Source organism: Rhea pennata, chromosome 15, assembly GCF_028389875.1.
Source record: "Rhea pennata isolate bPtePen1 chromosome 15, bPtePen1.pri, whole genome shotgun sequence".
Taxonomy (NCBI): domain Eukaryota; kingdom Metazoa; phylum Chordata; class Aves; order Rheiformes; family Rheidae; genus Rhea; species Rhea pennata.
In genome coordinates, this window is record NC_084677.1 from 1674020 (window position 1) to 1794068 (window position 120049).

At 43.1% G+C, this 120049-nt stretch overlaps 3 protein-coding genes across 25 annotated transcripts; 2 read left to right on the top strand and 1 right to left on the bottom strand.

The window, feature by feature from the left end:
* The first annotated feature begins 531 nt into the window (after positions 1-531).
* MAPK8IP3 (mitogen-activated protein kinase 8 interacting protein 3) lies at positions 532-86857 on the top strand. Of its 20 annotated transcripts, none has more exons than XM_062588005.1 (32): positions 532-891; positions 24472-24592; positions 25384-25454; positions 25867-25958; positions 36661-36684; positions 41088-41139; positions 46012-46258; positions 48227-48329; positions 50985-51103; positions 57443-57454; positions 61276-61333; positions 62376-62528; positions 64126-64207; positions 66631-66782; positions 67374-67430; positions 67829-67999; positions 69680-69806; positions 70695-70790; positions 72244-72405; positions 73330-73495; positions 73947-74132; positions 74762-74948; positions 75755-75877; positions 76153-76233; positions 76790-76857; positions 78404-78552; positions 79431-79602; positions 79736-79849; positions 81270-81308; positions 83202-83381; positions 83649-83792; positions 84248-86857. In XM_062588005.1, exons 1-32 carry the CDS (start codon positions 574-576, stop codon positions 84367-84369), a joined length of 3948 nt encoding a protein of 1315 aa, XP_062443989.1. In that variant the 5' UTR covers positions 532-573; the 3' UTR covers positions 84370-86857. The 20 variants fall into 20 exon arrangements, 19 of the variants coding, with proteins under 19 accessions (XP_062443989.1, XP_062443991.1, XP_062443993.1 ...); XM_062588007.1 differs by having other exon boundaries at positions 66634-66782; XM_062588009.1 differs by having other exon boundaries at positions 66652-66782.
* Positions 86858-88000: 1143 nt separating this feature from the next.
* On the bottom strand, positions 88001-90110 carry MRPS34 (mitochondrial ribosomal protein S34). Its single transcript, XM_062588026.1, has 3 exons — positions 89742-90110; positions 89616-89658; positions 88001-88662 (listed from the first exon to the last, which is right to left on the bottom strand). The coding sequence occupies exons 1-3, from the start codon at positions 90057-90059 to the stop codon at positions 88391-88393; spliced, it is 633 nt and encodes a 210-aa protein (XP_062444010.1). The 5' UTR covers positions 90060-90110; the 3' UTR covers positions 88001-88390.
* Positions 90111-91581: 1471 nt separating this feature from the next.
* GLYR1 (glyoxylate reductase 1 homolog) lies at positions 91582-117849 on the top strand. 4 transcript variants are annotated; one of them, XM_062587936.1, is made up of 17 exons: positions 91625-91671; positions 92548-92640; positions 93800-93836; positions 94994-95073; positions 102958-103096; positions 103707-103949; positions 107041-107127; positions 108131-108187; positions 109315-109365; positions 109452-109525; positions 111275-111374; positions 112336-112446; positions 112756-112857; positions 113991-114153; positions 114604-114783; positions 115287-115411; positions 115749-117849. In XM_062587936.1, the coding sequence occupies exons 5-17, from the start codon at positions 103010-103012 to the stop codon at positions 115821-115823; spliced, it is 1455 nt and encodes a 484-aa protein (XP_062443920.1). In that variant the 5' UTR covers positions 91625-91671; positions 92548-92640; positions 93800-93836; positions 94994-95073; positions 102958-103009; the 3' UTR covers positions 115824-117849. The 4 variants fall into 4 exon arrangements, with proteins under 4 accessions (XP_062443918.1, XP_062443919.1, XP_062443921.1 ...); XM_062587934.1 differs by lacking the exon at positions 92548-92640 and having other exon boundaries at positions 91582-91671; XM_062587935.1 differs by lacking the exon at positions 92548-92640 and having other exon boundaries at positions 91582-91671; positions 112759-112857.
* Positions 117850-120049: the final 2200 nt, after the last annotated feature.

Sequence of the window (120049 nt, forward strand, 5' to 3'; positions counted from 1 at the left end):
AGAGGAGTGCCTGGATTTTTGTGGATACTAAGGAGAAACTTGGAGGTTTGACGTTAGTAACCGAATGGCAAAATCTAACACTTCCGGCTGGAAGTTGATCCCCCCCCTCGGCCAAAAAAAGATTCTTTCAAGCTCAGTGCCTCGAGCTGAACAACGTCTAGTTTAGATAACGCTGCTTAAAAAACTGAAGTAGATGAGAACTGAGCAGCTGCGGCCGCGCCACTCTGGGAGAGCTGCCCTGGCCCAGCCCGCTCTTCCGCCCGCGCCGCGCGGACGCGGATTCACGTTCCTGTCAGGCGGCGCGGCGCGCGCCGGCGGGCGGGCGGGCGGGGCGGGGCGCGCGGCGCGGCGGGGCGGGGCGGGGCCCGGCGCGCGGCGGCCCTGCAGCACGCAGTATGACTGTGCAGCTCGCCGCGTGACGCGCGGGCGGGGCCTCGGCGCTCATTGGCGCGCTGGGCGGCGGCGGGGCGGGGCGCGGCGGCGGCTCGGCGGCAGCGGGAGGTCGGTGGCGGCGGCAGCGCGGTTGGGTCGGGTCCGGTGCGGTCCGGTCCGGTCCCCTCGCAGGCCGGCAGGATGCTGGAGATCCAGCTGGACGATGGCGGCGTGGGGGGGTACCCGGGCGACGACTACTGCTCGGGCTCCGTCATGTCGGAGCGGGTGTCGGGCCTGGCCAACAGCATCTACCGCGAGTTCGAGCGGCTCATCCACTGCTACGACGAGGAGGTGGTGAAGGAGCTGATGCCGCTGGTGGTGACGGTGCTGGAGAACCTGGACTCGGTGCTCACCGACAACCAGGAGCACGAAGTGGAGCTGGAGCTGCTGCGGGAGGACAACGAGCAGCTCCTCACGCAGTACGAGCGGGAGAAGGCGCTGCGCAAGCAGGCCGAGGAGGTGAGCCGCCGCCGGCGGGCTGCTCCGCGCTGCCGCCGCCCGCCCGCCCGCGCCGCGCCCCCAGGCCTCCCAGCGACCATCTTGTGCGGCCGCCGGCGGGCCCGGCTTTCCTCGCTGCCGCCCGCCCGCCCGGTGAGCGCGGCGGCGGCGGGGCGAAGCGGCCCTGGGGAAGAGCCGCTGCCCGCTCGGCGGCGCCAGGCCGCAGCGCAGGCCTCGCCGCGCCTCGCGTGTCCTCCGCGCAGCGCCGTTAGCGCGCCCCCTCCAAGCGCATCCTGCCGAGATAAACACACATACATATATATAGTGTGTATTTTCCTTTTTTTTTTTTTTTCTTCTTCTCCCTGTGAGGGCAGATCGGTGAGAAAATGGCTCTCTCGCCTGCTCCGCAGACTTGTACTTTATCGCACAGCATCTGCCTCTGGCGCATCGCCGGCCGCCTCAAGCCGGGAGGCAGATGCTGCTGCGACAGGGTCCCCCCCTCGTTGAAAAAGGTGGAAAAGGGGGAAAAATGAAACAAAATCCTTAGCTGTGATTTCAGGCTAATTCTACAGTTTCAGAGTACCAGCCAGAAACGCAGATGACTTGCAATTTGTCCTAATCTGTGGTCAAAAAAATGCCTGCTTCAGAAATCTTGTTTACTTTCTGCTCTGTGCTTGTCCTGCCTCAGTAATGGTGATGGTTTCACTGTAGTGGTCCAGCGCAGCAAGAGAGCTTGATAAATCTCAAGACTAAGTGGTTCATTTAGAGCAAAAAAACACGATTTTTTTTTAGAGATACAGAATTTGATACCTGATTTTTTTTTGAGTCTTATTTTTACTAAGCCTGTAAATCAAGCCTTAATAATATAATATCTCAAGTTAGAGCCTGCAGTCTCTGGGTGCACGGACCTGCTTTTGCCTAAGCCATGCCAGAGAGCACTGCTGCTCAGCCAAAGGGGGGAATTTGAAAGTGGATCGTAAGACAATTCCCTCTGATGGAAGAAAAGCAAAATCCTTGGGTTGCCAAGACATGGCAATGGCCAAAAGAGAGAAGGGAGGTAACATCTTTTCTGTCTGCTTGCTGCAGTTGCCTCTGTCCCTGCTGAAATCAAGAGCATTTCTTTCAGCTGTAAATGAGGTCTGTGAACCACAAGGTTTACTCTCTTGCCTCCTTAAGTAACAGTCTGTGAACTGGGATTAAGGACTGATAGTGGAAAGAGTTCATCACCTGCCACATCATCCTCATTTCTTTACATGGTTACTTAAAAATTATTCTTTAACTTAAAGTCATCATATTTCTTTTGGCCATTTTTTGGATGAGGAAAGAGTAGAAGACTTAGAAGACTACTTTTAGGCTTAATTAGTCTTTCTAAGAGATGGATTCTGATTTGATAAACAGTAATTAATGAAATAGCTTTTGAATTCAAGAATGTAAAGTACCAAAAAATATTTTACCAGTGTTCTTGTTCCTTGTTAAGCAAGGAAGTTCCTTGTATATGATTAAAGACGAGGAGGATACTCATGGTCTATTACTGAGAGCTAGAGCCAGTCATTAAAAATTTAATCCTAATTTTAGTTATTTATTAGTAGACTAATAAGTAGTTTAAAAAAATCTTATGCATATAGGGATTTAAAAATGATTCTGAGTACATAAGACCTACTAAACCTTGCATAGAGCCAATGTTTTGCAGTTTCTGAGAAACAAAATTTTCAAAAGTGCAGTATTTTCTACAAGCAGACAACATACTTCTATGAGAGTGAATAAATCCCTATTGGAAGGTCATATAGGGAATATATGGCTGTTACTTTCTTTGCATATAACAAAAAACACATAATTTCTCTGCACCTGTTTCCCATGTGCTACTTATTGTGTTGTAAATTACATGAGTTACAGAGGTGGAAATCTGTATGCATTACAGAGAATTCTGCTTCTCATGAATTATTTGCAAATCAACCAAAAATAATAATAATCCCCCTCCCCAGTTTTCACACTAGTCTGTATATTGCTGTTATGTGGCAGTGCCCATAGTAACCAGGGAAAGTCCATTCCACTTCCTCATGCAGGGTTCAGCTTTGTGTGCTGTGCTGTAGCTGGAGTCTCTGCTTTACCACTTTAAATGGGAGGATCCTCCTCTGGGAACTGGATTTAATCCCAGTAGTGATTTCTCTCTGTATATTACTCATAAGAATCAGAGTGACATGGAGATGTTGGGCGCTGAAGATGAAAAATGGATCTTTTCTTTATAATATCATCAAAAGGCCCCAAGTTCTCATTACTTTATATTAGTTTATTAATTTAAATTTAACAAAAACCACAAGTGGATATTGTTCTGTGGCATTAGAAAGCACATTGTCTTTTCTTGTTAATCACCACAGCAGAAACAATAAATCTTGCCGTTAGATATTTATGAAGAAGTTGTGCCCAAACAAGACTCTCCAGGTATGTTTTGTTAACTTAGGGCTACTGTTAACACTTCTCATTTAGCTTTCACTAAATACTCTGTAGGGAAGTTTTCCTTCTCAGTATGTTTCTGGCTCTTTCTTTAAGAGGAATGTATAAGTTTTAAAGCAATGTTTGCCAGAAGCTAAATAGCAATTTATTTTCTGAATGCTTTGGCTGCAGAGTGACTCAATATTTTCCACTTGTCCTGAAATAAGACAGAAGAACCACCTAGTCAAATAGATTGAAGATACAAGTTAATTGAAATAAGGCTGGGCTGTCAGTCCCTGTGATTTTGGGGCTTAGGACACAATTTTTTGGTTTTCCTTGACCTTCAAGCTACTGGGGATAGGGCACTACACCAATTTTCTTGGTATTTTCTTCCATTTGTTTCATATTATGTGTGAATGTATGGTAACTGTTTCATGTATGACATGTATTTATGCTACTGTATAGTAATGCATGGTATTTATTTGTTGGTTTTTAACTTTATCCCTTGAGGAAATGAAGCTTGTGTGATTGCTCTGTCAGGTCATTCTCCCGACTACTTAGAAGGAGCATGGCAGGGGCTAGGGTTCTTGTCATTGGACAAGAGAAGAACTAGAGAACACCCATCAAAAATCCCTACGGAAAGAAAAACGAGCTTTGGTCCACTGTTACTGTTAACCACTTACTTTATATAAGCTGCTTTTCTGATCTTCTGCGTTCTTTTTCTTCTCTTGAAGAAAATCACCACTACTAAATTTGGACACGTGTGCATTAACTACTCATTTCTGAGAATGCCAGTCATGTTTAGGCCGTAATAAGATCAGTGTGCAAGTATAAATGTGTTTAGAAGCTTTTGCAGATTATGAAAGCAGAAGCACAGGATCAATAGGTGTGCATTAGAATCACTCCTTGGGAGTCAGAAGAGCAATGCAGATGTCCAGGTGTGGAGTTGGCCCTCTGGCCTCTTGTAACATGACTACCACTTACAGTGAAATGTAATTATCACGAGGAAAAGGCAGTGAATGTCCAGAGAAGCAAAAGTGCATTAATATCAAGGTAAAATCTACAACTGATCGATGACTTGCAACAGCAATTAATGCTCATTAGAAATTTTAAACTGAATGTTCATTTAACTTAATTTTATGCCATATACGTATATGTAAGTTCTTTATACTGATTAGTACATCCGGCTTCCTAATGAAAGATTCCTGTGCTTAGCATTCTGCACTGAGGCAACCTCCATTGGAAAATGGCGTAAGAAAAACCACTGTCTCAGTAAATGTGACTGTTACTTCTAAATAACAGCTGTTCTGTCTGTGGCAGTGAATCTGTTTCCAGGCCTGAGGAGTAGAAAGGTTTTGTTTACACTACCTGTATCAGAGTTGCTTTGGACTTCCCTATTCAGCTGTAGAGACAAGCTTTAAAACCCCGCGGAGAGTTGAGGCACTGGTGTTGCCCTGTAACGGAGCCTTCTAAGCTGTGAGTATCCGTGTGTCTCCAAAGTCCATCAGAACCGACTTGAGAGACGGGGCAGTGCGGCTCCAGGTTCCCCATGATGTGACACGTGCTTCTCTGGTGGCACAGCAGTGTGGTTGCTGCTGCAGTATGGTGAAGTTCCCAGTAGACTGTTGTTGAGTGTTTGCCTTCTAGGTTTCTCTGTGTACATACTTGTGCTCTGGGTATTTTCCTGAAAAGGATGCGCCTTTGCTAGCATTGCAGCTGCAGCACTCTTTTTCTCTAGGTACATCGGTGCCGTCCTTCCCCTGTTCCACAAAACAGCAATATCTGTCTTCTGAAAGCACTTTGCTGTGGCCGTTGCATACCCTTTATGAGTTGCTGTCCCCATTGCTGTCTCGCAGTTAAGACAATTTGCCTCCAGGGTTTTGTTGGAAGATCTGTGGGCTACGCTTTGGGGAGAAATGATCCTTCTGTGAGACAGCAGGATTGTAGCTGTTAAAAATTTCCATGTGGCTTAAGGTACCTGAAGAAAACTTAGGCAGGTTTGGCAATACTGCAAGTTTGCTATCTACTATCTGCATCTTAAACATAAAGACCTTTAAATATCCATCCTCCCCAGTACGTTAAGGGATACTTTAGATAGTGTTTCTCCCTCTTGCACTAATACGGTTTAATGAGATGGTGAAGGAAGGTTATAGGAGTGATGCTTTGTTCTCAGATATCTGCTCTTCTCCACTGTGAACACTTTTTTTTTTCTCCCCCTCCTTTCTGCTTTGTCTTTTCTAGTTCTGTGAAATGAACCTCACAGTCTGGGAAGGCGCTTGCTCTTTCCCCACCCTGAAATCTGACCTCACAAATAGCTGATTGATGGGAATTTCTGCAGCTGGATGGTGATCTCATACCATCAGAGGAGAAAAACATGCGGGAATAGCAGATAGCAGATAAAGAAAGGCTTTGCCTTTCAGGTGGATCCTTTCTACTGTCTTTATTTAAGAGTGACTGGCAATCATGGAAATGTAGACTTAGTTAACCACTGTCTCTGTATATTCTTCAGACCCCTATTTTCCTGTTCCTGATGTCCATAGGCAGGATTAGATTTCACTAACAGAAGGAGCAGTGCAATCAGTGTAGTTATTAAAGGGTTCTTCCAACTTACTTTCAGTCTTCTTTTTTTGTTATAATCTTGATTTACAAGAGCTGTTGATCCCCCTCCCAAAAGAGTGTTTTTTTGTTTTTTTTGGTTTTTTTGGGAAAACACTATGATATTTCTTACGATTATCATTTTTTTTTAACTGAAGGTGCAACTGTTAGATTTTTTTATTTATGACACTTTCCTCCTTACATGTTTTAAGGTTCCGAAATACATCCCTTCAATTGTTCCAAAGTTTAAAAAGCAACATTAAAAAAAAAGTGTCTATAAATTGATCATGTCTTCTGGACATGATCACAGGATTTTAAATCACTGGAGTATTAATTGTCTTCTCCCCATTTTTCTGCTATTTTTTTTCCAGGGATATCACTTGAATATGGTTCAGAATTGATAACAATACTGCAAATTATAATTAAAACACAACACTGAAGAAAAAAATAACTTGATCTATTTTTAAAAGTAAAAAATAACAAGAAGTGTTTCTGGAGAAACCCATATTTTGGATTTATACCTAAGTAGGCAAGCACTGATTGTTACAATTCTCATTTTCTTCTTTCTTTCTTAGATAGTAAAATAAACATAGTAGCCATCCTGACTAACAGTGACAAACTAAGTCACTCCTTTGGCTCAGTCACTCCTTTGGCTGTGTTAAAGATGGTAATATTTTGACTATGAATAGGACTTTCTATATGGAAAATTACACCAATAAAAGTAATTAAGACTGTAAAGTAACTTTTCATTGTGTGTCTCCTGGTCCAGGACCAGGCACAATGTTAATACAAATAATAATGGTAAAAATAATTAATTATTTTTTCCCCTAAGATGAATTAAGATCATTCACTGGGATCTAAGTAAATGATGTTTTTTCTCTATTCAAGTTTAATAACTTCTTGCTGTAGTTTTGAATTGCTTTCTTTTCTGTCCATGTGGCATGAGGGAAAAGACTATCTGCAAAGGTGCAAGAGCAGAAGCCACTTCTTCTCCCATACTTTTTAGTATTAAGAAAAGCAGTCTGACCTTCTGTGTTTACATCCTTGTTTGTGCACCACATCATCAGAAATTATAAAATGAGTAGGCACTTGATAGGGTGTATACTTGAAACAACAGAGCAATTAAAAGTGGCTTGACAGCAGTGCAGCAGCCTGGAAAATAGAGACTGTGCTGGTCTATTCCTGGGGCCTTGTCTGCCACTGAATCTTTCTCAGGGACGTACTAGTGAGCTCTGGTTTTGTGATGCAGGGAGATGTAGAAGAGATGTGTCCTTCAGCTAGTGAGAAGCAAAGCTGGTCTGGCCTAGGAGTACCAAAGGGCTTAAGAATAACAGTTTGCCCACAGAGACATATGAAGGGAAGAAAAAAAAAACTCACTATGAATCAAATTATTTATTCTACAACCTGAGGAGAGAAAAGTCAAAAAATCTATTCTTAAATTTGTGGGTGATTGTGAATATTATGTTGGTGTTGGATGAACTGTATAAATATGAAGCAAACTCAATTCAGACTAAAAGATAGAATGCTTTGGAGTTAGGCAGAACTGAAAATGTTCTCATAGATGTAGAAGGGTGTCCTTCCTTCTACTGTCTTGGTCATCTCTCCATAAAAAGCTTGGGTGCGGAAATTTAGTCTATACAAAAATTGTATAGGCTTCTCTTTTAGCATGTTAGAGATGCTAGTATTTGACAAACAGTTGTGGGAATGGCACGTGGTACAAACACGTAAGTAAGTATTCTGAACTTTTTTCGAATTCTAATAAATTGTAGGAAATCTACATTTATTCAGCAAAACAACTTAGACTCTCAAGTTTACCAGCTTCATTAACTTAAAGCTAACCAAATAGGTTTGTGACAAGCCTTAGAAACTAGTTATATGATGTGTATTCCTGAATTGCTTCCTTACGAACAGCGAAGCTTTCAAATTATAATGCCCATCAGTCCAAGGACGTTACCCTCTGGTAAGCTTATGTGATTCTTGCTAATCTTGGAGGAAAAATCTATATCCGAACATAGGTCCTTCTTGCAAATCCTCTTTATGTCGCTCATGCTTATGGCAGTTACTAATATTCATAAATAATGTGTTATTTAAAAATTACCTTGAAAGTAAAAGTAATCTGAGCAAACAATACAATCTATTAATTTATTTAAAGAGCAATTCAAAATAATTTTCCAGATGTTAGTTACCTGAGGCAATGGTCAGGTTTCCCCACAGCAGGCTTATCTACATAAGCCAAACTATAATTCTGTTCCTGTTCCATTTCTCCTTTACCCTTTGCTGTTAACTCCTGCCCAGTCCCAGAGTTCGGTGGGGCAGTACTGTTCAGATGGTGCCTCCTCGAGATTAGAGTGAAATCTGAGCAGCCAGCTGGATCCTCTCCTGACTACCACGGTGGGAACCTGCTTGGCGTTTCCAAGTGACTGCACCGTGTGTACCAAAATAACTGTTTTTTTCTCGTAGTGCATCTGTGAGCCTTGTAGGCTAGATTTCAACTCGTGCTGTCCTTTGCAGTTCTTCTTTGCTGCTGTGTGAGAGTGAACGAATGCGTGCATTTGTCATTTCAACTGTCTGCTGCCTGCTTGGCAGTGATTTCAGTTCTAGGCTAGGGAGGCCAAACTTTCAATTAGATATATCTAATTAGTCAGTTTGAGATTGCGCATTGATGATGGGAAAATTGATGATTAGTCAGCTATTTTTCTGCATGTCCAGCAAAGCTATGCATAGGTCCTGGCAAGTACCACCGTCACTTCATATCATGTGAACAAACGTGGTGATATGAAATCCCTTTTGCTCTGTCAGGAGGTGGTCAGCTTCCAGAATCAGTGCATTAATGTTTGTTTCCAGTTACTTTTTAGGCTTTTGGACTACAAGTACGAGGTCCAGAATGATGTCCTGAGAGCTATTTTCCACTTGTTAAGGTAGACTCCTTTACTTCAGATGTCAACAGAAGTGTTAAGGCCTTCTGTTCCTGAGGTGGCTGAAGAGAGTCTGTCTCCACCAGTCATGGAAAGTTGCTGCTCTCTGCTTCTCTCTCCTGCTCCAGGCAGGATGTGATGCTCGTCAAGATCTGGGGAGGACAGTTTTAGACTTTATTTTTCTTTCCCTTTCTACCTAGGGCTTGGCCATCTCAGCCTCGACACATCCCATCTTGTGGCATGAATGCTAGTGGCCTCTCAGTGCTAGAACAAGCCTGTGGGAGTTACCAGTATGAGAAGAGGCTTGGCAAAATGAACTTTTTTTTTTTTTTTTTTAACCATGTTTTTCTCCCCTGTTCAGATGTCAGTCATCCTGAATTATTTACTGGATCTGAGGGTGTCCAGTCTTTTCCTTATCTTTCTAACTTCATTCCTCTCTCACTGGTGCAAGATTCCCCAGTGTTCACAGAGCAATTGTCCTCAGATTCCCAGAAGACCTGGCTGAGGCGAGGGACCCTGCTCCTTGGAGGAGCTGTTGTGGAGCCCACCACTGAACTGCTGATGGACTGCAGTTCCTCTAGCTGTCTGTAAGGCAGAATTTTCTGGTTGTTTCAATAATACTCATTTGGAAGATGAGTGAGATCCAGATCCATATGGCTCTTCTTCCCCATGTGGTGTTTTTTGTGGAAGGAGTTTCCTGTCTGACATGTTCCAGGTTTCTCCCAAAAGATAATTCTAAAACCAAAATTAGAAAATTAACTAATGTGTTTTCTCCCTTCCGCTTCAACATACTGAACTGAAGCATCTTTGCACGCTGCATATTAAGAGGGGTTTGTTCATCTCTTTAATCTTCAAGGTCTGTTAGGTGTCCCCAATGGGGGCAACCATGAGGAATACGAAGGAGTCAGACACGCAAAGACAGTCAAGTTGGAAAACTGATGGTGGAAAACCCTGTTATGAGACTGCCAGGGGAAAATGGGGCTTCTGGAGGTGGCTGATTCCACCAGAGTTAAAGTTACCTTGCTGAGTGTCGTCCCTGCCTAGGACAAGTGAGCATCTAGAGCTCTAGCTGTGCTTTTATCAGTTGTGGTGCCTTCGTGGAGGCAGAGGTGGGTGGTTCCAGCTGACCTTTATGGTACAGGACATCCTAGGATCTTGTTCAGTGGCAATCTACGTATGGACAAATTGGAAAAAAAAAAAGAAAAAGTGCCCCTCAATGATCACGTTTTTTTTTTTTTTTTTTCCCCAAGATGTGTTGTCAGATGCACACTAGCTTTTTGTTTTCTATCAGAATCCTTCTGAAACTTTTAGTTCTGGGATTATGCCGTAATAAAAATGGACTGACAGGGCACTAGTTTATGTACAACATATAGAAGAACTCAGTTATGGATAAATATCTTACCTTTCCCACTACAGAGGCACGTGTCATTTCAGGATATTCTAGAGTTCCTTTCCAACAATCAATCATAGCTCTGGGGGAAAAAAAAAACAAATATGTATTTTGGTTGACCAAAACCCTCTATATTTTATTACTCATTTATTAATCATTATAAAATACATTGTGTCCTACAGAAAATAGGACACTAGAACACACGTTTAAAGAATATGCTATCTAAATTCAATATGTCTCAGCCAAAACTAAAAAAAGGGTGTCGTGTGCTGACATGCATGTCTGTGCGCCCAGTTGCAGAGCGGAGAACCAGAAGACAGTGAAAATGGCTGGTTACTTACTTGGCACATCTCATATAGCAGGTTCTGGATCTTCTTTTGCTTTTGAGATGAAGTTAAGATGAAGGGTGTCTGTTTTCAGTAGAAGCCTCAATAAAATAAGGAGTGGATTTGAAGAGTTTGTCATGTTCATTGTAGAACTGCCTGTGGTGGTAAAATAAAGAAGAATCTGGTGCTCTCAGCATTTAATTTGTTTCGCTCACGGCACACATTCTCCTGCAGCGTTACTTGGGAAACGGTGCAGACTGTATCTCAGAGCTAAAATCGCACACAGAGAGAAGTTTCAGAGCTAAGATATGTTTTGAAGGAACTGATAAATTAAGTAGGATTTTTCTTAGCTAATATTGAGGAGTTTTATATTTCATCGTGGATTGACTGCCACTGTCTGGATCTGCCTTCCCATTTTGCTGTGTTGATCATTGCTAAGCTTTAATAGTCTTCCTAGGATCCTGTGCGATGGATTTTTTTTGTGGGGGGGGTTATGAAATATCCTCTCATTTATATTAGAGGTATTGGAGAATTTCTCTTGTCCTTCTCTAAATGATCTAGATTTGAGCTTTTGTAGCCTAGTTCTAACACTCATCTGACGTTCCACTAACAAATAACGTAGTCCTATCTCTAATCACATTCTGATCTTACACCCCTGCTGTGGAAGCTGAACTGTTATATTATGTCAAGATATAGCAGAAGTGGATTGGTGTATCTGCTGAGTATTTCAGGAGAGAAGTACAACTAGGTTGGTCAAAGTGCCATGCAGCTCTGAGACACCTCAGGATTATTTCTTACAAAGATCTGAGAGGTTACACATATGAGATTTTTTTCCTTTTAGACTTTAAAATGTGAGGGTGCAGTACAATACAATACAACACATACATAGTTCTTCAGCTAGAAACATCCTTTCATTTAGGTTGAATGAGAGGTTCATGGAATAGGGATGAAAAAAGTATTAAGAGAAATAGATAATGAAGGATGGCTGTGGCAGCTTCTTCATATTCCTGTAATGCTTAACAGGCTCTTCTTGCACAAGTCAATTTTCTTCTCCAGCATTACAGCCACATAAAGTAGCTCAGTAGCTTTTCACCATAGAGAGCTTCATTTTTAAGTTCTGTTGGGTATATTAGTTCGAGCTTGGAATCAGTTTGATCCTGAGTACAACAGGATGATTCAAAATAAGTACCGGTAGCTGATTTTAATTATTTAAATAGAGGTCTACCACTCTAAATAATCTGTTTTATTCTAGTTATCACTTTGTGGTTTTCTGTAGCCTCCTAGTGAAATGTTGCTTCATGCTGGTTCTATGCAGTTTAGCCCTGTGTATTGCAGTGTAAGGGAACAGAATATTTATGCATATGCTCTTAAAGAATTATGTTAGACATACTGTATGTCTTTTATTGGAAGATGGTAAATGACTTTGTTAGAGAAATAATGTTTTCTTTTTTTAAATTGTGATTTGAACATAGTAATACTTAAGCTTTAATAGATGTTGTTCTGTTTTCACATTCAATGAATGTGAAAACACTCTGAGCATTTTATTTTTAAAAGCGTGCTCAATTTAAGCTAAAATGCTGTGATTTTTATCCACTGGTTTGCATATAGCCTATAGTAGGTGCCTTCTGCCTCCAGAAAACTCTTCTGCTCGTTAGCCTAATTAAAAACCTTTGATCTGGAAGAGCTTTGGAATGAGGTGCAGTCGCAAAATGCAGCAGCGCATTCAAGCACAGGACAGATTAACGAGCGGTGGTTATTCTGCATGGGGGAGTGTGCCACGCACCTACTCAGGCTGTGCCGGCTCTTCTGTTATCCTCTCTCTGTAGGTCTCGATGCAGCGAAACATGTAGCAGATTTTTAACTTCAAGCGTGTTACAGATTCCATTGACCTCCTCGATGGTCTTTGCCAGGGTGTCAGGTTGTTCCTCTAGTGATAGCTGTCAGCTTCTTTCCTTCCTCAGTGGTAGCAGCTTCAGCAGATGCTGTAGTCGCTGTGCAGGGTGCTATCGTGGGCTGGTAGGCAGCACGACCAGGCCTGTTCCGCTGTTCTCACCAGTCTGCTGCCCGCTCTGCAGGACTCTTGATATCTGCTCTGCTACTAACTTCCAGTATGATCTTTGGAAGATGTAACAAAGTGAGGAGCCCAACTTTTTAATCTGTAAAACAATGATTTCAGCACCTCTTAGTATAGTATGTGGTTTAATTCAATTTTACATCCTAACCACCCTTTTTAGCAGCATTAGATGCAATTTTAGCATCTTTGTAATTATGGTTATTTGGGGTGGACACTGCATATATTTTGCCAGGCCTGACTTAATCCCATCTCCAGAGTTTACTTCCTTTCTGTTCCTTCAGCTAGATGACTTTCGTAGTGTAGCAGTTTCCCCTTAACTCAGACTGTACATCATTTGCACTGTAATTGTGGATACAAAAATACGTGTAGGTACATGTTTACAGAGCTGACTTTTAATCCTCACAATTGAAGAAAAGTTTACATTAGCCGTACATAATTATTAATTATTTCTTTTTTTAAAGACATTTGTTCCATGAGTATTAGTTCCATTATTCATTGTAATTGATGTTCTCTTTCTGTATTTTATCTGTTCAAACACACACACACGCGATATTGTAAATATTAAATATACATCTGTATACATTATGATACTGTTTTACAGCATCAGGGACTGTCTTGATTTAACTTGATTTCCTTTAGGTTTGATCTCTGCTGACTTCTTAGTGCATAGGATCTCATGTGGTCATCTTGCACTACCCCTGTAACTGTTTTGCCTCCAGCATTCTTAGAAAGACACCCACTCTTAATTAAAAACCTAGGAACATAATACCAAAAGGGACTTTCTGAGTCAGTATGTCCAATTCTTTTGAATTGCAGGCAACTGCATTGTATAATCTATCAAGCTTTGTAGTAAAAAGAGTTAAATATCTTGCTGCTTGCTCTTCTGAAAGTAACCTTCTTCTAAATTCCAATTTCTTTTTATTCGTGGCCTGTTTTTACTGGTATATTCTTGTGCCAGCATTGCCCTGAACTCAGCAAATCTCCCTTTATCAAGTATGTGTGTCTTCGGTGTATTAATAGAAAGCAGTGGTGTCCTTTCTGAGTCTTTGCTTGCTAAGTGATGCAAACCAAGCTCTATGGTTCGTCGCCTAAGAAAGGAGGGCGAGTTGGCCCGTGCTGAGCTCTCTGCTGCCGCAGCTCCCCGGTGACCTGACTTCTGGGCCCGCAGGTATTTGTGTCTCAACGCAGCTGGTGACATGCTGCTAGCCTTGCCTCATATTACAGGTTCTCCCATACCCATAGCGTTTGAGTAACCCTTTGCCACAGCTGGTGTTCGGATTGATCGTTCCTGCGTGTGTGGCCGGAATAATACTCTGTTTTGCAGATGCATTTTACCAGCGCTTTGTATAGTGGCATGAATGCTTGTCTTGCACTGGGATTCTCTGGGAGACAAGCTGCCTTTTTCAAAGTCATTGCGATAAGATTTATCTTACTGCCCTTTCTTAGCACTGCAGTCCTGTGCAGTGTGTAGCCTGTATGGTGTGTTAGCTGGCAGGAGAGTGGCTGCTCGTCCAGCTCCTCCCTACCTTCCCCACGCTGCAGTTGCATGTGGCCCTGAGCACATCATCTTGAGGCTGATGAAGTATCCGCCTCTTCCTCTCGGGCCTTCTCACTGCAGCAGATTTTTTTTACCCCTACGTGCATGACCTTGCATTCGTATGTGGTTCAGTTCTTCTCTCACTTGGTCTCCAACATCCTCTGCATCTTCCTGTGTGGTATTTAAATTCTCTGTAGTACTGACAGCAACTCCCAGTTGTGAGTGATCTGCAAGACTTCACAGCCACAGGTCCCCCCCCCCCCTTTTTTTAAGCCATATTTACCAATGGAAATATGAGATTGCTCACAAGACCCAAGAGTCATCATCCTTCTTTATGTACCGTCCCCCTTTGCTCCACACAATGTCTCTTGTTCCAAATTGTTATTAATAAAATTAATACAGTCGTCATTATTGACACTGGATTGGCTAGAGGTACGTGAAGTGCAACCTTGCTGTCTCATACAAAGCTGGAACAGGGTCAAGGACGTGGAAGAGTCCCTCTGCCTCTTGTGGCTCTGGATAACAGCAAGTATAGGACCAGACCTACTATAAGGAAGCATCATAATTAAAAAGTTGCCTGCCTTTTGAAAAAAGGCTCAGATCCCTTGGAACAAGAATGTAAAAGTTATAATCTTTGCATGTATTGACAGAAAGGAATTTATTTCACAGAAGGCATTCAAACACTAACCTGTATCTATAGAGTATCTAAGTGAGGTAGTGGTTGCCTTAATACATTCTTGAAGTTACAAACAGGAGCAAACATCTGATCTCGAGTCTCTGCGGTGTAAAGGAGATTTTACTTTTACTAGAGTTGTACGCTTCTATGTAGATGGCCATGGTCCTTCAGGAGTACGTTTGTCTTCGACAAGGGTAGCAAAGATTCGCGCACTGGGCTTGGCTCAGAGCATCTTTCCATCATGTGACTTTATGTGCTGTGTGCCCTTTGTGGGCAAGTCCTAAAGGCTTGTTTAAAAATATAATTAAAATGTCTTTATAGTGTGTCAGAAAAAATGGGAAGGAAGGAAGAGTTTTTTTCTCAGTTCTCATATGATATGTTGACCATTCTACTAATAAATGGCTTTGTTCAATGTCAGCTTTATTGGAGGTCAGAGACTGACATTAGCAGATCCCCATCCTGCTTTTGAATTGACTGAAGTGGAAATTAATTATAGCTAATTAAAAGTATGTACTATTAATAAAGTTAATAACAATTGTTTTTTAATTAAAATTATTTTGCAACTGCAAGGAAGGAAGTACATTTGAATGAAATACATTTGTTTTTCCATATTAAATACGTACCCATGTGTAAGCACTCTCATGTGAATCAGTTATGTATCTTAAATATTTAGTAGAGAATATTCAAATATACTTTCGTAAGTGAAAAAGACTTCCTCGGCTGACATGTACCATAAATTGTATTCTGAAAATGGTTTGAGCTTAGACAAAGCTCTGCTATGAAAATGCCTGAGATTTCTCACATCGCAACTATCATTGCCTAGTTGCAGAATACATGAAAAACACAGAACGTATTATTATTTTTTTTTTCTTTGAAGCTCACAGTGAGAATGCTATGGAATGTTGTGGTTTTTGGCTGAGTTTTGGGATAAGACTTCACACAAGCATGAAGTTTGACATAGTTAACGTGTCTGAGTTGGAGAAAGTGGGATGTGGTAAGGGGTTTAAAATTGTTAATTCACCTTCATGTCAAAGTTGTAACTGAACTTTTCAGCCAATTATTTATGACCGAGTGTTGCTAACTGTGTACTGTTTCAGTCAGTAAACTCAGTGTTTTAGTTTATTTTTTTTGAACTGTATCTTATAAAATGAATGCTTATTCAAGATAGCATCTTATCTGCAGCAACCAAGATTCCTCTGAGATGGAGATGGCCTGGACTATTATCAGCGTTTATACTTACTCATTGCATACTATCTTCTGGCATATTTTCGGTTTGGAGTCTCTTTATATGGATTAAAAATATATCTGAGTTTCACAAAGAGGATCCAACATTGATACTTCTAGGGGAGAATGCATGTTATGCAGGTATCCTGGATTCAGCCCCTGTGGTGCCGTGGCTATGGTTTACTGGGGTGCTCTTAAGCTAAGGCCCTTCTGTGGAGAAAGTCTCTGCAGTTTGGAGAGAGGTTTTGCCGCATGCATTTTATGGCTTATGATCACCTATTTTATGCCGGAGTGCAAAGAGAATAGTTGCTGTTGGAGAAATTGCATCTCAGTTTCTGTATATTTTTTATTAATAGCAGCTGGAATAGAAGTTATTTCTTGAGTAAGCCTTTTGCTGATGACCACCATAAATGTGAAAAGTGGCTTAATTTAAGTGTCCTCTTCCTGATTGTTAAAGAGGAAAGATGAACATTCCTTTCCTGAAGCTCTGGCATTGCTGATATCTGGCTGTTACAATTGCCTGTACAGGAATTACTGCCAGAAATGTGACTTGCTGGTTTGAATGTCAAATATGATGCAGTAGGAATCTACTTGGTGAGAAAGTAATCCCTTGTTTTGAAGTTAGTGTTGAGTGAAGTGGCAGAGCCTCTTGTTAAGATAGCAGTACAAGGTCCTCACCTTGAATAACATATGAATCTAACCAGTGGGCCTGACTGTGGGACTTGATATTTAGTTTTGAACAGGTCAGAGTTGGCCTTCTCAGATGAAATACTGCTGATACCACTTTCTGCGTTACCAGCCTAATTGGATACTGCCAGAAATTGTGAGATGTGCTATACAACCAGCATTTCAGCAAAATACTACATCTTCAAAGCATCCAGAATCAGTAGGCTTGCTGTTGAAATGACCTCCCTTGAAAAGTTGCGTTGAACATGAGTTCTACTCCAGTTTATAAACAGAACGTTTTAGGGTTGTGATCAGTGGTACATGTCTAGTTGGAGGCCTGTAGGTAGCAGTGTACTCCAGGGGTCAATACGGAATCCAGTCCTGTTCAACTTGTTCGTCAGTGACCTAGATCATGGGTCAGAGTGTGCCCTCAGCAAGTTTACTGATGATACAAAACTAGTGATACGCGAGAAGACTCTGCTGCCATCCAGAGAGGCCTTGGCAGGCTGGAGAGATGAGCAGAGGGGAACTTTATGAAGTTCAGTAAAGGCAAGTGCAGGGATCTGCACCTAAGGGAGGAATAACCCCGGGCACCAGGACAGGCTGGGGGCTGAGCTGCTGAAAGCAGCTCTGCAGAGAAGGACCTAGGGGTCCTGCTGGACAGCAGACTGTGAACCAGCAGTGTACCCGTACGGCCATCCTAGGCTGCATTAGGCAGAGTGTTGTCAGCAGGTTGAGGGAAGTGATCCTCCCGCTTTACTCAACCCTGGTGAGGCCACACCTGGAGTACAGTGTTCAGGTCTGGGCTCCCCGGCGTAAGGGAGACATGGAGCTACAGAAGCAAGTCCAGTGAAGGGCTACTGAAACGATTACAGGACTGGAGTGTCCCTCATATGAGGATAGGTGGAGAGAGTTGGAACTGCTCAGCTGGGAGAAAGAAGGCTGAGACAGGATCTTACCAATGCAGGTAGAAGGTGTAAAGAAGAGGAGCGCAGACTCTCCTCAGTGGTGCCCGGTGACAGAACAAGATGCAACAGGCAAAAACACTGGAAGTTTTACCAGAATATAAAACTTCTTGTTTGTGAGGGTGACTGAACACCAGAGCAGGTTGCCCAGAGAGGTTATGGAGCCTCCTTCCTTGGAGCTATTCACAAACCTTCTGGACAGGCTCCTGGGCAATGTGCTGTAGGTGACTCCGCTTGAGGAAAGCGGTTAGACTAGATAGTCTCCAAAAGTCCCTTCCAACCTCAGCTGTCCTGTGATTCCATGGTAGTGTCTCCCTTGATCTACACATAACTGTGGCTCTCTTCCCTTTATGTCCATTCTGTAAAAAGGCTCTGGTAGCCGTACAAATGAGAATATAAAAAAATCGTATGAACTGATTCAGAATAAAGGCAGGAACTTTCTTGGAGATACCAGCACGTTGCAACAGCAAGCTATTCTTGCAGTCAGAGCTACAAAAGTATCTAATTATTACAAGGTGGTGATGAAATAGCCTAGCAGAAGTCACTGGTAGGTGTTTATTCTTCACTTTTTCATGAGGTGCTGCTTTTGTACCCACAACACTGCCATCTTCTCCTAGCAAAGGAACAAAGTGACAGGATTTGAGGCTGAGCCTTTAATACTCCCTTTGGTGAATAATGCTATTACCCACACTGCCAGCCGGTCAGATTAAGGCCGTGTAATAAGTTTGCTGCATATCCAGCTCTCTGCTTGATTTATCATTGATGTGATATGATGATACCTGATTATATGTTACCATATTTAGTCATTTTCTTTGCAGTAAAGCAGGACGGTAAGCGGTCTACATTGTACCACTGCTTTTCAGAGGAAAAGTCATTATTTTACTTTAAGATGATTTTATGCCAGATATTTTCCTTTTAAAGACTACAGTGTGAGTCATTGTTGGTTGTCATAATCTAATCCTGGAGTATTATAGACTAGTTATCCTGATTTTAATCTGGGGATAGAGTTTAGTAGAAAGAAATCCATGTGATTAATTTTTATATATAGCAATCTCTTACTCAAATGTTCTTAGCTCACTGAAGTGATTAAGAGTATTAAAAAAAAATGTGGTTCCTGTAACTGCTCGTATCTGTGTAAAGTGAGGAAACACGGTAGTCTGGGCTTTGAATATGACCTTCTGTACTCCAATATCAGGTGACCTCTTTAAGGTCTGCTGCAGAAATTTAACAAGACTCAAGAGTTCATGAGCACAGCTGAACGAGTCATGATGCTTCATGAGTATTATTTGGCACTTTTAGATAAATTGCACTCTTTCATGTGCTATTTTGTGCGGGGATCTGTTTTGAAACAATAAATCTAGCAACATTATGTTCTCTGTTCTTTTTGCTGACTTCAGGGATGCTGGTGTTCGGAAGAGGAAGTAAGCAGGCTGTGTTAGTTTCAGAGTCATTAAAATACCAGATTTTAGAATTAAGTGTTTTTTATAAGGAGTGCAGAAGTAGGAGGGACAGTTTACTCAAGTTGCAAAGAGGACATGAAGTAATTGCCAAGCATTGTTTGATGTTTTCCTTGCTGTATGACTTTTATTTGCAGTAAGATTTGCAGGATGAATAAAACAAACTTAGGAATCTCTTTTGAGTCAACAGCATCAGTCCACAAAATATTCTTTGAAAACAAGTGTAAGTGTTTTGGGAGAAAATACAGAACTATGGAAAGTCTTGCTATCTAGAACTACAGGGAGTGGTTTGTTTCTCTGGGTGCATCCATCTACCTCATCACAATGGAATCAAATAAAAAAATGAGTACTTTCTTAACCATCAGTGGAATTATCTGGTGCTTTTTGTTTCCATTCTCTTCACTCTACCTTTGCAGAAATGCAGCTGGGAATTGTAAACTTGCTGAAGTGCGTGTCCGAACTGAGCTCCTTGTGGTGGAACAGTGGGGAAAAATCAATCACAGCACCTGACTCTGCAAATGAGAAGCCCCTTCAAAATTAAGGGCAGCTCATGGCAGCCGGTCATGCCCGTGTTGCCTAGCCAGAGCCCCCCTTCCCCCCTCCTTTTTTTTTCCTTCTTTTCTTAGCAGCACTAAAATGAGGGAGTGCACTTGGCAAATATGCTTTTCAGTTTTTAAACTTAATACATTGGGCATTTAAATTCTAGACAGATCAGTACAAACTTGATTCATACGACTAGTTTCTTTTCACTTATGAAGCCCCATGCTAATTTTAGTTAGCTCCCCCAGAGATGTGGAGCTCTTCATCTTTTTTTGCATCTGACTGTAGCATCTAGGTAGGGGATTGGCTGTGCACAAACTTTGATGGAAAACACTAATGAAGAAACAGAGTGAAACAGATTCGTTTCTGTGATAACTGCTTTTGGTGCTCTTTGTAAATATTACAGATGGAAAATATTGAAGTCAGTGTCTCCCCCAAGCTGCATTTAACTCCATAATATGTGCTCGGTTTTTAAAATATAACTGATTCTGTGTCTGGTTAATTGAAAAAAAGTGTTAATTTGTGTTTTCTGTTTTTCTGCTCTGATATGGAAGTTTCCAACAACATACGAAAGCAGGAGTTGGTGCACAGACCCCCATGCAGTAGTGCTCTGCAGCTTCCTACATGCTGGGGGATGCATCTGGCAAGTTGAGCCGTGGCAGGAGAGACATCACGAGCAGCGGAGATGGTGCTGCTTAGCTGGATGATCTGCAGTTGTTTACAGGGGTCCATGAACTGCGTTTGTGTGCATTAGATGAAATGTTACTTTTACTGAGGCCACTTCTAGAGGCTGCTTTTCATGAGATAGTAATACAAATCTGCCTGGAGTGCTTGTTCTTCCCAAACACCTGCTGCTGCTTAGTTGTACTTGTGGATTTGCATCAGCAAGCTGTGTCAGAACCAGCCAGAAGAAAGAGCCTTTGAGTCCCTGTGCTCAGATGCTGTTCAGTCTTGTCAGTGAGACCGAGAACAGGATACACTGCACTACATTTACCTGAAATGCTTTTCTTCCCCGAGAATACTCAGGATAATGTGAATTTTCAATACTGTTGTGTCTGTTCTTTCTCGTTCACGTGTAGCGTGTAACTGTGTATGTTAAGAAAACCTGCATGGATTAACTGATTTCCAGTTTCCTGTTTCTTTGATTACTTTGAGATTGCAAAGTAGACTGGACTGACTAAGAAGTTATAAAAGACTTGATCTTTCATTCTGTTTCTCCAAATTAAACTGAAACAACAGTAGCAAATGCAGGAATCCTATTAAAGATGACCCACACAGGGGAAATAAAATTGGGCTTATATACTCCCTTTTGCTTCCTAATTTACTGCCCAGAAATCCGTGAAATATTTTTAATGCCCATTTTTTATTGTCACTTGAAAATGTAATTCCTACCTGCCTTGGGTGTGATGCTTGTGGATGGGGGGACTAGCAAACTCAGGGTGTTTCGAAAGCCAAGAGAGTGAAAGCTGAGCAAGGGAGATGGGCCAGGGATTTCGGCCATATAGGGCTATAGTTAAAGGGGATTTGTCAACACAGCTGTAGCACAGAGTGCTTCTGGCAGACTCCTGAGGAGAGATGGAGATTATACCAGGAAAATAGCTTTTCTGTTGGTGAAGCTTCAGACAGTCTTCCAAACAGAGCAAGTTAAACTGCTGCTGCTTCTCTAGGGCTGTTGCTCAATGCAGTTGTTCTTTTCTCTTTACTCATTCTGCAATGACATTCTGCAGGATGTTTCAAGAGTAAGCTTTGCCCTCTTAAAAGCCGTAAAGAAGATTGTTGGACATTTATTAGTGACCATTTAAATGTTTTATTGACGCTTCAGAGACTAAAATGCTTAATTAAAAATATAAAACCTTGTACACGCTTAGAATTTAATGAAAAAAAAATTGTAGCCTCTGAGGTATCTAGCAAGTCCTTTTAAGAACGTCAGGGAAGAAGAGTATTGGCATTCCTGATAACTCTAGAAAACGTTGCCAGAAAAACGACTGCAGGGGAGCTCTTGTTGCGATAAATCTGGACAGCAGAAAAAACAAAGTTAAAAGCCCAGTTAAAGACACTGCAGAACACTGAGCACAGCAAATCAGGCACAGCTAAAGCACGTTTATATCTTTAAATAAATACGGATATGTAGGAATAAAAACTGACTCACTGTTAAGCGGAACTTACTGAGCAGTATCGAAAGGAGGCAGGAATTATAAATGATGTAGCCCGTCAGCTCTTTACGGGGAGAAGACGAAGCAAGCGCACAGAACGGTGGGTCTCGCGTTATTGTTAAATTACCTAAAGAACCCCAAGTTTTACGACTAGGCCGAGAAGAAGCCGAGGTACGGCTGGGAGTAAAAGCGCGCTGCTGAGCTGCCAGCTGCTCTTCGTAGTCTGACTTACCTCCCGAGACCTCCTCTTGTTCCATGGAACATCCCAAGGGAAGGTTAAAGCCGGCTTCGCTTTATTCCCCCCTCTCTTTCTTGCTTTGCGGCTCTGAATCTGGGCCTAAAACTCCCTAATGAAGTTTGGCAGACCGTTAGTGCATAACTAACTCATTCTGCAAAGCAGGCGAAAGGCTCTTGGGAGGTTGGGAAGTTATTGCGATGGGCTCTGCGGTTGGCCTGACGGCGAGTGACCTTTCTGTTGTAGGACTTGCACGGTTGCTCGAGCACGGGGTCTTTTCCTCGCCGCTCAGCGGGGCAGATTTATGCTTTAATTACTGGACTAGTTAGTGCAGGCGACTCGGAGCCTCTTGTTTTATAACTGACTTGGGTTGGAAAGAGTGTTAGGCTGAGCCACAAAAATCCTTTTTTTTAAAGGGAATACATAAAATGAGCAAAAAGAGCATATGGTGTGATTATATGCGTGTTTAATCTCTAGGAGGGGAACTATTGCAGTGGTTTTATCTTCCCTAGATTTAGCTCTTTAGGAAGAAGGTAACAAGGCTCAGTGCAAGGATTTTCTGTTTTTTCAGGTCAGGATGGATTTGTTGTAAAACTAACTAGAGATTTTTAGTGTTTTGCTTTGTAAGCATGATTATACTGGATTTTAGACTTGGTTTACTTGTAGGGAGGATGTTTGTGATTACTGAAACAAATCCCATGTAGTGGTTCTTTTGATCCATATGGATTTTCTTCCTGAATTTGTCTTCAGGAGTGCTGCTAGAACGAATTCATTTTCTGAGTCCATGTGTGGCTTGGATTGTGTGTCGTTACTGCAGGTGGATACTCTTCTGCACAGAAAAAATCCTGTGTCCATATATAGCACAAGAACTAGGTTTGCTTAAATATACTCGGAGATTTGAAGGTGGTATTTGCTTTCCAGGGATCCCGTTTGGTTTAAATGTTTCATGAAAGTAACTGCAACTACAGTTTATCAACAGTCATGTAGAATATCAACTTGGATCCACTGCAGCGGAGCTAAATTGTGTGCTTCGTGTGTTTTGCTCTTCCATCTGTTTCTCTTTATCCCGTGTGACAGTAACCAAGGTACAGAATTACTAAAACTCCTAAGCCCAACGTGGCATTTTACAGGAACCATAACTTGAAATGAAGTATTTTTCTGCTGTGTTTTCATCATCCCCCTATGTTTTCAGAAATGATTACGCGATGTAAAAATCTTTCACGCAGCCCTGCATCCTGTGCAGGGATATCGAGGTTACTGTGTGACACTTGCCCCTTGGTTGTTACTAATGATGAGGGGTAGCAGCAGAATGATCCCTTCTTACATTTTTTTTTCTTTTTCCTAAAAGTAGCCAACTTGGCTCCTATTTTACAGAGTCTTTCTCAAGTCTGTGGCCGGGGCAGCTCACCATCTCCAGGAGCTGAGGTGACGCTGGGCTCCCTGACTGCTCCTGGTTCCCGAACCAGGAGGGAAGAGGAGAAACCAGGAGAAAAGACTTGAGAAAAGTTGGCTGCCATAAATGGCTTCTGGCCAAGGGGAGGCTCACTGGGATTCTCTTCCTGCAATTTTTCATTAGATGGGGAAGTTTTACTTCCCCACAGCTGCAGAGCCAGCCCATCTTTTCTTCCCTTTCCTTCGGCCTTTCCAAGCTGACTCAGGCTCCAACTCAATTTATGAAGCTGAATAAATAAGACTTTTTCAGGGTTTCCTGGTGATTTAACACTTAGTTATGTACAATCGTTATAGTCTCTCTTAATTAAAAATTAGTAGATAGAAACTGTAATTTCTATCATTTTAACTTTATTAGTTGTCTAGCCCTTATTTGCATTTTTTCCTAACTTTCTAACGTCTGGTCCAAGCTCTGGGAAGTGGATTGTGCAGATAACCACAAATTTGGACAGTTGCAGGCAAGTTTTCCACAAAGCTTACCCACAGCATGGATTATGCCTACGATTACAAAAACTAAACTGTAGCTGAAGCTTTCTAAAACTGCTCTAATAGAAGAATCAATCTGAAGGAGATTTCTGACATGCGTAGTTAAAAATATATGACTGTGAAATAGAATTTATCTTCTATGACGTTAAATTAACAGGAATCAAAAATCATCCTGGCATGAGAAAGAACAACATTACTGAAGATGACAGAATTGCACTGGCGCATGTAACTTGCGTTTGACCATAGTTTATATATAGTTATACACTAAATACAGTTAATATTTTCTCTCAGAAAACATTCTGTTCAACCTGATTAAATGCTATTGTGCTGCTTCTGGTCTTTAAAGAAAATTGTATTTCCTGTTTTGTAATTTGTTCTCTCAATTTTTTGTTTTTGTGAGGGAGGAGGAGAAAAGTCTTACAAGGAAACCATGTTTTACATTTATTCCTTACCTGTGACTTTCTCTGTTTCTTCCCTATTCAGAAGTTTATAGAGTTTGAAGATGCTTTGGAGCAGGAGAAGAAAGAACTACAAATCCAAGTGGAACACCTTGAATTTCAGACTCGACAGCTGGAGCTGAAGACCAAAAACTATGCAGATCAGAGTAAGCCAAGTTGTGCACCAGATATGAATCTGTAGTTGGCTTTCCATGAGTGTATATTGCTGCTCTGAAATATTTTTTATTTATTTGTTTGTATTTTAAAGTAACATATGCAAAGCCTGTAATCTCTAACTATCCTACTTTAGTAGGAACTTCTGAGACATCTAAAGGATGGGATGTATCTAACATTGATTTGGTTCATTGGGTCCCCTGTGTGGAACATGCTCAGTCTCTCCAGCTGCAATATTTGGGCCACTGGTGAAGCTTCAGAACCTGGTTTCCAGTTTCTTTGTCTCTGAACATAACTACCTTCCCCCCTTTTTTTTGGATATAAAACTATCATGTTTAATTTTTTAAAGCTACCTCCCTCACATATGTGGTTGTGTTTTGTTGACTGAGGTTCCCATCAGAAGTAATTGATGTTTTATCTAGTATTCCTGCTCCTCAAATAGCCAGAGGAGCCCACCAAAAACATAATTTGAATTGTCATCAAACCAGCACATTTGTAGGACACCAGTCTACTGCTGAAGAACTCTGCTTCTAAACTGTTGTTGCACTGCCTGATCTGCTCATCTTGGGAACAGATTGGTAACCGTGAAATGAGTTTGCAATGAAAATCAGATTCCATAACTCACATTATTCTGTTTTTTTTTTTTGTTTTGTTTTGCTTAGTAGGTATGAATTCATATCTAACAATAAGTGTCTGTTTTGTAGTCTAAGCTTTGAGACCCCTCTAGTTTCTTTGGAGACCCTAATGTGTATGTGAGCTGACAGCTGGAATCTTTTATTGGTAGTTTCACGACTGGAGGAACGTGAATCAGAAATGAAGAAAGAATATAATGCTCTACATCAGCGTCACACAGAGGTAGGCTGTCATCTCATTTTTTTCTAAAAACAAACAAAAAAACCCCCACAAAACTCATAGCCCATATGTCAAATCATGTCAAAGAATTAAGCTTTACAATACTAGTGATGACTGTAGCTTCTGAACTTTTGGAAAAGTGCCCCGCTACCCCATCTCCCCCTGCCAACTCTCTCTAGGAGACATTTTTCATTATTTTTGGATACACAATTTTGTGAACCTTCTGTTACTATATTAAGCATATGTCATTTTTTGACCCTGTTTTCTGTCAGATTAGTCCATTCACTTATATCGTCATAGCAAAGACAAGGATACATGTGAAAAGGAAAGGGAATTAAAAATGGATGCTGGAGAAGATGAAGCAAAAGCTTTTTCTGCTCTTCTGTTTGGCTCATGGGTTTTTTGCTCTTCATAGATGATCCAGACCTATGTGGAACACATTGAGCGATCCAAGATGCAGCAAGTTGGTGGAAATAATCAAACTGAGGGAAGTGTACCTGGGAGAAGGTAGGGCCATAACCTCTCTGTGTAATGTATGCCATCCAGGAACATATAAGTTAAGTGCACGTATTGGAGAACAAAAGAAACCAGAACAGGGATCTTTCCCTGTGGGCATGAACTAGAGTTGAAAGCTTATTTGTAATGGGTTGTGCATAAGTTGTAGGTAAGTTTTCTAAGGCTTGGTGGAGAGGAGCTTTGTTACATGTTCTGTTACAAAGCTTAGGTTTTGCCATGCTACTATTGTTACAGGCCTCTGGAAAAATAAGTTTTTATTTTCAGGTGACATGAAAAAAGTTCATAAAATGATTGGGGAATGGCAAAGAGTATACAACTCTGTGTGTGTCTTTGTGTGTCTTTGTGTGTTTGTGTGATAGACTGCAACAAAATATAGCAATTAAATGCATTAGCTCACACTTGATTTCTCCTATTTCTTCAAGGGAAAATTTCCATAGAGTCCATCATTTGATAGATCTCCTTACGCCCAAGAAGGTGATTTTCCCCTCATTTTCGTAGCACCAATCCAGTAAGAGTCAGCCTTTGTTTAAAGAATGACAGTGGTAGGAAAGAACTTCAGTGTGTAAAATCATCAGTCCTTAGAGTCTTCGATCAAATTTAGAGCAGAAAAGCTGCAGTTGCATTGATTTTAAAACAGATACTTATGATTTTAACTGGTGTGTGAAGAAACCAGATGCTTTCTTCATGATAAGTTTATATACCGATAAAAATACCCACAGGATGAGAAATAACAAAGAAGTTCCAGAAATATTGATTAGAGAAGTAATAAATCACATAATACATAATATTAATCTACTTGGATCGAGTGCAGTCTATTAAGTGACTTGGCAATAAAAAAGATGTTCTCTGTGAGAATTCTTATGCATGTCAAATTATTATTTGTATTAATCATTACATACTAATGATATGATTAATACTATGACACTCTTTAACCCAGAAAGTTTTAAACTAAAACAGTAGTAGAGGAACAATATTGACCAAGTAATATGCTGAAGGAAATTCAATCTGTTTGTTCTCCTTGCTTGTTCTTTTTAATGTCTCCTGGCCTTGAGCAATATCTAAAGGTTTTACACACATATTGACCACAAGGCATGGGAGCTGTTCGTCTAAAAATAGACAGAGACAGTACCAGCAGCACAGAAATGCTCAGAAGAGGTGGCCGGCTAACTGTGTTCTCTCTGGCCTCTAATAAAATGTCTGACTGATCTTGGGTAACGTCTCTGTACTTCACTTGCTGAATATCCGTGGACTTCATTCAAAAATAAATCTTCAAAGAGCATTAGCCTAAGAAAAGGAGACATGTCAGAGTATAAACTAGGCGGCAGCATGGGAGAAGACATGGAGTTGAAAATAATGGGGAAAATAAGTAAGCAGAAAGCCATGGAGGTTTTTGAAGCGGAAGCAGTGTGATCTGATAGAAATGGTAAAATACAAAAGAGCATTGAGCAAAGTTTAGAGATGAAGGAGAATAAAATTACTTGAAATTAAGAATAAAAGAGGATAGTAAGAATGAATGACAAATAAGCAAGGTCTTATGGTGCCTTGTATTTAGGTCTGTGACTTTTACGCTAGTTGTTGGTTGTGTTTGAGGTAATGTAATTGAAAGGAATTTTCAGGTCCTGACGTTAAAAAAAAAAAAACAAAAACAAAAAAAAAACCCCCCACTGCTCACAGAACTAAAGCTCTCTGTCTGCTGTAGCTTCCTTTTACTGGATTAGACTACTCTGAAACAAGCTGAACTCAGATTGCCAAAGTTTTGACTGTGTATTATAAACGAGAAAGGGAAGAAAAAGCAACCCCCTTGTGAAAGAGACTTGGGGAGGGGGTGAGGAAGGGAGCAGCACAAGGCACATGTCTTCCAAAACTTTAGTAAATAGCCTGGGACTCCTGCCAGATCCCCTGCAGCCTTGGTATTCTCTGACTAGCACATTGTTTTCTGCCAGAGTGTCATGATTTGAATGGAAGGCAAGAGACCCTACTAGATTAAGAAAGAGTCAGTCTCTGGTTCGATACTGATGATATACTTTTGCTCAGTAACTACAGGAAAAATCCACATTTGAAGCTACTTTGGTGCTATATGGCTCTGCTGACATGCCTGTGCAAGAGATCTTAGATACTCCATGGTAGGGAGTGAACAGGATAGACTAGATCATTTCAGGTGGGTGGGAAATGCCAGTTAGGCTGAAAAAATTTAGTTATTTTACAGGAAGAAGAATAGCCATGCTGATATCTGCATTTATATCCTTCTGCTATTTCTATCTCTCAGTTAGGGACTAGGAGAGCTGTGAGCTTCAGAGCAGACATGACATGTCATGGCTTGAAGTAAAATGCCAGTTCATTTTCCCATTTCTTTAATTCTATAGAGAGCACCACAGCCCCACTGACATTCAATAGGCAGAAAAGTTTTAGCAACATCACAAGGGCAGAAAGATCACAGATTTAAACAGTTTTCCCCTCAACTCGGGGACAGACTGACTACTCTTTTTTTTTTTTTTTTTTTTTTTTTTTTTTTTTTTTTCCCACATGTTCTCTCTGTTTTACAATGCAGTGCTGAATCAGACCTATAAGGAATTGGGTCAGGAGGCTTCTGAATAGGTCTGGATGAGCTCCTTTTGTAGCCACTTGTCCAAGGATTTTAAAGCTTTAGAATTGATCACCTGCACATGCCTCCTCTGCAAAACTGTTTCTCAAAAATGAACAGTTTTACCTAAAATTGAAACAACTGATGCATAGTCCATGCTACCTCTCTTCCAGATCTGCCAGGAAAAAATACAGGTTTTGTAAAGCTCCTTTTGTAGCTTTGACTGCAAGAATAGCTTGCTGCTGCAACGTGCTGGTATCTAAGAAAGATCCTGCCTTTATTCTGAATCAGTTCATACGATTTTTTTATATTCTCATTTGTAAGGCTACCAGAGCCTTTTTACAGAATGGACATAAAGGGAAGGGAGCCACAGTTATGTGTAGATCAAGGGAGACACTACCATGGAATCACAGGACAGCTGAGGTTGGAAGGGGGCTTTTGGAGACTATCTAGTCTAACCGCTTTCCTCAAGTGGGGTCACCTACAGCACATTGCTCGGGAGCCTGTCCAGAAGGTTTGTGAATAGCTCCGAGGAAGGAGGCTCCATAACCTCTCTGGGCAACCTGTTCTGGTGCTCAATCACCTTCACAAACAAAAAGCTTTATATTCTGGCAGGATGTGCCCGTTGCATCTTGTTCCATCACTGGGCATCTGTGAGAAGAGTCTGGACCCATCCTCTTTAAATCCTCCCTTCAGATATTTATACACATTGATAAGACCTCCCTGAGCCTTTTATTCTCCAAGCTGAACGGTCCCAGCTCTCTCAGCCCTTCCTCATGTGAGGGATGCTCTAGTCCCTTCACTATCTCAGTACCCCTTCCCTGGTCTTGCTTCGGTAGCTTCATGTAGGAGTCCAGACCTGAACACAACAGTCCAGGTGTGGCCACACTGGAGCTGAGTAGAGGGAAAGGATCACTTGCCTATGAGGATGTTACGGGAGACAGTTTTGCACTGTATTACTCAAGTCAAGCCTTGCCGAAGTCAAGATAGACAATATCCACTGCTCTCATTATCTACCCAGCCAGTCATTCCATCCGTTATCATAGAATCAGTAAGGTTGGAAGGGACCTCTGAAGATAATCTAGTCCAACCTCCCTGCTCAGCAGGCTCACCTAGAGCATGTCAGACAGGGTTGCATCCAGGCGGGCCTTGAATATCTCCAGAGAAAGAGACTCCACAACCTCTCTGGGCAACCTGTTCCCGTGGCCTGTCACTCTCACAGTGAAGAAATTCCCCCTCACGGTCAGGTGGAACTTCCTGTGCTTCAGTTTCTGCCCATTGCCTCTTGTCCTGTCACACGGGACAACTGAGAAGAGTTTGTCCCCATCCCCTTGACACCCTCCCTTCAGGTACTTACCCACACTGATAAGATCCCCCCTCGGACTTCTCTTCCGCAGGCTGAAGAGGCCCAGCTCTCGCAGCCGTTCCTCAGAGGGCAGATGCTCCAGCCTTCTGATCATCTTCGTGGCCCTACGCTGGACTCTCTCCAGTAGCTCCATGTCTCTCTTGTCCCGGGGAGCCCAGACACAGTCCTGGAGATGAGGCGTCAGCAGGGCTGAGTAGAGGGGCAGGATCACCTCCCTCAACCTGCTGGCAACACTCTTCCTAATGCAGCCCAGGATATCATTGGCCTTCTTGGCCATGAGGGCACATTGGTGGCTCATAGTCAACTTGTCATCCACCAGCAGTCCCAGGTCCTTCTCTGCAGAGCTGCTCTCCAGCAGGTCAGCCTCCAGCTTGTACTGGTGCCTAGGGTTATTTCTCCCGAGGTGCAGGACTCTGCACTTGCCCTTGTTGAACCTCATGAGGTTCCTCTCTGCCCAGCTCTCCAGCATGTCCAGGTCTCTCTGAATGGCAGCACAGCCCTCTGGTGTGTCAGGCACTCCTCCCAGCTTGGTATCATCAGCAAACTTGCGGAGGAAGCACTCCATCCCCTCATCCAGGTCACTGATGAAAAAGTTGAACAGGACAGGACCCAGTACTGAGCCCTGGGGGATGCCACTAGCCACAGGCCTCCAACTAGACTCCATGCTACTGATGATGACCCTCTGAGTTCTGCCTTTCAGCCAGTTCTCAATCCCCCTCACTGTCCACTCGTCTAACCCACACTTCCTGAGCTTATCTAGGTGGATGTTATGGGAGACAGTGTCAAAAGCCTTGCTGAAGTCAAGGTACACACCGTCCACTGCTCTGCCCTCATCTACGCAGCCAGTCATTCCATCCTAGAAGGCTCTCAGATTGGTTAAGCAGGATTTCCCCTTGGTGAATCCATGCTGGCTACTCCTGATCACCTTCTTTTCCTCCATATGTCTGGAGATGACATCCAGAATGAGCTGTTCCCACACCTTTCCAGGGATGGAGGTGAGGCTGAGCAGGCTATAGTTGCCTGGGTCCTCCTCCTTACCCTTTTTGAAGACTGGAGTGATACTGGCTTTCTTCCAGTCCTCAGGCACCTCTCCAGTTCTCCATGACTTTTCAAAAATGATGGAGAGCAGCCTGGCAACAACATCCGCCAGCTCCCTCAGTACGCTTCGTGCATCCCATCTGGGCCCATGGATTTGTGGATGTCAGGCTTGACCAGAACATCTCTAATCCTATCCTCCTCCACCAAAGGAAAGTCTTCCCTTCTCTGGACTTTCTCCCTTGCCTCCAGGCTCTGGGGTTCTTGAGGGCTGCCCTTATCAGTGAAGACTGAAGCAAAGAAGGCGTTCAGTAACTCTGCCTTCTCTGTATCCATTGTCACCAGGGACCCCGCGCCATTCAGTAGTGGGCCCACATTTTCCCTAGTTCTTCTCTTGCTGCTGATGTATTTGAAGAAGTCCTTCCTGTTGTCCTTCACATCCCTTGCCAGACTCAATTCCAACTGAGTCTTAGCCTTCCTTGCCGCATCTCTACATACTCTGACTGCATTCCTATAATTCTCCCAAGTAGCCTGTCCCCTCTTCCACATTCTATGTACTTTCTTCTGTCTGAATTTGGCCAGGAGCTTCTTGCTCACCCATGCAGGTCTCCTGCCCCCTTTGCTGGACTTCTTACTCATTGGGATGCACTGCTCTTGAGCTTGGAGGACGTGATGTTTGAATACTAGCCAGCTCTCCTGGACCACCCTTCCTTCTACTGCCTTAACCCACGAGATTCCTCCAAGTAGGTCTCTGAAGAGCCCAAAGTCCGCTCTCCTGAAGTCCAGGGTTGCAATCCTGGTTGTTGCCTTGCTTCTTTCCTGCAGGATCCTGAACTCTACCATCTCATGGTCACTGCAGCCAGGGCTGCCCCCAACCTTCACATCTCTAACTAGTCCCTCTCTGTTGGTAAGGACAAGATCTAGCAGTACACCCTTCCTCGTAGGCTCCTGCACCATTTGTGACAACAAGTTATCATCGATGCATTGCAGGAGCCTCCTGGACTGTTTGTGCCTTGCTGTGTAGTCCCTCCAGCAGATGTCAGGGTGGTTGAAGTCTCCCATGAGACTCCCATTAGGTTAGTTGAGCATGATTTCTGCTTTGCGAATCCATGCAGACTACTCCCAACCACCTTGTCCTTTGTGTGCCTGGAAATGAATCCAGAATTGTCCTCCATGTGCCTGGAAATTAATCTGGGAAATGTATCCAGGATTAGTTGTTCTATCACCTTGCTAGGGATTGAGGTGAAGCTCACTAGTATTAGTTTCCTGGTCCTCCTTCTTGCCTTTTTTGAAGACTGGAGTGATGTGTGCTTTCTTCCAGTCCTCAGCTGGACTCCTCAGCTCATCTCTTGATCACCATGACCTCTTAAAGATGACTGAGAATGATCTTGCAATGATATCAGCCGGCTCTTTTATCACTCATGACTGCATCTCATTAGGAATCATGGGCTTCTTTGTTTCCAGTTTGCTTAAGTGATCCCTAACCTGATCCTCCTCTACCAAGGGAAAGTCTTCCTTTCTCCAGACTTTGCACTCTGGTCCCTTCGGCCTCAGATTCTGAAGGGCAGTAGTGAAGACTGAGGCAAAGGGAGCATTCGGTATCTCAGGTTTTTCTGTGTCCTTTGTCACCAAGGCGCTTGCCCCATTCAGTAGTGGGCCCCCATTTTCCCCTAGTTTTCCTTTTGTTAGAGGAGTAGTTACAGAAGCCCTTCTTGTCCTTGACATTCCTCACCAGATTAAACTCCAAATGGGCCTTAGTCTTCCTAGACCCATCCTTGCATACTCAGACAGTGTCCTTCTGTTCTTCCAAGGTTATCTGTTCCTGCTTCCACCCATGGTGTACTTTCTTGTCATCTTGAGTTTTTCCAGGAGCTCCTTGTCCATCAGTGCAGGTCTCCTGTCCTCTTTGCTCAGCTTCTTGCTCACTTAGATGCACAATTCTTGAGCTTGGAGGAGGTGATCCTTGAATATCGACCAGCTTTCTTGGAAAGCCTTTTCCTTTAGAACCTTATCCCAATGAATTCTTCCAAGAGCATCCTGAAGAGGCCACAGTCTGCTCTCCTGAAGTTCAGGGTCATGATACTGCTCTCTGTCCATCTCCCTCAGGATCCTGAGCTCCACCATCTCATGATCACTGCAGCCAAGGTTACCCCTCAACCTTTCCATCCCTAACCAGCCCTACTTGCTTGCAAGTGTGAGGTCCAGCAGAACACCTCTCCTTGTTCACTTTTCTTGCACCTCTATCAGGAAGTTGTCACTAATGCTCTCTGTGAGCCTCTTGGATTGCTTGTGCCCTGTTGTGTTGTCCTTCCAGCAGGTATTGAGGTGGTTAAAGTGCCCCGTGAGGACCAGGGCCTGCAAATGTGGAGCTACTTCTAGCTGTCTGTAAAAGGCCTCATCTACTCCTTGATGTGGTGGTGGTCTAGAGCAGATACCCACAACAGTGTCACCCATGTTAGTCTGCCCCTTAATGCTTACCAGAAGCTCTCAGTCAGCCCATCGTCCACCCCATGGCAGAGCTCCATACATTCCAGCTGCCCTCATGCAAAGGATAGTTCCCCCTCTTCACCTTCTTGTCCTGTCTGTCCATCCATTGCAGCATTTCAGTTGTCTGAGCTACCCTACCATGTCTCTGTAATCCCAACAAGACATAGCCCTGCAAATGCACACAGACTTCTAATTCCTCCTGCTTATTTCCTGTGTGGCATGCATTAGGGCACAGGCACTTCAGAGACACACCCAAGTGTGCTGATTTGCCAGAGTCAGAGAGGCTTTTCCATACTAATGTCTTGTAGGTACTTCATTCTCTACATACAGATGCAGCAGATACCCCCACTTAAGTCCTATTTTGTTGACTGTTGAGAGTTCCCTGTAACTCTCTCCACCATCATTCCTAATTTAAAGTCCTCTTTACCAGGTCAGGCAGCCTGTTGGTAAAGATGGTTTTTGCCCCACCTGGTGAAGTGGTTCCTGTCTCTCCCAAGTAGCCTGGGATATTCTAACAGGGTCCAGAGGTGATAAAAAAACAGAACCTTGTTGCCAGCACCAGCTGCACAACCTATTGTTGACTCGTAGTATCCATCCATCCATTCCTCCTCACATTTTTCACTCTTCTTTGTAAGATTGCAGAGAAAGGCACCTGGGTCCCTATACCTTTGACTGCTGCACCCAGAGCTCCCAAGTCACATTTGATACTTCATGTTGTCCTTGGTAGTATCATTGGTGCCCAGATGGAAGAGCAGCAGGGGGTAATAGTCAAAGGGATGGGCAAACCTCAGCAGACTCTCCACCTATCTCAGATTCAAGCCACTAGCAAGCAGCAAACCACTTGATGAAAGGTCAGGTTGGCAGATGGGTGCCTCTGTCCCCCACAGCAGGGAGTCATCCACTACTATCACCTGCTGCTTCCTCCAACATGGCTGCTCTTGCATGGCTCAGGGTCCATCAGCCCATATGCTTTGCTTGAAAGTATGTCCTCTCCTTCTCAGCTTTGAGGGCAGTGAGCCTATTCTATAACTGCAAGCCTTCAGTAGGAACAGGAGCCTTTCTCCTGGTACAAAGAGTCACCAGCTTCCAGCGTTCACCTTCTTTGGAGTTTCCACTTACCATGCTGCTAGGCATGGACTCTGCCTGTGTCTCCACTCCAGCTGGGGTTCTTGAAGCTGTAGGGTCTCCAAGAAGATATTGTCCATCTCTCTCTCCTCTCATCTCTCTGATATGCAGGCTGATATGGAGCCTGCTGTCCTCCTCCTGTAATTCCTTCAGTTGGTGACACAGCTCTTCTACAGCAGCACACCTCCGACAGGAAGGAGGACCCGCTGCCCCAGCCTCCCTGCAGCCTGAGACTTGCAGAGCTGCATCCTCCATTAGAAGCTCAGTCTGGGTCAAAGCCTCTGACATGGCAAGTGGAGCTACTCCCACAGCCGCTGAGGAACAGGCACTGTGATGCATCAGAACCACATCTGAGGATGTGTATGCAAGTCTGAACTGAGCTGAGGACTCCTTCTTTACAAACTGCTGCATCTGTTGGCTGTGTTCTGGGCCTTATGCCCTTGAACAAAGGGTGCTTGATCCTCCCTAATCAAGTATTTACCGTTCCCCTTCTGACAATCAGATGTTCCAGAAACTATACAGAATATTTTATAGTATTTCTTCTAGAGAGGAGTTACTGAAGGCTGTGATGGATATTAATGGGCTGTAGTGAGTTATCTTGGTGTTATGTTTTCTGCAAAACTGTGAATTAATCTCACAACAGGCAATGATTTAGAATAATAAAAATAATTACAGAGTTTGGTATCTGCCGATTGCTCTGGCCATTTCTTGATTGAAGTTTATGGTGAACACAGTACCCAAATGGATTGTCTAAAATACAAAAATCTATTTTCAAAATGATAGCAATAGATGCAATAGTCTTTCTAGGCAAATGGGACAAGCCTGATGGGTGCAGAATGCAAAATAAGATGTGACGTAAAAAGAACTGGTAGTTTGTAGATGTTCTGAATACAAGAGCAGGTGTCATTCATGAAACCTCCTTTGTGTCTGACTATTCTTCTTCTTTCTCCTCTCCCCATGGTGGTCTGGGAATTTAGCATGTTCCCAGAACCCAGGCTGATCCTTGTGTCACAACATTAATGGGATAAGGATGTTAGGCTTGTTTCTTTTCCCACATATGCATCTGCAAATAGGAATATATCTGTGGAAGTTCTTCCACTGTAAAATATAAAAACAATATAGGTGAAAGCATGCTCAGAGCCTCCCTGTTTTAAATAGCGGCTCTTATGTGTGTCTGCCGGCTTTGGACTGCATGGTAGAAGTTGATGAAGTTTTAATGAGATTTCCCTTCCTTAAGTTTCTAATAAGCTCAAATTAATGGTGGCTTCATGCTATGATTGGGTGAAAGAGAAGCGCAGTAAAAAACATTACTGGTCATATCTGCAAGACCACCATTCTCCTGGGGTGAAGGGCAAAATTTTCATCAGGAGTTGCCTCTCTGTGCTAGAGAAATGGCAGTTTTTCAGGGATTTAAGTGTGGCGTATTGCTAGTCTCCTGGGAGAGGGGAAAAAAGAAATGCTATACATTGTATGTCTGTCAAAGCCCCTGACAGGACTTTGACCTGAATTTGTATGAACAACCAGTGGGAAACAGGGCTTTTTCCTTCATTTCAAGCTTTGCACTGTTCCTGTGTGTGTGTGTGTATGGCTCCGTATTTGTATTAGCACAAACATTTCTGCTGGATGTGTGTTTCCATGTCAGTACACAGCTGGGTACGGATGAGCACCAGCATCTGGGCATTGTGGTGCACTGATGTGCATTGAGGGGAGATACGGGCATACATTTCTCACAGCCTTTCTAGGTGTCTACGTGAATGTTTGTTCCTTTTCATCTGTGGATGTGCTTGGGTGTGTTTTGTGTGGTTATGCTACATAGGTGCATATTTGCATAAGCCCACGAGAGCTCTAAGTAAACTTGCCTATAAATCTGAGAAACGTTTCTGCAAGAAGCGTCGGGGTACACGGGTGTTTCTCGCCATCAGAGAGGGGAGAGGAGTGGGGTTTGCATTTCTGCACTGTGTGAGTATGGGGGCATGGATGCAACATGTCTGTTGGAGGGCTGCACATTTGCATGATCTTTTGCTCTCTAATGGTTGTTTTTTTGTCTTGCTTCTTGTGCAATTGCGGCTCTGTTTTGGCTGTTATGTTTGTCACTGCAGTCATCGCCAGTCATGGAGGAAAAGGTAAATCCTATTGCTGCATCTTAACTTTGTTAATCTTCGTTTTGGAGGTTGTGGTTGAGTGCCAACAGTGTGATGCTGGGAACGTACTGTACCGGCCTGTTTGCCATCTCTGCCTACTAATATCCGTGTTAGAATTGCTCATACAGGTGACAGTTTGTCAGGCTGATGCAAGGGAAGCCAGCAAGCTGCTGCATTAGTATGTCAGGAAGAATCTTGTGCACTCAAAATCAGAAGATGCTGAATTTCAATCCCAAATCGGTCCCGTGCGATCAGATGTTTTACATTTTCCATCCCTGAATGTTTAAAGGTCTTTTCTCCTTTAAGTTACCATACAATACAAAGCATCTGTGTTTTTCTGAGCAGGACAGAGATGGATGCTGTTGTTGGTGACTCTCAGAAGACACTTCTGACTTCAGCCTAGGCAATAGGTCCTCTGCCCTGAGCCTACAAAGAGAACAATTATCATCTTCGAGTGCTGGCAAACAAACAGTTCTGTTATGTTTTATAAGCTTCAGGATGTTGCTGAAAAAGCATCCTGATCCCATGTTTTGTCTACTGTAAACCTTTTTTTTTGAGGAGTTTGACATTTACTATATAAATATAAAGCAGACCTAATACATTTTTAAAAGTCTCTCTATATGGGGAAGAATTTGGTTTATGAAGGCGCTCCAAAGGGCTGTAGTGAGCACTCAAAATTTAGACCAGCCTTGAGGATACTCTAAACTACTTTAAAACCAGATTGGTAAAGTCATCCCCAGGACCGGAAAGCTACAGTTATCTCTTCTCCAGATTGTGTCCTTCCCCCTTCTCCATAAGGTGGAGAAGGGACAGGAAAGTATTAACAAAGCATCTTGGCAAGGAAATTCTGAAAGCAGTTTTCCTAACAATCTGCATTACAGTGCCTCCCTGAAGATCCTACGGATTCTGATGCTACCGAGACTGTGCACCTCTGTGCTTTGTTCAGGCAGAGTTCATGCATTCACTGCACACTGAGTACTGCATCCTCTTCCATCTTAACTGTGTATGTTTGCATAGGAATGTAAAATTAAAGGGGAAGTATAGTTTAATGTTTCTGTCAGCATGTGTAGGTGATGGCTAAATTTTTAAGAAATGGCAATGCAGCCAGTGAGTTTTGTTAAGCCATCCCAGTGTAGCATCAAAAAGTATTTGTAGCATACTGTTAGGTATTCTCTGTGCACCATTTATTTTGTAGAAAATATACTCCTTTTAGAAATGTTTTAGAGAATTACAGGAGCTTTTTTCCACTTACTTTTTTCTCCACCTGTGAAGCATGACTCCCTTAGGACCATCATCCTAACTTGAAAAGGGGGAAATGTATGGAACTAACATTTAAAACAGCTCCAAAAATGGCTTAAAAATATTTGGTTTTCTTCCTGAGCAGAGTGATTCTGTAAAAACAGGATCATTGGGACTTTTGGGACATTATATCACTAATCATAAAACAAGGAATCTTCCCTCTTCGTGGCATAAAGCTCCAATTTCTACTTTTGAATCTTTTCATGGTCTCTTGCACCTACTTGACTAGAGCTTATTGTGGGCTTTAGATCAGTATGGTGACAAGGGTGAAGATTTAATATCAGGGGAAGAAAGTTTCACTAGTGAGTTATTTACAAAGTAAAACACATTTGCAACTCCTTAAGGTCTTGGAATGATAGCAGTAGGATCAGAAGAGGTAGCAAGAAAGTCAGAATAAATACAGTTTGTTACAAATCTGTCATCCTGACATATTTGGAGCTGGTATAAATGGCAGGATAGAGATAATTAATCAGTATTTAAGCAAACGACAGTGGAGTATTTTAATACAATCATGGAATCAGTAAGGTTGGAAGATCTCTGGAGATCATCTAGTCCAACTTCCCTGCTCAGCAGGGTCACCTAGAGCACGTCAGACAGGGTTGCATCCAGGCGGGCCTTGAATATCTCCAGAGAAAGAGACTCCACAGCCTCTCTGGGCAACCTGTTCCCGTGGCCTGTCACTCTCACAGTGAAGAAATTCCCCCTCATGGTCAGGTGGAACTTCCTGTGCTTCAGTTTCTGCCCATTGCCTCTTGTCCTGTCACAAGGTACAACTGAAAAGAGTTTGTCCCCATCCCCTTGACACCCTCCCTTCAGGTTCTTATCCACACTGATAAGATCCCCCCTCGGACTTCTCTTCCGCAGGCTGAAGAGGCCCAGCTCTCACAGCCGTTCCTCAGAGGGCAGATGCTCCAGCCTTCTGATCATCTTTGTAGTCCTACACTGGACTCTCTCCAGTAGCTCCATGTCTCTCTTGTACTATTTGCTATAACTCTGCAGTGACTTTTGATTTCAAAAAGTAGCAAGCACCGTATAGGCATTCCTTCTGAGTGGAAAGGCTGAAAGGAAACTGATAATCCCAATTACACATGTATCTGTTGACAGATGATTGTATCTACTCTGTAAACCAAACTAAGCTTATTCAGGTTGTGTCTGTGATTAGTGATCCTTTAAAGTCTACATTTATGTGCTGCCTTTGTAAGAGAATTTGTCCATTTTCTCTGAAACTGCCATGTATGAATCTTTAGGATCTTCAGGAGAAGATTTAAATGCAGATTCTTAGGAAAAGTGCATCCAAAATTTCCTTGCTGAGCTTCGTGGGAAACACTTTTCTACCCTTTCTGCCTGTCACAGATGGGCCATAGCAAGCAATTATTCCTCACCATGAGCTACACGGGCATGTCAGCACAGTGCCTTAGGTCAATGAGAAAATGAGGAGGGAACGGCTGGGCATTTTGATTTTTCTGCACAAACATTGTTTCTTCTGTTCACACTCTGCCCTTTTCTCTGTAAATGAGCTGGCCCTTGCATCAGCCTCTGTGTTAGTGCATTTGCACTGGTCCCAGGGGGTTTTCGGTTTTGTTGCAGTCATTTTCATGCAAGGTCACAAGAGGAGCAGTTGTAACGGTTGCTTAGCCAGGTCTCAGGAGAAAAAATCTCTGTGTCTAGGAGCAGCGTCCCACAGCATCAACATGGAGCCCTACGGGAAAGGGAAATGTATCTGCGTTTGAGAGGGGACTCTTTACTACTGCCCTGTTCCTGGTGTAGTAACTCAAACAAGCCCATCTGCTTAGTTTGCTTTTGAAGTCTCAATATTGATTTGTTAGGCAAATCTGTTCACCTTTCACACAGCCAAACATTTGTTTGCATAGCAATTAGACCAGTGCTGATGATCATTAAAGAAAAGACACATTACGGTCTAGTGTTACTAATCCTGGTGTACAGATGGGAAGATTTTACCTCTTCCTATACCAGTAAGTGGGAAATAGAGCAAAGGGGGAATAGAGCCATAAAGGAATTGGTAGAGTATCATTACTGAACTCCTTTGTGGGTACATGTCACACAGAGGATCAGCTTTGTTTGTCGCTACAGTACCCCTGGAACCCAGCTCGTGGAGACTGCTGAGGAGATTTGCTGAGCGAATGTCTGCTCCAGTCCCTGCAGGCCTGCTTCCCTTGTTACAAAAAGCAGTGCTGGTTTTGGCTTGCTGCTGCAGCTTTTTCCACTTCCGCTGCTTGCTCTAGATTTTCTTCCATTGGAACTTAGTCTTAAAATCTGTGCCAGCTGATATATTCACAGTCAAACCCAAAGCTAGCTAGTCACCTACAATTGCCAGAGAAAATGAGAGGTGAAGGAAACATCATTGCAGACATCTTACCATATGACTGATATGTTCGTTTATGTATTCATTTGCGTCCTGAATTTTGGATGGATTGTAACATGAATACAGAGAGGTGATCGGAGAATGCAATTGTTACTTTCCTTCCTTAAGTAATTTGATTAGTGACTTTCTATCTGAAGTAGTCCAAAAGTCTGATTTCTGCTGTTGGAGCAAACCAGATTTGGGATATACAGAAGTGCCATGTAGGTGACACTCAATTAAGCCTCCTTCGTGACTCAGTGATGAGATCTCTAGGATCTATGGGAGCTCTGAGGTGTCAGCTGCATGGTATTCACAAAGAGAGTTGTTTGCTTTGGCTTATTTTCCTACAATGCCTTCTATTTCTTAGAGCATACGTTAACTTAAATTGACTCACAGTCCCTTGCACTTTTTCATTCCCCTGGAATCTTTCATACTGACCATGAAGTCAGTTGTGCCTGTTGTGGTCTCCTGGCCCCTTTCCCCTTCTATAGGGTCTCCCCAGGAAGATGTACAGCTCTAGCACTAGCCACCATGGGACTGAGTAGACAACACCATGGAAGTGTGGGTGTTTGGAGTCCACACAGCTGTTGAGTGAGGGGCAGGAGTGCAATTTGATTTCTGGTGACTAATATTTCACATGAGCTAGTGTGTGGTTTCTTTCCTGTAAGAACCTTGTGAGTGGCTAACTGGTTACTTTCCCCCACCCCTCTGTTTCTCTTTTTAGCAGGAAGGAACGTCCTAACTCTCTGAACGTCTTCCCCCTCGCGGATGGAATGGTACGTGGGCAGATAGGGGCCAAGATCGTCCCAACACTGGACCACTGGCACCTGAGTGACCTCGGCCAGCTGCAGTCCAACTCCAGCTACAAGGTTTTATAGACCATCACGGAGCAAGGGTTTCCCGCTCTCCAACTGTCGATAGCATCCCATGTTCTCATTAAGACAGAGACCAGTCTGTGTCCATAACCCTTTGCAGCCTCTCCCTCCTGGGCATCTACTCTTTCTAGTAGTGTGCTGTAGGTGGGAGGCCAGCGTTTTGCAGATCTGACGAATGGGGGGGGGGGAATTTGACAGCTCCTCATGCTTCTTGTCATCTTCTCATCTCAGTGTTAATCTCTCTTACTTGCCTGGACCCAAGTGGAAAAGAGTGTGCGGGGAGGCAGTTAGGCATTTAGAGAAGATAAGTCCATTGCTTTTTATAGCGTATTTGGGAGAGGAAACGGTGGAACCTGTCCACCTCCTCTGTTTATAAGAGCAATGCTTCTGCACCTCAGCTGGGACCAGGCATTGGGTTGCATTTGCTCTCCAGTGTTTGTCCTTTCTGACTGATAACAGTTATGGACTTACGATCTTCAGTAAAAAGGGGTCCTAATCCTATCTGGATACCTAAGTCTTACACTACACTTCAGGTATTTCATTTCCTTACATACTTAGTTTGTTGCTCTAAACTTGCATTGTGTCACCTTCAATACGCTGCCTTCTGCACTGTGGCTTGCCAGAAACCTCACAGCATTGCACCTGTGCTGGAGCAGCTGCATTGTCCCACCTGTTGCTTGTGATGCTCTGTTCTACCTTTCAGAGACTGTATTGAGCCCCAGGATCCAGAAGTTGTACTCTTAGTTGACAGCTCTGTGCATTGAACATGAAGCAGCAGCTTCTATTTTTAACTCTGCTTTTGGAAAGCAGCAAGGCCCAGCATAGTGCAGACCTTAACACTGCATCAACCCTCTGGCTGTTGCAAAAGTTGAAAATCTAAAGGCATGATATGGGCATAAGCAAGATCCTTGGGTAGGATGGAGACTGTTCTCGGACCCAAAGATTAGTGTTAGAAGTGCACAGATTTGTGAGATGCTACGTTTCCCAAAATGTCTATCAGGTCCTACAATAATTTCTGGCGTGTGGTTCCTGAAATTAGGGAGTAGCAATACCACAGTGCAATGATACAATCAAGGAGTGGGAAATGAAAATACAGTATGAACATTTTTCTTCAAGCAGGGCAGTGCTCTGCCAACGCTGCACTGCTACAAGGACATGTGCAGCAACCAAAAGTTACAGAGACTGTTCTGCTTCCAGTTCTGGAGTTAGTTTATTCCTTGGGATCTCCAGACAGTGCTGTACTGAATGGTGTAAACACACCCCAGAGCTCTCTATTGATTAGGCGTGTGCAGTACAGGTTAGCTTTTGGAAGAGAGCTAGGAGAAAGCTGGAGTTAGATCCATCTTCCATAGACTTGCTAAGGCTTAATTCAGCTGCATCATTGCGGAGCCTCTAAAAGCTTTTTAGTAAGTGTTGAGTAGTACTCAACAGTCATTCAGTGTCAACATTGCAGGAGAATATGACAGGAATTCAGATAAATTAAACGTTTTGATTTCTATATTCAGATAATGGGTTCCTGACTCTTTGTAATCTGTTGTCAGGCCAAAAATCCATTTCTAGTTACAGGAGAACATTGTGTGGAGGTACTAGTGTGCTGCTCTGGGTCTACCTAACAGGTAGTGCAGGGCTTGCTGTTGGTGCTTGTTAGGGAAATTTGGATCTAGACACTGGGTTTTAGGAGACTAACTAATAGGTGCAGTTGGAGTGCTTGGGCTATGGAAAACTCGGATGGATAGTTTATTACGGTGGCTTTCCTAAGAGTTTGGAGCAAGCATATGAATAATTAAAGGGAATGATTGATGGACTTACTAGATTTGCAATTTGGAATGGAGATTTTCTTCCTGCAAACTTCTTATGCACTCTCTGACTGAAATGCTGTTTCTTAAATATTTTGCATGGCTGAAATCTCAGCTTTACTGCTGATGTGCTCCTCTTCTCTTCCTCAGCAGCTCTGATACTTCGCTGTCAACTAAATACACGTAACTCACCTTCCCAAAGTGTGTATCCTGAATCTTCTGACTAGTTTTCCTTCTCCAGGGGTGATACTGTAGTTATTACCTTAAGTGTCCTTACATACCTATTATTACTATATTTTGTTTTGATTTCTGTCATTATATTATTTTATTTTTACATTCAGTTGTACCTTTATTTTATGTAATGTTTTGGAGATGAAAGTCTTTAACGTTTTTGTTTTTATGTACTATGCTTTCAGTGTTGTAACCATACAGTTGTGGCTACTCATGGTGACATATGACTGCTATGAATGTTGGGCCTTTGCAATGCATTTTGGAGGTCACTACTACACATTTGATGTTTAGGAGGTTGACAGGTATGGCTGTAGGTAAGTGGTGGTTATGGAGAGTATTCTTTGGGTGAGCTATGGGTTATGGAGAATGCCTCCTCAGCTGTAGAGAAGAGCTGTGGACTTAGCGGAATATGTAGTATTAATATAGCACTCAGGAAAATAGAAAGACGATTCAGCGAAGTCTAGTAGAGCTTCTGGATTGTTAAGAGGAGTGCTTTGGTAGTATTTACAGTCTGAGAGTGGATTTCTCCAAAGCAGGCTATTAAGTATATGAAGGACATTTTGTAGGTAAATGTAAAATTCAGATATATAACCGAAGGGTAAGCGTAAGATCAGAGTGACTGTCACTGGTGAGTTCTGGTTGAGGAGAAGAGTAAGTAAAGAAATTACCGAGTATGTTTCTGATACAAATATAACCCTATAGGCACTGATGATACAGCATTTCTGAATGACATCTAGTTCCTAAGAATAAGGAATGACACTGGACCCAGCTGAGTGTCTGTTTTACAGTGTGAAGATCCTCACAGGCTGTGGTTATCCTGTAGACATAGAGGAGGTACGGGACCATCTCAGTTCCATACAGGAGAAGTTTTGTTTGTGGGAAAGAGGTTTTACAATTGTACTTTACACTCGGTGCTCTTTGTCCCTTTGTAAATTAGACAGCACAGCAGGCAGATTGCAGCTGAAGTAGCACAAGGCTCACTGGGTCATATTTATTCTGGTTTGATTTTTTTTTCTTTACACATTAGAAAAATAGCTCCTGGAACAGGAATATGAAGTAGAGGTGGGAAGTGTGTTTTTCCACATGTAGCAGCCTAAGTAGAATGTCCCCATCTCAGTTTTGTTGCTAAAAAACAGCAAAAGTGCTGGGAGATGATTTGAAAGTCCGTGCAGGAATATGATGTTGTTTGGATTGACAATCCAAGAACAATATACAAAAAATAGGGATCATATTTAATGGTAATGTAGTTTTAAAATATATCATTCCTGGTATAAAGGCACAGATGCAGTGTAAAACCTCTGACTTCCCTAGTGCAATATACAGCAGGATATTTTAAGATCAAACACACAGAGGACAGTCTAAAGGAATATGTTAATAAGACTCCATTTTTTTAAGAAAAAGAAAAAAGATGGCTGCAAAGGGTTAAGTCACCATTTTTTAGTCTTCTCTCTCATTCCATTTTGAATTTTTTTGTCATGTTATGAAGTTGTTATTAGAACAACGGAATGAAACTTCCAAATTAGTGAAGTGAAACAGCATCACAGCTCCAAGGCTAGGAGGCATGAAGCAGCTTCTGAGCAGAATCAGAAGCTTTCTATCAATTGCACAGGAGAAGAGAGGCAAGTAGTAAAGATTGTAGCTGGGTCTGCATGTGCAGCTACTGAACATCACCGCACCCTATTGCAACTCATTATCATGTATAACTCTGAAAATTTATTTTGTCGTCTCCCTGCGGGGAGTAATTAGAGTGGGTTGCCGTGAAGAACAGGAAGCTCTCATTTGGGTCTGGGAGTGATTACTTCATTGGTTAGGAAGTTCATTGCCGGGTTGTGAAGCAGTCCCGCTTTAATTGACAAACAAGGGTCACAGTGTAAAATGCTGGCAGAGTCCAGAAAGCCTCGCCTGTTTTTCGGGAGGTGGTATTGCGAGAAATGGGGCTGTCATGTCTGCAAATCTGAGACCCATTTGTGCACATTTCCCACTGGAAATCCATCTCATGTGTTAATTTGTAAACTTCTGATTTTTGAATTCTTGGGTCTTCTGTCATTTTAAAGTGGGGAGATCATAGCTGGTTCTGCTCTGTTGTCAAGCTGGATCCATGCCTGGCTGGCTTCTGGGTAAAGTGACAGGTGGACATAGGTCTCCCTGCTAACAAACTCAGACCATCGCAGCTTGGTATCCACTTTGCTTCTGCAGTTTAGTGTCAAAAATACTTCTCTGTTCTGTCAAAGTGCTAGCACCGCAGTTGTTGTAATGGCTTAGAGTAATGACAGCATCCTCTGAAAGGCCAATTCAGATCTTTACCAAGCAGTATCTGTGTTGCCTTTCGCTCTTGGAAAACGTTGGTCTGGCTTACCATAAGTGCTAAAACGCTTCAGCTTCCAATGTAGTCAGTGGAAGTTGCAGGTGCTTTTCACCTTTGATAAGGCCATCTTCCTTGAGATGCATGATGAGGAGATCACATGCTGTGACCTCTGAAGACCAATACTAAGCAGTGAAGGAAGAAGGATATCAATCCCTAAATAGGTAGGATTTGCTTGCTGAGTTCAGCACAAGAACTCACTGCTTCCTTGTGGTTGCACTGCCAAGTGTGACTGGTGAGCTCTGGACATTAGTTGGTGTGATGAATGAGACTCATTTTTCCATAATGCTTTAAGGCAGCCGTAACCAACACATGGGAGATTGATTGAAATGTATAGCTGTGCTTTTCGCTTTCTGTTCTTCTCCTGCTCTGGAATTGTCATAGTGCCCCCAAGATGAAATGTCCGAATCCGGACAGTCCTCAGCAGCTGCCACACCGAGCACCACTGGAACCAAGTCCAACACTCCCACGTCATCTGTGCCCTCTGCTGCAGTCACCCCCCTGAATGAGAGCATCCAGTCCGTCAGTGAATACAATGGCACAGCCAAGAGCAATAAGAGGGCACGAGAAAAGCGGAACAGCCGGAACATGGAAGTCCAGGTCACCCAGGAGATGAGGAATGTCAGCATAGGTATGGAAACTTAGAAATTAGTCTATTTCTAATATAAGAAACCCATCAAATTGTTGGAAGTTACAGTTGTTTTTTCTCCACTTGGCTGGAGTCCTCTGTGCATTTGAATTCATGACATCTAGTGAAGAAAGCTGTCACCTAAGCTTCTAGCACCAGGCTATTTAAATAAACAAAATGGTGGAATGACATGATGAAAGAGGGTTTCCGTGGTGTTTAATATAGCTCTGCCAATGTAGTATCTAAGCAGCCCCCTGCCTATATTGTATTTAGATTTGCAGCAGAAATGAGAAATGATCTGTTTCACAGGTTGTGAACTTGCATGCAAAAGGACTGTAAAACTAGTGGAAGATCATAAAGAAAGTCTGTGCAGGAATACCTGAACGAGCCTGGGTCTCCAAGGTTAGCAGCTGAACCTGAGGATCATCCTTTTAATCCTTGTAATGCAGAGGAGGTTCCTCTACTAACATTTACAACTGGGCTTCTAGCAAATTGAAACCATAAAACAACATACAACATCTTTTGTTGTAGCTTTTGTTTGAGAACTTTTATGATTTGAGTCCCATTCTTTATTTATATTAGCAGCTGAGGGGCTCCCAGGTTACAGAGGTCAGTCTGCCAGACACCGGTGTAGTGCTTTATAAAAACATATAGCTTCTGCATAGCCAACTGTTAAATTGCTGCCTGTTTTGTGATCTTGGCTAAGACAGGTCAGTATATGCATTAGTACTGGATAATGCTTAAAACAGATAGTTGTATCTTTTCTAAGCATTCTGCATATTCAACCTTTCTCACGTGTAATGTAGGATCACATCTCTATGCTGTAGAGAAACTCAGATACTTGAATTTTAATTATGTATTGTATGCATAAATAATTCTCTGCCAGAGATGCAAATGCCCTAGAGCAGAACCTGCAGAAAAGGTACTCAAAGTGTTTTCAAGCTGAGAAGCTTTTCTGCAAACATAAAGAGAGGGAGTGCTCGGTTACCATGAGACTGCAAAGCACTGGTGTATAGATCTCTAGTTTGGCAATAGATACACATCAAGCTTTGTCTTCAGACATGGCGTTTGTTGCCAACTGGTGCACAGTGCCAGCCTAAAACAATAAAATCAACACTTAAATTGTCAGGGGCTTTCTTTATATACTTGGTTGCTAAGGCTGTTTGGAAAGGTCAAAAATTTCACATCTGACACAGTTAAGGGACTAATAGAGTTTATAAATGAGTCTCTAATTCTTCAAGAATTTCATGTTTGAATAAACCCTGTGTTCATACTGCTTTGGGGAGATAGGTGTAAATCTGAGTCTTTGAACACTTTGATTTGTAATACATAAAGCTTGACAACAGTGGAAAACATCTTATTTTCTTTGAATATTGGCTTCAGGCGATACAAAAACAGACTAGATTTAATAGATAGCATTATGCAGCTTCTAAGTGAAATTTCACTGTAATGGCCATCTAAAACAGTTATAAGTTCGAGAATTTGTATTGACAAATTATTCTTCTAAAATGAGTCAGTAGCAATTCATAACCTCAGTAATCTCTGTGAAGAGAGAAGATTACTGTGGGCTCTTAGATCTTGGCCAAAGCTGCATTGTAAGCGAACGGTTTTTGCTGAGAGACAGAAAGTTTATTCTGAAGTTTTTAAATAGGTCGAGTATTTCTGATTATCACATTGTACTGGGGATCCATCCCAGTGATCTTGGTGGCACCCAGGTATGGTGAGGGGTTCACTTACAGTTACGTGTCTTCCTGGAATGAATCCTCTGGAATTGTGAAGGCCGCCTTCCCGGAACTGGTGGTGCCTTTGTGACTCCAGGTAATCATCCCCTTTCTATTCCTATTTCAATACTTTGCACGTGACACCATGAAGTTTTGAAGGCTTGATGTTCAGAGCCCCCGAATATTCCTGATATTAGAACCATCTTTTGGTAGTCCTGATCCTCTAGATCGTATGTGTTGTCTTATCTAGGGATGGGAAGCAGTGATGAGTGGTCTGATGTTCAGGACATCATAGACTCTACACCAGAGCTGGATATGTGTCAAGATCCCCGCCTGGAACGCACTGGTAACAGGTACTGGTTGTGATATTCCGTTGTTTAGTCTGACTTTGTGAGGAATGAAGAATAGATACTGTGGCTCACACTGAGTTCAGGATGCAGCTGTTTGCTTAAGCCTGTATGTTCTCCTTAGTGGAAATATGAGGGATTCTGAAGCTTCTCAAGTTCTCGAAGGAAAGTGTCAGCTGGTTATCTGGTAGGAATCTGTCCAGTTGACCCAGAACTGGGTTTGTTTGAGACAGGGTAGTTTGCCTTGCTGGATCAGGGACGACAAGGAAACATAACATCGGAAGTTTTAACACAGGAAAAGGGGACAGAGGCTTAAGACTTCAAGGAGAGGGAAAAGATATCATTTGTCTAATAGGAGATCAGTTCTGAATTTAGTTTTAAAACTCAAGTTTTTTTCAGTTTTACTTACCATAAGCATCAGAGAGCAAGCAGTAAGAGCAGGGCTGTTCCCCAAAGGAGCATGTTCCAGGAGCTGGGGGTTCCCTCACTGACCCTAGTGCAGTCCTGCAGGATCTGAGCAAGGTGCCAATAACAGGCTCCATCAACAACCCCAAGCAAGGTGAGGGGACGAGTTAGGGCCAGGGACTATTCAGGAGCAGCAGGAGACAGGGCTGAAGACATACCTACAGTATAACTCAGTTAAGAATTAAAAGCCCAGGTATGAGCTTTCTATGGAACCCTTGGACCAATGGACAGAAGGTCTGTGGGTGGTGGTCCCACATGAGGCTGCTCAGGGCAATAAAGGCCATTAGTGCACTCAGGACCCTGACAGAGTCCAAGTTGGTGGAGTTGCACTGGAGTCCTGTGTTGCTGTGGTTCTAAAGGAGATTAATTTTGACACCCTGTTTCTGAGGCAGCTGTTATTCCAGAATTTGTAGTCTGGGTTCGTTGATTCATTTTTATCAAGGTCTGGTGGGTAATTTTACAAGGGTCTGTTAAAACCAACCCCCAAACTCTTACAGGAATGTGTGAAATTACCCTAATAAAGTCAAGGCAAGATTTTCTTACAGTCCAAATCTGGACTAGTTCCCCTTGTTGAGCATCCTCATCTAGAAGCGTATGTGAGCAGCGATAAAAGATGCATTTCTCTGTTGTGAATCAGTATATTGTAGTCATAATTTTGACTAGACTGTATTTGCAATTAAGCTCCCCTCAGTATATATAGGATATATGGGCAATTTTTAGAGTCAGCAGCAGGAGGAATACAGGTAGCTGAGCCAGCTCTACGCAAGGAAGATGAAAGTGCCTGATGAGATAAGCCTGATGATCAGTCTGAACCTGAGGAGAAAGGAATGGAGAACGTTGCTACACCAGGAGCTGTTTGGGCAGAGTAGTCTGTGAGGTAAAGCCACAGGAAAGAGATAGGAGCTAACTCTGGAGCTGCTGAACATTGTGCTTGTTGCTTTTTAAAACCAGAATGCTTTCAAGAAACATACAGCTGCTAAAAGCTGATTGCTAAAGAGGGTCAAGCTGGATTGTCTTCAAGTCAGAACTTGAATGCTAGTTGCTTCTTGTCACTTGTGACTGTCCATTAGGTACTGTGTGAACTGATCAATTCTGATACAGTCACAACACCCATCTGTGGTTCCTCAGTGCTCCCACGCTGCTCTTACATGCCTGCGTAGCTCTATAGTTAAAAAAAACCCTACTTTTCCTCCTTTTTCTGTAGCTTTTTGTACTCCTGAAATACCGGAGACAGCTAACATAACACATTTGTGACTTCCAGGCTTGATCACTTGAGACGTGATTTGTACAAGAAAGTCACACAACTTGAGCTAGCCCCCAGGGGTACTTACGCTTCTATTAGACTGCTGGACATGTTGCTGGGTGTCTCTTCCTGCTGGCTGATTCCCTCAAGCAACACGGGGCATTTAAAAGTCTTTATATCTGCGTTAGTGCCCATTCTTGGAATATGCACTGACAGTCCCAGAAGTGGCTTCCTCCTTTGTTATTGTGACCTCCCAGAACAGCTCTTTTCTCTTTGAGCCATGAGACTGTCAAGCAATACAAGATTTTTGATGGTAGAAAAGAGACTAAGATGTGGGAATGTGCTCGCCTGTGATATGATTAGATAACATTCAGTCTGCAAATTCCAAAGTTCTTCTCTTTGATTTACCTTTACTGAAATACATTTAACTGACATGTGAATAAGGATTCCTGCGTGTGAACTCACCCAAAGAAGAAACCAGCCATTTGGGCTAATTTCACTTACTAGTTGGGAAAGAAAAAAGAAGGCCATCGTGGTTTGCAAGATTTGAATCCATATCTGATCCTAGTGCTATAAAGGGTTCTGTCTAGGTTGATAGGTGTGTGGGAATCATTGCACAGTTTAAAAGTCAGACTTGAGAGCTTCTGCGAGTTGAAAGTTTTCCGTCACATGCTAAATAGTCATAAATTACTGTGATTTGGAAAGGAATCAGCAAGGCCAGCTTTATTGAGGTTGTGTATGATAAGTACTGTCAAGTACCTTGATAAGAGGAATAAAATGTAGTTTTTTCTTACTTAATACATTCACTGAATCAGTCCATGGTGCACAAGTATAAACTTGCTCCCAGTGTTTTAATTACAGTGGTCTGCGATGCTCAGCATTTCAGAGAGGAATGTTCTAGCTTAAATGTTGCCAAGTAACAAGAGTCCTTGCTTTTTTTCTTCCAACAACAGCCCGACACAGGGGATTGTGAACAAAGCATTCGGCATCAACACAGACTCTCTGTATCATGAACTTTCCACAGCAGGGTCCGAGGTTATTGGGGATGTTGATGAAGGAGCAGATCTGCTAGGTAAAAACCTATTAGAACCCTTCTGTTCTCTCTGGTATAGTGAAAACTGTGTGAAGGTTTTAGAAGTATTTCAATTCTCTTTTTTTTCCAGAATTTTGGAAGTATGTCCTTTAAAAATGGCATGAAATTTGGGGCATACTGTGACTGAAATATGTACCAGCAGTACAGTAATATGTACTTAGAAATTCATTTAAATGGTTGGGTAGCTTTATTTTGGATTGTCTTTATGTGTGTAAGTTATTTTTGTATGGGATTCTCCTGCACAAATGCTTTGAAGACAAAGCTTGCTCCTTCCCCTTCTCCCAAATTTTCTCCCCAGTAATTCTGCACAGTAGCACCTTCACTTAGAACAAAGTTTTTTGTTTGAAGTCTGCAATAAAGTAACTCTTTGTGTTAACTTTTTGAAGTTTTAGCAGACAATATTTCTTTGTTTTCATGTGGCAATATTATGATCTGTTCCGTGACTTTTACCTTGTTATAGTCAGTCTGGGAATGTAATCGCTTTCTAGGCTGATCTTGAAAGGAGCTTGTCATATCGAAAGTCTGGTTATATTCTACGTTCCTGACCAGGACTTTGAAGCAGTCAGAGAAGCAATTTTGTTTTTGGTTGCAGTCTGAGCCCTTGCCATATCTTTTGGTATTGGTCTCTGACTGTGTAGACTGTAATTCATGGCAGAATTTAAGCATGTTTTTTGTCCTGTTGAATGTTGTCCTTAATCAGGATAATGTGAGTGAGGTTTGAATACTCAGACAATGCAGGCAACTGATAAAGTTCAAACTGTGTTGCTCACTTTCAGTTTTGCTGCTCGATTTAAAGAGCCTTAGGAGACATGAGGACAAAGTGCCTTTCATGCATTGAGTAGCAAGAAGTCTGATTTGAAAGCATACCTTTCCTTTCTGGTGATTGCTGGCATAAGAGCTGCTTCTGGATTATCTCATAATTGGTTCTGGAAAGACAGTTTTTACTGAAGCGCTTTTGGATATAAATCCAGAACAGGATCAGCTGAATCATGACACAGAATTGCAGCAACTCATCTTTGCAAGACTGAAAATTATGAAGATACTTGTCACCTTTTTGAGTATGATCCTTGCATCAAGACTCTCCGAAAGAGTATGTTGGAGCAGGGAAGATAGTTTTTAATCTATTTGCTGATGACTTAACTGTGAAGGAGAGGACTGAAGACTGAAAAGTAGGCTAGCCCAGTACTTTGTGCTTTATCTAGTACAAAATCTCTGAAATTGGTATTTTTATAGGCAATTGTGCAACTTCAGGATATAGGAACAAGATACAGACTACCACCAGGACTCTTGCAATAGCTATTTGATATAGATGATTTCTATTTTTCGAAGCACGGTGTTAGCTCTGCAAGACAGCTGTTGTGTGTGGCACAAATCGAAGGAATGATGACCATTGCGTATAGTCTTCAGACATTTATTATTTGTTCCAAACTCAAGATCGGTGGAGGAAAGGAATCAGTAGAAGACCCCAGGTGAAAGCAAATGCTTTCTCTGCCAATAACTGAAGCCAACGTGTGCAGATACTCTCAAAATCTGAGTTTAGAAGTTCTTATGGAAAAACTGAAGTTCCATTCTCGGGAATAACTTGGGTGTTAGCAGTCATTGAAAAGTGGCTGGGAGTACTGCTCAGAGTGAAGATGAGAGTAAGAACTACGTGTGCACATTAAAGCTTCATCTGCCTTCTGTGGCATGAGTTTTGGTTAACCAGCCTCCACACATCTTTGGCAGCTCTCTTCATAGCAGAATCAAAGCATTACAACATTGAGAATCTGGTCCAACTACTTGTTCTTGGTTTTCAGGTGCTCTCTTATTTAGAAGAGTGTATGGTCTGTTATATGGCAACCTGCCGCTGATCACATACCTCCTTGTGCCAGCTGCTGCTTTCCTGCTCTCCCCAAAATGGCTGAGACATCAGGGAATGTTGGCTTCTGAAGGCTGTTGTCCAGGAAAATGACTTGCTCAGTATCTGAACTGCTTGGAACAATTTATTTCCCCCTTCCCGGAAGCTTGCCGTCCTAGAATCCACTTGCCGGTTGGATTACATCATGAATCCTGGCGTCTGACACAGTGACTGAATGAGAAATGGGAGCTGTTATTTTCAAAGGGCCAAAGGTTTTAGTTGGCCAGCTGGAGACCTTGAAAAATTGAGCATCACAATTCCAGTTAGTCAAAGGTGCTTCATCTCTTAAGTAAGCCTGCCTGAAGATCAATGATGTATCTTGGGTCTTGAGACATCTGTTGTTTGGAAGCTGCCACTTCTAATGAAAATATGTAGTGACTTTGTTCTACAGTGCCCCTGTAAGATTAACTTACCATAGAATCATAGAATCATAGAATCAGTAAGGTTGGAAGGGACCTCTGGAGATCATCTAGTCCAACCTCCCTGCTCAAGCAGGGTCACCTAGAGCATTTCAGACAGGGTTGCATCCAGGTGGGCCTTGAATATCTCCAGAGAAGGAGACTCCACAACTTCTCTGGGCAACCTGTGCCAGTGCTCCATCACTCTCATAGTGAAGAAATTCCCCCTCACGGTCAGGCGGAACTTCCTGTGCTTCAGTTTCTGCCCATTGCCTCTTGTCCTGTCACAAGGTACAACTGAGAAGAGTTTGTCCCCATCCCCTTGACACCCTCCCTTCAGGTACTTATCCACATTGATGAGGTTCCCCCTCGGACTTCTCTTCCGCAGGCTGAAGAGGCCCAGCTCTCGCAGCCGTTCCTCAGAGGGCAGATGCTCCAGCCCTCTGATCATCTTTGTAGCCTTACACTGGACTCTCTCCAGTAGCTCCATGTCTCTCTTGTCCCGGGGAGCCCAGAACTGGACACAGTCCTGGAGATGAGGCGTCAGCAGGGCTGAGTAGAGGGGCAGGATCACCTCCCTCAACCTGCTGGCAACACTCTTCCTAATGCAGCCCAGGATACCATTGGCCTTCCTGACCCCAAGGGCACATTGGTGGCTCATGGTCAACTTGTCATCCACCAGCAGTCCCAGGTCCTTCTCTGCAGAGCTGCTCTCCAGCAGGTCAGCCCCCAGCTTGTACTGGTGCCTAGGGTTATTTCTCCCGAGGTGCAGGACTCTGCACTTGCCCTTGTTGAACCTCATGAGGTTCCTCTCTGCCCAGCTCTCCAGCATGTCCAGGTCTCTCTGAATGGCAGCTCAGCCCTCTGGTGTGTCAGCCACTCCTCCCAGCTTGGTATCATCAGCAAACTTGCGGAGGAGGCACTCCATCCCCTCATCCAGGTCATTGATGAATAAGTTGAACAGGATGGGACCCAGTACTGAGCCCTGGGGGATGCCACTAACCACAGGCCTCCAACTAGACTCCACGCCACTGATGATGACCCTCTGAGCTCTGCCTTTCAGCCGGTGCTCAATCCACCTCACTGTCCACTCGTCTAACCCACACTTCCTGAGCTTATCTAGGTGGATGTTATGGGAGACAGTGTCAAAAGCCTTGCTGAAGTCAAGGTACACACCGTCCACTGCTCTGCCCTCATCTACGCAGCCAGTCATTCCATCCTAGAAGGCTCTCAGATTGGTTAAGCAGGATTTCCCCTTGGTGAATCCATGCTGGCTACTCCTGATCACCTTCTTTTCCTCCATATGTCTGGAGATGACATCCAGAATGAGCTGTTCCCACACCTTTCCAGGGATGGAGGTGAGGCTGACTGGCCTATAGTTTTAACCACTACCTTAATATCCACAGCTTTTAATTTTTAAATTAAGTGTAAAATTACTTCCCTATGGAGAGATAGTTTGTCCTTTTTTGCTTTGCAAATACATGGAAAGGAGGGACACTGTTTAATCTTTACCTTTCGTTTAGAAAGGAAATACAATGATCCCTCTTCATAAAGCATAAAAAACAATCTTTTTCTCCTGGCTAGGATTGCTGTTATTAGGGATAGTGTGTCTAGTGTTAAGTTTCTGTTAGTCTTTCTCTAAGCGAATCTCACATTTTCAACCTTACTGAGATACAGGGGTTGTTTTCTCTATTCTTCTTATGAAACATACTGTGAAAAATACAAGGGAGAATGAAACATATATAGTCTATTTTAGTAAAAGCATTTGAGAGCTCATTCTGAAGAGCAAGAGCTTAATTATACCTGCATAAATAAAATGCTTTGTAGAGAGATCTGCACCCATACTCCCTGTCTAACGCTAGAAAGTGTTAGCCGCTACTTTATCAGACACCAGTGTTGCAGTCTATGTTTCTGGGCCCGAAACATTCTGTTTTCTGTGCTTTTATCCTTTTCTTTATGGATAAAAGATGATTGATCTGCTAATGATGATGAATTTAAAATCTCTGTGAAAGTTCTTGTGTTCTTTGTGTGTTTCAAGTGCAGCACAGAGCTGCTGAAAAATACATTGACGTGAACCCTTTGCCAGCTTCTCAAAACACGTGATATGTCGTTGTGCCGCTCCCTGGGACAATTTTCTGGTTTTGAGCAGAGCAGCAGAACTCGTGCAGACTATTGCGTGCTGGGCCAGTAGAAGAGGAGGGCTTCTCCCGAGGCCTTTGCAGGTCTGCAAGATGAGATGGCGTGAAATCAATTAGTTCTCTGAGTTTCCTGATGTAAATGTTAATCTAACTAATATTTTTGGTGATTTCTGGCCGCCTGTACAATCCTCAGACATTTTAAGTATTCCTTAAAATTACACACGTGTTGCCAGGGTTGTATAAAGGGAGGAAGGCAGACAGAGATCTTAGATGTCTAGTATTCTCTGACAAAGAAACTAAATCTGTACATTTTTCGGCTATGCAGAATGAAAGGCGCTAAGAATCTCTGCTAAAGCTGGAGGCTAGATCTCAGTACGGACAGATCTGTCAACATTATTCACAATTTTGCCTTTCTTGTTAGATAAATTGTTCTCTCTTCCTTCTGTATCTTTGAGTCTGAAGAGTTGCAGCTCTATGGATGTGATGTAAGCAATGAGACACACAGGCTGAAAGAGTTTTCTCTCTCTGGGTCTTATTTGGAGCTCACTGTGCTCTAAAAATAAAAAGGAATTGGTGTAAATGAAATATGTGCAGTGTAAATGAAATCCAACTACTTCCTCTAGGGTCACTCAAAACTTGGAAATCAGTGTTAGAAGAATATTACTTCCTTTTGGACTCAGTTTCTTAAAGAAAGAGAAGTATCATTAAAAAGGACTTCAAAATGAAAGGAGCTCACAGAAATGACCCTTGAGCAGTACCAGGAAGACTCATCTCTTTCTTGACTGGAAAATCTCACTCTTGCCTTGTGGATATCTGCAAAGCTACCAACATCTCTTGGAACAAAATCGACACTCTCTATTGCAGTTATGGATCATGAAATTACAAATAATGTCTATTTTTCTCACTCATTTTGCTTTACAAGCATTAGTTCATGTAGGATGTAGTTTGGAGAAAAATGTGGAATAAGAAAATTATTTACCCAGAGTAATTGTTAACTGAATTCCCTTCTTTCTCACTACAGCCTTATGAACGGTGCTGCTATCTATTTGGCCTGTTTTCCTGCTTACGAATGCATCAATTTTAGGTTTTGCGGGATTGATCCTGAGCACGTTCCCCCTTTTATCATCTCCCCTCTTCCTGTCCATCACTGTCCAGTGGGAATCGGGACGTGAAGGCTGACTGGCCATTTGGTTGTAGGCCATGGGCAGGTGCCTCCTTTCAGTTTTAGGACACCTGCCTCCGTTTGCTTTGGAGTCTAAAACCACCCCTTCAAATAACAGGGGTTTTGTGGTGAAGACAGAAATTCAGGTATATTTGCGGTAAGTTTATATATAGTGTTTTTATACAGAAGTTGAAATGAGATTGCCACACCTAATCCCAGCACTACATCGTCAAAACCTCAACTGGTGGTCTTCTGCGGACTGAAGTATCTTTGAAGTACACGTTTATTCTGAGAAAATCTGGTCGCTAAAAAAGGGGTTTATCTTTTGCCTGAGGGGAGGGGGGGTGAGAAGGTAGTGGAAAGTAGCCATCGCCCTGCATTTAACGACACACGATTGAGAAAATAAAGGTTGATCCAGTCCAGGAAGACGTGGTGTCTGAAAAACGGGGGGCAGCTAAGGCATGTGGTTCTGGTCGTACCACGGGTTACCTTTCCTTGACTTTTTTTACGTCCTGTATGTAGAATCATGCCATCTGCAGCCACGGCAGGTCCTGTCCTTACTATTTCATGCCTTTTGACATTGAAATGGCTGAATCATTGTTAATTTATTTTTTTATTTTTAAACAAAATTTTTATTTTGTTGGTTTTGATCACTGATTGATCCTTTTTTTCACTTCCTTTTCTTCCCTTGTCTCTCTGTGCTTCGCTGGACATGGCCCGTAGGGGAGTTCTCAGGTGTGTATCTCTCCTCCGTTCAGTTTCCTTCGTTGTTTCCTTTTTCCTTGTCGAGATTGAATGACATGGTATACACGTGTGATACTCCCCTGCTCTTGTCCACTCACGGTTGGCTTTGCGGACTTTATCCCGCCTTTACCTTGCTTGGTTGCCTTGCTCTGGTGGGTCCCCAGGCAGTAGGACATTGCTGCTTTGTACTCTCACGCTGCTACGTTTTAGTAAGCTTTTTTTTTTTTTTTTTTTCCGGCTTTCTGCCGGTTTGCTCCACTGGGTCTGCCTCTCACTCAGGGTCTTGGGAAAGCCCTGCTGTGCCTCTCTCTTTCTATGGAGTGGGAAGTATTTTGGGTAGAAGTCAGGTGGGCACAGAAATCAAAGTTAGGTTTTCCATTTTCCTCCAAGTGAAGAAAGCTTTTAGGAATCCCTCAGCTTGCATGATGCCCATTATAGGTCAGTTAATGAGTACTGGCCCTCTTCTGGAATAGCTGTAGTAAAATTAAAGACAGTTAACTACTTTCTTCATGGATTATAAAATAGCAGAGCCTCTGCCTTTTGCTGAAGCTTTATCTTCCGGGCAGAAGTTTGAAGCAATATCTCTGTCGTCTTTCATTTTTATGGAAGAGGCTCATGGCGTTAGGACCAGGCTCTGCCACCAAGACCCTACGCTTGCAGAATTTTCACGTTTCCATAAAACGCCTTTGGGCCCTGATTTCAGATGAAGTCAAGGGGGAATCTCTCTTGATTTCAGTGCAAGTTGGATTAAGTCTTCTCTGTAATAAAGGCAGGTGACTTGCCCAGATGCACATGATACTGTGCAGCGATGAACTCCCTGGTGTGCCTCTGCCTGCAGGCTAGGGTGGGCTCACTGCCTTTGGGTGCTCGGTCTGCAAGGTTAAAAAAGAAAGGGATGACGTTATCCTTTCAAAAGCTCAAACTATTTTTACTCTTACTGTAAACCACCATTTCATGGTCCTCTCTCAGAAAACCTTCTCCTGGAGTGTAGTTGAAATTTGTCTGAGTAAGCAAATGGATTTGGGCCTGTGCAAAAAAAGTCAAATATGAGCTTTTGGATATTTTTGCCCTCACTCTGTTATTTGTCTCTCCCCTCATGTCTTTCCTGTACCCTATTTATAATGTCTGTTCAGTTACCTTTGTCAGGGGATGGTGAGCCCAAAGATGGTTAGACCAGGGAAAATGAAGCTGGAAGAAAAAAGTGGGCTCAAGTTGAGCTTGTTCTGAAATCTCAGGTGTAAATCCCTGCTAGGCTGGGCTCAAGCAGAACAGGGGGTAGATGAGGTCCTACTGAGCACCACGGCATTTGCTGGCACCACACACCCATGTACTTACACATGCTGACAAGCTGCACTGTTTGCTATTTACAGACCGGTACTTAATGGCTGCTTTTTTTCTCTTCCTTTCTCCCCCTTTGTCCCCATCTCTTTCTGTTCTCTTTCTCGTATGGGATGGCTCTCATAGTACGGGATGATTTCTTTGGTAAGGCGAAGGCCTTTTTTCTTTTTTTTTTTTTTAACATCCATTTGTTTTTTTTCCTCAGTTTCTTCTGTTCACCCACCATCTCTCCATATGTTGCATTACTTTTTATTTTATTTATTTATTTATTTTGTGATGATGGTGTCACCTCTCAAAGAAGCAGGAGGCAGCTGATCCTTGCCACTGGTTTGGGGATTTTCTTAACGTTTCTTGATGTAGTAGTTATCCACTTTGATGCTTCAAACCATCTGCCTTGATGTGGGAGGTGCAGAGTATAGGACAGCTCTGTAAGACGTGGCTCTAGCAAGCACCTCTCTTCCCTTTGCTCCCAAGCACAGAGAGGTGAAGAGTTCTTCTAGTCACTCCACAGTGTTTCCTTCCACAGGTAGAGCTTTCCCATTACAGCCTACATGAGGTTATCTCATAGTATTTGCTATGTTGCTCTGCATTGGCTCAATCCATTTCTTTATTGCAAGATTAACCCTTCATACTGCTCAGTAATTTAAGCAGCTGGCCATGACTGTGTTACACACAAGTAAGAGGGAAGTTGTTGTGAATTTACTGAGGGATTTGGAACTGGCTTTTAAGCCTGGGCTGATAGCTCACCCACCTCACCAGCTCACCTTGCTCTCCCAGAGGTAAACCCAGAAAGTGGTAGCTAGCTTGAGAATGAGAATGGAAAAAGAATTGGTCAAAAAAAAAAACAGAGAAGATCACCCCCTCCTTTATGTCCCTCAGCACCTGGGACTGACTTGTGCTATTTTAGTGTTTCATTGGATAAATATTTATTTAATGATTTGTAGAAGCAGTAAAAAGGAATATTGTTTAATGAACAGATGTCTCCTATGACCTCTTGGTTCAAACAACATACTCTATGCCACAACCTATAAAACAAAAGAAAGGGATGTAGCTCATTCACCTTCCCGCACCACAAATACGTTTTTAGTTTACACAGCTGTTGTTGTCTCCCACTTTTTTTGCTATTTGTATTCTCTGACACAGCATCAAAGAACACATTTCCTGAAACATCAAAGTGATTAATTATCTCTATTAATTTTTAAAATGTTATGTGAAAATGCTGCTTCTTATTCATCCTTGCTGGGAATTCGCTTTTGCCATCATAAATTCATCCCATCTAACTGTGGAAGAGGATCTGTATGTTGGAGTGTTGTGATGTGTTCTCACTTCTTGTATACTATCATGTTTCTCTAACTTCCATTTACTTCAAGTTTATGTTTTTATTTTACTGTAAAAATTAATCATATTTGATGGTGAAAAATATTGATGTCTTTGCTGTAAAGGAAGAGGTAGTTCAGGAGGGTAGGACAAGAAGAACTTCAGCACAGACTGTGATGGTTGTGAGACTTCTTTGTGCTCTGGGACCTGCGGTGAGGAATGAGCTGCAACTCTCAGCACTGTCCCCTGAAAGGGAGAGGGCTCTTTGCCTTTAGTTCTCAGGTGGCCTCTGTTCCTGTTGTAAAACAGAGGCTGGTTCTGGGATTCAGCAGGTCCATGCAAGCAGCAAACAGTCCAGGTGTGCTCTTGGTCCTCAAATTTCTTTCAGTTTAAAGAAATACAGCTTTCACAGCCAGATTTTTCAAAGCGCTTGCAACCCTGGCGTCCATATTGCAGTTGTCATACGTTCGTGCACAAGGGGAATTGCAGTGCGTCTGATGTAGACGTTCTTCTGAGTTTGGGCTGAGGCTTCAGATTCATTTGTTGAATATAAATAGTAGAAATGCACAATCTGAAGTCCTGGTGAAATTGCAGTGATGAAAGGCTGATAGTGGTTAGCCTTTTATGTATACAAAACTGGCTACAATGACCATGATCACAAACCTGTTCTGAGAAACAGGAAATTTGGCTTATACTAAGAAAGAAAGCAAAACACAGATGTGCAAGTATGGCCAGCAATTTGGACAGTGTTCTGCTGTGCTCTGTGAAGAACTCATGGACTCCTGGCTTCTTCCTGTATGAGTAATGATAGAGAATGGTTGTAATAGCTTGTGGCTGAACTGGGAGATACTGATTTAACTTCCCCTCACCAGCATTAGTGAAGTTCTCTCTCTATCCCTCTGAAGGGGATCTGTGAAAGTTTGGGGAAGCAGCTAGATCTGCATTTGTGCTCTTTACAGAAAGAACACGTGAGCGGCTTTGCTTGTGCTGCATGGTCTTCCGGCAGCAGGCACGCCGCTCTCCGCAGCAGAACGCAGAAGTGTAGGGAAACCTGACAAAAAAATGCTTTCTCTTCCTCAAGCATGAGTCAATCAATGCCATGTGAGCTCCTGTATTTCTAGGAGAGCAGATGAAAACTGCCTGGCCTTTCTTTTCAGGAATGGGCAAAGAAGTGGGGAATCTACTGTTGGAGAACTCACAGCTACTGGAGACCAAGTAAGGAATTGCTGCATGCTCTCAGTTGCCTGTCTAGTTATAAAGGAGCTGTTGTCTTGAAGTTGGTCTTGGCCAAAACTCTTGCCTCACTGGGGCTTGCTTGTTTAGCTAATAATTTCTCTTGAATAGTGCTTGTTCCTTGAAGAAGAGGAATTCCTCTTCTGAGTGACTTTCCTGTTTCTTTTCTGCAGGCACTTGGGTGAAGTCTCCACACATGTGCTGATAGGGTCTGATCCCACCTGAAGTCAATGGCAAGCTTTTCATTAACTTCAGTGGGAGTCCAGATGTGAGCCTAAGTAACCGTGAGGATACTGCAGTTTAGAAGTTTTATCTGCCGAATTTGTTATTTGGAAAGAAAATTATCTTACAATTGACAAAGTCAAAGACTTTTTCAAAGATTTGATAGTTGATAAAGAAAAGCCTGACAATGTAATTGGCATCTTCTTTGAGGAAGGCTGGTGAGCCAGACAGTAAAAAAGCTAAATAGCCATGGAGAGGGAAGCAAAGTACTTTCAGGGGTCAGAGTTGAAGAACTTACTATTATAGGAAGCTGCTGATTTGTTAAAGATTTTTAAGATATTCCAGAACTGATTGGAAATGCATATGTATATGTACGTATGCATGTATATTGCCATCATCCACAACTAGCAGTAAGTACACGTAACCAGAAGTTTGAAATTGTCTCAGATCTTAATTCAATCTCTATTAAAAATAGGAACAAACCTCAGGCAGGTGATATGTTTACCCATACTTGGTTTTTGCAGTATCTTGCTATCTTGTTTTGGAGTATCTGATGTTGGTCTGTCAGTCAGGATACAGGACTGGACAAACCTCATCCTTACCCTTTATAGTGATTTCTAACTTGTTCTGCAGCTCCTTCTTGTCAAAATCAACTCTTCAATGAGTTCTAGCTAGACTGAATTATTTTAATAAACTCATTTCAAATCTCCTTGTGGGGCTTGTGACTTTAGTTTCAGGTCTCTGTTATGGACAGCTGCTGGTTATTGGCATTTTTGCTTATTGTTCCTTTTACACCTTTAAGAAATGCTTTGAACGTTGTGAAGAATGATTTGATTGCCAAGGTGGACCAGCTGTCGGGAGAGCAAGAAGTGCTGAAGGGAGAGCTGGAGGCAACAAAACAGGCCAAAGCCAAAATGGAAACCAGAGTCAAGGAGCTGGAGGAAGAGCTGAAAAGGTGAGTGATTCCTGCTGCTCTAGGGAGTTGGGAGAACCAAGTGGTAAATGTGACTCCTCTGTTAGTTTAATTCCTTTTCCCTCAGCGTTTAGTGCTGGAATTCAGAGCATCCCACAAAGAGTTTCAAAGGCAGATGGGAAGGCGGCTGAGATGTTTTTTAAAGGTTATCTTTATTTGTTTGAAATGGGTTGTTGAACCTTAAAAATCTGCAGAACTTCTTCCCCTGTATATAAGCATTCCTTAGCAGTAATTGCAAATCCAGGCTCCCTGGAGTGAACCTTTCAGAAAATCAAATTGTAATTAAAAAAAAAAAAAGGGAGGAGGGATTTCTAAAAGAATTAAGTTTGAAGGATATTATCAAGAGCTTAATCCTGGCAGCAGCCAACATAGTTTTGAAAGGGATGAATGCCCATTGATTTAATGAAAGAGCTAATACAGATTCCCACAAACAATATTTAAATGTCAGTACTGTTAATTATTCCATTGTTCGTGGTAAGAGTGAGAAGGAGAGGCAGAAGAGATTTTAGAGTCCTATGTGGGTAGTATTTGAAGGGATCCCACTTCTTATTTTCTGCTCAAACTAGAGAAATTGAAGCTTCAATGCCTGGCAAAGCCTGTGATCATATCGCATACATAAAGCTAAAATTGCCCAGTAAGGCTCAGAGCTACATAATTACATTTTGACTGGCTGTATGTTCCACTGTGAAATCTCAATTCAGGGAGCAGTGCTTATTTTGCAGCTGGAGTCTGGCTGGATATCTCTGTTATTTTCTAATTTGAACACAGCATCACTAAGAATGTCACAGACTGGCCTCTCTTCATTGTTCAAAATACCCGAAATTAAAAATAGTCTTGCAGGCAGTGGAAAATAGATCTGATTTCTTGAAATGTCTTTTTGAGTGTCTCATCATGTAATAATGCAGTAGGGACACGGGCTTTTAACTGGCTGGTGTACCTTTTTAAGAGACGAGCAGCAATTTTTTTCCACAGTGTCTTTGCTGTCAATAAGAATGCTTGTAATTCAAATGGGAATGAAGCTTAGTATGGGTTTAAAAAAAATTAAAGGCACTCAGAAAAATACTGTAAATATTTTATTAACATGTATTTGGTGTTCTCTTCCTCACCGTTATAGCAAATTGTCCTTCATGTTTGAGGATTTTTCACTGCATTCAGAACAGAAGCAGTCCAGAAGAAATTAAGCCAGTGCTTTGGCTACCGAGCATGATTCAGTGGGTTTTTTTGTTTGGTTGTTTTTAATTAAGACCTATCTGAACATAGATGATGGCTCTGAAATAGAAATAGGCTGATCCATTCCAGTGACCAGTATTTTGGGGCCTGGTTCCTACGTCAGATCTTTTGAAGAAACGAGTTGATGTCAGTGAAGCTGTTCATAAAGTAACATGCTACTAGTGCAAGAAAAAAATACCAGAGAAGCTTCTCGTTATTTGGAGGTGCATTTCACAGCTTGAAAATGTTGCCTTGGAATGCATCTAGACCTTTTGTAGATGATTCTCCCCTGCAAACACCTTATGGTCAGCCCAGCAGTAGCCATCACCGTATCACTTGCTGGTTTGATGTGTTTCTTTCTGTTTCCTAGAGTGAAATCTGAAGCGATTGTTGCCCGACGAGAACCCAAAGAGGAGGTGGAGGATGTAAGCAGCTATCTCTGTACAGAATTGGTATATTACATTACTAAAATGCCTGCGGGGAAAGGGGGTTTATATACTTACTCTATATTACTTTGTATATGCAAGTCCTCAGTTGCAGACTGGTCTGCCTTTGTTAATGATGAAGGCAAAGCTGGTCAGCTGCAGGCTGTCTCAATATTTGGCGGTAGCCAGATGCCATGAGATTACCCCTGCATACATCTTTCAAACCATATGGCCAAGACAAATGTGTGGCACAGCGAGGATACAATGCAAGAGGTGATTTCTGCAGAATGGTGCTACACCAGTAACCTGCCCAGCACCTTCACATTTTATCTGATTTTTTTTCCCACTTTTGAATTACAGATAGTCTAATTTGCATTCTGGGTTTACTGACTGTTAGGATAGTTAGGCTTCTCAAGAAGAGCTTGTCTCATGTTGACCGTGAAGCTGTAAGCTGTGAGGACTCCATACAGTGAAATTTGGGTTACTGCAGGCAGCTTTACAGTAATAGCTGCCTTCATTTTAATACCTTTACTATCTCCAATTTTGTGAAATTGTTTTTCTCGTTATTTCTTCTGCATAAGCCAGTACTGCATATTGCAGGGTACAGGTAGAAAGGTCTTTTGGACTTTCCCACTGTGACAGCTCTTCAGAGTGCTTTGGCTGAAGTAGAAGCTTTTCCACAAAGGCTAGCTGTAGCCAAAAAAGAAGCAAACAGAGGATAAAAGAGAGAGCCCCTATGAATGTCACCTCTGCTAGGACAGGAAATTAGATAAACTATTCAATATTACTGTGTTCCTACTTTGTGAAAGATATGGGGGCTATTTCATTTATAGTGTAATTCTCTTAAGTCAACCAGGGTTATACCAGGGTGAACTTAGTCTATTGAGAATTTAGGTAGATAGCAATGCATTCAAGTTGTTGTTGTGGACTGCCGAAGCGGACTTGTTTCCTTTTAAGCTGAGCTGACAGGATATCTGTATTTAAAAACCAAAAAGGATCATCTTAAATTCCTTTTAATTTACATACTTCCTGTTTTGGCTGGTCATATAGGTTTATTATAAACCCAGGAGGCTGAAGAGGGAGTTGGCTAGTTTGTGCTATTCCAGCTCAGCCAGGCTGAGTTTGGCAATTGCCACAGTCTAGACATAACCCAGTGCCACTTCCTAGTAATGAGTTTCCAAAATCCTTAGGATTTCTTTTTGGGCAGGTATTTTCCCAACTTATCCTAGATGCTCTCATTTCCCTCCTCAAGAGGAGTATAGAATCTCACTCCTGTTGCCTCCAAACCCAAAGCCATGTGTCTTCCTTAGAAGGCCAGACTGTGCTACTATTCCTGGGGTCTGGAGTTGTTGGGGTGCAAGGCGGTAGTGTGGGAATGGCCTTGGAAAGAGCAAAATTTCAAGGAGTTTGGAAAGAGAACGTAGCTGGTGCATGCCCTTTCTTGACAACCTTCAGGACTTCTTATCTGAAAGCTCCCTGTATGACAAAGAGGTATTTGGAGTCCAGTGGTCGTCATTTGGAAGCAAAAGGCTTCCTGAGTACTAACTTTTGTATGAGTCTTGCAATTCCAGAGTTTCATTGTTTCTAGGCTTGCAGGTAATCACACAAAACATTGGAATTGTAGATTTTCAGGGCTGAATTATAAAAAGCTACATGCGTGTGTCACACTAACTAGTTCTCTGAACTCTCTGAGCTGGCAGTGTGAGCGTTGTGGGCCTAATGAATCAGTGTTCCACCTTGTCCTTAGAAATGGCTTTACAAAACTACTACAGATAATCAAACACCATCTTTAAACCAGGACACTTCTTCTGTCTGTGTGAACATTAGGCTGTAGCACCAGTTAGCTAGGGAAATAACTGAACCTGGGAATTTCAAACATGTGCTTTTATCCATGCTGCACAGTGGTTAGCAGGGGGAAGCAGCCCTCAGCCATATTCTGAGAATGAACAGGTGAGTTGTGTCATGCCAGGTAAAGAGGAAAAGGCCTTTCTTTAGCTTTCTGTGCCTTGCAGCCTTACCTGCTTGGTGTGTACTAACAGAATGCCTCCATTCTAGTCATGGATAGCATTACATGGTGTTCCCTGCTGTTTGTGGTTAGATTTGCTACAAAATCTGTTACACTAGGACTTTGGTTCCCAAACTTCTTGGACCAATGGACCACTGTCATCTTCCCAGATTCCTCGTAGATCACCAAAGCACCTTATTGATGATACCCTCTGGATAGGGTTTTCAAATCTGTGGTGTTTCTTACTCTATTTTACATGGATTTACTAAACACCAAGAGGTCCATGGGTCATAGTTTGGAGATCACTGGTCTAGAATTAGAGCCTCAGATGGGGAAGGCAGGGGGTAACTAAACAGAACAGGAAGAGAACTAACAAATATGTCTCTCTGTCTGTTGACTTTCCCGGTACTAACATCAATCCCCTTCCATTTTTTGCTGGCTGAAGCAGTGCTCCTCCCCTCTGCAGGACAACATTCCCATAGCTCAGCGTCGCCGGTTCACACGTGTGGAAATGGCCCGGGTTCTAATGGAACGCAATCAATACAAAGAAAGGTTGATGGAGCTCCAGGAGGCTGTAAGGTGGACAGAGATGATCAGGTGAGGCTGGATGAACAACCCCATTTAGGACAGAACCTGGCTGAGTTTGGCCTTGTGGTTGGAGGAGCCGTACTGGATTGCAAAGTGCTAAAAGTTTTCTGAACTGTAGAACTCTCTTATTCCTGAACCTGGGCTGCAAATCAAGACTAGAGTTGCCATAGTTACTTGGAGATATTGAGCAGTTGTTTGTCTTGTTTGTTTTGTGTATGTTAATTAGGCTAGGAGAAATTGTAGGGGAGAAGGTTGCTTTTAATTAATGAGTTCCTTTGGCTGCAGCTATAAATGGAGATAGTATTGGGGTTTGTAATTACCAGGGTGTGACTCAGGCACTGATAACATTGAGGGGCATCGATTAAACTTTGAATTGAACAAACTTATTTGTACTTCATATGAATATTGAAACATAAACCTTTTAGATGTGCTCCCATTGAAGAAGACTGTATGTCACTTCCTCTGTTGTGTTTTGAAATGTGTTGTTAGAATGAATTTTGAGTTTTGACATAGCTTCCTTAATGGAAATGGCCTGTTGGTTGGCATGAATTCGGGTAAGAGATACTGAAACTAACCTACATCTGCTGTGTTCGTCCTTAGAGCTTCCCGTGAGCACCCATCCGTCCAGGAGAAGAAGAAGTCTACTATTTGGCAGTTGTAAGTCCTTTGATGGTTTGTTTAAAGTTGAGAAAAGGGGAAGTGTTTCCATTTCTACCTTAGACATCAACTTAATAGGCTCTTCCTCTGGTATTAATGAAAGATCAGCTAAAAGCCTTCTTAGCCAAACCCTTTGACTACACAGGCTTCCTTTGTCTTTAGTTAAAATAAAATCAGCTCTGAACATTCATGTTAGTTTGGTTTTACAAAGTCAGAAAGATTACAAGTGCCTGAGAAAAAATATCTGAAATGGAAAAACATAGACGTTCATAATAAATGAAGTAGGGCAGTTCTCACGAAAGGCTTAAGGCACCAGATTTTGTACTTGCTTCCCCTGCTGTGAATCTGTGTGAGATTTTCTCCCTTTTCTCTTATTTATTGGCTTTTCCTGTCCCTAGCTTCAGCCGTTTGTTCAGCTCGTCCTCAAGTCCCCCACCGGCAAAGAGGACCTACCCATCGGTAAACATCCACTACAAGTCTCCAACAACAGCAGGATTCAGCCAGCGTCGCAGTCACACCATGTGCCAGATCTCCTCCGGCAGCCGCACTCTTGAATTCTTCCCTGAAGAGTGAGTTGTGTGCTATGTGCAAAGCCATGTCTCCTGGCAGCTCTGCCAAATAGTGACTGTTTTTTTTTTTTTTCTTTTTTTAATAAACTGGTTTCCACCGGAAAAAGTCCAAGCGGTATTAATAAATTTCTCTCTCTTGTGTTTATCCACGTGATCTTTTACTCATCAGTTACCACGTGGATGAGCTCAGCAAACTGGCAGTAACTTTGTACTCCCAGGCAAACAGTTACCATGGCTTAAAATTACCATTGCTTTCTCAGGCTTTCTAGGTCATGGTGATTCATCTCAGCAGGGACCACTGTAGGCTTCAGAGCTGGCCTCGACCTGAGTTTTGTGCTTGTCTTTGGAGGCTGTGTGAGAGAATTAAGAAAGGCTTTTGTAGTGGAGTGTGATGGCAGCATTGGGATAGCAGTAGGAAGTATTTCTGTCCATCTCTGTTGACAAAGAATTTAGGTGAAGACAAAGGTTTTCTCAACAGCGTGTTTAGGTTATAATGTTTAATCCTGACTATGCAGAAAAAGAGCTTCTAAATATTGCTACTGCAGAGTCCTCTCCCTTTCTTTTATGCTTCTGATAAAAGGAAAGAAGCTATTTTCTGCTTTACTAGACTTCAAAATGTGTGCATTGTACCATTACGAGGTTTTACTGTTTAGTTTGTGATCTGTTTCTGTGGAAGCACTTTGGAGAATGTGGTGGTGAAGTTTGTTGGAAAGGCACTGAATTGGGTGGAGAGATTTTCTTTAGAGAGTGAATTTATATTTTATAGATACCTACTGCTTTTATTCTGTTCAGTTCAATTCTAGTTACAATATCAGAGTTATTATGTGGTGTCTGAGTGCTTTCCAGTAGTGCATTAAATAATGTGACTAACCACTGTCAGAAGCTATTTGTTCTCTCATCCTCTCCCCAGGGGAGGAAGCATGTAGAAGGAACTGTTTTCTTTTAGTAGGGGGTTGTTTTTGTTTTAAATAGTATGTCATTACATACATATATATATGTGGAGGGGTTTTTGTTTTGGCTTGGATTTTTTGCTGATGTTGTTTGTACCTTGGAATGATACTTTCAAAACCTATTGAGAGCTGGAACTGACATTCAGATACCCTTTTTTTGTAGTAAAAAGTATCCCAAGAGCTCACAAATTGATTTTCTTCTTAGCTTTGTCAGTGCAAAGCTGAAGTCATTCTGTTGAAACCAGTACGGTTAGTGCATATTTTCCTTGTCAGCAGAGAAAACTCAAAAATTGACAGAAAAATAGACAGTTGTCTAAAATGAAAAACAGAAGAACTCAGAATGCCTTCCTGATGGAGACATTAGATCAGTAAACTGAACCAGCTATGAAAAAATTGGTATGATTGTACAGATGGTCATCTTGAAGGTTGATTTCCTGTTTCTGAAGGGCTCTTGGAATACTGAAGTGGAGATGACAGTTATCCAGGTAATAGGGAATTAGAGGTTAGGGTTGCCTTCATAATAATGTCTTCAACACTTCATAATGGAGTTTTTCCATCTCTGATTCCCTATATCTTCTTTTCTGCTTGTGCAAAGATGGATTTATTTTGCTTTTAATTCTTTGACTTCTTGTCTGTTTTTCCTTCTCCCTGCTGTGGCAAAGCATCCTTGACCTCCCACCTCTGCTTCTAACCATGGATTGAGAAGTAACGCTGTTGCTTCCCTTCTCAGTGACTGTACATCGTCAGCGCGTCGCGAACAGAAGCGGGAACAGTACCGCCAAGTCCGGGAGCATGTGAGGAACGATGATGGGCGATTGCAAGCCTGTGGGTGGAGTCTCCCTGCCAAGTACAAGCAGGTAGGGACCACTTTCCTGAGAGGTTGAGGGGAAAGAACATGTCATCCTATTCACAGTTACATCAGTGAAGATCTAATTCTGTAGCCTTAGTTGTTAAATATTTCGCTTAGATGTATAATATGCGTGTTTTATCTGTATGATAACTGTATGTGTGGATTAAATTTACAGGTTTTGTATTTCCACCTAAGTCTACAGTGGGGAGTTCTTTCATTTTGCATGAAAGCCAGTGAAAGAACTTAACCTGAAACAAAAAGAATTAACCTTCCTCATCCAGAGCCTGATACTTGTTTGCATTTACTTTATTATTATACCAGTTATTATACCATGTATATTATACATTGGCTATTTTATTTGTACTACAATAACTCTTCCAATCATTTAGTATTATAAGAAACAAACTGAGTGGGATTTGCTCCCCGTTCTCCCCAGCAGTGCACAAAATCAAATGTCATCAGCCTCATTTATTGGCCAGTGGCTCTTTTACCTTTGGTGAGAGATCACCTGAAAGGAATGAGTTCTTCGTTGTGACATGAAAGTGGAAGAGTGCCCAGGTGGTTTTAGGTTGTGACAGAAGGGAATGCCAGTGTTCTGACTTCCATGGAGGGGACATCCCTTGGCCACTCTTCTTCGGTAAGCAATGCAGGATATAGTCTCTGCTAACCGTAATTGGGACAACCTATTACAGTGAAAGAGATAGTCTCTCAGGTAGGGTAGTCCCCTCCCTTTACACACTCTGTTTCACACAGGATGTCAGATGAAATATCAACAGCCATTGGCATCCTGTCTCTGAGACCAAGAACCTTCATTCCGCCGTATTGGTCACATCTCTCTTGCAGTAGCCTGGTATACACTCTTGTGCTGTCTTTTCCTTCTTCTCTTCCTCCACAGCTGAGTCCCAATGGTGGCCAGGAAGACACTCGCATGAAAAACGTCCCTGTGCCTGTATATTGTCGCCCACTAGTAGAGAAGGACCCAACCATGAAGGTATGTTGTCTCTGCAAATCATTCTAATCCAGATAGGGGGCGTAGAAAAAGCGAGTACTTGTCATCATGAGATACACAATTTTTATCACAATCTACATTTTTTACATGGTATATTCCAAATCCCATTGTCCTGTTCCATTTTTGGGATTTTTTTTTCTAGTACCTCTCTCTGAGAACATAATTCTCAGCTGATTCTGGTTGCTGCGTCCCCTGCTTCTGTCTTACATCTTTTGCTTTTTTGAGGCTTCTTTTATATAGAATCAGCAACATCTTAATCTTATAAAGCGTGTTAAGAGTCCTTAAAGTATAGTACAAAACAATATGAAAACTGGTGAAAAGGAGCAGATAGAAGCTAAAACAACTTCATTGCCCTTCTTTTGAATTTCACTGTTTTGCTAGGAATGACAAGTAACATAACAAAATTATCTAGAGCAGAAGTCAATGGATTTTTGTGTAGTTATGTGTATCAATACTAGAGCTAAAGCTGATATTTTCAACACTTGGAAATAGATGCTCATCTCTCTGCAGATTTATGTGCTGTAATTATTGTTTTCAAATATATAGTCTGTCATTAACTTCGCTAAGATTCAGAGTTGATTTTTAGACTTCATTCCAATGCTTAAGTTGCAAAAAAAAAATCTTATATTGTTAGTGGCGTCTAGAAAATTGTAATCTTTGGAGAAAACTCTGTTCAGTATTTCTCCTTATGATTTTGGACAGATCCAGTATGGGATTATGTAATCCTGTTCCCAGCATTCTCCTAAAAAGGTACTGAAAATAGCTCATAGGAGGCTGACAAAAATTATTTGTTAGAAGATATGTAGTGTGCTTCTAATCAATTTATTGTAAATTTATTATGCAGGGATCTAAACAAGCACATTTCTTTTTGGAGTTGGAGTTTTGTTTTTGCTGGCTTAGCTCCTTGAAAATATCTCTAGGATCTGACAAATCTAGGCAAAGGGGGAATGCAGGGAGGCAGAAGACGGCAAGGCTGGGAGAGGGACTAGGCAGGACTAGGGAACAGGAGCATCAGACCTTTCTGGGTTCCTCCTCAGCTAAGCTGTAACACTACAGGGAAAGAAACAGTTATTAGGGTGTTTCTTTCCAAGCTGTACTAAATATGTTTTGCTGAGAGGGGTAATCTTGGTTAGACCCCTAGGGTCTAGACCTCTACTTTCTTCTCTTGGGAATCTCTGTTTTGTGCATCCAATTTATGGCTTGTTAAAGACTGACAGATAAGACATGGATTTAACACTTCTTCAGTAGAGCTTCTTTTTCTTCGCTCCATCAAAACCGACTGTTCTTCCAGCAGAGATCAACAATATCTATTGTTTCTACCTAAATTTTGTAGGTGTTTGGTATATGTACACAGTTCTTAACAAAGGTCTCAGAATTTCATAAGGTCCTGGAGCCTCCAGAGTTCTTAGTTTAAGATCTCTGTTTCTTTGGCTAGCTGTGGTGCGCAGCTGGAGTCAATCTCACGGGATGGAGACCTTTTGAGCAGGAATCTGGGAATGGACAGAAACTGGATCCTGGACGTGATCCCCTCACCTGTGACCGGGAAGTGGAAGGCGAGAACAACAAGAGTAACCATACCTCTCCTGAAAAGAAGAAGGTCAGAAAAGGAAACTGATTTTTTTCTCCACTGTTTTTCTATTCTATCCCTTGTATGCCCCTTGTCACGATAACTTTATACAACGCAGTATGATGCACTGACTCAGTAAAGCCTTTCCCAGTGTTACTACTGTTCCAGTATTTCTGAGGCATTGTCCTGTGGAGAGGGTTTGTGGTGTGCTGGCTCTGTCAGCAACTCTCAGTGTGGTCTGGGATATAGATCATCTTGAATAAAATCTCCCAACTTCTCCTTTTGAAACATATTTGAAGTTTTGAAAAACTTCCTAATGATAAGGGTAGTTAAGCCCTTGATGAAGTTGCTAGGAAGCTTATGGAGACCTCATCTCTGGAAATTAAAAAAAAAAAAAAAAAAGAGAGAGACAGGAAAAGCTTTATTAAGAACGTAGATCTGGTATAATCTGTTAGTCTATTTGGTTCGGGAGGTGAATTTCTTGAGATTCCTTCCAGCTCTGTTTTATAAGATAGGCTTAAATTATTTTTAAGAATCAAACTGTAATTTAAAGATGATGATGTACTTTCTATCTTTTCAGGTTTGTGATTTTTTTTCACAGCTGTATCATAATGCTGCCCTATAGTGTTTCTGTAATTAGCTTGCTTAGGCTGGTAGTTTGTGTATCCCAGATCCATGGTATTCAGTGTGAAATACGTGCTCAGTGACTTTAATGAGACAGTTCAGAAGAGAAACTAATGACCACACTCCCCTGACTGGGGCTCCAGATGCAAGTGCAGCAATGTGAAGGAAATTTGTATTGCTTGTATTGTTTATTTTCCTCAGCTGGGAGGAGACTTTGGCTCTCTGGAGCTGGCACTGCAGCCTCTGCGTACACAAATGTTGCCAAGCATTAATTGGCTTAGTCTGATCTGAGAGGAGCACTGATTCTTGTGTATGTTTGCTCTCCTGAAGGCAAAGGAACTCCATGAAATGGATGCCACATCCAGTCGTGTCTGGATCCTCACTAGTACCCTGTCAACAAGTAAAGTTGTAATCATTGATGCCAATCAGCCTGGTACAGTGGTGGACCAGTTCACTGTCTGCAATGCTCATGTGCTCTGCATCTCCAGCATCCCTGGTAAGTGAGGCCTAGGCACTGGCTCTGGTCTGTGCAGGGTCACCCACTCCATTGAGGAGGCACAAATAGCATCCTCACTTCAGAACTAACCCATGGAAGCTGCTCAGTTCAGTAATGTCCCTCAAGACCGTAACTCAGATCTTGCCTTCTTGTAGGACTATTCTGTGAAGATCTTGCTGAGCATTTAGTAAGTGGTTCCTTTGGCACGTGCAGGACGACTCTTGGGAGCAAGCCTTGCCCAGGTTTGGGAGGGTTCTGTAACTGGCCTGGATGTTGATGGCTAGGCTGAAGGGACTCGCCATGGTGCTGGTTGATGCTGTGGTGCCTCCCTGGGGCTAGTGAGCTCCAAGGATCAGCATCTTCCATCTGTATGGCTACCTCAGGAGTACTGCTACATTTAAATTAGCAGAGACTGCTAGATTTATGGGATAATCTGTTCTTTGCCCTTCAGCGGCCAGTGAGAGTGATTATCCTCCAGGCGAGATCTTTCTGGAGGGAGATGTTAATCCTGAAGAGTCGTCTGGAACAGATGGTGTCTTGGCAGGAATCACTCTGGTGGGCTGTGCGACCCGTTGCAATGTGCCACGAAGCAACTGCTCCTCGCGTGGTGACACACCTGTGCTGGACAAAGGACAGAGTGAGTCTCTGGACATAAAACTTACGCAGTGCAGTTATAGCTCTTCCCATACGAGCTTATACTCTTACAGCCGTGTCCTCCTGACCCTGCCTTAACAACAACCTCATAGACCTCAAGAAGTTTCTTAACTCAGTACAAGAGCACCAAAGCCCCTTGGTACTTTTCCCTTTAGAGCCACTCTTTCCTCTGTGAGTGATCTGGATCCTGCAGCTAGGTTGTGGAGCTAGTGGAGCGGAGTATTTTGGACGGGTGAAGTGGAGTATTTTGGACAGTTGATGAATGCTTGCCCTGCTACATTTGCTTCTGTTCTCATTGCCATCTTTTCTGAACCATGTCTTGTTGTTAGGTCAGTTAAGCCCATATGAAAAAATTAATAATGCTCTTGCTAATTTCCTGCTGCAGTAGACTTCTGATGCTTTGCTAGTCATAGATTGTGCCTAACTTTAAAGTAGCCTGTGTTTTCCTCAGAGCAGAAAAGATTGGGTAAACTGTCTGTGATGCAGGCTCAGGGCTCGATTGTTATGGGCAGGGAAGGGTAAGATAAAAATAAAAAGCCAGGTTTCTGTATAGCTAACTTCCATCTCGATCCCCAGCCTGTTGTACATATTGCAATGTTTCTTCTTTTTTAGGTGAAGTAGCTGCTGTCTGCAATGGGAAGATCAACCAGTCCCAGTCTACTGAGGAGGCGACAGAAGCTACCGAGGTACCAGATAATGGTACAAGTGAGACAGAATCTGCTGAGGTCCTGCCTGGGCCACTCACAGAGCATGTGTTTACAGATCCAGTCCCTCCTCAGGCACCTCTTAGGCAGAACAGGTAGGCTGCCACTGTGCCAGTTTAGTTATTTATCTGCTCTGTTTCCGTAAGCTGTCGGTTAAGAGAACCAGCCTGATTTTCTGATTTTCACAAAGTATCCAACTCTTTTCATGTTTGTGCCCACAGAGTCTTACAGATAGGATGATAGGAAGAGGAAGAAATAAAATGAAAATAAACATGGTTTAGCCTGCAGCAGACTGTATTGCAGCTTTTAAGAGCAAATACTTGATTTTGCAATGTGAATTTAGACCTACTGCTGAGACAGATCTTGCAAAGTACACTGCGTTTAGCATTCTTACCAGAGGAACTTACAGATTCATGTGTAGCTTTATTCTAGTAGTACCTCTAATGTATTGTAAAGATAATGAAGAAGGCACATTCTCTGCCCAAAAAAAATCTTAGACAAATGAGACTGAAGTGATGGGCTGGGGAGCTGGGAGCACCAAGCAAGCAAGATGGAAATCTTGGATAGAAATTGCTTTTAGAAAAACAAATGCTATATGTAAGCCCAGTGTTCTTTAAGATTGGAAATGAACAGAGAAAATACTGTTTATATAATGGTATTGCCAAACATTAAATTTGTTTATATAACTAGAAAGTATTTTCTAATTGTTTTTTGGAGGAAAAATAAAATTTTGCAAATTGCAAATTCAGGAGTCAAGCGTTAAGAAAAACACTGCAGAGAAGGAAGCTATCTGTGTATACAGTGTCTGTATCTACTTGTGCAGTGCCAGACTGAGCATAAATGGGAGTTCTTTGCACTGCTATTAATAAAAGCATCTAAAAATGTTCTTTTCTCTCTTCAGTGAGAATGGGCAGCAGAAGACAGAGTCAAGCACAGCATTGACAGATCAGGAATTGAATGGGGATGCCGCTGGGACTTGCACCAGTGCTGCCCCCACGATGTGGCTGGGAGCACAGAATGGCTGGTAGGTTCCCCTGGAGCTGGCAGAACTCTGTCACTTCGAATGTCCTCCGAGATCCACTTTCCAAGTCCTCACACCTCTAGTTCATTTTATATTTCTGGAGTAGGTAAGCATCACTCTTCGTTGTTCTGAGCCCTCTGCTCATCTTGGACACCATGATTTAATCTCACTTTGTGCATTCCTTTCTTACCAGAAAAAGAAAACAAAATTCAAGCTTTTTTCAGGCAGAAAGTGTGGAGCCTGGCTGCTAATGCTCCTTGATTTGTCTTTTCTTGCAGGCTTTACGTGCACTCTGCTGTATCCAACTGGAAGAAGTGTCTGCACTCAATAAAGCTGAAGGATTCTGTACTTAGTCTAGTGTAAGTGTGCACACTGAGGGACACTGAAGGATGAAGTTCAGTGCGTGTGCGATCACTTCTTTGGTGAGGGTGGCACTTCTGTGTCAGTTATCTTTTTTTCTTGCCCTTCTAAGGCACTGGTTTGTGAGGAAAGGTTTCCCAAGGTTTTGATTGATTAGGAAGCCTCATACCGAATGACTTTCTCTCTCAGTTGCAGACCTGACCCACTTCAGTGAATAAGAGAGTAAATGATATTAGCAGTTCCAGGAGAAAGTAAGTGGGAAGGAGAAAGGCAAAATTTCACAAGGGTGTGAATTAGGTGGGATTTGTTGAAATTGATGGAGTTCATAGTGTGAAGGAGAAGTTAAATTTAACAAGAAATTGATGGATTGTGTTCTTATTACACAGAAGATAAAGAAGGTATAACCCTTAGACCCTTACAGGATGTTCCTTCGGGGCTAAACTGAACAGGAATTGTAGTGAGAACATAAAGGTGATTTACATGGATGTCAGAAAGGATTTGTTAAGTCCCTTACTTCCACAGATCTTTTTAGTATTTACTTTTCTGTGATTTCAGGCATGTGAAAGGAAGGGTCCTTGTTGCTCTGGCAGATGGAACACTAGCCATATTCCACCGAGGAGAGGGTAAGAATCAACTTGATAAGAGAAAAACAAGCTGGTAGAAAGTGTGACAAGGGTTTAAACGCTATACTGAGTTGAAGAGGAAAGATGCCAGCTTGCCTGAATACAAATACGTGCTTAAAATGAGTAGCATTTTATACATTTTATAATGAGTAGCATATACACATGTAAACGTTACCCTAAAACACTATCGGCATATTTTTACACCATTTCATGAGATTTCTTGGAGAAAAATGTGTGTATATGTACTTCGTAGTATATGCAGAGTGAATACGACATTTTTAGGAATTATTTGCCATGAAACAAATATGCTGTACAGCTTTTTGGTGCGTATCTGATAAGTTTGATGCATTTGGGCTATGTCGATGGTACTGTGCATTCGCAGATCAACGGTACAGTGCATGCCCAGGGAGCTGCAAACAGCTCAGATCTATGGTATCTGAGCAGATCATCTGTACAGTGCAAATGAAATAGGGCTTTGGCTTCCCAGAGAAGTTGGAGTCTGTGTTAGTGGTGGAGTCAATCTACGCGTGTGCAGCAGCCATAACTAAGATTTCAGGAAGTCTGGAAATCCCAGACAAGTCCCTCACATCCAAGCAATCCCAGACAGAATCCTCATATTGCACTTGGCTAAGATTTCTTGCTGTGAAAAAGAGATGTTTGAGTAATCTGTCATGCCTTAATCTTGTATTTTCAGTATAGTTTTGAATTCTATATTTCTTACCATCTTCACTAGTGCAGATTTTATTTCCTTATAATCTCTGCAGTTACAAGCTGTATTCATACCATAGAGCTTGTGGTATTGTAACAAATATTTGCATGTTAAGAAGTTATTTCTCAGTCATTCATTCACGTCTCTAAGTATAGCAGTAGAGTCAGAATAGCAATTTACTCAGCAGACTGGAATACAGGGATTTCTGGGGTTGTGTACTCTCTTTTTTGATTCAGCTTTCGTCATTGAATTCAAGCCTGGTCCTTCACATGGATAGAAGGTTCCCGTCAGAAATATGATTATGTTCATGACATAAAAAGCCACCTCTCTGCAGAGACACAGCATCTGTCTTATAGTTAGAAAACAAGAGGAAGAGGAGGGAGGTCTGATTCCTCATCCTGATCCCATCACTTTGGGGAGATGATGTTGTTTGCCTGTAATATGAGGAAACCTCACAGGAAGGACTGTGAAGTTCATTTCCTTATAAGTTTTCACATAGTCATCTTAGGCTGTCATTTTTTTTCCCTTGTTGGTTTTGTCATACTTGTTAGGGAAACCTGTTTATTTCATTACAATAAAAGGATGTTTAAATTAGCCTGATTTGGAGAGCTTTCAGCCCACCAAACTAAGCTTTATTGTCATGTGTTTGGTAAGTATAAGGCTTTGCCCCAGGTGGTGTTATAGATTCATAGGAAGTTCACAGACATGAAAAAATGCACTTAAGTATTAGCTAAACTTGTATAACTTGGTATAAATGGGAGGATAGGTGATTCTGTTGTATGCTGACATCTCATGAAGGATCCAATGCAGCTTTCCCCAACTTGTTTTTTGCCTTAGATGGTCAGTGGGACCTCAGCAATTACCACCTAATGGACCTCGGTCACACTCACCATTCCATCCGCTGCATGGCTGTTGTGTATGACAGAGTCTGGTGTGGCTACAAGAACAAAATCCATGTCATTCAACCTAAGACAATGCAGATTGAGGTAAGAGAACAACTGTGGGTGTATGCATGCACATACATGATGTTGTATTTACTTCTAGCTGTTTTGTGCAGCAGGGTATGAAAATGCAGAACCTCTGTGTTGTTATTGCTGATTGTAGGAGCAGAACTGTTAGCCTGGGTCATTTCATGACCCAGTCTGCCAGAGGGGCATTTATTCCTTCCTCCCTTCGCGGAGCTTAAATTCTTAGATCAGCCTGAATTGAGCACTTCCTGTACTGTTACTAGTGAGGCTCTAAGTCCGTGTGCTGCACAAATGTTCATCTGTGCTCTGCAACTGCCCTTCCTTCATATAAGGTCTTAGACTGCCTCATCTGCAGGTTGTGGCACAAAAGGAAGAGTACTCTAGCAAGCCCCAGTGATCCCACTTGCACAAGGGAAAAAAGGAAATTTGGAGACTTTTTGCTGAAGTATTTATTCAGTACCATGGTGTTGATACAAAGCTGGGTAACAGTGCTTTGAGTAACTCTAATCAAAGGGAGAAGAAATGCTGAATCTGAAGTTCCAATCAGAATGCCAAGGCAGTTTGCTGATCTCCAGACTTCACACCAGAGCTGTGTATTTTCATTTTCTACAATCACCTTGTAAGCTCTTGATTCCTGATTTTTTTTTCTTTCTGAAGTAGTCTGCAAAGACAGTAATAGTTCTGTCTACAGAGCAGCTGTGCAATGCATCACTTCAAACAAGGGATTTTCTTTGTACTATTGTGAGCTTCTGAGGTCAGACAGGAATTAATACATTTGCTCCAAGAATTTTGAAATCCAAGTAGTGACCTCAGCTGAGCAAAATGGAGTGTATATGTATCTAGGTAATTGTAGACCCTTCATGACCTCACATTGCTTCACTGATTTGGCATTTCAGAAATCCTTTGATGCTCACCCTCGGCGGGAGAGCCAGGTGCGGCAGCTGGCGTGGATTGGAGATGGAGTATGGGTTTCTATCCGCCTGGACTCCACTCTGAGACTTTACCACGCCCACAGCCATCAACATCTGCAGGATGTCGACATTGAGCCTTATGTCAGCAAGATGCTAGGTGAGGCGGTAGAGACTGTCTGTAAACGGTCTGTTGCTTACTTTGACCACAGAGGTATCAATATTCATTAGCAGGTATTACCCTGAGTCGTATACTTTTAACTGACTCTCCAGTTCTCATGTGTGCTTCCTAGGCACTGGAAAGCTGGGCTTCTCATTTGTACGGATTACGGCTCTGCTCATTGCTGGCAACCGCCTCTGGGTAGGGACAGGGAACGGTGTCGTCATCTCCATCCCATTGACAGAGAGTAAGTGACATTTATCAGAGATTCTTCTGTGATCTACCTCAAATAACAGTGCTTTTGCTTGCTATTTATGCAGTATGGCAGATTGCTCTGGCAGGCTAATGCTTCCTGGGCGCTTTTTTTCTGAACCGGTGATATTTTGATCATAGAAGCATTTGGAGAGAAGAGCCTTGACTATGAGCAGCCCCAAACTTAGTTTAACACTTCCTTAATTATGGGATTAAATATTGAGTCGAATAGATTCAACCTACTTAAAACCAAATAGATAATTGTTACTCTCCGTTTCAGTTCAGTTGGAGCTGTTCCCTCCTCAAAGGACCAATGGCATCTCTACCATTCATAAAGTCTTCTCCTGAGTGTGACCTTAACAGGGCAAACAGATGTGAACTGACTCTATAGCTGCTGGAAAACAGGAGAACTAAAGCTTTGGGAATAGTGGCAAGTCTCCAAAAGAAGGCTATGCGATGAGAAATCACCAGAAAGACCTCTGGGGGAATTTTGCGTTGGTGTAGACATCTAAACATCTCTGTGACCATATTTTCTGGACACTGAACTTAGGAAAGCTCCATTTAGTCAAATTAGGGCTCAGTTTTTATCAATCAAGTAAAAATCAGTATTGAGCTAAATCTGACTTGGTGGGGAGACCTAGTAGTGGTAGTTAACAGGCTAGTCTCTACAGCAGGAAGGTTAATTGAAGCTCTCAGCAGTCTTGTTCTGTACCTGCCAGTCCAAATCGAGTTTTCCTTTGCAGAAGGTTTGTTTCAGAGTTTAATGAAGAAAGTATGATTTCAGGCTATCTGACTGCAGTCGCTTTCACTAGAAAGCAGCCAGATTTCCATTTTTTCCAGCACTACTGGCAGGAAAGCTGAGAAGCAAATGAGTTCTGTGTAAGGGGAGCAAACCTGTTAAAATCTTCCTGGAAGTGGGCGCAGAAACTGTCTCCTCTCAAGCTAGTGGAGCTGGAGATCACCAGGGCTGACACCAGGAAGTCAGTCCTCTCTGAGCATTGTAATCTCAGTGTCTCACTTCTGAATCTCTGTTTTAAAGCCCAATCTTTCTTAGGGCTGCTGTCATAATTCTGAGTTACGCTTGTTCCCTGCTGTAAACCAGTTGCATTATTCTTTGGGGCTTCTGTAAAAATGTGGTTGGGATGCAGTGAAACTTTCACTAGGAATTTTAACAATGGATCTTGGGGACCATGGACCCTCTCCTGTCTCAGATACTGCATCTGTCCTTGTAAGATGAGCAAGAGTAGTGTCGGTATAAACTGATCCTGAGCCTGTAGCTCCTGTTACGGTTTTGCTAGGTTTATACATTTCTGTTGCTCCCTGAATTTTCTCCCAGTAATCACCTTTTTCTTCTCTCCCATCCTGCCTATCTCTTCCCGTACCCCTCTGTGTTCCCACTCCTTGCCTGTGCCTAGCTGTAGTCCTTCACCGAGGCCAACTCCTTGGGCTCCGGGGTAAGTCCATTGCCTCCTTCCTACAGCTCTCACTCCTTTTACACCCACTGACTTTTACAGTCACTTTCCCACCCTTCCATCCTGCCATTCAGTTCTCTCCAGCCATTTCCCTTGTCACTCTCTCATTTTAAGTTGCAGAAAAGAGATCAGACGAAATAATGCAAATATCCTCATTTCCCATGGCTAAAAACATTTACATCCATCTCATCAGCCATCACATCTATTTTGTGTAACTAGAGTACTTTATTCTTCCTCAGTAGTTCCCTTATTCTGGTAGTCCAGGTTTTGGATGGGGACTAGTTTTTTCTTTGTTGTAAAGTTTTCTTCGGTCAGCTATTTCCAGGAAGTAGACAGTCCACTGGGTCTTCCAAGAATACTTCTCCCGTTAGTTTCCAGGCCTGTGACAGTAGCTGCTGAGGCACTTCCTAGCTACGAATAATCAAACAAGACTTTTAACAAGGGGGACTTCTTTGAAAAATAGAGAAAATTGCTTGCTTTTTGCGCCAGTTAAGGCACGGTCTGAGTTCACTGTTCAAATTTATGCTTAGGCTTACCCCCGCCTCTCCAGGGTCAGGTATTTTTTCTCATTGGAAGACATTTCTGTAGCTGTCTAAGAGCATTTATCAGCATGTCTCCTCCTTTTAAAGCATCTGATGCTGGTTACTATTAGAAGCAAAATACTGAGCCAGAAGACTGAACTGCTAGTACCAGCCTTATCTCACAGTCAGGTGAGAACATCCAAGTGTAGTTGCTCACAGCAAACGAAAGCACAAAGGTGCAGAAAGCTTTTGTTTGGGGGATCTTCCCTTTACACGCATGGACTTTCATTCTTCCATCCAAATATTTGTGCGTTGTCTCAGCATCCTGTCTTGAGCTGGCTAAGTAAGTCATCCTTGTTTCTAAGGCACTCAATAACTGACAAACAGCCCATGTCAGAATTACTGCCAAGCAAGCAATTTAGTTCTCTACAGAAATAACACAAAGTGAAGGCCTTGCAATTTTAATAGTATTTCTCTTTTACTGATGTGGGTGCATGTGAAAGGAAAGCATCTCCTATTCTGAGCGCTGAACACTTGTCTCTGTTCCCTGGTGAGTGGAAGCATTCATGCTGTCAGTGCCTGGACCTGAAAGGTGCAAACCCCTGAACTCAATCTGAAATCCTTGAAAGTTGTGGATGGTGAACATCTTTCAGGAGATGTTCATTGCTTGAGTAGCTCATTTTCTGGTGTCAGGCCTAAATCGAAGACTAAGGAAGGACCACTGCTCCATCCACAGCTGTGAAATTCACTGGGGTGAGAGGTCTTCCCCAGCCACAGAGATGACTTCTAGAAACCTGCACGCCAATAGCTTGGCCTTAGCAAAGGAGTTGGAAACCGAGCAGCTTCACTGATCCAGAATATGGCAGTAATTCTCCAAGCGCATGAAGGACAAAAGCTCTTAATGTGTCACAGGGGCCTTTGGTTATCCCCACTGAATAGAAAAGACCAAAGTTGATCCCTAGGACAGTAAGTAATTTCTGAAGGTTGGACAGAATTGCTGCCAGAAGAGACCTGGGACAACTTAAAGAGACCTTGCGTCTGGTGTGCTCTAGGGTCATTCTCGCCCACCACCTCCAGGGATGTGTACCTTATTGGTAGCCAAATACTAAATTTGATGAGAAATGTAGTTTGTTATCATGAATGAGTGTTACCCAACCCAAAAGGGAGAGGGATTCTATAGAGGGATTATATACTCTAATGTTGTCTCCTGTATCACATCCCTTACACAAGACCTTTAGAGACCTGCAGCTTTAAAGGTTTTTCTTCATGTCTCATGAATGTTCTCTTTGACCAAATCCCTTCTGTGAATGGGACTAAAGCTGTCACTTACAATGTTCCTCTTCCCTGTTCTCAGCCAACAAAACCTCACCCACCTCTGGAGAGGGCAGCCGCTCTGGTGGAGTCATCCACGTGTATGGCGATGACAACAGCGACAAATCTGCCAGCAGTTTCATTCCCTATTGCTCCATGGCTCAGGCACAGCTCTGTTTCCATGGCCACCGTGATGCTGTCAAGTTCTTCGTTTCTGTGCCTGGTAAGGATGAGCACATCCCTTCCTCGTGCAGAGTCTTGTACCGCGGTCTGTTCAGTGGCAGGAACTGGAGCTGCTCTGCAGCAGAAGGCCGTCAGCATCATTTTGATCTCCTGCACGTCACTGTGGCTCAGACACTGGTAGTTGAGACTAATGTCTTCCAGACTTCACCCAGCAGAAGGGCTTGACCTGTCTAGTGGTGTCTGCGTAATTGTGCTAAGTGCATGGGGACTGAGCGAAGGCATTGACAGCACCTCCCTCCTGTTGCAGGCAACGTTCTAGCGACCCTCAACGGGAGCGTGTTGGATAGCCCCTCGGAGAACCCCAGCACAGCGGCCACCGAGACTGAGGGGCAGAAGCTGAAGAACGTCCTGGTGCTGAGTGGAGGAGAAGGGTACATCGATTTCCGGATTGGTGAGTGCCTGTGGTGGGAGGCGTCCGGGACAGGAGGGCCACAGCACTGGCGAGAGGGAGCATCGCTGTGGGGAGAGGAGCCTGAAAAGCGAGGCTGCTTGCTTCTCCTGCGTCCTGTTGCCAGGGCAGATAGCAGGCATTTCCTTGTACAACATAAGGCTGTCAAACACAGGCTGCAGTAATGGCTCTGAAAAGAATAAAACATTGTACCAGCAGCTCCAAATACTGCTGTCCTGCTGTGGTCGCTTGTACTGCTCTAGGACATTCTGTGTCGTCAACATTGGCTTCCCCAAACTGAAGAGTGGTGGGTTTGCTTACTCCTGCTGAGTTTGTTCTATTTATACTGGCTTGCTTCAGAAAAGCATCCTTTGGTTATAAAGCTCCCCCAGGCATAAAGCTCCATGCCTCCAGGCATTTCCTTCTCGCCTTCTTTACTCTCTGTTTTCTCTCTTCAGGGGATGGAGAAGATGATGAGACGGACGAGAATGCAGGAGATGCCACCCAGGTGAAGCCAGTACTTTCCAAGGCTGAAAGGAGCCACATTATCGTGTGGCAAGTATCATATATCCCTGAGTGAGAATTTTTCCTTTCCTACCAATGTAAGTCTCCCTCCTCCCACCTGAATGCCAAGATGTACATACAGAACTCCTGCATTATACCTACTGCTGGAAACCGACCCCAGACAACTGCAATGGCTCCTGCCTTGGACTGTGACCCCCTTCTAACCTCTGAACTTGCAGCTTTCATCTTGGGCCTGTGCGCTTTCTGCGTGGTTGGATTATTGTTCTGCTCTGGAGCTGGCGTCTACAAGGAGAGAAATGGCAGCTCGTTGTTGAAGTGAAGTTTGGAGCCAGAACGGTGCAAACCCTTTGCCCAGGGCCCAGGAGCTGGGAGCTGGATAGGTGGCGCAGGTTCTCCAGCAGGTTGCCTCACTCCCACCTGCATGAGAAGCAGTACGTCACCCCAGCACCCCCCACCAGAGCAACGATGGTGAATCAAACTCTCCAGCACCTCAAAAGAAATCCTTTTTACTTCACCTGTGGAATTTCCACCTTACCCACTCTACATAGGGTACACCTAAGCACAGAATAATATTCCACAGACTGAGAGCAGCCAGGACTAAGCCCAAGGCAGGAACCTTCAACAAAAAGGAGTGTCAAGGTTTCAGAATTACTTCTGCTGTTTGGCTGGAGAAGGGTAACAGTGTCATGAACAGTTACTGGGGGGAACATATTCTCTGTACATGCAAATGGGAGGTCTCCCTCTTCTGCTGCTGTTGTCTTAGCAGTAGTGTTCTGGGTGACTGTGTCCCCAGGGAGAGCTGTTCAGTAGGGTCAGATGGAAGATGGGTGTTTTATGGCAGAGGCCTCAGGGGCTTTGGAATCTGCAGTAGCAAAAAGATACTGGAACCTTGTTAGTTAGAGAACAGTCAGCAATACTTTTAACTCCCCCTTACAAAAAAGCCAGGTAGGGAAAGACTCCTGAATTCATTCTTTTTATGAGCCTGAGAAGTTCAGTGAGAACACTAGCTCTGTATAGTATTTGTTGGCTTTTAAAATACAGGTGAGGGCAGAATACACTGGTGAGCTGTGGGTTTGTGTTAATGCAGTGAAGTTGCCTTGACTCGTAAGGATGTGTCGCCTTCTGGGAACTGCTGGTGTTCAGCGTGGAGATGTCTGTTTTCCTTCACATCATAGCTGTGAGGTTAGGAAGGACTGTGTAGGTGCAGTTAAGGTATAGAAAGGCTGTGTCTTGCCTGAGGTCAAACAAAAAGGCCTGAGGCCAGATCCACTGACCTCTTTACCTGACCTGATGAGTGCTGACTGGTTTTGCAACTGAATGGGTCAAAAAGCTGGAAATGTCTCGACTCCTGAAAAGAATGATGACCCCCAAGAGAAATGCTGACTGCAGTACTTGTGTAAGCAGAGCTGTGGGATTGCAGGAGCATGTCCTGCTTGCAGGAGGAGCAAGAAGCGGGGCCAGCAAGAACAGTTTTAGGCTATGATGCTAGCTCCAGGTAGAGGTAGCTATTTGTCCAACACGCGCTTCACTTCCTTTCTGACAGTGGGAACAGTCCCATCTCCAGAAGGGCAAATCCTGCTTCCTTGGAGCGCTCCCTTCTGGATATGCAGGACTAGAGTTGTTAGCAGTGGATTTAGGGATACTGGAGGTCTTGTTCAGAGAGAGGTTGGCACACACACGTCACCTCCGAGAAGGCAAGGGTACATATCCAGAGAGCAGAGGCCTCAGCCACCATGCGGCTGCCATTTAGCCAAGGGGACCTGTGGGGACACTTCACTGGGCACTGCTGACTGGGCCAGGCTTGCTCTGCTGCCACCACTTTCCTGAAATGCTTTCTGCTAGCACAAGCTCTTTGAGTTGCAACACAGAGTGCAAAAAGGTTAACAAGAAGATAGACATTTAGACAGCACATTCCACAAACATCTAACAGTCGGTCAGTTCATGCCAAATAAACTTCATAATTTGGAGTAATTTAAGGGGAAATAAAGTCCTAGTAGGCCCCATTCCTTAACTCTGTAGAACTTTCCATATCAAAATACAGACATGCAATATTGTTACCTCTTACTGTTTGTTTTCTATCTGGTTTTAGCAGTCACAGTGACACTGTCTGTCACTTGTTACCACCAGTCCCTGGTGACATAAGGAAACAGGTCTGAGGCTTCTGCCAACAGGTTCCTTTCCAGTTTGATGCGTATTTTCCTCCAAGAGAAGCACATGTTTAAAAGGGGGCAGCTACAGCTAAGTAAAACCAGCCTCTGCTGTCACACTCCTGTCAGCATTTGGTGGCTACTGGGCAGCAAGGTGAAGAGCTGACTGGCTTCAACACACTTCCCTGTCATATCTCCACTGTGATGTATGTAAAGTATCTTGTATGTTACAAAAGGATTTTAAAAAGTGTCTTAAGGCCTGTAAACTCCGCTGTTTGGTCAGAAGATGGCATTCTGTAAAGAGCCTGCTGTATGAATACGTTCCCATGCTTCGTCCCCTATGCTATCAAACAACGAACCATATCTGTTCTGTATGTAATAAATGTGTTAACATCAGCAAGCGCCAGTGTTGTGTTTCGGCATCTGGGCTCTCTGCTCAGCCTGTAGCGAGGCTTTTGAAAGGGTTGGCATGGCAGTCACGTCACATGTTTGCTCTTTAGCTCCTGGCTATCTACAGCTCTCCTTGGTGGGGGGGTTCCTCTTCAGATGAGACACCAAGGTCAACATGTGAGTCAGCTCAAGTTGCCAGTGTCCCCTGTCAATACAACGTGGTGCTCGGCAGGGCTCGTACGAATCAATGCTGCTCTGCAGTCCTGCCTTCAGGAGGCTGAGTCAATCCACTTGCCTGCTCCTCTCTTAGTGCCGGTAGCATTTAGACAAGTTCACACCTATTCCATAGAATTCAGCGCAGCTTTACAGAGTGCGTCCCAAAGGGGAACCTCCACCATCAAGGAAGGGTCTCTCAAGACATCCCAGGGCTTGGTGTTAAGAGCCTACAGATGTCAAGAGTCCTGATGGCAGCAATGACCATGACTGCCCTGGCCAGCCCCATCTGTCCCCTCTCCCCATGGCCCGGAAGCCCCCGCGTTAAGCACATCAGCAGCTCGGGCATCTGGGCTTCACCATCCTGCTGGCCTGCAAGCAGTAGATTCCCCAGTCACTGCAGCAACGTGGGAGCAGAAAGGGAGGCAGGTCACGTCCCATGGATCCACCAGCTGCTGGCAGAAACCAGCACCAAGAGGCAACTGAGCTCCCTCTTACAGGGCTTGGTTTATGCCAGGCCAGAGGTGCACGAGACGCTACAGCAGCAGCCCCAGGGATCCCTCTAGATCCTCCTCTGAGCTACACCAGCAAGAATGCAGCCCCAGATGGTCCTTCCTGGCCTGACCCCCACCTCCCTCCAGCATGACACAGCATCTCCGCCACTGAAATAACTGGGGCTGGGCCAGACTAGAGCAGGACTAGTGCCAAGGGTGCTACAACCAGCCCCCCACACCCCCCACCCGAGCTCCAGCTTGGAAGCCTCACACCCAAGACAGCAAAACAGAAGAGCTTTTTTGGATAGTGTTGCTTTACATTTGTTTTTCACTCTGCAAAAAGCACATCCTTGCAGAGCTGTATCACCTGAGCCCCTCAGCGACACAGCTGGGAAGCCCAAATGTGCCTTTGCCTCCAGATCTCCCATGTGACCCCGTGCGATTCGGGCTTCTGTGATTTAATACAAGCACATCACGTTCTGAGTCAGGATGTTTGGGGATCCCCTACAAAGTCATTATGTGGTACAGTAACACAAGGAAAACCTCATCCAGAACTGCTTCCACCAAAGCAGTTACATACAGAGTATACAGAGAATATATACAGAGAACCGAGAAGGTCACTCTGGTGACAGACTGAATTTATGAAAATAACCCTTCACGTTTCTGCATCTTCCCTTACAGATGAGGTCATTGTACGGTCCTGGGGAGAAAGTGAAACGAGAAAACCTGGATGCAGCGTACCACAGTGGGCAGATGTGCCTTCTCTAAGAAGCTGATGTGCTTCTAACACACAGCAAGAGCTTACAGGAAACTCAGGTCACACAACAAGTCTTTATACTGATGTATCTGCAGCTTTCTGCTTCGCAACCCGTGAAGACGTGAGCTTCTCCAGATCAATCATCGGCTCCTCTGTGATTGGTTTTCCTTCCTTCTGCCATTGAGCGAGGATCATGGCTCGGAGCAGAGGCGGGTATGGAAGGTACCGAATGGTCTCTTCTGGCACTGGGGTGAATTTCTTGAAGGCCTCCTCCTCGTGCTTGGGCACCATCCGCCAGTCATGGTACATGACTTTGTCGATCTCTCTTACTTCTTCTTCGGTTTTACCTGAGAAGATGATGACCAACACCAGTGGACAACACTACCAACAAACAAACTCCCTCCAGGAAATGCAGCCAGTTTAGGCTCTCCAGTATTGCTGTTGCTATAACTGGCAATAACCAAGGAGATTTTTAAAGGATCACATAGTATTTTCACTGCTATACAGCAGGACCCCACCTTGCTCATGGAAAATAAAACAGACTGGAAGGACTACAAGCAAGCTGCTCTAATTCTATGGTTGGCTTCCACTTTTAATTTAAGAAGTCACTTCATCTCTCACTGATTTAGTCTCCATGGTTGAAGAATAAGAGTAATTTCTCCCTACAATAAAGAAAGTTCCCTGGGAAGCTTAAAGTTTTTTATACATATAAATATATATGTACGTATGTCTACACACACATATGCAAGCTTTGAATGAAAAGCATTTCAGAAACTCCAATAAAAACATTCGTATCACTAACATTAAGCATCTTTTTTAAAAAGCAAATTCCCCCATCTAACTCCAAGTGTTAATTTAAAATCATGGCAATGCCAGTTTACTTACTAACATTGCTGGTTTAGTGACGATTTAACCCAGAATATCCTTGTGCTTTCATTCTACATCTTGCCTTTGAAGTTTAGGGACGGAAGACAACTGTCACCTCACCTAATCCTCCATCCATCCATCCAAGACGGACCCACTGTCCGTCTATGCTGGCTCTTCCACAATATTCTTGGAAGTATAGTCTGTGAGCGCTAAATCCCACCATTAGAAACTAAACTATGGAGAATTTCTTTTCCCATTAACAAAGCCAAAAAAAAAAAAAAAAAAGAAAAGAATACTTCCCAAAACAGGAGGCTCGTGGTTCTCCTGCCCCACACTCTATGCTCTGGTCTTGCTTATGAATGTTTTCTTTTTCTTTTTTTTTTTTTTTTTTTTTTTTTTTTTTTGCGTGTGAAAGAAAGCAAGTTGTTCTTACCTCTGAAGGTCAGGTACCCCCAAGCTTTTCCATGATCCATATTCTGCAAAGAAAACAAGAATCGGTTGCGGGCAAAGACGTCACTTCTCACAGAAGGAACAAGCTCAGCTACGAGCGGCGCTCTACCTCGGCCGTGTAGTCCACCTTGACCTTGGTGATGACCCAGTAGCAGGGCTCGTCGTGCTGCCAGAGCCAGGACTTGCGGGTGACCACGCGGCCCACGCCGAAGAGCGGCAGGCGGCAGAGCAGCGCGAAGAGGCGGTTCTCGTTGCGCACGTCCTCCCACGCCAGCACCGGCAGCCGCTTCTGCGTCAGCGGCCGCCGCATGGTCTCGTAATCCAGGGCGAAGCGCTGCGAGTCTCGCGGCCGGTTCTTCAGCGCCCGGTACTCGCGGATCTTCTTCGCCATGGCGGCGATGGGCCGGTAGAGCTTCTTGCGGGCCATGGCGCCCGCCGCCCCGCACGCCGCCGCCCCGCACGCCGCCGCCACCCCGCACGCCGCCGCGGCGCCGCGCAGCTTCCGGCGCCGCCCGGAAGCGCCGCGTTCTAACGCTTCCCGCGCGGAGCGGCGGCGGAACGCTCGTGCCGCGGTCCGGGAACCCGCGGGCTTTTTGCGGCCGGACCGGGCCGGGCCGGGCCGGGCCGGGCCGGGCCGGGCGGCGGCGGGGCAGCTGTTGCGCCGTCTCGGGAGCCTCGCCCCGCCGCTGGGTGAGAGCCGCGGCTCCCCGGCTCCCGCCGTCTCGGCAGGGAGCTGCCGGGGTCGCGCTTTCGAAGCAAGGCGCAGGCTCGTTTCCCAAGCTGGTCACGCGTCTGGGCAGCTTGGTTTTCACGTGTGCAGCACAGCGCAGCCTGGCTGCTGCTGAGAGCCGCTCTGACGGGAGCAAACACGAGCTACGGGTGGATTACTGGCACGGGAGCGCTGCGCGCTTCCTACAGAAGTGGAAAGGTAAAAACCCTTCCAAAGGTCCTGCAAGGCTTCTCACTGGGGGTGTAAGTCAGGACTGAAACACCGGGGCCCTCCAAGACACCCGTCAGCAATACTGTTACCTTTTCATGCATTAGGCAGTCTCTTTTGATCAGCTTGATGCTGTTGTGGAGATTGATGAATCTTGTTTTCAGTAATTAAAATCTATTTCAAGCCCTTCTTTAAATCTTGAAGAAGGAAACATTCAGAAACAGAGGAATCACTCAGGTAGCTTTATCATCGCTTTATCATGGCACTTTTAGGGAGATTGAGACAAAGGCTAAGGGTCTAAGGAGAGTCAGAAACTGAACCAAGGCCTGAATTCAGGTCTTTTTTGACTCCATCCACCAGAACCAGGCCAACGCTCCTGGCAAGAACTGTTCTGACAGCAGTGCCTTGATGCAACATGAGCATATGGTCAAGAATCAGTGACTGCATTACAGATTTTAGTCAGAAACTGCACAGGTTTGGCTATAGTAGCTCTTGGATTATGGCCCCAGACAGCTAAATTAAATCCACTCCCCTTTTTTTCCCCCTAAATGCCATATCTTACACAGAAAGAAGCCTTCTGCTCAAGAGAGAGGACTTAGTAAGTGCCGGAGTTTCCACACCCAGAACAAAGGCAATGCAGGAACAGCAGAGAGAAGGCCAGTGTCTAACACAGCACAACTGTGTCTGCAGCCTGCCCAGCAAAAAAAGAAAAAAAAAAGCTCCTCTTTTCAGGGAGGAAGCTTAGCACAGCAGAAGGCTCACTGCTCCATCACAGACTGAAGCCTTCCCCCCCCCCCCCCCCGCGCGGTTCCGGCCGTGCGAAGGCGCTGCGCGCTCCCGCGTCGCGTGACGTCACCCGGGGCGCGCCTCCCCACGCCGCGCGCCCCGCACCCAATCACCGCCGCAGCTGCAGTCACGCCTCGAGGGAGCCCCACGTGACGAGCGCTGCCCTATCCCGGCCGGCTCGGGCCGCCCCGCCCCGCCCCGCCCCGCCGGCCTCCGCGGCGGGTGCCGTCCTGTCCCGGCAGGCCTTGCGCGGTGCGGCTGGTGGCTGTGTCGGTAAGATGGCGGCCGTGAGTCTGAGGCTCGGAGACTTGGTGTGGTGAGTGGCGGAGCAGGCCGGGCGGCGGCGCGCGGCAGCGGGCGCGGGCGGCGGCGCGCGGCGGCGGGAGACACCTCTCGCAGCGCGCAGGGGAGCGCGGTGGAGGCTCCGCCCGTGGCGGCTGAGCGCGGAGGGGGCGGTGGCGGGGCTGTGCCCGGCCCGGCCCGGCGGAGCGCGGCGCGGCGGAGGCCGAGGCGGCCCGGCGGCAGCGCTGTTACGCCTCAGCCGCGGGGCAGCCGCCTCGGGGAGGGCTCCGAGGTGCGGCACGGGGAAGGAGGGGCAGGGCAGGGCGGGCGGCGGCCCGTCGAGCGGGGCCTCGCTGCCGCCGTCCCGCGGGGGGATCTGGGGGTCCCCGGGTGGAGCGGGCCGCGGGAGGAGAGCTCGGCTACTGGGCCGACCGGCACCGGAGGCTAACGGGGGGCCGCAGGGGTAGAGGGGAGTGGGAGTCAGGAGTGATGGTTTGGGGCTCGAGTGGAAATCCGGCCTCCTCCCAAGGGAGCCGAGAAGGGAGATAAGTAAATAGGCGGTTAGTGAGCGCGTCGGTGGTGTTCGGTGGGAACGCTTTAATGAAACAGCACAACAATATGGGAAAGTGACTTTTTTTTACAGGTTAGGATGTTCCTGTTGAAGCTTACAGAAACCGCCACTTGCCTATGTCACTCCAGTTTTGCCCTCAAGTAATCAGAAAGCTCCAATTTTTTTTTTCTCCCTATTTTCAGATCAGGAGAGCTGAGGGGATTCTGTCGAGGCCTGTAAGTGCTGATTCTTGAGTGAGCAGGCTCTCCTGTACTTGATAGGCTAGGGCATCTTGTTAGGGTTTGCAATAAATAGCTAATCCCCAACACGCAAGTGTGTGCATTTATATTTATATCCCAGATAAAAAGAAGTACGTGCTCCAGGCTGTGACAACTGCAGTTTCTCATCCGAAAAATTGACAGTGATGTGAAGTTGTCTAATTTATATAGAAAAGTAAGTAAAGGTTGGTTCCTTTTAGCAAAATTTGTTTCAAATTAGCATTTGGGGAGTGCACTGCTCGCAGTGTTGGAATGCAGATTATCCTGCTTTAGGTTTGCACGTGACAACCTAGACAGGTACTATCCCTAGACCCATCTCAGAAGAGCTGTAACAATAAGACAGCAACAGATGAAAGGCTTTGATGAAACTCCTGTTCAGTACAAGAATAGAAGCGTCGGATGTAAGCCATGGTCATGATTAAAGCTCTTGGCAGTGTTTCTGCCTGACTATCAGCACTGAATCTCCTGTGTACAGTTGTCATCTCAGGAGAGATTGAAATGCTACTTGCTGAGAATATTTAGTTCAGTAGCAGACAGGCTCCAGAGATTCTCCGCCAGTCTCTTATACGGTAATAACTGATAGGCTTTTGTGAGTATACTGCAGACTCTGTATTTGATTCTTACCTTAATAAGAATAAAGCTACCATGCTTTGGGCTAAGACTAACTGCTTTCTTCCTCTTCTGTGAAGGAAAAGTTTTGTGTAGTTTTTATAATGGAAACATTTGCAAGTGTAGGAAATAAATGTTTCTGTCTTTCTGATGATTCTTTTATATCTTTCGCATATCTTATCTTGGTGGTGAGCATCTGAAGAAAGTGATAATGGAACTAATGATAATTCAGTGTATGATGCCATAAGTGCTTTCCTGTTTAAACTTCTAAGAATCTCATCTACCTGAGCTTGAAATCAGTGGCTGCTATGCTTACTAGACTATTCTGTCCTGAACGATCTAAGTTATCAACTTGAACTTTAGTTTGATTGCCCGCATCAATTCTCTAGCTCAATTCCTTGTGAGGGAATATTCAATCTTACAAGACTAGTAAGAGCTGTGGCACTAGGTCTTTCAGGCAGTATGCTGCTGCTGTTTCTTTGGCTTAAATTCTGATACTCCACTGAGTTCATACAGATTGTGTAGTGGCTTAGTTTAGGTGCAGGTATCCAGCAATGTAATACTTGTGTGTCAGGTGCTTGTGTCTAGTCTTTCACGGTAGGTTTTGACTGTAAAATGTACTCTGTTAATATGGAAAATATGTTGTAATATAAAAGAGTAGACATGGGATAGTTGGGTTTTTTTCCCCCCAGATTCTAGTGCCTAATCTTTCTGTTCTTTCATAGGGGGAAGCTGGGCCGGTATCCTCCATGGCCAGGAAAGGTGAGTGTTCCCCTTCTTCCCGCCTGCCCCCTTCCACGCACAGAGGAAGTTTCACCAAATGAATTTTAGTTAAACATAAATATGAGTGGGATGGTGGTTGTTGTTTTAATACAATACCCACAAATCTGAACTGTGAACAAAGCAATGCATGAAGGGCTTTATTTGATCTAGAATTTCAGCCTGTTACTAACAGCAGTTAGTTCAAATGGAATAAAAAGCACAAGAAACCAGAACTGACTGTATTTCCTAGATTTAGCAGTTTAATCTCTATCACTTTTAGCAAGACAGGTTTCTCTCCTCCCATAATAAATTAGTTATGCGCACCATTTTAAATATTAGAAACAGGGAGTCTGGTTTCTTGAAATACTGTTTTAGAGGTATATTTTTTTTGGAGTGATAATTTGGGAGGGGAGGCAGAAGAGTTGCATCTTCTCTTCCTTTTCTTCTGATGAAAGACCAAAAAGACTATTTTATTTTTTTTTTTTTTAAGAGTTAAATTGTATGTGCCATTCTTATCATTTCTTGTTCCCTGAAAGTACTGTGTTTTTATTTTTAGTGTAGGTATGAGAACTGTGCATGCTGAGATAACAGCATACTGCAGGGAAAAGTGTTGTCCATGCGAATGACAACCATAAATACTTGGTTTCACTCTGGTTATCGGGTCCAGTAAAATTCAAGCTCCCCTGCAGTCTTTCAGCTGTCACCTGAGTAACATAATGACTGCTTTTCTCTTTACTAATATTTTAAGTTTTATAAGAAACAGATCTATTCTGGGGGTAAAAACACAGCTTTAAATGTGAATTTTAAAATAACTTAAGCGGAACAAGCTTTAACAAATGCCATTTGGCTTTCTAAATTTAAAAAGATTTCTCTTTACTTATTGGTAATAGAGAGGCAAAAGCCTCACTAAGAACATAGAGATGCATCAGTGAAGTTGAGGTATTTTTGTATCCTGTTGGAGCATAGGCTTGTCTAAGGAAATATATGGATTACATATTTACTTGAAAGACTTGTCACGAATGCAAATTCTCTTCCAAGTCAAACTATAAAAAAAACAAATACAAGAGCTATGAAACATGTAATAAGAAAATCACAGAGTATAAATTCTATGTGCTTGTAACAATCTTTGTAATATTTTCTCTTTTAATCACCTCCAGATTGTTAATCCACCTAAAGATCTGAAGAAACCCCGTGGAAAAAAGTGCTTCTTTGTGAAGTTTTTTGGAACAGAAGATCAGTACGTACCTACTTGTTTTCATCTGGTGGAAATATTGACCTGTATAACGTGGGTCTTTCATGGAAGAATTTTTTGCTAACACAAAGTTTAGCTTTGTAAAAGGTGGTCTTTGATCTACATGCAAAAAGAATGTCACTATTATTGCATCTTATAGCTGCTCATGTGGGTGTGTGAGGACTGCAAAGACTTACGTACCCAAGCACGTTAGGATTTTAGCTGCTACCATGAAGGAAAGTTCTTGGTAGCTTGCCATTTTTATGGGAGTAGGTGTGATGTGACTGGGTTAGATTTAGCATGTAACTATGTTTGAGAAAGGTGCAGCTAAAAGCATCCATTTGTTTTTCTGCCATAAGGATAAAACAGCTTTGTACTTGTCATTCTTAATAAGAACAGATTGTCATGCCTGATGACCGAAAATATTCTTACTATGCCTTGGGAGGACTTTGCAGCATAGGAGAACCAAAACTACTGTAGACTGCCTTTACATAAGGAAGAATTACTGATTACAAACATGCATGCAAAATCATATTTGCAAACTGAAAAAAGTAGGTATTTTATGAAACTGAAAGTTATTTTGCTAGCTTTTCAGTTTTTCTATTTATTTGGTGCTCTTTTATATTTGGTCACTTAATGAGGGAGAAGATTATAATCTTCTGTAAGAGATTAAAAGCTTTTCTTTCTGAGAGAAACACCACAAATTGAAACCAATTAATGGATGTTTCCTCAAGGCATTATTTTCAACTGACTGATTATTTAATATTTAAAATTCAATTTTCCATTAAGAACTGCAGTCTAAACTTTTTGGAGAGGAAAAGGATGCTGCATACTGATAGGAAGGTCTGCTGGATTTCTAGGTATAAAGGCAGGTGAAGGTTGTTTTCTATGGGTGGGTGCTGGCTTTTCTGTTATTATCCATAGTTATATAGGAGCTAATCGGGTCCTGAAACTTGAGGAGGCTGACTCTTCCTGTCCTGACTGTTCTTCATCTTGTATTGCATGTTTTTTTTGGTGCAGACAGAGATGTTATGGTAAATTGTACTAAGAGAAGCCTGGAAATAATAGTTAAAAATATAGGGTACTCTAGCTGAGATGAGCAGCCTGGCTGCAGGTGAGGAGATCAGTGCTGCAAAATAATTGGGGTTTATTACATGATTCTGGAGCTCAGGCTAGGGAAAATCCAATCAGCTGGCAGACTGACATAGCCCGCCCCCTCCCCCCAAAGGAAACCCGTCAGCTTGTGAAATTTAATTAATCATTTCCTGTTGGATAATCACATGATTTAGAAATCCAGTTGTTTTGACTGGCATATCCTACCTGAAAATTAATTAGAAATAATACAGTCCTTTCTGGTCATCTTATAAAACAATGTTTATAGATAGAAGAGATAGCAACCTGTGTGTCTTCTGTTCTGACCTGGACCTTTAAAAGTGTGGTAGGTAGAGCTGTTAGAAAAAGTCCTTGTCTTTGATCACAGTCAAAGAACCAAATTAGAAAAAACTTAAATTACTTCACTTAAAAAGATTTTCCCTTCAGGCTTGATTTTGTTTTGTGTAAGTAAGCTAATGTGTTTTACAAATACTTTTGTTTTAGATGTTTATAAACGATAAGTGGAAATATTTAACCACCAACTATCACCACTCTACAAAATGAACAAAATAAATAGTTGGATGTTAAGCTCTGATCACTGAATGTAATCTGTGCTGTGATGAGTACGCTGACTCATACTGGAATTTTAGTGCGAGCCGCTCCTGTCTGCTTGTACTTCCCTCTTTCTGCCTCTTTTGAGATTGCAGGATGACAATACTATACTACATATCCCTTTTTGTAGTTCTTCTGTTATCGTCTTGCTCTGTGGAAGTTTAACAGGTGACAATAAGCCGTTTGACTTCTCTCCAGTCTGTGTAAGATTAAGGCAATGATGGTTGGCAGGTAGAAGCCCTCTAATAAATTTCAGCCGATGCTTGCCCACGGACAAATAAGCTGACAAACAATCTCAGGCTCTTGATAGCCTTTTCTTCTTCCCCGAGGAGTCACAGATGACAGCTCTGGTCAGAAAGGCTGCTATTTCAAGCTAGTAAAAAGTTGTTTCTTCCTGACTTATGTGGCTCCAATGTGCCATACCAAAGATTAAGCGGGAAGCTTCTTAGAAGTATGAACTGGTAGGTAATGTGACTTCATGCATCTGAACAGAGTGGATGGGTAAGCGAAAATATAGTGATGAAAGGGCTTGGCAGTGTTTTTTCTGGCATAATGGCTAGGTAGTATAATATGTAGGTAGACTGTAATTGCTATTTCTGAACTCTTGAATGGCATAGGATATAGCTCAAAAAAGAATGCCCATTTTTCTTTACCTGTAACGTTGCATGTGAATTGAATACTAATATTTAACTGGCCCAGGGTGATGCTGCAGTGACTAAGGAATAAAGCCTTTTGGTTAATGTAAGTAGTTTTGGCCAAGGATTTAATAGTGAGAGTATGAACACATTCAGACTGTGCTCTAAAACTTGGCTTTTGGTAAAGTATCTGCTGAGCCCTATGCCCCATATACTTATCTTTTTGGTAGAGTTATTTGCTTCTATCACTTCTAAAGTAATAGTTTTTCTCTAAGATAACTATTTTGTATTTGTGGAAGAGGTTTTTGTCTCTTTACTTAAGCTGTGGAATACTCCTGCACTTGACCCCGGTGAAAGCTTCCTTGATGTTCGTAGTAGTGATGCTCCATCTGTGTCCTTTTCTAAGTGATTTCCTAGACTGTGATATATACACTTGTATAATGCATTCTCTTATTAACTTATTCTGCAAAGAGATTTTTCTAGTTTGCCTAACAGTTCTCCTTGAGAGTTCTGTAGCTCAGTTCTCAGTTCAGAGAAAGTAGCATTAAAATGATTCTTCAGCCAAAATAAAGAAAAGTTATATATTCTGCCCTTAGAGCTGACAAGCAAGTAACAGCATCCAATTATTGGAATATAAACAAATTTGATTTAGTCTTTCTGAATAGCAGAGGAGCTCTGATCTCTTATCAGTCTTCCTAACTGTACTTGTACGCCATAACAAATAGCAGCAATGCAAAAAATTTTATTTACACTTAACCATTTATGTCCAAGGTGCTGGGCAACCTGCTCTAGCTGACCCTGTTTCAGCAGGAGGGTTGGACCAGATGATCTCCAGAGGTCCCTTGCAACCTCAACTGTTCTGTTATTCTGTGATAAATTCATTATTATTAATAATTAGAATTACTAGACTGGCAGGCCCATAACCTACGAGTCTTACAGAAATTCTTAGTGAGCTTCGTCTAGTTTAAAATATTCTAACATTTCATTGCCTGTTTGGGAGTTCTTTATGGCATTGTCAAAACTAATAAATTTTATCTTTTTGTTATGAATGTGTCATCGTTCTACTTGGTTTCAGTGAGATAGTAGGAGGAGTTGTACAGTCAGCAGGGCTGTGTTCTGATATGTATATGTGCGTGCATGCGTTTGCGTGTATGAATGCATGCACACGTATGAACACATGCGTACACACCTTCACTGTGTTCACTTAACTCATTAGATATGTTTAATAGGCAAATGGTCTTGCAAGTCATAGGTATCAAAGTCTTAATAGCAAGCTGGAATAGCCCATTCTTACTCCTGGTACCTTTGTGCCACGTCAGTACTAAACTAAGTAGTCTCACTGAATGCTGTGAGGTCAAAAGTTACTTCCTGACTTGATATACTAAGGAAAAATCAGAGGAAGTTTGCAATCCAAGATAAGTATAATCATCTGCAGCCTATTTCCATCAGACACAGTGATTTTTAGTGCAACAGTGCTTGCTTTCGCATCCTCCACATCCTGTTGGAATGCTAACACCTCCCTTTTTCTGCTGCTGCTCTCCCTGGCTTCTAGGGGAGAGGGAAACTTTTGGATGTAGTCTTTATAATACGTTCTTTCACTTCCTAACATTAAAAGACAAGAGTGTGCCAGGCATTGGGTCTGATCCTGTGGGAATCTGAGGAGCCAGAGGCTAAGCAGACAGATAGGATTTGCAAACATTGCTGGCATTTCTCTGTTGGACAAACGATCCCCTGTAGAATTCCGTGTTGCCAAAGGTAGGCTATTGTATACTAGAGCTAACTGGAGTGTCTCTGTAACTGTAGGAGTACCACCATAGCTAAAGATTCTGTAGTCAAAACTTTTTTACCCCTTGCTGACCTCTGTGGAAGTGTAAGCACCTTCTAAAATTTCTTACTGCCTAAATTTGAAAAATCTAATACTTCTGTCAGTGTTTCCCTGCTGCTTATTTTCTTTTGCTAAGTGTGCTCTCCTCTTAGCTGCATGGACTATTAGACTAACGTCCTGCAGTGGTTTTGTGCTCTTTTCGATTAAGATGTTTATATATAGAGTTCCAGAGTTCAGCCATTTGAGTTGTGCTGTTGATGAAAATTGGAGCAGTTTATTCACAGCAGAATCACAGAACAGTTGAGGTTGGAAGGGACCTTTAAAGATCATCTAGTCCACCCCTCACCCCCTCCCCTGCTGAAGCAGGGTCACCTACAGCAGGTTGCCCAGGACCCTGCCCAGATGTCTTTTGAATACCTCCAAGGATGGAGATTACATAAGCTCTCTGGGCAACCTATTCCAGTGCTCGGTCACTCTCACAGTCAAAGCTTTTCCTTCTGTTCAGACTGCACTTCCTGTGGTTTTTTTGCGCCCGTTGCCTCTTATTCTGTCACTGTGCACCACTGAGAAAAGTCTGGCTCCATCTTTATACCCTCCCTTCAGATATTTATACACATTGATAAGATTTCCCCACCACCACCACTCCCCCAGTCTTCTCCAGGCTGAAGAGTCCCAGCTCTCAGCCTCTCCTCATATGAGAGATGTTCTAGTCCCTTAATCATCTTAGTGGCCTCTGGTGGACTCTCTCCAGTAGCTAGCTCTGTCTTGTACTGCAGATGCTTAGCACAGGTAAGATGACTCCAGAAAACACTTTCTAGTCACTCTTCCAATCTAAAGATACCACTTCCTAATGATAAGTTGTTGGAACAGAAGTGATAGAACCTCTACATATTCACTCATTTTTTGCAAGCTTTACAGTTAAGGTTGCAAAATGGTGACACTTTAACTGAAAATTTCTCTTAGCATCTCTTCTGAGTCTTTATTGTTCATGAATAGAACGTGGATTTTACAGTGAGTGGTGGTTTTGTAAGAATGTCATTTTAGAAGGAAGAAGGAAGGGTAAGGGGAAATGGACAAACAACCATTACAAAAACATATCGTTTTAATAGTGTTCTTTTCACTTTCCATTTTACCCCTTCTTTATGGGTATTAGATGACTCTGTGCAGCAATATTGATAAAACCTCATCTTAAATACACCCTTTTTGGTAATGTACCATCACCAGTGCTTTTCTAGGGCATTAATTCATTGCTGAGTCAGGAGAGAAATAGTAGTTCCTGTTTCTATGTTACATCCTTGAGACCTCTTATCTAAATATTGCTCTTTGGCTCTGAGGTTATTGCTTAACAGAGAGATCTTCAGTATAAACATAAAGGACTTTAGGATGTTCTTTAATTTTCTGGTGTTAGAAACGTTACAGAAGAATGCTTTATGGACATCTAGAGTCAAGACATGGTTCTATCTTGTAGAAGGTAGTCCAAGTAAGTGACACACAAAGGATAAATTGGAAAGGCTGAGGCATGCATACATACATGCATATATATTTATTTATTTGTTCTGAGGCAACCTTTGAGGCCTTGTTATTTTGTCTCTGAGATCTATTATCTCTTTGTCCTTGGTGATCTTAAGTGCCCAAATGCACCTTTGAAGCCAGGAGTGAGAAAGCTTTGTGCTTCATCCTTTCTCCATCCCAAAGGAAATGGGAAAAGGAACCAATGGACACATGCAGTGAGGAGGAATAGGATGTGCAGGCTGAGAAAAACCTAAGAGAATGCCTTAATAGAAAGAAGGTTACTTTTATTTAGAAATTCAAATCTCAGAAGAGTATTTAACATACTTTTTCTTTATAATGTACTCAAAAATCTTGTTTCCTGTATGTATCTATCATGGAAAGGCTTCTTATGAGCTGATGTTGTCTAATACCTTGGCATGCTTTGTCATTCTGAGTGCCACAGAGCTGGGCTTTGCGGTCTAAGTGAATTTTAAAATATGTTTCATTCTAATGTCTGGGCAGCTAGGAGAGAATCTCTGCATGGCTGTTGGACAGTAAGTTGCTGTCTGAGAAGTACCAGCTTGAGTCGTTGTAGAAATGCTAAGTCAATTAGCATGAAGATGATGTAAACTAAGCAAAAGGATAGTGTGCAAAAGAGTACTGGGGTTCTGCTTTAGGGCTGTGGTGGAATCACGGAGTAGATTACATTGGCAGTGTGGGAGGGATGCCAATGTAATCTACTCCATGATTCCACCATAGCCACAGACTGTTCTAGCAGGAGGTCTTGTCTGTCCGTATGGGACCTGAAAAAGTTTCAGTCTACCTTCTGCAAACTGATTTCTGACTGCCAAAAATGGCTAATGCCAGTAAAGAAAAACTACTCCATGGAATTTTAAAGGATTTACTGAGCTTTGTGACTCTGTGAAGAGCAGCAATGAAAGTCCAGCAAAGGTGCAGATCCTTTACCTTTATGTTCAGTTTAGCTGTTAAGGCTTGATTCTTATAAAAGGAGACCTGAAAAGGCAGCTATGAAACTATTTCACCGCTTGCAGGAGCTGGATGGCACTGGAAAATGTTTAAAATGTATAATCATGGCTGTTCTGTGTTTGTAAAATAGGGATGTTTTGGAGTCAGGTAAAAACAGTTCAACTGGTTCATACTATGTTCTGTGCTGCTGTATGCTAAGTAGCACTGTTGGCCATCATAGCTCAGAAAACCTTTTCTAAAGCTTATACAAACTGTTCTCAGTAGCAGGGTGGAAAGAGTGTTTTAACAGTGTAGTGGATAAGCCTGGGCTTGAATTTGGTTAGAGGTGAAGGTGGTCTAAACTCTGCGAGAGCTACAGGAAGTTGTAAAAGCACAGGCATTCCCCTGAGCCAGAGTGAAGGAGTGGTAGAAGCGTTACCAACCTGATGGAAAGTAAAGTTGTCTCCGTGTACTTGAGAGCTTATCCATTTGGTAGAAGTCAAAAGTCCTTTGAAACAGCGGTGGAACAGTGAAGTTTGAATTTCCTCATACAACTCAAGTGAATTCTCTGCTACTTGTAAATCGTGAAATATAGTAGCACCTGTTTATTTAAAATCAGATATCAGCCATGAAGAAAAATGTTATTTTCCTCAAAAGTGAAACTATTGCTTTCATATAGAGTATCTAGGTACGTCAGAAACACATTTTGCAGTGAGGTATGGTGCCTGCGCTCACTGTATTTGTGGTCAGCTGTATTGTGAGGTATCTAATTTTGTATTTGTTCTTCCTGGTTTTGCAGATGCTTGTGTTTACACAGTGTGCTTGAACAAGGGGTTTGTTGGTTAGTATTAAGTGACCTCTCGTGGCAACAGCCTTAGGAAGAAGGCGCATATTAGTAGCTGCTTTATGTGGAGGCATTTGGTTGTGGTGGTTCTTCGTGATGATATAAAAGCAGTCACTCTGCCTTTGCTTTGATGTGCCTGTGATCATATCCAAAAGCTAGCTTGCTGACAGATCAGATGAATAATGCTTAATGGGGAGCAGTGCTAATGCAAAAGGATATGGAACTTACGGGAGAAGCCAAGTGAAAGTGCCAGAAGAAAGCTGTCAGTGAATGCCTGAAGCCCTTCAGGTTATAGAAAGCAAGTAAGTTTGGGCTGCTGTCATTAGTTGCTCTGGGGAAAAACTGTATCTGTGTATTTGTAGAAGTGGGATGGTTGAGGAAGTTGCTGTCTGGAGAATATAACTTACCTTTTTTCTGCTTTCTAGTGCTTGGATCAAAGTGGAGCAGCTGAAGCCGTATCACCTTCACAAAGAGGAAATGATAAAGATTAATAAGGGTAAGCGCTTCCAGCAAGCCGTGGATGCTGTAGAGGAGTTTCTTAGAAAAACCAAAAGCAAGGATCAGGTGAGTGGATTCTTCTTTACTGTGTGCATCAAAACAAGTCTTGGCATGAATAAAATCAGACGTATTTTTATCTGAATTTTTTCTTTTTCTGGCAAGTTGGGGAGTTTGGGGCTTTGTTGCTTTTTTTCTTTTTAACTTCTTTTCTTCTTCCCTCTCCCTTTTCTCTCATATCCTCTCCTTCTTCCCCATTCAGTCTTGTTTGGTAGAAAAAGAAATTGTTATACTCATGAAGAAACTGAAGAGGCTAATTGATCTGCTTATGATGATTTGTTAAATCAGTCTCAAGTCTTATGCTAGAATTTGGTGTCTCTTAATCTTGTCTTTAGTATACTGGAAGCGCGTGCAAGTGCACACACTCCTAGTGAGTCTTCAGGAGGCCTGTTGTGTTAATGAGTTGCTTAAACTGATGTTTTTTTTTGCAGCAGAGCTAACTAGGAACTTCATTCACCGACTTCAAAGGGCTAACGGTTACCTGTAGTTTTCACATTACTGTACGGTTGGTTTGCCTGATAGTAATCAGCACAGGGTTCTTCACATCCTTGGTTTTGCATGAAAATCATTCAAGCTCCTCTCTTCTTTCCTTACCATCTTCTATTCTGTAATCTCTCAGGCATCTTCCCATAACTCCAATGAAGAGAAGAATCGGCGTAATTCCAGTGAAGAAAGAGGCAAGCAATCCGCTGGTGAAGAGAAGCGCAAAGCCAGTTTGTCTGAAGGGAAGTTGAAGAAGGGCACAGGGGAAGGAAAAAAGAGGGTCTCTTCTGTATCATCAGAGAGAGGATCAAAATCACCTTTGAAAAGAGTCCAGGATCAGAGCCCCCGAAAGCGGGGGCGTCCACCCAAGGATGAGAAGGTTTGTGTTGTGCATGTCCGCCAGTGCCCTGTGGACTTTACAGATGGACTCTAGGGATGACTGGCACCTTGGCTAACAGGCCAGCAGGAAGAGTGCGGTTCAATATCAATTTTCTTAAGCTGTTCCGTGTTGCTGCTTCTAAATATGTTGGCTGTCAGATACCTTTGGCGAGCATATTGTTGATTCTTCCTGTGGATTTTTAAGGCAGTCATTCTGATTAGCTCTGTTCATATCTTTGAAAGAGCTTTGAGAGCTGTCTCGTGAGACTCCACCTTCCATCTTGCCATCCCTCAAGTTAAGTTTGTGTGGGAAGGATTAGTGAGGAGATGGGGGCCTTCATCTGATTCCTCCCATCTCATTTCATCTGCTTTGTGTGGTTGAGTGATTTACATTCTTTTAACTTTACCCTCAATACTTAGTGAGGGTGGAGTGTTCTTAAGAGCTGAGGCTAAAAGAAGAAATTCTTGTAGCCTGAGGAACCCACCAGAAGAATTAATTGTATTTATTTCTGCTTCTATGCTATTGGGTATATTTTCGTCATCCATGATAAAGGTCTAACATCTGAACATTATAATTTTATTTCCATTGTTTCTGGATGTCTTGGCAGCAACAGCTGCCAGCAATATTTTGTCTACCCTCATCTAGAATTTCCAGCATTTCATTTTCATTATGGACCTCACTTGCAGTGGTCCAGATCTTTCTTTTCTGAATGGATAATTATTTCAGTGGATTATTACAATGCACATGCTCCATCAGAGACTACATCAGAAGACCATTGGGAGACTTCAGCTGATACAGAATGTGGCAGCGTGCTTGCTCAGCAATGCTTCAGAGGGATCATGTTATGTGTGTGCTTCACAATCTTTGCTTTCAGTGCACTCCAGGATGCAGCTCAAGGTGGTAGTCTTTGATCTCCAAAATCATGAATGGATTGACCATAACTGGTTGAACAGCAACCTTTTTCTTGATGCCTTGATAGTAAAAGGAAGCCGATTGTCTCAGATATTAGATATGAAGGAACTGCTGGCAGAAGATGCTTTGCAATGGGATACTGATTCTGAGGTTTCTTTCTCATCTGCCTTTTTTTTTTTAAAAAAAGAACCAGCTTTTATTAAATTAGGCCATGCAACAGAGCCCAACAGTTTCTCCTTTTACAGGGCAAGGGGAGGAACGGGTGCATAGTTATAGATTCCTCCTGATAATTATGAACCTTGTGACTTGACTGATGCAGGGAAACACTTTACTAGCAACTTATTTTCCCCTTTTCAAGTGTTTTGCTATAAGCATGTTGTACTGTCAACTATATCTGTTATGATAAGCTGCTGAGCCTTTTTTCTGATGCAAGATACTTTTGTGTCTTTGAGCTAAATTCAATCTGAAATTGATGAAAACTAATGGCTGGGAGAATTCTGATCATGCAGGCACACTGCATGCTTAGTTTTACTGCATTAGCTACCTTGTGGCGTCAGAGAGGTTGGAGTGAGCTAAGTGTAGCAGTAGAAATTATTTTACTGGCAAATTGCAAGTGGTGTGGATTCAAACAGCTTATCATACAGAAGTGGTGAGCACAAGCTAGGTGATAAATGTCTGGCCGCAGACTCTGAAAATAAGCAGGCTAATGTATGAAGATGACCTTATTGCTTTTGGAAGGGTAATAGACTGACAATTAAAGAAATCATCATGAAAATATAATAGTACTATCATAACACTGTTACTCAGCCTGTGAAAATAACTTTAAAATCTTTTCTTCTGCTTGTCTGGTTCTCGCTGTTTACTCAAATTCTTAGTCCTGAGAGTAGAAAACTTTAATGTTGTTGTCCTGAATTACTGCACTGTTGGGTGTGTGTTGTTTTGTTTTGTTTTTTTCTCCATCACAGTCTGAATTCTGGCTTTCTGAGTAATAAGGATGCACAGAATTCAAGGATCCAGTCATTGCTGAGGTGTGCCAGGTGTAGAAGTGCATGGCAGGCATACATGATCATTCAAATACCTCACTTACAAGCTTATGCAAATATTTTCAAAGGACCAACATGACTTTGTATATATCAGAGCAGATTTCATCCATACTTCACCAGTTGAAACAGCTGCATGGGCTGTAAAGAGAGAAATCTAGATGCAAGCTTTCCTCTAGACTGAAATAGCATTTAAAAGGTGGAGACTGATGTCTAGATTGTTCTGTCAATAGATGAAACAGTGGCATCAATCTAAGTCACTTCCAACAGTCTCGCTCTTAGCTTTTTGGCAAATAGTGCTCTTCTTATGTGGCTTTGTGGGGACACTGAGGTATATTGTGCATTTGCAGGAAGTAATTTTGGAGGGGGGAGAATGTGATTCCATTTCTGAACCCCCACTTCAGGAAGATAAAGCCTACAATGTAGAAATCCTGCACGGTCCCTTCAGATAGTGGTAAAGACCTATGTTTTAACCTGTGTATCTTGGGGAAAGAAGAAAGATAAATTTTAATCTGCTAAACAATAAAACAGTGATTTATTAAGTGTCGTATCATCATGGTATTACAAAGTAGTGCCTTCTGAGTGAATGGGGGGCAATTCTCATCTCAGTCCCTGTTTCCTGCGTTCTGCTAACTTGAGCAGATGTGACTGTCCGATTCATGCTTTAAAGGTTTTGAAGGTTTTTCCTCGCACACGCGCGCACACACACACACACACACAAACAAACACTAGAAAAGTTGAGACATCTGTCTGGTTGTAGTTGTGTTCTTGACCCCTTTCTTTAGCTTTTTGCATCCACCGAGGGAAATGCTGGATCAAGCATGTTCATTTGCTTCTCTGCTCTGTTCATTGCATGATTACACAAACGCAGTGATTCCTCTTAGACATGACAAATGGATTTTCCAGAAGCTGTATCTGTGGTTGAATTCCCTTGTTGCAAGTTCATGTTTTCTTCACCTCACCAGTGCTGATAATGCACCGTGTGCTTAAATATGACTTCTTCATGGAGTGGCATGTGAAGTGGAAAGCATTTGTAGTGCTTTTCAAAACTCAGTATATGTGCTGTTATGATGAAGGTGATGTGGCCAACCATTGAGCCAGATTGTAAGCTCTTTCTGATCATCCTTGTTTTTCCTCAGGACCTCACAATTCCAGAGTCAAGTACAGTGAAGAGAGTGATGACTGGAACAGTGGCTGGATTCAAATGGCCGCCAAGTGTCAGTGAGGTGAGAAACCCTAGGTGATCTGGGAACTAAGAATGGTATAGAAACAGATAACATGGGGGTAGTTTGTTTAGAACCTTTTGACTGGGCTCAAAAATGGTGGGAGCTTCTCTTCCTGCTTTAGAAAAAAAAATAAGATGCTATGTGATTCTGTACTGAAACAAAGACAATATCCTGGGCAGCTGGTAAGTATACTCAGAAGTGAGATTTCAATCATTGTGGAACCATTTGTAGATTCGCATCTAACTTGTTGCACTTGTATTTTGCTCTTTTGTTTTGTTTTTTTCCCTCAATTATTTTGGGGACTAGCTTCTTGAAATTGAGGTGGAGCAAAGGCATTCCCCTGAGCCACAGTGAAAGAGTTTCTGGATGGTGTGGTGTTGGGAAGTTTACTTTGATTTTCCTCATAACTAGCTGTTGGAAACCTTTCCTTTTGTATATAAAGAAACATTAATCAATAAGTCAGAGCAAGAGTAGTGTGACTCCAGGCTAATGCTTAGTTATGAGATGAGGTACCTGGACTCCAGTCCGTGTTGCTGTGAATGTGGGTTTGCCTTACATCTGACAGTGCTAGCCTTGACCTCCAGCCAGCTCTCAGATTACTGCCTTCAGGAATTTTTTGGAATTCCTTCCTATTCCTTGGGAAAATTAAGTGTTTTCTTCTCCTTGGGAGAAGGAGAAAGTAGGATGTGAGATCCCAGTGATGCAGCTTAGTAGCTGAACCAGTGAATAGCTTGATGAGAGGGAGAGACATCTTTCTCCCCCTCTTAATCTTGCTTATAATCTTTGGTTTTCCTGTAGATGCCTGAAAATTGGGTATTTGACTTGAATGACCGTTTTTGAGAACGAAACAGAATGTAAACTGCTTAGTTGAAACAGGCTGCTTGATAAGTTGTCATATACTAGGTATTTCCAGTTGAAGTGATTGTGAGAACAAAGCAATTTAGCTGTGGATGCTCTGTGATTCTCTGGGAATGTTTCTGAGCCTGTACTTTTATCTTTGTAGCCCGTGAAGGACAATGACCCACACTTCCATCACTTCCTGCTGAGCCAGACAGAGAAGGTGAGGATTTGGCAGACAGGATCATACTGCTGCTCTGTCTAGCCTGGCATCCTGCCCTTTGCTAGGACTAAGAGCTACAGCTGTACAAGGAGTATGCATAACCAGATGAGCAATTCTGTGCTTCTGGGGCTAGAGGCAATGAGATTCTCACATGCAGTCTTGTAGTTCAGTTAGCTCCTAACCTTGAGGTTTAGAATAGTTTAGCATTGAGGACAACAAGTAGTTTGTCATTAAAGATTATCTAGCACCAGGATTTGATAGACCTGTTGTAGTGAGTGTAGATTGAACATGAGAGGTAAGAAAAGATATTTTTGTGTTTAAAAACCCTATTGTTCTGGTGGTTTTGTACAGCAGCCCTTCCAGTTTCTCATTGGGATGAATTTGTTAATTGAATCTGGTAGGAGAATTTCACGGGGCCAGAAAAGTTCCATATCAAATACGGTCAATGTATATCACAAGAGTCAGGAGTCAGTAGTCTTGCAGGATTTTATCTTCAGCCAGTGAAGATCAGGAGTAAAAGAGATCAAATTAAGTGAAATAGGATTTGTATCTAGCAGGGAATCTGGGTAAAGCCAGAAAGATTAAGAGCAGCTAACTGTAAATGCTGATAAGGCTGTCAGTCTTAATTTAGATGAGCTCACAAGCAGCACAGCGAAGAAGCAGCCTTTATCATACCTCTTGTTGAAAGCCTTATGCCCTCACATACTAACAAAAAGGCTTTGCTTCCACAACTGCAACGACGTGCTGAGCGTAGGTGTGAGGCCAGGTGCTCTGTGGTAGGCTTTAGGGATCTGTTTTCCTTGGGTAAAACAGGAGACTAGGGATGCCCTGGCTCCTTGCCTCTAGAGTAGTCTGCTATATGAACTGCAGAGAGGAGTTTGTAGTATCTGCATCAGAAGAGAGGCTGAAGTGCTGGGGTGGGGGTGGGAAGGGAAGAGCTTGGTACCTTGCAATAGGTTTTTGTTTTTATTTTCTCGCACTGAGGAAAGCCTGAGAGTTTTCCTGCATTGCAGATGGTGGTGTGTGGGTGAGCTGCCTGTTTCCTATGTAGCAAGGATATGGGCTGTTTGCTCAGCGCAGCAAATCAGCACCATCCTTCCCCTGAATGTTTTGTCCTCTCCATACAGCCAACTGTCTGCTATCAAGCTATCACAAAGAAGCTGAAGGTTTGCGAAGAGGTAGGGCAAATCTTGGCTTTGATGGATTTTTATTACTGTCGTAAGGACTTACAGTTCCTCCAGAGCTGTATGGTTGGTTTTTTCAGGAAACAGGATCCACCTCCATCCAGGCAGCAGACAGCACAGCAGTCAATGGCAGTATCACGCCTACAGACAAAAAGTAAGATCTCCAACGCACTTCAGCCATTTTCCTTCCTTTTCCTCCTTCCCATCTCACACATGCAGCCATTATCCAGCTTGTCACTGCAAATAAATAAACCTAATGTTTCTCTCTAACTGCTGATCTCCTATGTCCTTGTGTGAAACTCCAATTTGAATGGGGGGAGGGAGGCAGATAGCTGCAAACAGGCGCTGTACTGTAGAAAAATTCGGCATGAGGTCTGGCCCGGATGCGCATGCAGTTCAGGGCTTTCCTGCAGCTGCCCTGTTCCTGTAGGGCACGTTGCAGAATGTGAAGAAGCAGTATTTCTGAATGTCATATGAAGCAGAAAGATAAAAGGGTATCTTTTTCCAGCGGTGTCTGGCAGTTGACTGGAGTTGTTTAATTGCTATCTTGAGCATGTAGAAGACAAGAGGAAGAGGGAGGCATGTTCTCCCAGCACAGGAGCTTGCTACGTAGCATGTGAGCCTTCTGGTTTCTTCTAACGTCCCCCTTCTCCTTTCTAGAGTGAGAGAAGCCTCCGTTAAGCTTCCTGTTTCACTCTGTAACTTCCGCTCTATTCAAATTCAGCTCAGGCCATAGCCTGCTGTTTGCCGTTAGGGTCGTTTTCTTGGCATGCGAATTCTCAGCTGTACTCAAGGGAAGTCAAAATAACAATGAAGCTTTTCAGGTAAAACGGTGTCTCAGAAAAGTGTGGTTCAGAGGTGGGTTGGAATAGAAAGAATATCTCATGTTGGATAGACTTGAAAATAGGCAGGCCTTGTTTAAGGAGCTATAGTGGCTTGCTCTGACCTGCCTGGTTTACTTAAAATGGAGCATGACTAGCTGCAAGTTGGAGTGCAGGTGGCTTGCTAAAGCCACAGTGCATCTGTAGCGTGACTAATTCTGAAGAATTAACTATGAGGGATTGCAAGGCAGCTTTCATCGTGAACTCGGACGTGTAACACTAGCATTTCCTTCTAGAATCATTTTTTTTGCTATGAAGTATGGTGTATAAAAAGATCTCTGCAGCCATGTCTGCAAAGCAATTCCTTTTGCAGGATAATTGAAAGGAAGGAATTTGTTACTGTGCTTTTTTTTCCCTTGTTTTTTTTTAAAAAAAACAAAAAAAAAAAAAAAAAAAAAACTTTGCCAGTTCCTGAGCAGCTAATACCAAAGATTATTGTCACACATGCTGACCTATTTCCTATATTTCTGTGTCTGTCCAAAATCAGGTCTGTGGCACAGGGACTAGGTCTTTGTTCTGTGTGGGGTGCTTACCTCAGTAGTCTTTGCTGGGCTTTATGAAAATAAAAATAGTAATTCAGTGGTATAAACAACAATTTTACCCATGACTCAGTATAAAAATCAGAAGATAAATTTGAGAAGCATCTGCTGATCTCCAGATGTTCCCCTTTTCTCTTCAATAAGACAATGGCTGACAAAAGCAGCAATTTTAATTTAGAAATAAAACTTTTAATCTTTAATCTCCTTTAAGAGACTTGAACACTTTCTTGAGGAAAATTTTATGGGTATTTCTTAGGCAAAATAAATACCACCTTGCTCTTAAAGGCTGGTATCTGCTCATTTGAAATGGGTGACTTAAATATTCTCTTATTCTAGCTGTGGCTGCAGTAGAACATATTTTTTTTTTTTCTTGTGGTGCTCCAGGATTTGCTCTTCGTCGTTTCAGGACCATGAGATGCTGACATCAATCACTTTCTGTTGCATGTTCCCTTTCCTGCATTGATGCTTATCTCTTCCCCTCAGGATAGGATTTCTGGGACTTGGCCTGATGGGAAGTGGCATTGTCTCCAACTTGCTGAAAATGGGTCACACTGTCACTGTCTGGAATCGGACTGCTGAGAAGGTAAGCACGTGCTTCAGTTATGGACAGACCATGCCTTTTTAAGCATGGATACACTGTCTCTAGCTCAGGAAGGCCCTGGGTCACCATTCAGTGGTGCCTGGGAGAGGATACAAAACAAGGCTTGTCTTGTTCTGATACTCTTTTCTAAGTGTTTTTTAACGGCCACAGTTGACTAGATGGATCTATAGTCTGTCCTAAAAAGGGCACTCTTAAGTTAAAAGGTCCCATGTCGCTGCCCTTTTGTATGAGATCAGAGAGCTGCCAGAAAAGTTACAACCATGTATATTTGTTGAGGAGTATAGTGCCTCTAGGAAAACTGCTAATGTAAATAGCCAAGTCATCATTTGAGTTTAACAAAAAGACTAGGCTTTGAGGAGCTGCATCTAGGAGTGGTGTGGTGAGATGTGCTGTTGGCCGCAGCTTCGCCTAGCTATCCATTGTACTGTTCATGTTGCAGTAGGTACGAGTAGTAGTTCATTTTGCTTCCTTAAAATGAATTAAAAGAGATTTTTTATATCTGCAATATACTGTGAGGGGGGGTTGGATAGGAAGGACCTGAGATCTTGACACAGTAGTCCACTAAAACCCATACTAGTCTCAGCTGTGCATGTTCCTGTTTATTGTCCAGCAACACTTTTTACTGCATCTATTTACCAGCTTTTGCCTCCTCTTTCCTCCAAAAACTGTGGCATTCAATCTCTTACAACTTCTCCCAAGAGGTCTCTTTTTCTGTGTCTTTCTCTTAAAGTTCTTCACTTAGGGATTCAGAAGAGTGGTAAAGGAGCCCCTGGTTGGGGGGGGGGGACAAACAAAATACCTCAGTTGTTATATAGTTAATATGCCAGGCCTGACTGGCTTTGCTTTGGGTCCAGCCAGAAGAGTTTCTGTTACAGCAAAACATTAGAGAACTCATTTACTCTGTCCTTCGTTTTCCTTACATCTGGATTTATGAATTTTGCAGTGTGATTTGTTCATCCAGGAGGGGGCACGTCTGGGAAGAACCCCTGCTGAAGTTGTCTCCACCTGTGACATCACCTTTGCCTGTGTATCAGATCCAAAGGCAGCAAAGGATGTAAGGATTAGCTCTTATTTTTCCTCCACTAGATAGACTGCAACATACAGTCTCCGAATGCTCACTTTTATCGTACTGACCGTGGTTGCTGGGTCATCATGGATGCTGAGCAGTGCACCTGTATAAATGTAAATCCTCCTCCCCCCTGCCTTAAAATCCCACTTGCTTGAAATAATACTTGAGGGATAAGTTTTGATATCCCTCTAGGAGTCTACCACTGCAGTTTCAGGCTTGCTTGAACTGCTGTCCTGCAGGATTGGATTCCTTTGCAGACACCCTATTGCTTTACCGCTCTCCTGTTCTCCACAGCTGGTACTTGGTCCGAGTGGAGTGTTGCAGGGGATTCGTCCAGGGAAGTGTTATGTGGATATGTCCACCGTGGATGCAGATACAGTCACAGAGCTGGCCCAGGTAATAATATTGGACCAAACTTCTAACATTTGTGATTCAGCAGCAGTGCTGCAGTTCTTGTTGTTCAAGGTTCTTGATTAATACAGATGTCTCTTAAGACGCTCAGGCTTCTTTTAGAGGGGACTCGACTCCCAGGCAAATGAGACAAAGTAAATTTTGAAATCTTGTCCAGTGAACAAAACTGGATGATAAATACTCTGATGATAACAGCAAAGCTTGTAGACTTCTCAGAAGGATCACCTGGCACCATTGCAAGCAGCCGTTGAAACTTTATTCCCTTAAGTAGTATATAGCCATATTAGTACTCCAGCAAATCAGAGGAGGAAGTATTGTCTGGATAAATAATTGTCTTAAACTGATAAAATGCATATTCTTTTTATTTCAAATATTCTAGTTGTAGGAAGAGTGTGTGTTCATGTTTCATTCTGTAGAAGTGCTTTTGTGAAAAAGGTTATTTTTATAGAGAAGATTTTTGTAAAAGATATGTGCTTTGAGTGCTTCTGACAGGGGAGTCTTTGATTTCTTCTTTGACGACTTGATTGTCTTTCTCTGCCCTAAAAGCAGTATGTGTTGTGGGGGAGTGGGGAGGGCTGCTAATTTTGGTGAAGTCTTAAGCAGACAGCTTGGTGATGCAGGAGCAAATAACACATGAATCTGGAGAACGCAGTGTTATGCATGTTAGTAAACCTCAGACTGAAGATATGTGTTAAAGGCCTTTTATCTTTGGAGAAGAGGAGCAAAGTAACACAAAAGTAAATCTTTGGAGATTGGTATGCTTCACATACACCTTTAGTGGTGTTCCTTGGCTATTACGGGGTGCAGTGGCAAAAGCATGTAGGCTCAGTGGCTGAAAATATGCCCAGTAATGATAGGGTCAGAGAAGTATTAATGTTTCTGAGAGTGAGAGTAACTTTTGGTTTGGGCTACCATTTGCTGGATGCAGTGCGTTATGTATTAGGTATTTTAGTGTGCTTCGCTCTCCTGTTTGGATGTCTATAAACAATTTGTTCTGTTTCAAAATTCTGCCTTTAAGGATAGGAATGCCCTAAACAATGTTCTTACTTGCTGTTCTGCCTACTTAGCGTGGATGCCTGTTGTTTATGCACAGCTAAACAGAGATATTCTTTTTCCAGGTGATAGTATCCCGAGGTGGTCGCTTTTTGGAAGCACCGGTCTCGGGAAATCAGCAGCTGTCTAACGATGGGATGCTCGTGATCCTGGCAGCTGGTGACAGGGGTTTGTATGAGGACTGCAGTAGCTGTTTCCAAGCGATGGGGAAGACCTCTTTTTTTCTAGGTAATTGAAACACTGGGGGCCTGAGAGCAGTTTCTTAGTCAGTACAAGGTCCAGAAAGGAGTCTGAGAGGTGCACGTATCATCTTTGTGTACCACTGATAAGAGAGACTGGCAGTCTCCTCTCTTCATAAGCAGTATGGGAGGCTGACCTGCGCTTCTGGAGTTTGGCCAACCTCAAAGCCTCTAGCTTTACTTTTCTTTTTAAAATATTGGCTTGTTTTGGAGATTCTGTGAAGCTTTTTATTTTAGATCGTATTTTGTTGCGGTTTCTCCCTTCCTTTAAGACCTTGGAAAATGAGTAAGGTTTCTGAAGTCTTTTGAGCGAAGGCAGAGCTGCCAGCTGCTTGGGAGCAATATGCAGAGCCTTGTAGTGCTGATCCTGTGTGGGATGGGGGAGCAAGGCTGCTGTGTTTTTTCTGGAGAAATGCCCAGTGATATGTCTCTCTCCCAGGTGAAGTAGGCAATGCTGCGAAGATGATGCTTATTGTGAACATGGTCCAAGGCAGTTTCATGGCTACGATAGCAGAAGGACTGACTCTGGCTCAGGTGACTGGTCAGTCCCAGCAGACCCTTCTGGATATCCTCAATCAGGGACAACTTGCCAGCATCTTCCTGGACCAGAAGTGCCAAAGTAAAGTTCTCTCATGTTGTTTTATTATACGACACATTTGTTGCCGCCTAGGACCAGTTTAGTTAATGGTAGAAGGGAGAAGGTAACCATCCTATTTTCATCAGCCTGGGATTCGGGGTATTTTTAAGCATTCAGGAAATGAAGAGCTGAGTTCCCTTCCTCCCCATTTACAGCCAGGGCTTCTAAGAGTAACTTCTCAAGCTCTGCATTGCCTGCAGCCGGCTGAGGACTTGAGTTGACAGTGATGACTTCAGTGGGGCAGGGTAGTACGTGAAATAGAGGGCAAGTTCTTTAGAAATCTGAGTTCACTTTGTCAGTGGGTGATAGGGACGTTATCTGCTGTGGCCGGATGAAGATAGAGAGCAGAGAAATGGAACTAAAAGCAGTGTTCCTGGTGATCAGCATGGGAAAGGGAAGATTGGTGTTTTGCATGCTGTTGCAGTGTGTTAGGCTTGTTTTACTACTTCTATGCTTATTTTTTTCCACCCCCTTCTCTCTTACAGATATCTTGCAAGGAAATTTTAAACCTGATTTCTACCTGAAATACATCCAGAAGGATCTTAGATTAGCTATTGCATTGGGTGATTCTGTCAACCACCCAACTCCCATGGCAGCTGCAGCCAATGAGGTGAGAGTTTAGTGCTGAGATGCATGTCATTCAGTATTTCTTCAATAGGTAGAATTAGAGCCATTTTCCAAAAAGAGACAGACATGGGAGCAGAGGCTGAAATATATTTTGGGTAGGAGGGAAGTGGATTTGAAGTGATTGTGGAAGCCCTTAAAATGTCACCTTCAGTAAGCACAGATGGCCTAAACGAGGCCCGGCATGTTCTGATCTGTGCTATTCTAATTACTCAGAGCACTGTGCAGTTCTCTGGTTTGCAGTGGTCTGCAAAATAATTTCTGCCAGAGAAAGTCTTCCCGTGAGTGTAGTCACTGATCATTTTCCAATTTTTCTTCTCTAGGTCTATAAACGAGCAAAAGCATTGGACCAGTCGGACAACGATATGTCTGCAGTGTACAGGGCCTACATCCACTAGGCTGCACCATTCTTACTGTTAATACTATGATTATTGATTAATATTATTATGATACTGGGTTTTAACTCTGGACCAGTCCATCTCTGTCTCTCCATTTCCTTTTATACACAGACTCTGAGATCTGCCGCGAAGGCAGCTGCTGTGGTGAGCCTTCCCCTGGTGGCGAAAGCGGGGGGGGGAGGAGGAGGCTCGGATTGTTGCAGTCTGATTAGAAAATCCATGCCATGCACTGACAGTCATGGAACAGGACAGTGGCGGCTCGTTCAGAAGCTCTGAGGCAACTCTGCCAGAAATCTGCTGCTTGGCTGCTTTTGTTTTCCTCTTTGTATGCTTGTCCAAGATGCTGTTTCTGATGATTCCTTTTCTCCTTTGCTGTGAAATAATGTGTGTGTTGGACTCTCTGCATCAAGGGGACAGGTGACATATGTCCCATCTACCTGTGAATATCAGTAAAGGCCTTGGTCCCAATTAAGGTGAGGAGCATTCCTGTTCGTCACCCACCTTTAGAGAACAAAGCACCTCCCATGGAGGAGAAGGGCAGTTCCAGAAGGTAATGGGGTTGCATGCAATGCTGTCTTGATTCTGTTCCCTTTTTAAACTTCCACCTCCCTGGCACCTTGATGGAGGAATTCCTCATACCGACAGGAAGAACCGATTGCATCCATGTCTTCCCCTGTACAGACAACTTTAGCTTAGGGAACGTAAACCTTAGTGAAAATGAGAGAATGCCAATGTAAATATAGCCTCCTAAAAGGTTAATCACAGCTGCCCATCCCACAAACAGTATTGGAGATTAACATGTTTGCCTAGAAGACTGTGAGAAAAGCGCGCAGCTTAAAACTGGGCCAAAGGTATTTTACTTGGTGAAGGAACAAACCTTAGGATTGCTCCTGGCCTCTGGCCTTAGTTTATGTTGATTTACTTGCTATATACACACACACACACAGACACACACACACACACACACACACACACATATATATATGTATGTATATATATATGCACACCCTAGTAGTTAATCTTTACAAAGGCTTCTTGGACTAGCGGTGTCACAAGCAGAGTGATGAGTCTGAAAGGGGTGAGCAGAATGATTGTAGAGCTGAGAGTTTGAGGGGCTTGAGCTCCTTTCCAGGCTCTCTCTGGCCTTTGCATGGTCATTTTATCTCTTAGCCTGTTTTCCCCATCTTTAAAGGTGGGTGATAATTACCTACCTCAGAGGGGTATTATGTACTGATTAGTGATCTTTGTACATGTCAAATTTTCCATACCTGTGCATAATGTTACTACTCTGGGTACAACATTAGTGCATGTGAGTTTTCTGTGTACTTGTGACTCTGCTTGTGGCCAGATACCAACTTCTAGAAAGACTGGTAAATAAAATGGGAGCCTAAGACTTCTGCTGAGCTCTAGCCTAAAAATGTGGGAATTGAGCTGCAGATGGCCAGTGCTTAAGAGCAGCGAAGCTGTCAGTGTTGACAGAGCAAGCCAGAGTCCAAAGGATTGCCTGTCTCTCTAAAAATGCATAAAGCATGGGGTTTTTAATTCTCTCAGTATTAGCCTTTTAGGAAGGTTCTTGCATTTTTGTTTTGAGAGTTGGTGAAATGCCAGTAAGAAGCTTTATTGGCCCAAATCACTTCTTAGTAACACCATCTCCTCCCTTGAGTTGGGATTTGAAAAGAAAACAAATTCCAAATAGACCATGTTCCTTTAAATCTGTGAGGTCTGCCCCTCCCGGCATTTTATGTTTCTAGGCACTTAATGACTGTTGAGGGAAACTTTTTATTGCACAGGATTTCTTGCCAATCCTGCTTTGGGCAACACGTGGCTGTGGCTCAGGGGCACCTCATTAAGAAGCAGAGAAAATATCAGATACCCATTATGGAACATGGCATCTAATTCCTAACACTGTAAATGTTACTTTGTGTTGAATATTTCCCCTCTGCCGATCACTATTATTTGTGGGCTAATATTGTATTACGCATTGCGTCCTGTGGTGAGCATCTAGTAATAGATCTGTTACACATCACTTTGCCTGTTTGTCGGTGGTATATGTGAGCAATATTAGTTATACATACACATTTCTTTAGCAGTACAACTGTCATCCTGCATGTAGATATTCATATTAAAGGCACACGTAACTACCCAGGATAACCAGCCATTAGCCTGCTTTTGACATACTTATTGCTTTTCCCCCATCCAGCAGAACTTGGCAATTAGCATCGGCAATCCTTGGTTATACACACTGCAGTTAAGAAATCTCGCGCGACTGCGTAGCGAGGGCATCTGGGGGAAAATTGTGCGTTTGGGGATGGATGAGAGCGCGGTTTTTATAGTGGAAGGTGTGTTTGGGGAGGGAGATGCTGTCGGGGAGCCGTGCGGAGTCAGCGTGGCCGTCCCTGGAGAGGGAGTAGATGGAAGGCGAATGGGTCTGAGCTGGTGCAGTCAGGGATCTCCCTCTGTTAGGCTCTGTGGTGCCTCTGACAATGTTAGGTGTAAAAAAAGAGGAGCTCTCAAGTCTCCTGATGCGTTATTTCGTAGGAAGTTCAAAGAACCGTATCTGTGAGGGGCAGAAGCACTCCCCGGTTGTCCCACTGCCGCAGGTTTTCTTTTCCTGAAATACCCTGGTTCTCAAAGCGGAGACGGCCGTGTACATGGGAGCGGCAGGTGTGGGCTAGTTCAAGGCTGTAATTTGTGCTGGAGAAGTCGGACAGCAGCTTTCTGGCTAGGTAGGCGGTTGTGGTGCTGCCTGGCGGACTGTACCTTCAAAGATGCACCAGGGAGCAAATGGAGACCAAGTGCTCGGCGGTGGATCCAGAGTGAGGAGGAGGAGGGGTGGAAATGGCGAGAACTGCACCGTTTTAGATGGTCTCTGGGATCGGCTGAAGCGTCAGTCTCGCTCGGATTTGTATTTATTTCTGTAGCCTCTGAACATGGATCTTGTTCCTAGGCCTGAGATTGGGGGAGGGAAGGGGGGGGAAAGCTGTGGATTGAGAGATGCTCTAATAAAACTGGCTAGTCAATGTTGTCTTAATATTGTTAATGATTCTGTAAAGTTCCTTTTTATGAGGATTTCTGTTTTAGCAATTTGCTTTTTTTTTTTTTTTGACTCCCTCCTTTTTAAAGAGAAAATGTGACACTTGTGAAAAGCTTGTAAGAAAAGCAGTTTCTTTTTTCTCCTCAATGATAGATCCTATAGTTAATTAAGGTTGTGAATTTTTATTTTTTTTGCCTTGTTTTTAATTAATGTCATTCAGAATAGGATGTGTGAAAATTGTTTAAATGGCAAAAAAAAATTTTGTGCAATTAACAAAGCTACTGGCAAGAAAAAAAGAATAAAACCTTTCTTGGTAACACAATGTTCTTCGTGGCAGTTTCTAAAGCCCCTTGACCCTGCGCCGCAGCGTTAAAAGCGCTGCGAAAGGGTGGGTTTGGACATGCTCCAGCCCCCGCGTGCGGCGCCGGCCGCGTTCGCCCTGGGGGGGAGGACGAAGGCTCCGGTTTAAAGCGAAGAGCGGCGGGCTGCATGAGTTGATGAGCTTTCTAGCGGTCGGGAATACGAGCTGGTTCGTTGCCTAACCGTTGGGAGCCCGGCAGAGTGGTCGCTCCCAGCATGCGGGTTTTTGAGCGCCAACCCTTGCGTAGGCTCAGTAGTAAGTGGGGTTTTCCAACGTGGAAGGACGAGATCCCTCAACTGGAAGAGTTTGCAAGCCCAACAATGTTGCTTTTTGAAGCTCCAGGCAATATTTGCTGTCAGATAGCAGTAGGTTGTTCACAGTAACTTAAACGTAGAGGCTTTAATCGCCGTCACGAAGGCCGGCGCTCCCGAGCAGCGGAGAGACAGCTCCCAGGAAGGCCGCCCGCGAAGCTGCGTGCCAGACGCTCCTCGGGTGCCGACGGTATGGGGTTTTTTCCCCCCTTGCTTTAGATAATAAGCAATATCGCTGGGGCGGTGGGAGGAGAAACGTGGAACGCGGTGGAACTCCTCGCTGCCTAGGGAGAAGAGGAGGAGCCGCCTGTGAGGGTCTTCGTTCATCCCGACGGCAAAGTGCTCGAGGGGAAGGCACTGCCTGCACTGCAAAGTCTTTAACCACTCTGGGGGGATTTGTATGTGTGACTCGAGCGTGTCTTAACCTGTGTGCAGTGAGCTACAGGTGCGAATATCAGTAATAAGGGTGCAGCTGCAGCGGCAAGACTAGCCGGCCCCGTTGGCAGGGGCGACGCGCCGG

What these genes read in the sequence shown, in the direction of transcription:
- MRPS34 (XM_062588026.1), bottom strand. Translation starts at nt 90,059, where the DNA reads ATGGCCCGCAAGAAGCTCTACCGGCCCATCGCCGCCATGGCGAAGAAG. An exon ending in AGGTGGACTACACGGCCGAG is followed by an intron (nt 89,659 to 89,741) that starts GTAGAGCGCCGC and finishes TTTTCTTTGCAG; the next exon opens with AATATGGATCATGGAAAAGC. An exon ending in GGGGTACCTGACCTTCAGAG is followed by an intron (nt 88,663 to 89,615) that starts GTAAGAACAACT and finishes TCATCTTCTCAG; the next exon opens with GTAAAACCGAAGAAGAAGTA.
- MAPK8IP3 (XM_062588023.1), top strand. Translation starts at nt 574, where the DNA reads ATGCTGGAGATCCAGCTGGACGATGGCGGCGTGGGGGGGTACCCGGGC. An exon ending in TGTGCTGGACAAAGGACAGA is followed by an intron (nt 74,133 to 74,761) that starts GTGAGTCTCTGG and finishes CTTCTTTTTTAG; the next exon opens with GTGAAGTAGCTGCTGTCTGC. An exon ending in CATATTCCACCGAGGAGAGG is followed by an intron (nt 76,858 to 78,403) that starts GTAAGAATCAAC and finishes TTTTTGCCTTAG; the next exon opens with ATGGTCAGTGGGACCTCAGC.
- GLYR1 (XM_062587934.1), top strand. Translation starts at nt 91,634, where the DNA reads ATGGCGGCCGTGAGTCTGAGGCTCGGAGACTTGGTGTG. An exon ending in GGCCGCCAAGTGTCAGTGAG is followed by an intron (nt 107,128 to 108,130) that starts GTGAGAAACCCT and finishes TTATCTTTGTAG; the next exon opens with CCCGTGAAGGACAATGACCC. An exon ending in TGGCAGCTGCAGCCAATGAG is followed by an intron (nt 115,412 to 115,748) that starts GTGAGAGTTTAG and finishes TTTCTTCTCTAG; the next exon opens with GTCTATAAACGAGCAAAAGC.